At 33.7% G+C, this 144,179-nt stretch overlaps 2 protein-coding genes across 3 annotated transcripts; one reads left to right on the top strand and one right to left on the bottom strand.

Moving 5' to 3' along the window:
* The first annotated feature begins 58,412 nt into the window (after positions 1 to 58,412).
* Positions 58,413 to 66,707, top strand: LOC129217273 (microsomal glutathione S-transferase 3-like). 2 transcript variants are annotated; one of them, XM_054851542.1, is made up of 6 exons: positions 58,413 to 58,557; positions 64,341 to 64,484; positions 65,953 to 66,017; positions 66,086 to 66,143; positions 66,243 to 66,315; positions 66,529 to 66,707. In XM_054851542.1, exons 2-6 carry the CDS (start codon positions 64,386 to 64,388, stop codon positions 66,627 to 66,629), a joined length of 396 nt encoding a protein of 131 aa, XP_054707517.1. In that variant the 5' UTR covers positions 58,413 to 58,557; positions 64,341 to 64,385; the 3' UTR covers positions 66,630 to 66,707. The 2 variants fall into 2 exon arrangements, with proteins under 2 accessions (XP_054707517.1, XP_054707518.1); XM_054851543.1 differs by lacking the exon at positions 58,413 to 58,557 and adding an exon at positions 58,844 to 58,992.
* On the bottom strand, positions 65,588 to 114,072 carry LOC129217272 (WD repeat and coiled-coil-containing protein-like). Its single transcript, XM_054851540.1, has 10 exons — positions 114,009 to 114,072; positions 104,612 to 104,732; positions 97,978 to 98,159; positions 87,557 to 87,680; positions 85,820 to 85,886; positions 79,778 to 79,842; positions 79,545 to 79,698; positions 76,444 to 76,566; positions 72,925 to 73,020; positions 65,588 to 67,781 (listed from the first exon to the last, which is right to left on the bottom strand). The coding sequence occupies exons 1-10, from the start codon at positions 114,061 to 114,063 to the stop codon at positions 66,822 to 66,824; spliced, it is 1,947 nt and encodes a 648-aa protein (XP_054707515.1). The 5' UTR covers positions 114,064 to 114,072; the 3' UTR covers positions 65,588 to 66,821.
* Between the last annotated feature and the right edge of the window lie 30,107 nt (positions 114,073 to 144,179).

Genomic DNA, 144,179 nt, shown 5'->3' with positions numbered 1-144,179 from the left:
TCTTATTTCACTTTTTTACTTTTGCATTTTAATCGGCCACTCTGCGGTACTCTGGGTCCATGACCTGTAGAGCTTTTACTTAAATGCAGAGATTACTCAGTGGGAATGGCCAAATATATTTTACTAGTGAAAATACCCGGCGTTGCCTGGGTCAGTAATAATTAAGAGAAAAAATCGTTACTTGCTTTTGTGTTCTGTTTTAAGTGAAAGAATTTAAAACACATCTTTTTGACGTGATTAAAAATCGAGTTTCTTCCTTACCCATAAAACTAAAATAGCAATAAGTATAAAGAACAAAATAGTATTGATTTAGAAACGAAAGCACTATATTTAAGCATATACAAATTTCCAAAACATGAAATTAATCTTCTCATGTTTAAAAAGATTAATCTGTTGATACTTTTTTTTTTAACATGGAGTCTAAAACCTTCTCTGTATGGCTAATGAAGTACGAAGTGATTTAAAAAAAGTAGCTGCGCTCGTAATTCCCTTATACTTGCTTTAGCTATTTTGGGAAATTTCAATCATTGTGGGCTCTTGGTGCGATTTTACCGAATTTGCGAGAGTCGTTTTGGGGTACCTTCGATGATTCTCCCCCCCCCCCCCCCTTCTTTCCTTCCTTTGTAAAACGATATGATATTAATTTTCGTTACAGAGATATCGTCGCCAGATTCTGAGATACTTTTGGTCACCATAAAATGGCGCTAAACAGTTTCATCCGAAATGTTTCCAAAATAAGTTGTAAAATCTGGTGATTGTTTGAAATTGTGCAAAAAGGAAAATTAATGGAAGTTTTTGTGCTGTTTATGGATTTGCCTAATTTAGTTGCTGGATTATTTAACACAGTAAAAAAAGTCTTTTGAAAATTCTTTGATTGGCGATATTTTGTTCAAATGGTGAAAGCTGAGAAACATTATGACGTAGTCTTCGGCTTCAAAAACAGCGACGTTGAAAAAACTGCCAAATGCATTAGCTACGGAAATCTTTCCGCAAAAATTTTGGCGATCTGCTGGTTGATTGGATAATGAGTAAGCGTTCAATCGGGAAGATTTCGATAACTGGGAATCTTTCGATCTTTCTTCATTGGCGTCAATTTTTGGCTGCAATGCCTACGCGAAAGGTATTTTTCGTTGAAAATCTTAACAAAGAGAACCGAAACATCTATACACATAGGGTTACTATAAATCAGCAGGGTTACCAAAATAAAATAATTTACGCCACAAATGAGACGACTGAGCCAAATTCCCAATTATCGAAATATCCCCGTTCAATCAGCATAAATAATAATAAAAACATTAATTACATTAAAGTTCCGTTTAAATGGAAAATGATCAGCCAAATCATGTATTATTTGCCAATCTTGTGCAAAAATCTTACTTCAAGATTTGACTTGAGAAAAGCCTTGAACAGTCACGAAAAGCAAAGATAGTCAACAATACAAAAATTGCCGCTATCGACAGGGAGTTGAGATGATACACTAAATACTGTATTGAGTTGAGGAAAGCCTTCGAACATGGAACTAAAAAGCTCATAACTCGTTTTTTATTCTACTTAGAAATTTCGAGCAGGTGCCATCTTCAGCAGAAAAATCAGAGCTTCCGATGGACATATAATGTAAATATGTGCAAGTATTTTTTCATCCCAATATTAGAGAATTTATACAAAAAATGTGTTTTATTGTCCCCCTAAGGGGGTTTTGCCCCCCATAACGCGACGAAAACTACCCTATGTGTTATTCTGATGCATAAGCTATATTATTGTAAAGTTTTATGAAAATCCGTTCAGTAGTTTTTGCGTGAAAGAGTAACAAACATCCATACATCCATACAGACAAACTTTCGCATATATAATAGTAGTAAGATTATAAAAGAAACAAGCACATTACAAACACATAAGACCAAACATTCTACTTGAACTTATTACTCGACGTTAAATCCCGGTTATCACAAATTTGCCATTTCAACTGCGCTTGTGCGTGGACTTAGCTGATTTCGAAACTCTTGCTCAAACTAATGAAAAACATTGAAATTTGTTAATATGAGATAAGAACAGATAAAAATTAGAAATTACAAAGCTGTCTTTGATTTAGTTTTTACGCCTCGGTAAAGATTGAGTTTTGCGTCTTAATTATTAATGAATTCGGAGCCTGATTTTTCTATCAAACAAACGCCCTTTTCAGGGCCAAATTTTTAACCTCAGAAGAGCGTACTCGATCTGCAGCATCACTTCCAATTAGTGTGAAATTTAAAATGTAGTCTTTGGTCTTTAAACAAATAAAGCCATTAAAAATTACGTTAAAATTAAATTTAAAAAAAAAGATTATTAATTTAAATTCTGAAATTTTGAATCCAAATTATGTTTTTCGCAATCACGAACTGAGACAGGATCCTACTCATTGGAGTTATTGTTTCTAGAAACGGCTCCCCCCCCCCCAAGCCTGCCTCTCCTCCTGGGCGGTTACGTGTGCATAGTTGTGTGTGTGCGTAGACCTGTGTGTATGCACGTAGGCGTGTGTGAGTGTTTGTGTAAGTCGTGTGCGTGTATGTGTGTGAACGTGCGTGTGTGTAGGACATGGACGCCTCCGACCAGGAGATCGGATAGCTCAAAACCGGAGCAGCCGCGCCGCGCCGCGCCGCGCCGCGCCGCCAGCAGAGGACGGTGGGCGGTGGTGCTGCAAAGGCTTCTGGTCCAAGTTGAAAAAGGCACGGACACCAAAAACAGTCAAATGAGAACAATAAGCAATCGTGATTGCTCAAAAACTCTCTGCCGTTGTTAAATTGACCTGTTAAAATATATAATAACCTTCCAAATAAAAAAACAAAAAACGAGTCATTAATTAACAGCAAAAGATCTATCAAAATATACTGTCGGCCCTGCTTAATCGGGTAACGGATAAACAAATATCCCGCTTATTCGAATAAATATCCCGGAACCAAATATTTCACCCATACACGTAATGGTAAAGATCCCCGCTTAATCGAATAATTTCCCCGGATAATCGAATAATATTGATCAGCTCTCGCAAATGTTTTCGCTGGGAATAAAAATGATTAAATTAGAAACAAATTAAGTTTAAGCAATTATTGACGTAAAAATATAAAGTAATGTTTTTCACCTACAACGGGCGAGAAAATCAATGTTTAGACACACGGCAGTATGTCAGTCAAGTTCGCAAACGAAACATTTGAAGCTACTTTTGACCCCCTCATTTCTCAAAAACTATTAGACCTACATTCTTGAAATTCTGTGTGTCTAATAGAGCTGCCTAGGAGACTTAAAATCCTAAATTTCATGACCATACCTCTTATAACTATGGAATTATTAAGATCTAAAAAACGTCATTATTTATATTGACTGACTCACTCATTCACTCATCAAAACGTTTACGAACTTCCAAGTGTCTCACATACTTGGAATTTGGCATAAAGAGATTTTCTTATGTAAAAGGAAAAATCTAAAAAGGCAAACAAAAAAAAAACACATTAAAATAGCAAAAAAACTACGCATTTTTTTATGAGCATCACGAAGTGATCACTTTACCGCGCGATTGCAAAATATGTCGCCAAATAAATCAAACCAAATGGGATCATCAAACGTTGCCAAAACAAGGTTAAGTTTTAAATCAACTATTTAATTTCTAACCAAAATGGGGCTTTAAACAATACTTTAAGTTCCGTTTGAAAAATGATTCATCAAATGAGGCAGTGAGAAGTAAAGGGATGCAAGTGGACATTTGCAGGGGTGATTGTGAGTTCATCAAAAAATACCTGAAAGTTTCAAAGCGAGAACAGGGGAGGGGAGGGGGGTGGTAACCTTTGGCTCCTATTACTTAAGCGCACCTTTGCCATAGAATTAAATAGTTCCGAGTCAAAATATTGGGTGTAAATTTGATTAAATTTTTAATGGGTTACAAAGTTACTTTTGAGCTGGTGTTATACAAATTATTTTGACATTAGTACATCTTAAGGGATAGGTTTCTATCTTAAGGCTCTTGCAGGTATATTTGATGAGTATTATGTAATTAAAAAAATTGCGGAGGTAGGGAGATAAAAGCATAACAAAAAAAAAACATAATTCCGGTATTTTCGGACATAAAAATACCGGAAATACGTGCGAAAATACCGGAAATTCGGTAAAATACCGAAACACAATCAACCCTGTCATTTGGAAGTCTTGAGTGAAACGCGTTTAAAGACCAGATCCTAGGTAGGCTTTCATTGAAATTTTTTTCTAAATCAAGCTGTACTACGGAACCTACCAGGGCTGCTAGTACTATATCTTGACCCAAGAAAGAGAAGGGGTTCACCCATCACCGTACTAGAGTGACTCTAGTGCGGTGATGGTTCACCTACCATTTGTACCGGTTATCTCTAAATTTTTAATTTTGCCACTTGCATCCCTTTGCTTCTCACTGCCTCAAATAATTAAACTTGCAAATATAGAGCTAAGCCTTTAAGATAGAAAATAACCAGCCTGAAAATTCGCAACTCCAGAGCTCGAATACGCTACCTTGCGGTGATTAACAATGCTAAAGAAAAAGGTAAAACATTCCATTCCACGTGTTTTCTTTGGGGTAAATTACAGGTTTCAGACAGTTTATGGTGTAATGCAATTTCAGAGGAATAGAAAGGAAAGCTTCCTACAAACACGATGAAAAATAGTAAACCACAGTAGACGAGGGGGGGGGGGGGATTTGAAATGTGTTCCCAAAAGACATTGAGCAAGTAATTCACTATTATGAAACTTTTCAAAAAGCATAACTGAAAAAGATACCCCAACAGATTTTATAACTCAAGTTATAAGTTACTTTTTAATAACTTTCATGTACTTGTAACATCTATATAAATAATTCTCTTACGTGCCGGCAAATGAAGGGGTGAATTTCTAAACCTCTGTTGGCAACACTTCGCCGATAAATCATGTAAACAAACTTCTACGTTGTTTTGAAATCTTGAATCACAGAATACTCAACGAACTTTTTTTTTTTTTGAGATGAGTTTGAGTCGGGCTGTGGCCCAGTTCAACCTTAATCAGCAAAGAAAAGCTCAAAGAAGGCAGGAAACCGTTCTTGAATCCAATTTAAGACGAGCCATTTCCAGAGTTGTATTCTCTGATTCGCTGCCGATAATTTTTAGCGGCTGGGGAATTTTCAGTCAGCAGTTCCTTCAACAGATCAGGTGCGTCACACAATGCCGGTAACCGCACCTTTCCGTCATGGCAACATTTAGTATATTTATTTGCAGTATTACGCTCTTTCTGCCAATAAAGAGCACCACAAAATTCGCATTCTTCACACATTGCTCCACAATCATGTTCATCGGCAATGTTGTTTTGAACGCGTAGGCGCTTTGAGCGTCGTCTATTCTCTGCTTCAGTACGACAGTTCAGTTCAAAATGAATAACCGAGAAAGAATTTACTTTATTCCTTTTATTCTCAGCTGAAAGGTTTCGCCAAATTTGTTTAGGGTTATAGTAGTTTTAGTATTGTGCAAGCAAAGTAGCCTTGGCGAGTTTTCGCGTTTTTAGTTAAACCATTTTTTGTTCGTGACGTGGCAAGGATTCAGAATAACAACAAGAAGGACAAACGTTTGAGAAAATATGTTTGGTGCTCTCTGAGCCTGTTTTTAGTCATGGCCAGCTCTATGTGGCATTATCAAGAACAAGATCTTTTGAAGCAGTGTCAGTTGTGGCTCCCAAACGGGACATTTTTAATTGTGTATATGAGGAAGTTTTCTCAGATTAGAATATATAAGAGTGTAAATATGTAAATATATAAGAGTGTAAATAATGTAAATACATCCCTCGGGGGAGCCTGTAACCCCTAGAGGGCGCGTCCCCAGGTGGCGGATAGGGGAATGCCTTCATTGGTTTTCCAATGGGTGGTAGAAGGGAAATAAAATACCTTCCGCGGACCAACAGGTAGAAGTGCAATCTCTCCAAAGCAATGACAGACACTTTTGTATCTATAATGGTAAAGTTGTGCACATTGCCAAGGCAGTCATCTTACATACAGCAAAGTTAAACTGTCGAAAATCTGGCTAAAGCAGACAAATTAACATTATGAACGTAATTTTCATATTGGTTAAATGGATGGTGACCTAAATGCAATTACCAACTTTAATTTTTACGGAAAATTTTAGCTAGGCTAATGTATTGGCATACAGCGAGCGAGCGAAGCGAGCATGGATCGCGAAGCGATCCACAGGGAACTGCGTAAGCAGTTCCGGGGGTTGGCGAGCGATAGCGAGCAGGGGGCGATAGCCCCCTAGTACATACTAATTATTTGAAACTATTTTTTTTTAATCTAATTTATTTCAAAAGCTTTTTGTCAGTAACATTTATTGTTTCCTTTATACAACTATTGATTTGTTATTACAATTTATGGCAAATGTTGTCAATTTAGAGAGGTGAAGAAAATTTCCCCGCTTAATAGAATGAAATTTCTTGGAACCGACGATATTCGATTAAGCGGGGCCGACAGTATATAAAAGTCAAGTATGAGGGGAGAAAATAGCAACTGCGCTATTTCGCAATGGTAAATGCTTTTACTAATTTATTACGTCCCACATTATGATAATTCCGCATCAAAACTCATTTCAAGCTCTTTTTAACATTCCTTTTATTACTTTTTAGCACAAAAGTATACATTTATTTGTTACTGTTGAAATCTTTTGCAATTAAAAGAAATATTTGCTCTTTGTTTTAATGGCTGTTGGATAGGCTTGTCAGACGTCCCGGTTTTCAGGCAAAATCCCGATGTCCCGGCCGGTTTACTTCACGTCCCGATAAGCGGGAAATTTGGTTACAGATGACCAAAAGAAATCTAAAAGTAATTAACTGAGAACGATTATTTAAGATAAACTTCATCATTTGAAACATTGACTTGTAAAATTAATATCGGATCAGCTTGTGAGGATTTTTACAACAAGATTAAAATTTAAAAAGACTAAAAATTGTCCTAGCGAATGAAAAATTCGTGTAAATATTGTTTAAATTTTATTACTTATTCAAAGTTTTTCTGCTTACTAAAGTAACTAATAAATATTAACCTGCAAGAAATAATATGTTTAAATTTATCTGTTTATGTCATTTATTATTACCCTGGTTTAGGCTCCTAATTAGTAACCATTGATTCATAATATTGTGAATGAACTACCCTCTAAAACACGCTAAAAACTAGCCAGAGGTGTGTTCCCTTTTGAATTTTGAATACACGCGACGGGAGGGGGAGAGGGGGCTTTCCAGTGTCCCGATTAAACACTTTAGAAATCTGGCAAGCCTACTGTTGGAGACAGTTTGACCTATACTTTTAGTTGCAGAGATTATTCTTTTTGTCTTCCTAATCAATTCCAGGAGTAAAACAAGTGAATGAAGAATGTGGAATATGCTCTTTGAGGAATAAAGAGCATGCCATTGTTTTTCGAGATTGCGGTAAAGGACACAGCGACTGTAGATTTCTCCTACCTTCGCATTTTCGTCATTATCATCGCTGGATTCCAGGTTATGGAGAAGCAGTAGATTTTGATCTGCCTGTTCACCGATGGAACTGTGTTGGTAAGATATGTATCTCTACTGTTTCAGAGTCGCTTGCAGTTAGATGTAAATCCATTTTAAAAATAGTAGTAATTCCACTTTTTGATATTTTCCTTTATCTTCATGTTTTCTTTTTCTTTTTTCATTCTTTCTTTCTGTTCGTTTCTTCTCTTTTCTCCCTTTTTTTTCTTTCTTTTGACTATTTTTTCCCGTTACACCATTATCAAAAATGTTTTCCCATAAAATAATAGTCCCCCCCTCCAAATTATTGCACCATTTTGCTATTTCAAAAGAATGAAAAAAGCATTATCTTATAAGTGAAAAATGTTGTATTTCTCACTTAGTTTGAATCTGAGGGCTCGAATATGCTCCTGCGACGGCACCCCCAACACTGATGAAAACTCATATGGTAACAAAAATTTCGAGCTGGAACGTGAAGAACAATCACAGTATCAGTCTAATACTATGGTTAAGTTAAACGGAAGTACATTACTAAAGTTTAACTTATACTTTTTTGCGTAACCAGCTCCGAAAACTTACATTTGTTACTATTAGGATTATATGTACAAAGAATCGTTCATTTCAGAGTTCTCTTTACAAAATCATATGTAACCATAGGCGACTGGTGCAACAAAAAAGTGAGGAGTCAAAGGGGGTGCGGGGAGGAGGGTAGGTTAGGTGGGTGGTGTCGCGACAGCTGAACATTTTTTTTTATGAACTGAAGTTTCACGTTATTATTGATTAAATAATCTCTAAAAACATTCTGCACGCTATCTCAAAAATCGGGATAGATAGCCGCAGTAGACTCCTTTCTTCCAACTTAATTTAAAGCTCCATTTTACTTTTTACGAAATAATAACATGAGAAAAATATAAGACCCACACTTTTTAAGTCAATTCTTCTCTCTTTGTTGTTGTTGTTGTTGTTGTTGTTGTTTACAATCCTTCATTGATCCAGCGGCAGCTAGATTAGATTCATGATGCCATGAACCCTAGCGAAGTCAAGCACCAGTAGTGGGCTAGCACAGACATCTGCTAGAGAGAACCCCAAACAATCAAGGATGTGGTCGGGGGATGCCGGTTTCAGATTGCATTTACTGCACAAAGAGAAGATCTTACAACCAGAGTCGAAAATCATGTTCTTCAGATAACCACTTATGAGTCTCGAGACGGCCGTTTGATCATGTCTGTCACTCTCGAAATCTAACGAGCCTCTCGGGGTCTTCCTGCAGTACCAGGGATGGGCGGGAGGGGTGATCCAGACTTGCTTGTCGCCTTGTTTCTTCATAGAGAAAATTTCCTTATAAGTTAATGTGAAGTCCTTGTTGGGCAACTCTGAACAACCTCTTTTAGCCAAGATGTCTGCGGCTTCATTGCCATGGATGTTTACATGAGAGGGAATCCACTGAAAGTGGATTCTCTCTCCCTTCCCTTGGTTAGATTTTTGAGATGGGTGATAATCTCAATTCCATTATGCTCATCTAAGGTCTGCAGGCAAAGGAGCAAAGTCAGACTTCTACCCTTGGGTGCTCCGGGTACCTAGTACTAACAGAGTCTGCTCTCTACCTTCTTCATGTCTTCTCTCTTAAAACACGTGAATCGATCCATTTTATCACTTAATCACTTTTTGATCGATCGTTAATTTTGAACTTAAAATAGTGGAAAGGCTAAACCCTTTTACTAGTGTAAGTGAGGAGGCAGTTGCCCCCTCCCCGTACGATCCGCATATGTATCTACTAGCTGTACCTGCACAGCGATGCCCGTGCTAAACATTAAATGGAAGTCCGTTGAATAAAAAAATTTGACGGCCCCTCACCCTCTGATGTGAAATGATCATTTTTCTTTGTATAAAATGCGTACACATTTTTTCAAAAAAAAAAAAAAAAAAACTATTAAAGTTTCTTTGGAATTTAAAACATTTCGTCAAATCATTAAATTAGATTTACAGTTGCTTTAAAACTCTATTTAGCGAGTGAAGCGGTTTTTACTCTCTTGTGGTTTGGCTCTCTTGGCTCCCTTAAGAGGTTTTTCGCCTCCAGCTCAGGTAATTCCTATTCTAGGCTGATGCCGGGGATGATGGGAGTGCTAAAAAGCACGTGATATTTTTCTTCTTGTTATTTGGCAACAATTATTATCATTTTTCTCATTGGCAACATTTTGAACTTTAATTTAAATTAGAATTTAAACTACGATCATTGCAAGATGTAGTTGCAGTTTATAGTTATTAAAAGCTAAGTTTTCTTGTCTCATCTTTAAGTAATTAATTTAGTACACTGCAGTCCTCGGAAGAAATAACTGAGCTGGCGGTGTATTTTATGTATTTCTTCCTTAGGCTCTGGCTTAGGGCGGTAACTTACTACAAAATACCATCCATGCTTTGCCATCCATCAATCTTTGAGTTGAACCGCACCATTGCTACGGTCACTCATCTGGTGTGCAGATTCTACATTAGCTACCAGTTTGTTTGGCTCTCTTGGCTCCCTTAAGAGGTTTTTCGCCTCCAGCTCAGGTAATTCCTATTCCGGGCTGATGAGTGCTAAAAAGCACGAAACTGCAGTCCTCGGATGGAATAACTGAGCTGGCGATGTATTTTAGTGTAAAATTTATTTATTTTGTATTTTCTTCATTGTCTGCTTTTATCTATGAAGTTTGGATCTTCGCTAAGTAATTGTGTCCTTTCGTAGGACACACTCATTGCAAGCACGGACAGACAGGTATGATTGAACAAAGAACGATAACATTCATGCGAGACAGTTGTATTAAGTATGCAAACTGAGAAAATCTTGAAGTTCGCACCTTTCTGTATTGGACAGTCAACCGTATGTAAATTTTTTCGAAATAAAATGTTTAGTTTTTTCTTACTCTTAGCCCGTTTTCATCAGATGTAGTAATTCAAAAGCCACTGAGCAGCCAGAATTTACTTTATGGGGCGGAAGGTCATAGAAGTCTTTGAATATAAGTAAATTAATATGTAATGGGATTGGCAATGTGCTAAAACCAACGGTTTTGGAGTGATCCCCAAAACCACTCTCTGCGCCCATGCTAAAAGATAATAAATCTTCCAAGCTGTCTTTTTAAATGCTACGTTATTTCTCGAAATATTTAGTTAGGTGAATATGCATTAAAATGTGTATTCCATTTTCATTTATTATGTAATTTTTAGATGTATTCAATGTAATATGTTAAAAATCGTACTTTTTTTAATCAAAAGTTTCAAAAAACACTATCTTTAAAAAAATTGAGATTTTAAATTTTAAAGTTTTGCAAAAAAAAAAAATGAAAAAATTAAGAAATAAATAAAAAAAGAAGATTTATTTTTGAAAAGTATTAAAGTTGCATGTCAAATTAAGTTGCTCGCAATTCTCTTTGAAATGAGCCATTATAGAACTCTAGTCATTATAAAACTTCATTTACCACATTTTAAAGCAAATTTCGGCAAAAATTGTCCGACATTATTTGTTGTAGCTACTGATGCTTTACCATGGTCCCACTATAAAAAATTTTTTGGATTTGTTTATTTAAATACATTAAATATCATATATAGGTATCAACAGGTACAGCTATAGTTCGCAACTTGTGATTGCGAAAAACATAATTTGAATTCGAAATTTCAGAATTTAAATTAATTTTAAAAATTCAAAAGGTTTTTTTTTGTGTGTGTGTGTGTGTTGACAAATAAAATATTTGTAACTAGTGAAAATACCCGGCGTTGCCTGGGTCAGTAATAATTAAGAGAAAAAATCGTTACTTGCTTTTGTTTTCTGTTTTAAGTGAAAGAATTTAAAACACATCTTTTTGACTTGATTAAAAATCGAGTTTCTTCCTTACTCATAAAACTAAAATAGCAATAAGTATAAAGAACAAAATAGTATTGATTTAGAAACGAAAGCACTATATTTAAGCATATACAAATTTCTAAAACATGAAATTAATCTTCTCATGTTTAAAAAGATTCATCTGTTTTTTAACATGGAGTCTAAAACCTTCTCTGTATGGCTAATGAAGTACGAAGTGATTTAAAAAAAGTAGCTGCGCTCGTAATCCCCTTATACTTGCTTTAGCTATTTTGGGAAATTTCAATCATTGTGGCTCTTGGTGCGATTTTACCGAATTTGCGAGAGTCGTTTTGGGGTACCTTCGATGATTCTCCCCCCTTCTTTCCTTCCTTTGTAAAACGATATGATACTAATTTTCGTTACAGAGATATCGTCGCCAGATTCTGAGATACTTTTGGTCACCATAAAATGGCGCTAAACAGTTTCATCCGAAATGTTTCCAAAATAAGTTGTAAAATCTGGTGATAGTTTGAAATTGTGCAAAAAGGAAAATTAATGGAAGTTTTTGTGCTGTTTATGGATTTGCCTAGTTTAGTTGCTGGATTATTTAACACAGTAAAAAAAGTCTTTTGAAAATTCTTTGATTGGCGATATTTTGTTCACATGGTGAAAGCTGAGAAACATTATGACGTAGTCTTCAGCTTCAAAAACAGCGACGTTGAAAAAACTGCCAAATGCATCAGCTACGGAAATCTTTCTGCAAAAATTTTGGCGATCTGCTGGTTGATTGGATAATGAGTAAGCGTTCAATCAGCATAAATAATAATAAAAACCATTAATTACATTAAAGTTCCGTTTAAGTGGAAATTGATCAGCCAAATCATGTATTATTTGCCAATCTTGTGCAAAAATCTTACTTCAAGATTTGACTTGAGAAAAGCCTTGAACAGTCACGAAAAGCAAAGATAGTCAACAATACAACAATTGCCGCTATCGACAGGGAGTTGAGATGATACACTAAATACTGTATTGAGTTGAGGAAAGCCTTCGAACATGGAACTAAAAAGCTCATAACTCGTTTTTTATTCTACTTAGAAATTTCGAACAGGTGCCATCTTCAGCAGAAAAATCAGAGCTTTCGATGGACATATAATGTAAATATGTGCAAGTATTTTTTCATCCCAATATTAGAGAATTTATACAAAAATTGTGCTTTATTGCCCCCTAAGGGGGTTTTGCCCCCCATAACGCGACGAAAACTACCCTATGTGTTATTCTGATGCATAAGCTATATTATTGTAAAGTTTTACGAAAATCCGTTCAGTAGTTTTTGCGTGAAAGAGTAACAAACATCCATACATCCATCCATACATCCATACATCCATACAGACAAACTTTCGCATATATAATAGTAGTAAGATTAATTCAAGCAAGGCTTTTAAAATTACTTTCATTTTTCGCTCTTTGTTTTGTTTTTGCAATAATGGGGTCGTTTCCAAGATTTTAAAAGTATTTTTTTTTTCTGAAAGAGCATTCTTAAAAACATAGGATCTGATCATTTTTTAAATAATTTGTTTAAGTTTAATATTAAAAAAAAATACTTAAATCGGTGCGCTATTTTCGTTTATGCTTCTGTCCGATGACATCACAAATGATGAAATGCCATTCAGTGTTGCCATTCATAGAACAAAATATTTAATTCGCATCTTTACTCACGTGTATTGGCAACGATATAGTTGATAGCAAGCATAGAGCGCAATTTTAATTCGCTTCTTGATTATCATAACGTGGAAAGTTGTAGAAGAATGCGCCAAAAAGCATCATTTGTGACGTCATTAAGATCACGCCTTGTTTGAAAAATCGGACATTTTAAAAAATTAATTAAAAAATAACTGTTGGGAAAATGAAAGTATTTTCCAGGACCATGTTATTTTTTTTTCCTTATTCTATCAATTTCAGTGACAAAAAGTACTACTTTTGACTGAAGGAAACCACCCCATTCGGAAACTGGGACGATCGTCAAGTTTTTGTGTGCGTAATTTTATTTTTGCTGGGAATATTGCATCCTCGTCAAGCATGGGGGGAGGGGGGATCAGAATTCATATGAAAGATATGGAAGAAAATTTCGTGATGGCCACAACACACTAGTTTACGAATGGAAAGGAAAAACATTCCTTGCGCATGCATTTGTGCCAAAAATATGAGACGCCAATGGATAAACATCATCAATTTCCCAACAACCGAAATCTTCTCTTAAAATACTGAAATTGAGGGACATAACTACCCATGAACCCATTCACCAGTGCTCATAAAAGCAGTGCCTTCATAAAAAGTATTGGTGTACTTTTTATGAATTTTTAATTTTAAAATGGGGCAACATGAGCAAAAGAATTTATTTGAATCGCTAAATTTGTTTGGCATCCAAATACAAAATACAACTATTATTTCTTTTTGTAATTTTAAAAGGAATATTCTTATTCAGTTTTTATGTCCTAAAAGAAACATTACTTTCGATTCTGGTGTATCGATTAGATCATTTGTATTTTGGGTGCGAAAACGATGATACTCTACTCAGCAGTTTAAGATAACGAGATTAGCGGACCGTTTTCAAATGAAGGATGAACAACGCAGGCTAATCCAATTACGAGATTCCCCTTCCTGAGTCTTTTTCGACTTCGTATTTCATAACTACTTCGCTTAAATGGGAATCGCTTACAGTGGGAATCCCGAAATGCTATTTAGTGAGGCGATTTTTGGAAAATTTCATCCTTTTCTTCATCTATGCAGTCTTCTAAGACGTAAAAATACTGGAGGAGTGTATCAACAGTTTGCAAAAATACCACCTCAAATATTCGGTGATATTGGTGTTATGGAAAACCTGATAGAGCTGCAATTTTTGCTGAATCTTCCAGAAAATCGGAAAAACAATTTGCGTATAGATTTGCTTGTTCAACACTATTTGAATACTTTATACTGCACATCCCACTCGTTTGATGAAATGTTTATGCTGTTGTATACCACAGACAAATCGCGCCGACTGCTTTTAGACACCAATGCTAAAACGGACCTATACACAGAACTGTTGAAGTTGATCATGCCGGAAATCCTGCGACATGCCTCTGTCGCAGGATTGAAATTCACCAGACATAAAAGCGGTTCGCGAATAGAAGAAAATGTGATTGACTTCCCACTGAAGACCATCAGATTTTGTCCTTGCACTAGAAGACCGTTATATGTGGCAATGTTGCTGGGAAAGCCAAAAGTCCTTCGTTTCCTATTGAGGTATGGAGCCAGAATACCATACGAAGATATCTGTAGCTGTTCTTCAACAACAACTCATCCGCTAGAAAACATAATAGCTATTGTCAAAATTCATGCAGATCCAGCACGGATAAAAGCTCATCATCGCCACTCTCTCGAAAGCTTAACTTCAATGCCAGCGCTCGCTTTAAAAGTTCTTCTGGTCGATTTGGACTATTCGCATTATTTATGGAACAAAGCTTGTTTGATTTTGCGAGAGTTAGACCCAGAAGAAGCTCTTTGTTTGTTTCCTTCGCTTAAGCATATTTGCCGATCTTACATTCGTAAACAGTTGAGAGAAAATCGAAACCTATGCCGCAAGAATATTTGGAAACTGCTGGAACTCCCGAAATGTTTAGAAATGTATATGAATCTCGAACGCCTTTAACTATTGAGCGAAACTATATCAACTAAATTATGACAGAATTTTAAACATCAAAATTTCTTTAAGTGTAGATTGTTTCCCTCTTGGAACAACTGCGGCAAAGGAAAGTCTACATAAATTGCTTCCGAAGCCGAACCTACTTGATATTTATGAAGTTTTGGCTCGATCTCTATGACTCGAACCATGGCCCCATTTAATTTTCTTATAGGCCGTGGCTATCGCTGAAACCCGTGGCAACAAAGAGGGCGCTACAGGGAGCCCATGTTTCCATTACTTTGCCATTGATTGGTGGATGCTGGGGTTCCCTGTGACGCCTCTTGCGGCCAAAATGAGCGACGTCCAATCAAAAATAAACTTTGGAACATTGGCATTGATTGGTGGATGCATGAACTGTATCGGATTAATACAGAAAAGTCGTCAATTTTCAAGGCCCGTTAAGCGAAGCAGAAATTTAGTGGATCCATTCTCGAACTTGGTGACAAATTCAACAAATTTTGCTTCCAAACAGTGCTATGCATTCATATTTTTCAGAAAAATGAGAAATATGTTTAAGCAAGGTACGTTTGATACGCGTTTCTTTATAAAGAGGATAAAAGGCGTATCGAGTGAAGCCTTGGCTTAAGAGACTGAATTGGCTTGGATATTTTTTTTTTGGAAACTTTACGATGAATATAAAAAGTAAATGGGTAAAAAAATATCTGGTACTCTTTGGCTTTTTTTTTTTGAAAAAAGTATTTATTTATTTATTTTATCGGAAGTTAAAAAACGGCGTCAAGGAGCAATTTCTCCTAGATAAAAATGAATGCCATCTAAAGCAATGACAAAAACGTATGTTGCAATAACAAGAGAATTACTCGTCTTGTGTTAATTAGCTGCTGCTTCTCATAGGCCAAAGTAGAATTATATCGTTATTTATTTTTCAGGTATTTGGTGTCAATCCAAGAGATAACTGATCCGTTAAGACCATCAACAATCACTGGGATAGCGCAAAATTTCGCGAGATATTTCCAGCACTGTCTCAAAATTTGGAGAAATATCGCCTACTCACTGGCGGTGAAGGAGTGGAACCGCATAAAAACACCATAAAGGTGAGTTTGTGGGCGAGCGAAACGAGCAGGGGTGGAGCCCCTTCGTAGCAATTAAAACTAAGAAGCGCTTTTGGATCTCATCAGTCAGCGCTATCAGTTGTGGTCAGTCAGTACTCAATATACTAGATGTTTTTCTTTTTCTTTTTCAAATAATTAGTGTTTGAAATTTATTTTCCTCTCCTTTTGTCAAATTCCAATTCCTTAAACCGAAGCATTTCATAATAAACTAGTAAAACATTCCTAGATGGAGAGATTCTTTTTCACTTCCTCCTGCCAATCGCCAGTACTATTTTCATTTTGCTAACGATGCTTGTGATCGATAACCTTATGTTTTTTTTGTGATTTCTCAGGCTCTTTAATGGGCTAAATAAGAAACTTCAAGGCCGTGGTGAAACTACCTCAACAATGCTCGAAACCAACAAGGCATTTGTAACAAAGCTAAACACATATTTAAATGACCTGGTACCTGGAAAACTGAAGTATTTTTCTATCATTAAAAAAACATTTTCCATCCTATTTTGCTAGCAATGTAGAAAACAAAACAGAAGTATTATTTAAACACTATTCTTCAGAATTATCGAAAACAAAAGAAATATTTAATGCGGTGGTTTCCAAACGTTTCTAATTATGACTCCTTGTTTTATATAAATACTAATGGTACCCGCACGGCTTTGCACGTAGTAGGAAATTAAAAGGTCCTTTGGTTTGCCTGTATATTTACAAATAATGGATGATGAATTTCTCGCCAATTTGCTGTATTCATTTGCTTGCTCATGTTACGGTTCCACGTTATGATAATTTGGTAATTTATTCGTCCACGTTGTGATAATTTGCTCGGTAAAATTTTATTAAAATTGGAATAGAAAAGGAACAAAATCGAATTTTTGAATAATCGCTTCGAGGTGCACACCCTTATGCTACAAACTGATTTTGGTACCAAATTTCATGAAAATCGGCTGAACGGTCTGGGCACTATGTGCGTCACAGAGATCCTGACAGAGAGAGATCCAGATATCCAGACAGAAAGGGATCCAGACTGAGAGACTTTCAGCTTTATTATTAGTAAAGATAAAAATTATTCTGCTACTCCCCCCCTCCCCTCCTTAAACTTTCTTAATTATCTGATTTCAGAAAATGCAACAAAGTAAGTCTTTAAAAAAATTTCCTGCCCCTCCCCTCCACATAGGTGCAATCCATTTTTTTAAACCCCCAACACACAAAGGAAGGGGGCTGTAAGTTTGACCTGTCTGTGTATCTGTGCATGGCCCCACTGAATGATCTGTGTATCTGTGTTGTCTGTCTGTGGCACTGTAGCGCATAAACGGATGGGCCGATTTTCAAAAAAAAAAAAAAAATGTTCGAAAGGAGAGTTGATCGAGAGCGTTCTTAGCTAGGTTGCATCTTTGAATGGCATTAATTAACGAAGACATTAATTAAAAACCTCTAAAAATTTTTTCGCGAGTTTTGCAGTGAAAACATTTAAAAATTTTAAATTTAATACCAAAATAAAGAAAAAAAAAATTCCGCGTCTGATAGAATGTATTTGGAACTTCCATGTTTCATGCAATTCGAATTATAACGTTGTTTTAAAGCAGATTTTATTAACGGCTAAGCCTTTATTCACGCGATTGGTAACCGAACTCATTGTTGGCCTACAAGGAAATACAACGCAATGATTTAAAATTTTTATCTATTGCCAGTTTCTATTTAATCTTCTTTATCTTCATCTTTATCTTTTCTTTACTAATAATAAAGCTGAAAGTCTCTCTGTGCGAAGGATGTCTGTAGGATGTCTGGATGTCTGGATCTCTGTGACGCGCATACCACCTAGACCGTTCGACCGATTTTCATGAAATTTGGCAAAGTTAGTTTGTAGCATGGGGTGTGCACCTCGAAGCGAGTTTTCGAAAATTCGATTTTGTTCTTTTTCTATTCCAATTTTAAGCCCATTTTTCACAGAAATTTATTAAAATGGGAAAGAATTTGTTCTGAAAAATTATCTTTCTTTATCTTTCTTTTCTTTACTTCTTTATCTTTCTTCTTTTCCTTTCTTTTTAAATAACAAACCTGAAAGTCTCTCTGTATGGATCTTTGGATCTCTGTGACGCGCAAAGCGCCTAGACCGTTCAGCCGATTTTCATGAAATTTGACACACAATTAGTTTGAAGCATGGGGGTGTGCACCTCGAAGCGATTTTTCGAAAATTCGATTTTATTAATTTTCTATTAAAATTTTAAGCCCTTTTTCACATAATCTTTACTAATAATAAAGCTGAAAGTCTCTCTGTCCGGAGGATGTCTGGATGTCTGTAGGATGTCTGGATGTCTGGATGTCTGGATCTCTGATGCGCATAGCGCCTAGACCGTTCGGTCGATTTTCATGAAATTTGGCACAAAGTTAGTTTGTAGCATGGGGGAGTGCACCTCGAAGCGATTTTTCGAAAATTCGATGTGGTTTTTTTTCTATTCCGATTTTAAGAACAAAATTATCATAAAATGGACGAGTAAATTACGAAATTACCATAATGTGGAACTGTAACTAGGGCTCGACCGATGGAATTTTTTGGCCGATGGGCCGATGCCGATTGTTGGCCGATTGTTCAAAGATGGCCGATGGCCGATTGCCGATTGTTTTCCTCCAAATGGCCGATGGCCGATGGCCGATGCCGTTGGCCGATGGCAAAAAAAAAAAAAAAAAATCTAACAGAAATAAATTGATAAGATTTTCAGATATTTAAAGGATCATTTATTCATTTCACTTTTCTTCCTTTCTACGAATAAGGACTTGTAATAAAAAAAAATCAATTTTCGATCTAATTTCTATTTTACGATCACCCAATTTAAACTTCACGAGATTTTTCGGCACATCTGTACACTCATATGTACCAAAGAACATATAGATGACCAAAATATCCATTTTGAACACCTCCTCAGTTAATTATCGCAAGTTCTCTTGTAATGTCTTCATACGCGTAAACTTGAGTCACTCAGAAACGTTCTGAAATAGTAAGTTGAAAACTCATACTTAAGTAGTATAAAACTTTACCCTGAATAGTTCACATTACTGAATCACATCTATCTAAAAAATAATCACCTTGAACGACTATGCACGTCTGCCAACGTTTGTATAGCTTTTAGAAGCACTCCTAGCAGCCATTTTTCGCAACCTCCTGTAAGGCCTCTTGCGTTGCTGCTTTAACTTCATCGTGGGGAAGAAGGCGATTTTCATGTTGAGGATGCACGGCTTGATTGATCAGTGCTCTAATATGACAAACAAATAACATAACGTTTCGTCGGACTTAGCTCCGTGTGACTCTTACCTGTTCCCAGCAAAAAAAAACATTTGCATGGACGCCGCTTTCTTCCGTCAGGAAAAGATAAAGCTGCATCACAGTAAGTTGCGAAAAAGGCTTTCAAGACTTTCCAAAAGTTATATGAACACTGGCAGAAGTACATAGTCCCTCATGGTGACCCTTTGAAGATGGAAAAGCTTCGGTAATGTGAACTATTCTGGGTAAAGTTTTATACAGCTCGTCCCCGGAATTTTGGATCGTACTACGTACAATCTATATAGGATGTAGTTATGCTTCTCTTTTTTGACTGTTGTATGATGATAAAGAACAACAGCATAAAAAAAAGAAAGAAAACAAAGGAAGAAAAACAAAGACACTGTTTAATAAACAACTGATTTGTTTTTTTTTTTTTTTTTTAATTGAACATATAACTAAGATTTCAGCAATATTGTAATAATGTATGGATTATGTACACTATACATAGTTAAAAAACTTTAAATTATGTTGTTTAATCATTCAAAAAAAATTAAGAATAAAAATATGAAACCGTCAACAAATTACGTAATTAAAGTGAAAACAGTGCACGAATACATTTTTTAGTCATGAAATTAAACAAAAAAAGGTAACAGATAAATTACGATATTAAATCATAATAGGAATATTTTTATACTTATTTAAAATTCATGAATAGAAATATTTGCATTTTGCATAAAAGCTATATCAGTGACAAATTTTTCTGAAAAAAGAAATAGCCATGAAAAGAGTGAGGTTCTTAAAGCGCAGCTACAGTAAACAAACTCGATATTTACTCCAAGTTAATAATAAATGAATACATGTACTACTTGATCTGATGTTTGCACACATAATATTGAACAATTTGATTGTTTAAAATCTTTTATGAAGCACTACAAACAAGTTCAAATTATTTTTTTCCATTTAACAATAATTTGCTGATATTTAAAAAAATGCTTAATAGAAAATCCTTGAAATTTTTCTATAATATATAATTAAAAATATGATGAAAACGAAAGTAACTCGTTCATTGATTTTATAAAAATACATGAAAATAGTTACTTACAAAAGAAAAAAATCGATCGCTATAAATGATGCGAAAAAGATGGTGCATTACGAAATCAAGATGAAACAAGAATGAGAAATACGCAAAATGACATTTCTTGAGCAAAATAAATAATCGTTAAATATTTAAGAAATGCTTGAAACGACGAGGGAGGGGCGGGGGGGGGGGGGAGTCACCTGCTGATTTTGGAGTAACTCACAACATTAGACTTCGTTCCCAACTTCGGCCTCATTTTTTTAGTACAGAACCGCTACCACCAACGCCTCGCAATAGTTTCTGAGTCGACTTCAGCACTTCCGAAGAAAAAGTTCAAAAGTCCCTTTGATTACCAAATTATGTCACCATTCAAAACATCTTTAATCAATTTCTTTCATTAATGCTCTAAATTCTTCCTAAACAATAGATTAAGTTTGAAAAAAAAAAATCTCTAATTTTATGAATGGTGTTAGTTTTAAAAAACTCGGAAGTGCAACTAGAATTTAATTTCAGAAATACAGGGGGGAGGCCACGCAAGTGTTGTAAAAATTACCGTTGGTTGAACTGGAATCTAACAAAATGGCACAAAAACCGGTTTCGCCATCTCATATTTGTTTCCATGGTCTCCAATTCGGCAATATACACTCTATAACAAAAAAATCGACGCATCAAGAAGCAATCATCCGATTGCTTTGAAATTTTGTGCGCATGATTGTTTTGACAAGATGTGCCAATGATTAAAATTTGGTGTGCAATGAATGAATAGTTTGATCTCCAGCGCATCGAAATTGCCTATCCAGCAGATGTATATAAAGAGCAGTTCTTCAACAGTTGTTAAAAGTTTCGGTTTGATTGCGATTCAGATTACCTTTTAACAACTTAAAAATGTCTCGTCGCATGGTTCGTGCTCATTACGAACAACTGTCAGAGTTTTAACGAGGTCATATCATTGGACTAAAAGAGGACGGTTGGTCAAATCGGAGAATCGCTCGTCTTTGAGTCGATTCGATGCGGCGATTCGAAGATGCTGGCAAGGATGGGTAGAAAATGGCAGAGTTCAGCGCCAGGATGTTAGCGGTCGACTTAGGGTCACAACAGATCGTGATGACAGAGTGACAGTCCGATCAGCTGTCACAGCGTTTTCTTCATCTGTATGAACCATCAGACGTTCAACCTAAACACCAGTGTCCATCATGACCATTTTACAGACGTTTGGGACAACGAAATCTACTCTCCAGCCTACCGTTACGCCACCTGCCACTGACGCCTACACACTGCCGAGCCAGATTACAGTGGTGCATGGCTCGATCAGGTTGGAATGGTGCCGACTGGGGACATAGTCTTTAGCGACGAATCTCGCTTCAAACTGTGTCATGACGATCATCGAAGACGTGCTTGGAGACACCCAGGACAGAGGAGGGATCCTGGTTTCACTTTTGCATGCCACACTGGCCCTCAACAAGGACCTTGTACCCTTGATAACTGGATCCCTTTCGTCGTAATTAGAGGTACACTTACTGCACAGAGGTACGACGACGACACCCTTAGACATTTTTTGTTGCCGTTTCTTTTGCAGTACCCTCAGCTGGTTTTCAGCAGGACAATGCCAGATACCATACGGCATGTGTTGCTATGAACTGTCTGCAAGCTTGTCAAACTCTTCCATGGCCTGCCAGATCGTCAGGTCTCTCTCCCATCGAACATGTCTGGGATATGATGGGATGGCGATTGCATCTGGCAAGGAATGCAGATAACCTCGTCCAACAATTGGAGCGAATTTGGCCGGAAATACCGCAGGACAAACTCCGGGAGCTTTATCGGTGTTTCCCACGTCGTGCTTCAGCTTGTATCTAGGCTAGAGGCGGGTCAATACCTTATTGAACTTGTTACTGTAACTCTGACATAAACTATTCAATTGTTCTAACAATTTAATCATTTACTATTCTGTGCATTGTCTTCCTATCCACCTATTTTCGTCTCAATCGAATCACTCCTTCTTGGTGCGTCGATTTTTCTTTATAGAGTGTATCACCAAATAAATGATCGTCAGTCTGAGACGCTATATTAGTTTTGTATTGAAATAAGTAATTAATAGCCACAAAAAAAATGAGCAAATAGGCTTTATAGAACACCCGTTTGAAACCAAAAAGGGAAGTGCACAACTGGAACGTACGCACACCCCACATGCGGAATTTTAACCTTCTACAGCTTACCATTTTTGAGTTATGACTTATGAGAGATACATACGTACATCCAGTCGCAAGAAACAACGCAATAATTAACTTTTTTGGTACCTGAATGCAGTATTAAAAATTCTTTCAGGGGTGACTAAAATAGAAATTCATACTGAAGTTTAAGTAAACAATTTAATATGAAAATAATAACTCCCTGTACTTTGCATTAAAAAGTAAAACAGCAAAGGTCTTTTTTTTTTCGAAAACATCGGCCTATTCCATCGGCTTTTCGATGTTTTTAAGGCCGATGGGCCGATGTTTCCTGCAAGTTAGCATCGGCCGCCGATGCCGATGCCGATGGCTAAATTTTTGAACCATCGGCGCCGATGCATCGGCCAGGCCGATGCATCGGTCGAGTCCTAACTGTAACATGGGCGCAAGCCAATTGGCGAGATACGAAATTATCATAACGTGGAACCGTAACATGGATACAAGCCAATTTGCGAGAAAATTCACCATACATTATTTGTAAATAAACAGGCGAACCAAAAGACCTGTTAATTTTTCTATTACGGGCAAAGCCGTGCGGGTACCACTAGTTATTACTAATAAAACTGAAAGTCTCTCTGTCTGTCAGGATCTCCATGACGCGCATAGCGCCTAGACCATTTGGCCGATTTTCATGAAATTTGACACAAAGTTAGTTTGTAGCATGGGGGTGTGCACCTCGAAGCGATTTTTCAAAAATTCGATGTGGTTTTTTTCTATTCCAATTTTAAGAACAAAATTATCATAAGGTGGACGAGTAAATTACAAAATTATCATAACGTGGAACCATAACATCGGCATAAGTCAATTGGCGAGAAAATTCACCATACATTATTTGTAACAATACAGGCGAACCAAAAGACCTTTTAATTTTTCTATTATGGGCAAAGCGGTACCACTAGTTATTGTTATAAAACAGAAAGGGTGTTCATATTTTTAAAGCAATTACGGTTTTATTTCATACTAGTGGTACCCGCACGGCTTTGACCGTAATAAAAAATTAAAAGGTCTTTTATTTCGCCTGTATAGAAAAAAACTTTAGCTTCAAAAATTTTGACTCCAATCGCTCCAAGAGGTGTTGATTTTTTTTTTTTTTTTTTTGAGCAATCACGATTGCTTATTGTTCTCACTTGACAGTCCTTGATGTTCCGGTTCCTTTTTCAGCTTGGACCAGGCCTGCAGCACCACCGTCCACCGGCGGCGGCGCGGCTGGTTTTGAGCACTGTCCCCCGGAATCCACTTTTGCTGGGCGGTGGCGTCCATGTCCTACACACGCATGCTCATACACAGTCGCCTACGCGCGCACGCCTTTACACACATACACACGCCTACGTGCACGCACGTAAGCCTACACACACGCGCACACAACTATATACACGTAAGCACCCAGGAGGAGGGACATGCTTGGGCGGGGGAGCCATTTCTAGAAACAATAATTCTAACCAGTAGAGTCTTGTCGCAACTCGTGATTGCGAAAAACATAATTTGAATTCAAAGTTTCGGAATTCAAATTAGAGTTTTTTTTTTTTTTTTTTGAGCAATCACAATTGCTCTTTGTGCTCATTTGACCGTCTTTGATGTTCCGTGCCTTTTTCAACCACCACCGCCACCTGCAGGCGCGGCTCCGTCCTCCGGTAGCCGCTCCTGGTCGGTGGCGTCCATGTCCTAGACACACGCACTCTCATACACATACGCACTCACACACATACACACACGCCAACGTGCATACACACAGGTCTACACACATACAAAAGCCTACACATACGCAACTAACACACACGTCTCCATTCAACAGGCGGGTAGACTTGGAAGGACAAGAGCCGTGTCTAGAAACAAGTGAGTAGAGTAGTAACCAATGAGTAGGGTCCTGTCGCAACTCGTGATTGCGAAAAACATAATTTGAATTCAAAATTTAAGAATTCAAATTAATTTTCTTTCTTTTTTTTCCGAATAAAAATAGCTTTATTAATGCAACAATAAGAAAGATAAATCGTAATAGATTGTCGTCTGCGTATTTCTCGTGATTTTAATTGTATGGAAATGATCGGAAATATTTTCTCAATGATTTAAAATTTTTAACTGTTGCCATCTTATGTTTGTTAATAAATAAAGTATTTGTAATTAATTCAAGCAAGGCTTTAAAAATAACTTTCAATTTTCGCTCTTTGCTTTGCTTTTACAATAATTCAGACATTGAGATGATCGTCAAGTTTTTGCATGTATCATTTTGTTTTTGTTAGGAATATTGCGTCCTTGTCAAGCATGGGGAGGGATCAGAAAAGGAAAAATATAGAAGAAAGTTTCGTGATAGCCACAACATACTAGTGATTTTAATTCGGAACTCCAGCGCTCGAATACGCTACCTTGCGGTGATTTACAAAACTCCAAATGAAACTAAAACATTGCCACGTTGCGTTCCACGTCTGTCTGTTGACGTAAACACAGGCAGTTTGTTCTGAGTATTTATTAACGCAATCGATGTGTCTTAGTTTGCTTTCAGCTACAGAAATTAATTCGTCCCTTAGTAGTATTCTCGAGCTTCTCAAAATAATGTTAGTTTTCATTATTTCCTTAATAATTGGTGAAAGCGAAAATTCTGGATTAACAAACTTGGATAACGTTATACAAGGTAAAAAATTTTATTGTTTTGTATGAATTTGTAAGAATATGGGGGGGTTTTAAATTTTAAATTAATTAAACTTACCATATTTTACAGCAGCATTTAGTTGGAATGGACAGTATGCAAAATATTTTCTTGAATATATTATCGTAGAACAAAATGAATAACCGAGAAAGAATTTACTTTATTCCTTTTATTCTCAGCTGAAAGGTTTCGCCAAATTTGTTTAGGGTTATAGTTTTAGTATAGTGCGAGCAAAGTAGCCTTGGCGAGATTTCGCGTTTTTAGTTAAACCATTTTTAATTTTTATAATGAGTGGAATAAAATGGTAGTAAGATTACAGACTTCGATAAGTGAAAAGAAATAATGGTCAATCAACTGAAAAGAAAACTACCACCATATATCCGTGAGAATTTTGTTGATGATTTGCATAACATGACACAATTAAATCGTAACTCAGAAATTAGAAAAATCGAAACAGAAAATTTTTAAATTAACCGATTCGTGAATTCGAGAGAAATAACTCAGCTACAAATGGAAAACAATAAGCGCTAGCCCAGCAAGGCGAAGAAGTATCATATTCTTTTGATAATAATTTGTAATGTCATATTGAATTTTCTAGCATCAATTGTTATTCTTGTCAGGCCACAATTATTATTTAGTTTTATCAAGAATTGATAAATATCGAATTCAACATCGTGGAAATAGCTGCTTAGAACTACGAACTACTTGGTTTGCATTAATCTTTGACGTTTAGAAATGCTTCTTGAATTCTCATTTCTTTCTACGTGGGCCAGAATATCCACAAGACTTTGAAAATTAATTTAAAAAGAATAAAGCGAAAAAATCATACGTACGAACAAAAATCACAACACTTTTAGCATTTTCTTCGTTACCATGTGCGTTTGTTTTAGTTTTTAAGTCCGCCATTAGACAGTGACTTCAGTGCCCCCTATAGTTCGTTGGAGTTGCGAATTGTATAGAAATGATCGGAAATATCATCTCAATGATTTAAAATTTTTAACGGTTGCCATCTTATGTTTGTTAATAAATAAAATATTTGTAATTAATTCAAGTAAGGCTTTTAAAGTAACTTTCAATTTTCGCTCTTTGTTTTGTTTTTACAATAATTCAGACATTGGGATGGTCGTCAAGTTTTTGCATGTGTAATTTTGTTTTTGTTAGGAATATTGCTTCCTCGTCAAGCATGGGGAGGGATCAGAAAAAGGAAAAATATAGAAGAAAGTTTCGTGATGGCCACAACATACTAGTTAATTTTTATCATGAGTGGAATAAAATGGTAGTAAGATTACAGAATTCGATAAGTTAAAAGAAATAATGGTCATTCAACTGAAAAGAAAACTACTACCATATTTTCGTGAGAATTTTGTTGATGATTTGCATAACATGACATAATTAAATCGTAACTCAGAAATTAGAAACATCGAAACAGAAAAATTTTAAATTAACCGATTCGGGAATTCGAGAGAAATAACTCAGCTACAAATGGAAAACAATAAGCGCTAGCCCAGCAAGGCGAAGAAGTATCATATTCTTTTGATAATAATTTGTAATGTCATATTGAATTTTCTAGCATCAATTGTTATTCTTGTCAGGCCACAATTATTATTTAGTTTTATCAAGAATTGATAAATATCGAATTCAAAATCGTGGAAATAGCTGCTTAGAACTACGAACTACTTGGTTTGCATTAATCTTTGACGTTTAGAAATGCTTCTTGAATTCTCATTTCTTTCTACGTGGGCCAGAATATCCACAAGACTTTGAAAATTAATTTAAAAAGAATAAAGCGAAAAAATCATACGTACGAACAAAAATCACAACACTTTTAGCATTTTCTTCGTTACCATGTGCGTTTGTTTTAGTTTTTAAGTCCGCCATTAGACAGTGACTTCAGTGCCCCCTATAGTTCGTTGGAGTTGCGAATTGTATGGAAATGATCGGAAATATCATCTTAATGATTTAAAATTTTTAACGGTTGCCATCTTATGTTTGTTAATAAATAAAATATTTGTAATTAATTCAAGTAAGGCTTTTAAAGTAACTTTCAATTTTCGCTCTTTGTTTTGTTTTTACAATAATTCAGACATTGGGATGGTCGTCAAGTTTTTGCATGTGTAATTTTGTTTTTGTTAGGAATATTGCTTCCTCGTCAAGCATTAGGAGGGATCAGAAAAAGGAAAAATATAGAAGAAAGTTTCGTGATGGCCACAACATACTAGTTAATTTTTATCATGAGTGGAATAAAATGGTAGTAAGATTACAGAATTCGATAAGTTAAAAGAAATAATGGTCATTCAACTGAAAAGAAAACTACTACCATATTTCCGTGAGAATTTTGTTGATGATTTGCATAACATGACATAATTAAATCGTAACTCAGAAATTAGAAACATCGAAACAGAAAAATTTTAAATTAACCGATTCGGGAATTTGAGAGAAATAACTCAGATACAAATGCAAAACAATAAGCGCTAGCCCAGCAAGGCGAAGAAGTATCATATTCTTTTGATAATAATTTGTAATGTCATATTAAATTTTCTAGCATTAATTGTTATTCTTGTCAGGCCACAATTATTATTTAGTTTTATCAGGAATTGATAAATATCGAATTCAACATCGTGGAAATGGCTGCTTAGAACTACGAACTACGTAGTTTGCATTAATGTTTGACGTTTAGTAATGCTTCTTGAATTGTCATTTCTTTCTACGTGGGCCAGAATATCCACAAGACTTTGAAAATTAATTTAAAAAGAGTAAAGCGAAAAAATCATGCATACGAACACAATTTACTCGACTTATTAGCATTTTCTTCGTTACCACGTGCGTTTGTTTTAGTTTTTTCGTCCGCCATTAGACAGTGACTGCAGTGCCCCCTATAGTTTACTGGAGTTGCGAATACAACAATAGTCGCTATCGACAGGGAGTTGAGATGATACAATAAATATTGTTATTGAGTTGAGGAAAGCCTTCGAACATGGAACTAAAAAGCTCATAACTCGTTTTTCATTCTACTTAGAAATTTCGAACAGGTGCCATTTTCAGCAGAAAAATCAGAGCTTTCGATGGACATATGATGTTAATATGTGCAAGTATTTTTTCATCCCCATATTAGAGAATTTATACGAAAATTGTGCTTTATTGCAACCCTAAGGGGTTTTTCCCCCCATTACGGGACGAAAACTACCCTATGTGCAGCGTCTCAGCGTAGGTTTATGCCGCCCGGAGCAAGCACCAAATTTGCCACCCCTCTTACATTGTCCTGCTATATGACCCCTCCCCACACACACACACACACACACACAGAAAAAAAAATTTAATTTGAATTCTGAAATTTTGAATTCAAATTATGTTTTTCGCAATCACGAACTAAGACAGGACTCATTGGAGTTATTGTTTCTAGAAACGGCTCCTGTCCCCCCCAAGTCTGCCTCTCCTCTTGGGCGGTTACTTGTGCATAGTTGTGTGTGTGCGTAGACCTGTGTGTATGCACGTAGGTGTGTGTGAGTGTATGTGTGTGAAGTCGTGTGTGTGTGTATGTGTGTGTGTGTGAACGTGCGTGTGTGTAGGACATGGACGCTTCCAACCAGGAGAAGCGGATAGCTCAAAACCGGAGCAGCCGCGCCGCGTCGCCAGCAGAGGACGGTGGGCGGTGGTGCTGCAAAGGCTTCTGGTCCAAGTTAAAAAAGGCACGGACACCAAAAACGGTCAAATGAAAACAATAAGCAATCGTGATGGCTCAACAAAAAAAAAAAAAAAAAGACATGCTTAATATTCTACAGAACAAAAACAAGATTTTATTATTTGAAACATGTTTTACATTTTAATATAATCTTACTTCAACAGGAAATACTGTTGATCGAAAAATTCTAATAAATATTTTTCAAAAATTATCGCATTGTGAGAGATAATATTTTCCCTACACTGTAAAAAATCTCGGAAAACTCTCTGAATATACAAAAAAGTTTTCCGTAATACACAGATTCGTACGCCCTCCGCAGTTTTCTGCTATAATCAAAAACGTTTCCCGTTTAGCAAGAAAGTAAGAGTCGACGCATGCGCAGCTCTCACGGCAATTTTATAGTCCAGCAGCAAAACTAAACTGAAACTTTCGAAAGCACGCAATGAAAACAAGTGCTGACTCATGTATGCGAAGTAACACTCATCAAGGGGATTAGTAGAAGTTTTGTTCCTCGCATGAATTCACTGAAGATAATTTTAAAGTCTTATATTTTCTTGCATATGTATCGTCATGAGATTGAATTTGAAGCTATGTCACTTATTTTTAAGTACGAAGTGCAAATTCTCGACGCATGCTCGCGGAAGGAATACAAACTGAAATTAAAAACCAAATAACTGCCGAGAGGACGCCATCTAAATTCATTGCGTCGCATAACTTGTGTAGGTAATTCACTTTTTTCTTGGATACTTTTCTTCTTTCTACACCAAATGGGTAATTTTTGTTGGCAGAATTTTATTCTGTCATAAAAATCACCTTTTTGGTGACCAAAGCCTGCAAAAGACCACCACCGACGAATAGGTAAGTCGCTTTGCAACTCTATTACTTTAAAGAGATTTAGTTCATATAAATCTCGTTAAAAAAAAACTATTTTCTTCAGTATTATTTTTTTGTTGTGAACTATTGCAATTTGAAAATATTTTACATTATATAGAACACATATTTAAAGTGCAAGTGTGTCTAGTTTTATTCTGTAAAATTTATGAATTGAAGATTATAAAAAAATTTAAATAAGTGTTATTGTGTACTTTGTTTTTATGTGTCAATCTCAGTTAATATTTGGCTGAACATTTATGTATCAAGCATTATGAATTAAATGTTATAATATGCAAAGTGTCAGGTTTGATAGTTCGCCTTTAAGGTTGCATGTTTTCATTCTCTTGTAAACAGTGTAGCTAGATTGTATGAGGGGCATTCCACGGTATTTTGGACATTATGTAGAGTCCGTAACGTGACCTTTTTTTGCCATAACTTTTTAATTTACCGTTAGATTTGCAAATTATTTTAATTTGAGCTGGTGTGTTGGTAGGAAAAGATCAAAATAAAATAATATGCTAATCAAACAGTAAATTAAAAAGTTATGGCAAAAAAGGTCACGTTACGGACTTTATATAAATGTCAAAAATACCTTGGAATGCCCCATGAAGTAAAAAAAAAAAACTATCTCTTGTAATTAGGAACATAGTGCTTCAGTATTATCTAAATGACGATATCTCTTTAAATATTTGCATTAGCGAAACGCTTTAAATTAGTTAAATGTGTATTAATTTATTTAACAAATAGACACATATATGTATTTAAAAGTGTCTTCATTTTTTTCGTTTTACGAGCCTCTATTTTACCAAAAGCAAAAAAAAAAAAAAAAGACTTAATAAAATAATTTTGTATTTTTACACCATATCAAAGTATTTGACTTATAATTTATATGATACTTTGATTTATAATGTATATGATACTTTATTTATAATGTATATGATGTTGCTTTTTCAAGGGGGGGTGGGCGCTTCATAGCATTTTATGGGTGCACCATCACTCTTATGGTGGGGGGGGGGGGTATTCTTGTATATATGAAATGGAATAATCATGTAATAGAGTTCAATGTTTTAATAAATAAAATATATAATGCATTTTGCGCACACTGTAAAAATAAAATCAGTAACCTATTTTTAATAAGTATTTATATTTGTGATGAGATGGAAAAGGGCAAGAACAGAAGAATCAACCCGAATGGTTCCAGCAGGGGGACTTGGTGTCATATTTAAATTCATCAATTTCTCTGTTGGTACTTTTCGGTACACTTTGTTCGTCAGAGAAATTGACTTGAGGTGAACGAATTTAGGAACGCGAAGGGTAGGTAAGTCCTGTCAAATTTTATCCGAAGATAAAAGCTATCAAGTTTGATACAAGATATGTTTTTAAGTTCTGCATTAAAAATACAATATGTTGATAGTTTTGTCTTGAAAATATTGAGAGAAAAACTGAAGTTTAAGATTGTTTAACAAACAATCCCCACTTTTCAGAAGGTACCCCCACTCCAATTCCCCGACGATTTTGTGATTAGGAATGAAACTACTAGATTATTTCATAATTTTTCAAAAATTTATAACTGTGCATATGTTATGCTGTTAACCATGCTATTTGTCATTAGAAATTCCAAAAAAAAAAATCCACGAATGATTCTAAAATTGCTTGTATTATTGCTCTTAGATATGAAAGAATTGAAACTGATATGGTATGCAATACTATAATAAAGAATTATATTTTAGAAAAAATAACGGAAAAAGGATTCCGAAATTCTCGGAAACGTTTTTGAAAATTGTTTGGAGAATTCCGAAATACTCGGAAACGTTTTCGAAACTTTCATGAACCACAGCTGCACAGAATACTCAGAAACATTTCTGGAAATTGCGGAAAGAGGATTCCGAAATACTCAGAAACGTTTCTGAAAATTACAGAAAGAGGATTCCGAAATACTCAGACACGTTCTGGACATTACAGAAAGAGGATTCCGAAATACTCAGAAACGTTTCTGAAAATTACAGAAAGAGGATTCCGAAATACTCAGACACGTTTCTGGACATTACAGAAAGAGGATTCCGAAATACTCAGAAACATTTTTGAAACTTTCATGAACCACAACTGCACGATATACTCAGAAACGTTTCCGGATTTTTTTTACAGTGTAAATTAAAAACATTTAAAATACGAACTCAAACTGTGTATACTGGTATTATTCCTCAAACATTTTATTGAAAAGAAGAAGAAAAAAAATATCATTATAAATTACCTGATCGATACTCGATACATTTTTTTTATACTTGAAAAGATTTTTTCTTCTTAATTTAAAATTTTAATTTTCTACTTTTCATCAACAGAATTTTTTTAACCAACATGATCAATATCAATTGTATCAGTCGTTTTTGTAAAATTTTGTATAAAATGTCATTATTTTTAAACGACCTTTTGAACAGATAATAAACAATTGTGGATTTCTTCATGGAGACGGGGAAAGTATTTATAATACATACACGCATACATACATATTTAGTGAGTGTTATTACCATCTTATATTGCCTTTCCCCACCACTATGTATTTTGCAGTTTTCAATTCTAGAAACGCAGTTTTTGACGATCTAAAGAGAAGGGGTCCGGAGGACCCTCAGAAAATTTTACGATATTTCGGTTCTAAAAGCGCATTTTTAACAACTTCTGATCACATTAGGCGGAGAGAAAATTCGGAGGCCCTTATTTGGAGATTTTTCGAAATTGAAGTCAAAGAACACGATTGTACCATCTTAGGTAAGGTTAGAGAAAGAAATTGGATTCACAGCGACTCTATCCAGGAAATTTTTCAAAACTGAAGTCTTAAATGAAATTATAGATTATCTTTAGTGAGTTTGAGGGAGAGAGAGAGAGAAAAGAGGGTTCACGAAAATCCCTCCGAAAATTTTCGAATTTATGATTCTAAAAATACAATTTTAAACCGAAAATGTTCAAGTTGTAGACTTTAAAAGAGTAAATCTTATACGATCTTTGGTTGGGACCCGAGGAGGGGGAGAGCAGGTTTAAAAGCCCCTCCCTGGAGATTGCTAGAAATTGAAGTGTTGAAAACGGCAATGTTTCGGTTTGGGACTCTTCCCGGAAATCCGGAAAATTAAGTTGAAGTTCTAAAAATACATCTTCGGTGATCGAGTGCTTAGATCATTAAGATCTCTCAATAGTCTAAGATCGGGTGGTGGGAGAGGAGTACTCTCGAATGGAAATTTTTCGATATTATAGTCCGAAATACGCAATTGTAGGTCATCTTTGATGACGTTATAAGGAAGGATCGAGTTCGGGATTTCATCCATGGAAATATTTCAAAATTGAAGTCCAGGAGTAATTTTAGCCGGTTCTCGATAATGTTAGACGATTTTCTAACTGAGTTGTTTTGAATTAAAAGTTCGAATGATATAGTTCTGGGCTACCTTTGGAGACGTAAAAGAGAAGGATTAGTTTCGGGGACTTTCTCCCTGCCCCCTTCTTTGCTACGCCCATCTTTGATTTATTTTCAATACAAATATTATGGGAAAATCTGTCCCATTCCCGCTATTTGTTTCAGAAATATTTAATTGATAAGGATCTACATAAAGAAATTTTAAATTTCTACTCTTATATTTTTATTTGTTTAAGATACAAACATTTCCACTTTCAATAGACTTAACATTATAGACTAAGATGGCACTTTGCAGGAATATTTTTGTCATTTTATTAAATTGTAAAAACCCTGACTCCTGAATTGGAATAAAAAAAGAACCACATCGAATTTTCGAAAAATCGCTTCGAGGTGCACACCCCCATGCTACAAACTAACTTTGTGCCAAATTTCATGAAAATCGGTAGTACGGTCTAGACGCTATGCGCATCACAGAGATCCTGACAGACAGACATATGCGGACAGAGAGACTTTCGGCTTTATTATTAGTAAAGATAAAAGAAAAGCTAGATCAAAATAAAGAGAGAGAGAGAGGAAGAAGTTTATAAACGGGTAGAAGTGCGGGAAAATAATTTATTATTTTTTTCTGTATATTTTTTTTTCTAAGTGCGGGGCCCGTAGCATTTGCTACTTCTGCTCTATAGCTAATCCGGCCCTGGGGGGGGGGGGGGCCTTAAAGGACCTGAATGCCCAAGAAACTGGAAAAAAAAATACTAGCACTAAGACTTATTAACATTGCAAATATACACTGCTGGCCTCTGGGGAGAAGCCCTGCAGATTTAATTGCAGGGGGTCCAAAATTTATGGATCCTGACCTGCAAATATGACTACTTTTTCCTCCTATTACCCACCCGTTTTGGAGCTCTTGATATCGACCTCCTCTCCCTTCCAATTTTTTCTAAGCCAATATTTTTATTTGGACTGGGAGGGAGCATTATAATCGTTAACATTCTTCTGGGGAACTATAGAGAAGAAAAGTTTAAAAAGATGAGCATTTGTAGCAAAGAGAGACCCTCTCTGGGTGGTACTCTCCCCTAAAATATTTAAAAATTCATCAAAACGAACTGTTTTTTTTTTTTTTTTTTTTTTTTTTTTGTTTCTTTCCACAGTTTGTTTTCGATTGTACTTTTTGATGTCCAATCATTTACTTTTCGATGTAAAATCCAAGTATCAGCTTCACCCATGTCCGAAAAAAAAGTTCAGGTTGAAAAAAAAAACTAAAAATAAATATAAATAAATAACTAAAATGAAATAAATATAAATTTAAAAAAATAATAAATCTTGCAGCACCGTATGTGGCATATAAGTCGCATCACAGATCTTCAGTCACAAACCTTCCCGGATTAGATATTTTTATTGAAGTTACGACCACACTGAAGATTATGAATGAAATTAAGTGTGCCTATAATTTAGCATTAATATCTTTTTTATATAAATAAAACACAAAATCCAAATGTATATGTACGGGGTAAATTCAGAAACTACCGAACCGATTTCTTTAAAATTTTCAGTTTGTCTAGGTTAGTGCTGGGAAGGTTTATAGACATTTTCGAAAAAATGTCGATGAATAGTTCTTTTTTTATTCGAAATTTACGTTTTGGAACCAAAAATGGATCTTTCTACCAGGGTCGGACTAGGTCCCTTAAAAGGGTGCCAACCTTGACTCTCAAAGGATGCAAAAAAAAAAAAAAAAAAGACAATGGCGCAAAAGTCCAAAAAGAGACAAAAAATAAAAATAAAAATAAAAATGCGCACAGGTTTGAGGGAGCAAAAAGAAACATGCGCACAGGTTTGAGGGGATGGCACAAAGAAAAGAAAGCGAAGGCGCACACGTCCGAAGGCACAAATGAAATAAAATGAAATTAAAAAAAAAAAAGGTTCCAAGGAGCAAAAAAAAAAAAAAAAAGCGAAGGCGTTCAGGGTTAAGTAAAAAAAAATAGTTTGAACTTTGACATCTTGAATTCAAATTATGTTTTTCGCAATCACGAGTGTGTGTGTGTATGTAGGCGTGTGTGTGAAGGGGGGAGGGGTATGTTTGTTTGTGTGTGGGGATATGTGTATGTGTGTAGGCATGTATGTGTGTGGGTAGTTGTGTGTATGTGTGTTTGTGTGGAGGGGGTATGTATATGTGGGTAGTTGTGTGTATGTGTAGATGTGTGTATGTATGCGCGCGCGTGTGTGTGTAGGATATAGATGCATCCTGGAGACGGTTCTCGCTAGAGGAGCAGCATCGTGAGGCGGTCGGTCGAAGGTGGTGCTGCAGAGCACGCATAAGTTTGAGAAAGTAAAAAAAATTAATAAAATAAAATAAAACTGATGACGCACATGCTCAGGAATGCAAAAAAAAAAAAGAAAGAAAGAAAAAGAAAAGGCGCTCAGGTTTGAGGGAGCAAAAAGAAGCAGGCTCACAGGTTCGAGGGGATTTCGCAAAAAAGGAGGGAGGGACGAAGGTGCACACGCTCGATGGCACAAATAAAATAAAATGAAGGGAAAAAACGGTTCGAGGGCGCAAAAAAAAAAAAAAAAAAAAGAGAGAGAAACCGCGGGCGCATAAGGTTTTTTAGTCCCGTCAAGGGAAACACGTGGAAGGGGAGGATTGACCTGCGGGCCGATGCGCCCTCGAACGTCCTCTGTGTGCCTTCGTTTTTTTTTTCTTTTGGTTCCCTCAAATCTGTGCAACTTCGTTTACTTTATTTTTGGCGCCCTTGAACCTGTGCGCCTTCTTTTTTCACGCCCTCAATCCTGTGCGCTTTCGTTTATTTTTGCACCTTTAAAACCTTTGCGCCCTTGAACCTCAGCTCTTTCGTGCCCTGAGGTTGGCGCCCTCTTGAGAGACCCAGACCGCCCCGCCCCTTCCTGCTTGTGGATCTTTGTGATTTATAACCCTCTCCAACGAGATTGTCCTCTTCCTTCTCGTCTTTCTACGTCAGCGACAGTGATAATGGTCCGCAGGCATGTCAGTATCCAGTATTTCGTGCTCGTGTCTCAACGAGAAAAATTTCCTGTGACAAGTTAGAACTGAAGAGTAAAAAAAAAAACATTTTGATGTGTTGATTTAGTGATACATCCCTAGCAAAACGCCGCACAGTGAGGCAGCCTAGTGTTAGTTTTTGACATTGGGCGGAAAATTAAACCATTTAGTTTTGCATTTTTACTGTTGTATTGATAAACCAAGAACATATTCCCACTAATCTTACTAGTTTTTAACATTATTACCCGAAGATAATACCTTGAATTCGAAGAATTAACTAGCTACTTCGTTAGAAGACAATTAAGTAAACAGTGGATAACTTGTTTAAGAACTGTTCAAATTTAATAGTGTGATGTGCTGGGTTTTATGCACTCCTAATAAATAAGAAAAACACCCAAAAACGTTTCTTAGAAAATACGAAAATTTTGGAGATAATTTTCAAAGTATTTTGAATGTATTTTTTAATTACGAAAATCGCTAACAAACGCTAACAAAACTATTATATCCCAAGCATTGTAGAGAGTTTCAGCTTTCATAATCCGGTTTCAGTTTTTGCCTAAACCTGCCTATTCAAAAGATATTGAAAATTAAAGATAAGTAAATATTTTCCTACGAGGACGACGAAACGAATACGAAATGAACGTTGCACGAAACGTATTATTTACGTTGGTTTTTTCACTTTAATCAAGTAAACATGTTTACAGTTTCAGTTTGTTTACTTTTTATTGCAAATTATTTCAATTAAATACTTTGAGGAATCAGTTTCATTGTGTCATTTGTCGACTGTGGGACAAAATCATATGAGATGCTTTGAAGCATGGTTTCGTTTGCTTATTTCGGGGATTACAAAAATTGGTACTATTTTGAGTTATAAGTGACAGCAGACGAAAAAGACACAATCATCTCCCAAAAATACGTATCATAAATTGTATGTACACAATAACAAACACATCACAAAATGAGTAAAAATGAAAACAAGGAGCAGGCATATTTTGAAAAGATCAAAATATTGTTACAAATTCTGTAAATAGTAATTATTGTAGTAACGTAACCTGTAAATAGTTTCCCGTAATGAATATACCACCCCTTTACATATGGCTAAAGTATACAACCCCCCCCCCCCCCCCATTTCTTTTTTTTGTTCATTGATAAAATTTGATAACGGTCTACTATTTTCCAGAAGCGTTTGGAATATTTGAGAGATTTCTTTCGATGTTTATAAAACCGTTACGCTGGATAAAAAGTTGAGTTTCGATTGAGATTTCGAACGGAGAGCGTATTTGCTCTGTTTATAGCGAGGCATTTCGCTGTGTTGTTTTCGTATTTGGAAGTAAATACGTGTGTAACCCTTAAGTTTACGGTATTGAGTGATATTTGCTTAATTGCTGATAATTAATTTAGCAGTTGTTAACGATTTCTCCTGTACATAGTGTAAATAAAGTTCCTGTGTTTTTATCAAGAACTGTGTCTTCATTTCAAGAAAGTGGAAGTCGCACCGAATCCGTTACAATTGGCGCCCAACGTGGGGCTACTTCTGGACTTTCTTGGAGTAAGTGTGACTTTGGACATTTTTTTTAAAAGACTGTTTGAATTTATAGACTTTGTTTTTATGGTGATTACTCGCGCAATGGATGACCAATTAAAACAACTTCTGGAAGCAATTAATGCTGTGAAAAGTGACTTGACCGAAAGTTTGGCGGCTAATCAAGAACAATTAAAAAATGATGTGGCCGCTAATCAAGACCAATTAAAAAATGAACTGGCGGCTAATCAAGAACAATTGAAAAATGAATTGGCGACTAACCAAGAACAATTGAAAAATGAATTGGCGACTAACCAAGAACAGTTAAATAGTGATTTAACTGCTAAAATTACTACAAGTCAAGATGAAATAAAAAGTGACCCAACGTCGATGAAAACCATGATGGAGAATCAACTAACCGCCATGGGAGATAACGTTGATGCTCTGGAAGAAAAATTTGATACTGTGGGAGAGCGAATCGCCAATGTGAAAAATAAGTTGGAAGAAGAAGACAAGAAATTTACTTCATTTAAGGAAGAAATAATTAAAGACATGGAACGGAGATTGGCGACCGCGGAAAGCAGCTCTGTACAGTTTGGCGCTCCCACATCTGTTGCTCGACCGTCCATTAAACTGGCCACATTTGATGCGAAAAGTTCGTGGCAGGTGTACAAGACCCAATTCATGATAGTGGCGGAAGCGAACGGATGGGACTCTGCTACCAAGGCCTGCCATCTTGCAGCATCCCTGAGAGGTGATGCAGCGGACATTCTTCAGACCCTTCCGGACAGCCAGCGCCTGGATTTCGCCGCTCTCACATCTGCGTTGGAGCTTCGCTTCGGTGAGAAGTGCCAGAAAGATTTCAGCCGACTCCAGTTGAAGTCCCGTTTCCAGAAAACCGGGGAAACCCTGTAAGAGCTTGCGGCGGACATCGAGAGACTGTCTCATCTTGCTTTTTGCGACTGCCCTGCGGATGTTCGAGGACAACCTGGCACTCAACTACTACATCGACGGGGTTCGAGATCCAGAAATCCAGAAAGCTCTACGGATGGCGGATGTCAAAGACCTGAATTCTGCTGTTGTGTATGCGATGAGATACGAGGCCGCCCAAAAAGCAACCCGTGTGGATCGCCATCTAATCCGGACTCAGGAAGCTGATGAGTCTGACTCCAGGTCGTCCCACCTCGCTGAACTTGAGAGACAACCCGGTGACTTGGCAAGACATCTGAGCAGCATAACAGCCCAAAAGAAACAAGAGCAGAAGTGCTGGAAATGCGGTAGTGAAGGACACCTGCGAAGGAGTTGTCCGGCTCACCAAGCTACGCGAGGGAAAGAAATCACCTCCACCAGAGCTCTGCAGATTTCCTCTACTAGTAATGGCAGTGATGGACTTTTCATTTACGCATATGTAAATGGGAATCCTTGCAAACTGATTGTCGACACTGGAGCCAATGTGACAATCGTTAGGACAGATGTGTCTCGTGAATTCGGATTGAAACTGTTGTGGACATCGCCATGCGTAAGTCTCCAGACTGTGACAGGTGACAAAATTGAGATTGAGGGTAAAGTGGACTTGGAAATAGTGTTTGGGAATGCCACCTACCATCATACGGCATTCGTTGCTGATATCACGGACTCCTTCATTCTCGGATTGGACTTTTTAAAGAAGTATGACTTCAACCTCGACTTCAAGACTAATGAGCTGCACTCGATGAGAGAAGACATAGCCGTTTTCCCCGCAGAAAGTGATGTAAAATCCGCTCATCAAATAATAGCCCAAACAGATTTATCGATTCCCGCAAGGTCAGAATCATTAATACCTGGCTCCAATGAAGAAAGCAATAGTTTTCGATTTGGACTCATTGAATACCCTAACCTAAGCAATAGCCTAAAAGGAGTGCTGGTAGCATCTACGCTTGTGGACCTTTCTAAGGATGTAATTCCTGTGAGAGTCGCCAACGTGAGTGAAAGGCCAAGGAATATCCGGAAAGGTGAAGTGTTAGCAACTTGTACTCCAGTAAACTGCATCATTAGAAGAATCAATTCCCCTGAGACTGTGTCTTCCGAGTCCTTGACATCGAAGTTAATTGGGAGTGAGCCGTTATCGAATGATCAAAGAACTGCTGCGGAACAATTGGTGGACGACTTCAAGCATCTGTTTTCATCTACATCGGAGGATGTGGGCCGGACGGATTTAACGCAGCATAGGATCTATACTGGAGAACACCCCCCTATTAAACAGCATCCAAGACAGTGGCGGATGGGGCAACATGAACCGGCTCTGGCATTTACAGGCCAACCGGCCCCTTAAGACTTGCTCCTTGCAGAGAAGACGCTCCCACCATCCTTAAGTTTTTTTTTTTTTTTTTTTTTTTTCAGATATAAAAGATACAGCGGATACATCTTCTAGTTTTAGTGGGGAGTCACCATTAGAATTTGAGTATTCAAATTAGGATAACTGCGTTTACGAATGTGGAGAAAAAGAATCAATAATACGAACACCTGCATAGTAAAAAATAAAATTCTTGCTGATGATGGGGGAAGGGGGGTTCGGGGGCACTCCCCCGGAAAATTTTCAAAATTATAGCTTCAAAAACGCTTATGAAATGATCTTGGGCGATGTTTGCGGGAGGGGGTATTTGGAAAATTCCCCCAAAACCTTTTCAGAATCAGAGCTCTAAAACGTATGCGTAAGCATTGTTTTGAAACACTAGGGGGGGAGAAAGGCGTTCAGGAATTCTATCAGGGCAAAATTTCTCAATTGAAGTTCCCAAAGTGCCAATTTAGGTGACAATTGACGATCTTTGGAGGGAGGGCTATGTTTTCTGAAATTGAAGTTCTTCAAAAAGTTTGTTACCTATCAATTGTTCCCCCCCCCCCTAAAGTCAGTTTCTGAAGCTGAAGGTCTTATGTGCCATACGAATTGTAGGCCATCTTTGATAACGATAGGCGATACGAGATGGGACTGGGTTCCGATTTAGAAACTTCCCCTGCACTCTTTCAAAATAGAAGTTTTAAACATGTTTCTAATCTACCTTGGAGGTGTAAAATGAAGGGTAAGGCTAGAGGATGTCTCTCCCTTCCGCATTCTTTGCTAAGTCTCTATCTTTTTATTAAATTATTGATACAAATGTTATGGGAAAAACCTCCCCCAGTATATCTTTTCCGAGATCATTTTAGTCTTTGTTTTTTTTCATAGTGAAATTTTCAATTTCCAACCTGATGTTTGAAGTTGTTTGAAAATAAAGAGTTTGAGATTCGTTAAAATATTTTTCAGCATTTTGGACTGATGTGGTACTTTTCAGGGACACCAGATCTTATTCCAACTTAATTTTACTTTAAATATCCTCCAGCTAGAATAGCTTAATAAAGTTTTATTTTACTTTCGTTTTATACATGGAAACACTTAGTATTCATTACGTTGCAATGTTTTAAATCTCCCTTACTGCATTTTAACTTTTTTTCTATTTAAAACATGCTTCGACGGCCCCTATTGAAACCGCCATTATTATCCAGCTATTCATTCATTGTATTAAATTAAAATTTGTCATAGGTTTTTACTATGTACTGAATACTTTTTTGGTTGATTTTTTTTTTTTTTAATTTGTCAGAATGTCTCGAAAAATTTCAGCTGCCTTTAGTTAGGTGAATTATAATAAAGAACCGTGGATGTTCCTAAATAATATTTAAAGGTTTAATATTCAAGGGTTGCATTTTCTTTCAAAATTTTGATGAGAAAATATTTTTTGTCACGGGAATTCCACGTGGTATTTTGTTACTTCTATTTAATTTTTTTAAATACTGAGAAGGTTTTCTTTTTCTTTTTTTTACTTTGTTCATCCCTAAATTAAAATTGGCAGCCACGGTTCTAAGCCACCCCTGGAGGCGGCCCTGCCTTTACGTGTTCATTGTCCCCTACAGACTATTATTACAGGCAGCTGTTAGGGCCTTAGAAGGTCCTGGACAGTTATGCAACAAAGTTATCTTATCGGCCGACCGATGAATTTACAGACACACAGTAAAGCATCTTATTGCTCACAGCAGAGCATTTTTTAAGGAATTTTTACTAGGCGACACAAGTTTATCATAAGAGTAAAAATTATTGAGAAGGTTACAGCCTTTTTCTCAACAAATGTATGCATAATCGTAGCCTCAAAGTGGTATTTCTGTAAGTACTGTTTGTTCTGTGGCGGCTGTATAGGATTTCTGATTTAAAAGGAAGTGATATGAACAACCCTTAAGCATAGTATTAACTCCGAAGTAAAGGGGGTCCGGGGGTTTCTCCCCCGGAAATGTTTCGAAATTTTTAGTTTTAAAAACGCATTTTAGACGATCTTTGGTTATGTTAGGATTGAAGAGGTTCGGTGTCGCTCACCTGTCTAGTTTTCGAACTTGTAGCTCTAAGAATGCAGTTTTAGGCGATCTTTTTGATGATGTTAGAGTGAGGAGAGATTTGAGGGTCCATATCCCAGAAAATTTTTCTTTATTTGTAATCTTAAAAATGCATTCTAACTCTTTCGTAATATTATGCGCTCGGGTGCGACTCCCTCTCCCACGCCCGTTTTTCGAAATTGAAACGTTCAAAACGCAAACATTATGTCCAATAATGTTCAGAGGAGGGTGGTTCGGGGGTTGTCCGGCGGATTTCTTTCTGAAATTGTAGTGCTAAAAACGGAGTTCAATGCGCACTTTTTGTGATGTGACGTGGAGGAGTGATTCTAGGGCCCGCAACAAGAATTTTTTCTAATTTGCAGTCTTAAAGATGCATTCTATTTGTCTTTGATAATGGTAGGAGAGAAGAGGTTTGGAGCACTCCCTCGGAAATTGTAGCTCTAAAAAATAAAAGATTAAAAAACTGAAACCCGACTACGGCAAAAAAAAAAAAAAAAACCTAAAGGATAAGAAACAAGGTAGGTGCTGTTTAATATCATCGTTCTATTGAGTAAAACTAGTAATTTGATAGGTTAGATATTTCTATTTATTTAGTTCTATTGAAATCCTCTGTCACTTTCACATTAATAACATTATAATTCAATTCAAATGCCGTTGTCGTGCGTTCTCAACTACAGTTCTACTATACCGCACGACTACGGTATATGAATTGAATTATAATGTTATTAATGCGAAAGTGACAGAGGATTTCAATAGAACTAAATAAATAGAAATATCTAACCTATCAAATTACTGGTTTTACTCAATAGGACGATGATATTAAACAGCACCTACCTTGTTTCTTATCTTTTAGGTTTTTTTTGCCGTAGTCGGGATTCAGTTTTTTAATCTTTTGTTTTATTTAAATATTTTCCGTTTTAATCTAAGATGGAAAAAATAACAGCGTGAGTAATTTACGGTAAGCATTTTAGTTTGATATACAAGAATGGTAAACTTAATTTATTGCTATTACATGAAGCTGATAGAAAATTTAAACAACAAAAGATTGATTTTACTTAATAAGACTATAATAGTAATCAACACCAAACTTGTTTCTTACCCTTTGTTCCCTTAGTCGGGTTATTAATAAATTTGTTTAAAACCCACGCTAAAAAAATCCTTTAAAATAGAGTTTTACAAGGTAAAATCAACTCCTCCTATTGTTGAAGTCGATTGATAGCGTACGTTACTTGGGCCATAATACCGAATCAATTGACACCTTATTCATGAAAGTCGGATAAATAGTTTAGGTGCTACAGTAGAACATACCCAAATACAAAGACTGCTATTATTTTTTTTTTTTTTTAAGCAAATAAATCGTCTCATGCTACATTTGAAGTCGGTTAAAATATAGCCTATGTTACTCGGGCTATAATTGGGAATCCATTGACAATTTATTTATTAAAATCGGATGAATAGTTTAGGCACTACGGTGGATAATACGTAAATACAAAAATATACATAGACTGCTAAAATTATAACCCTTCTTTTCGGCTTCACCCGTAGCCGGGTGAAAAACAGAAAAATGTTCTGCCAAAAGTCAGTAACGTTTCTGAAACGGTTCTTGAAGCTTTTTAAAGAATTGGGAAATCTCCTCTGTTAAAGCCAGCCATGTCTCGGGAGCCTTCGAGAAGAATGTGGTAGGTGGGTTTTAATTAATTAGAACCTCGCCGCTCCACCATCAGAGCTCCAGAAGCATTAAAGCAGACACGACAGAACTGCAAGTAAGAACTAAGCATACTCCTGGCAAAGCTGAAGCGATCCTTGACTAATTCGCTCTTACCGATAGTCAGTCTGGACAGACAGTAATCATGGTAAAGTCGACACACTTAATAAACAAGCTCAGTCAGTCTTTAAACTGGTAGCGAAAAAATATTTTTCACAGCAGTGAAAAGCCTGCATTCGTGTAGGCTTTGGCAATTCAGGAAACTGTTTGGCAAATATACTCGATTTTCTGAGGAAGTGGATGAAAACCTGCGAAATCCCGAAACGTTAAACTGAAATAGCCAGTAACTTCGACCTTTTTTTACAGTGTAGTCATTCAAGTTTCGTGGGTGATTTTCGTATCGTTCGAAGATATTTTTAAAAGATTCAGGACTGTAAGTGTCAAATGTAGCCTATGTTAGCCGGGTTACAATTAAAAAACAAAATAGGATGAATAGTTTTGACGCTGCGGTGAAACAACCGTAAATACAAACATACATAGACTGCTAAAATAATAACCCTTTCTTTTGACTTTGCCGTAGTCGGGTGAAAACGAATAATACAATAGCTTGAGCACTATATACCTGCAAGCAAGCATCTTAGTTTGAAACACATGAAAGATAAATTAAACTACAGTGTTACTACATAAAACTGGAAGACAACTTAGATTATAAAACATTGCTCTTACTTAATAAGAATATAATAATAATCAACACCTAAATTGTTCTTTACCTAATGATGTTTTTTCCGTAGAATGGTTACAGATTTTGTTATATTTATTTAAAACCCGTGCTAAAAAGAGAAAGAAATGAAATTGGTTTAAATCAGGATGTATTAGGTTAAATCAAATTTTCCTATTGCTGAAGTCTGCAAAAATATAGTCAATGTTACCCGGGTCTCAATTACGAAACGAATGACACCTTATTTATCAAAATCGGCCAATCGTGAACGATGCTGGCGAAAAGGAGAGGTGGGGGACCCTCCCCTGGAAACTTTTACAAGTTTTTTTTTTTTTTTTTTTAAACGCAGTTTGTAGACGATCTTTGGTAATATTAACAAGAGGAGTGGTTTGAAAGATCCCATATTAAAAAGGCAATGAAGAATAATTACATAGACTAGCATATAAAGCCAGTTTTGTTACTATTTCTAAAACATTTATGATCAGGGCCGGATTTAGACTTAACGGGGCCTTAAGTTATTTCAGGTATGGGGCCCTTTTTGTAATCCGGACCACTTTGTCGGTGGCGAAAGAGGAAATGCTAAAGTTTTTTTTTTTTTTTTAATGACTATTATTACTTTTTTTGCTCTATATTTGTCTTTTCCCCTGAGTCACATAAAGTTATGCATTATTTTCTTCTTCCTTCCTTTCTTTTTCTTCTTTCTTTCCTTTTTTTTTTGTGTGTGTGTGTTTTTTTAATGTGTGTTTGCCTGCCTTTTTGGATTTCTCTTAAGAAGGGGAATAGCATCGAGCGAATGATGTAGGGCTCCCAATTTAGGGGTTCCGGGGGTTCCCCCAGAGGGAATTTTGGAAAAAAAATATATAGTAAAATTCTGCAGTTTGAAGCCATATAAAGGAAGATTGGAATCAAAAATATTCGGGGGAAAAGTAGGCAAACAAAACTTTTTTAAATTATGTATGCTTGCAAATTGAGATAATACACAATAAAATTTTTTTAGGGGTCGACACATCGATGAGGCAATCGACAGAGAGATTGAGCGAGCGAGGAGAAAGGATAATGCATTGTTACTTGCGCTCATGGACTTTCGATGTAGCTAGTTTTTAATCACCTCTGCAACCCTCTACAAATTGCTTTAAAAGAAATAGGGTACACACTTAGAAAATAGGTAGCAAGAGAGTAACATACTACCCATTTCAACAATTCATAATTTATACTCTTAGTAAGAAATAAAATTGAAGCATACTTTGACGAACATACATTGAAGCACAAACTGAATTTAACATATTTTGGCACTCCTCCCCCTTATCAACTCCAATTTGTTAGAAATTTTAAAATTCAAGGCTTGTAGCCACATTTTTGCAAAATTTTAAGCATTTGAAAATGAAATTGATTTTTTTTTCAAGTATTTCCATTTTTTTTAGGAACGACAATACACAACTTTTCGTTATAAGCAATAGCTTTCAACTAAAATGTAAATCCGGCCCTGGAAATGATAATATAAGTAACAAAGTCTCCAAAACATTTTTACAAATTAAAAGCGGTAACGGCGAACTAAAGTAAAAGTTTCAGATTATAGAATAAGTAATTTGTTTTACGTATAATAGGTAATTTTTTTTACGAACCAAACTTGCTCTTCAAAATCCTTTGTTTGAATCATCAAAATGAATTTCAATTTCATTATAACTTTAAAAGGATTTTTAATTACAGCTAAAACGTGTTACAAATGACTCCATCATTTTTCAGTCCTGTTGCCTCGAAACTGGAGAAAAAATAAATAGATTGCCAGTGCCTACAAGTTTCAACGCGCGAATCCTTTTTATTCACAAAGCCATAAAAAAGGAAGTGGTATGTCTGGTATAATCTTCAGTTACCCTAAAGCAAAAATTACGGAAAAGAATTCCAGGAAACAATCCCGACCCTTCAGCCTTAGGCTTCACTCTCGGAAAAATACCTCTCTCTTTGCATCTTCGAATGAAAAACAGCTGTTTCCGTTCGGAAAATTCCTTTTGCCGTCCCGTCCCAAGTAGTGTTCCTGTACTGGTCCCTGTCCCGTACCCTGTACACAGATGGCCGTGAAATGGTTGTCGGCTATCATCGATGAAAAGGCTAATGAGGTGGGGTGCTAATCGATTGCTTAGCCTGGCGCCGAGCGCCGAGTGCGTGGTGGGCCGGTCCACAAGGGAAGAAAAAGAAGGCTTTTCGTCATGTACGAGTCGACAGTTTTTTTTTTTTTTTTAAGAAGGCAAGGATCTTCCTAAGATTTTTACAAAGATTTGAAATCCGTTTACAAAAATGAGTGAAACAATTTTAGATTTTCCAATGTCGCAAAGTGGTTTGATTTCGCATCTTCTGGGCGACAGATTTTTTTCATTAGTTTTTTAAGGAAAAAAAATGAAAAAAAAAGTTTTTTTTTTTTTTTTTTTTTTTTTTTTTTTTTTTTTTTTGTACTATTCAATTGAAAGATTTAATGCGGCCCAAACCGAGGCGGCCCACCGGGCATTTGCCCGGCTGCCCGCCGGCCCCATCCGCCACTGATCCAAGACGACTACCGTTTGCCAAGAAGGAAGAGGTCGAGACCCTCCTGAAAGAGATGCAGGAGAATGATGTCATCGAACCCTCATCCAGTCCTTGGGCCTCTCCCATCGTCTTGGTCCGAAAGAAAGATGGATCCACTAGATTTTTTGTCGATTACCGACGGCTGAATGAAATCACCAAGAAAGACAGTTACCCTCTTCCACGGATAGACGACACCTTGGACACTCTTTCCGGACACAAGTGGTTTTCGACCCTGGACTTGAAGAGCGGCTACTGGCAGGTTGAGATACACCCTGATGACCGAGAGAAGACAGCGTTTACAACTGGACAAGGCTTATGGCAGTTTAAAGTGATGCCCATCGGCCTCTGCAATGCACCAGCTACGTTCGAGCGTCTTATGGAGACAGTGTTAAGAGGACTTTCCTACGAATCCTGTCTGGTCTACTTAGACGATATCATCATCGTGGGACGCAGTTTCGAAGAACATCTGCCAAACCTTAGGAAGGTGCTGCAAAAGCTTAAGGAAGCTAATCTGAAGTAAGGCCGTCCAAATGTAATTTGTTTCCCCGGGAAGTGAACTACCTTGGTCACATCATCTCTTCTGAAGGTGTACAAAACGATCCAGAAAAGGTATCTTCGGTCAAGAGTTGGAGTCGTCCCGAAAACATCCATCAGCTGCGAAGTTTCCTGGGGCTCTGCACGTACTACAGGAAGTTTGTGAAGGGTTTTTCCAACATTGCACGACCTTTGCACAAGCTGACGGAGAGCAAGTAAAAGTTTGAATGGTCCAAAGAATGCGAAGATGCATTTCTACGACTGAAGGAGGCTTTAACATCAACGCCAATCCTCAGCCTGAAAAATCCTTCATCCTGGACACTGATGCGAGCGAAGAGGGCATCGGAGTTGTTTTATCCCAAGAAATTGACGGAAATGAACATGTCATCGCTTACTGGAGCAAATGCTTATCAAAGTTGGAGCGAAATTACTGCGTCACCAGAAAGGAGTTACTGGCCATAGTGAAAATTGTAGAACACTTCCATCATTACCTCTACGGCCGAAAATTTCTGCTTCGGACAGATCATGCCTCGTTAATTTGGCTTTTGAACTTCAAGAGTACAGAAGGCCAGATAGCCAGGTGGATACAGCGGCTCCAGGAATATGACATGGAGATCAAGCACCGAAAAGGGTTGTCTCACGGTAATGCAGACGCTTTATCAAGGGGACCCTGTCCTGAGAACTGCAATTATTGTTCCCGAATCGAGAAACAGTATGGAACGACTAGCCCTACTGCCTATCAGGTGACAGTGACTCCAACATCATTAGAACCTGATCCATGGAGTGAAGACAAAGTTCGAAAAGATCAACTTGAAGACCCCGACATAAAACCAATTTTGGAGTTCATGGAGAGTGACAGTCTGCGACCTAGCTGGCAGGACGTTTCCATTTTCAGCCCTGCAACAAAAAGATACTGGGCTTTATGGAACTCGCTCCATTTACGGAACGGCGTGCTACACCGAAAATGGGAATCTGACGACGGTAAAACGGTATCTAGGTGGCAGTTACTATCTTGTTTGGCGGGAAGCTTTTCAAAGTTAAGTGGTTGCTTGGTGAGCAATTAGCTTCCCGCCAAACAAAATAAACAATTTAAAAGATCTATCCGTATTTCTGAGGATTTGAAGGTGGGAGGAGGTTCTAATGGAAGTAGCTGTGATGAAAAAGGAGAAAAGGGAGGATGATAGTTTGGCAGATACTTGGCGGGCAAACTAGATATCATAACTTTTTATGGCTGAGGGTTTTTGGGTTTAGGATGCAGGTTTTCTTTTTTGTGCGGAAAAGTTAAAGGTTTTCTTGGCGGGGAAATTTTTACAACAGGGTTATTTTTGATGAGATTCCTTTTACCGATTACGACCTGGCTCTGGAAAAATGGATTGACACTCTTGGTTCTGAGACTACAAATATGACAAAGACGAAATTAAGAGATAAATTGAGAAAATGGTGCAATTATTTATCAACGAAGTGGTCTTCGTCAAATAGAACTTTGGAACCGTTTCTCAGGAAAAATGAACAGTGGCTGAATATGGATTTTTCTTTTTTGGAAGAATTCATTCATGAACTTGTGTCTTGTTCATCAACAGATATTTCTCCGCCATTACGCTCGAAATCGTTTGAACATTTGTCCGATCGACAAAAACCCAGAAAAACTGAACATTTAAGAAACTGTTCTGACGAAATGTTTAATTTTGTCTTAAACAAAAAGCTCAGGTCTGACGACGAGGCAGTATATATTTTTAATTTTATCCAAAACCATCCCGAGCATATTAAAACAATAAAAGAATTTTGTGAAAATCTCTCTAAACCTAATAATATTCCTGGTTACAATGAAAAAATGTTAGCCATGTATGCAACTGCTAAACTTACGAGGTTTCAATATGATGCTCTCAGAAAAAATGCAAAAGATTTGGGCAGGAACATTTATCCGAGTTATAAAAAAAATCAAATTACTAAAAAAGAGTGCTATCCTGATAATGTAAAAGTTACAGATTCCGGAGTTGACGTAGGTTTACAAAATTTATTAGATCATACTTCTTCCCGATTCATAAAATTGTTATCTGATAAAATTGAAAAAAGCTCCCCTCAGAACCTCACTATGATATTAAAATGGGTATGTGACGGTGCTTCCAACCAGTCGCAGTACAAACAATCTTCTAGCACTGAAATAGATGACTCAACGGTATTTATTATTAGTGTAGTCCCCCTTAAAATTATCAAGAAAGATGAAGATATGGTGGTTTGGATCAATGAAAAGCCTTCTTCTACTAGATTTTGTCGACCAATAAGTTTCGAATTTGCAAAGGAAACGAAAGAAACAGCGACAAATTTCGTAGAAAAAGTGCAATCGCAAATAGATACCCTTCAGCCATACATACTCGTAGATCAAGATCATGTTATTACCATAAATTATGAATTGCATTTAACTATGGTGGATGGCAAAATTTGCAATTACTTAACGGAAACTACTTCCTCGATGCGTTGTTATATTTGCGACGCGTTACCTAAAGAAATGAATAATTTAAGTGTGGTGAACAAAAAAGAAATTAAAGAAGACCATTTTCGTTTTGGTTTATCACCTCTGCATTGTTGGATACGTTGTTTTGAATGCCTCATACACATTACTTATAGGCTTGACTTCAAGGAGTGGAGTGCGAAGTCACCTGTCCACAAAGAATTGTTACAACAAAGAAAGGCAAGAATACAAAACGACTTCAAATCTAAGCTGGGGTTGATGGTAGATTATGTAAAACAAGGCCATGGAACATCCAACGACGGAAATACGTCACGAAAGTTCTTTGCGAATGCAGAATTATCAGTTTCCATAACCGGAATAAATCTTGACAGGATAAAACGATTTTCAACGATTTTGCAAGTTATTTCATCTGGATTCACGATTAAATTTTAAAAATTTGAAATATGTACGAAAGAGACAGCTCAGATGTATGTGAATTTATATGGTTGGTATTTTATGCCCGTTACAGTGCATAAATTACTTATACACGGACCCGAAATAGCTACCCTACTAGCAAAATTTCTTGCATCAACCTTGACAGATCTTGATATTATACTGACGGCGTCAATATTGATGTGTTTCATACTGCATAAAGCTTGCATAAAGATTAAAAAGCAATATTACAATAACAACACGTATGCAACATTGCATTCATCTTAAAATATCAATATTGATATTACCTTACAATAACAACATTGCATACATGTTGACGCCGTCAAGATGATATTGATTTCATGCTGTCGCCGTCAAGGTAATTAGTACACAATAGAACAGGTGGACCTTCGTTGATACTTGCGCATGCGCACAGTTCTTTCTACCCAGCGTCCCTCGCTTTGCTGGCACATCTTTTTCCTTCGACCTCCGCTTCAGACGGTTAAGAGGAGCTGCACGTGGCTTTGCATTTCTTTAGGCTTCGTTAAGTTGGTTGCTTAGTTATTAGTGTGGAATCGTATTGTTTTAGGAATAACTTATGAATGACTGGTAACTGCATTTGTTTACTAATATAGTACTAAACAAGTCATATCGCAGACGATGTGCGATCAATGATAAAAATGGCCGAAAATAACTTTTTTTTCGTCCCTAGACTTTGAAACAAAGGACATGAAGCGGAGAATTTCATATTATCACTTCAATCTCATGAGTAAGATTAATTTTATTCAATGGTTATTTATGTTATTCTTTAAGATAAATTCATGTGTTTTGTCATTGGGATATTTTCAATGCTGACATCCATTTGGAAATGTACTTTATTGTATTTATTTACTTATTTATTATTTTGCTTTCTTTACTCCTAAATGTGTTATAAAAACTTCCGCAATTATTCCTAACTAGGCATTTTATGTCTTTATAATACAATTAGAAGCATGAATTTAAAAAATAAGTCAAGTATTACGCAAAACGAAGAAACTTTCATTTTTTAAATTGAATTGCGAGTAACCTTTATATGAATTTCCGATCAGAGGTCAGCTTTAGGAAAATATTCTTAGGCTAGAAAACTATCTTGAAGAATAACAGAAATAATTAAAGAATGAAATTTAATTTTCGAGTTAAAAGTGAAAATAATACAAATAAATAAATAGATAAAACACCTTGCAAACGTGCTGATTTCATACTGTCATGTCAATGTATCCTGACATTTTCCTGTCATATCAATACGTATGCAATATTACAAAAGCAAGATCATCTTGCCTAGACCTTGATTTCATGCTGTCATGACAACATCTTGATATTATCCTGTCATATCAATACGTATTCAATATTACAAAAGCAAGATCATCTTGCCTAGACCTTGATTTCATGCTGTCATGACAACATCTTGATATTATCCTGTCATATCAATACGTATGCAATATTACAAAAGCAGCCTACCTTGATATTTTCCTGATATTATGCTGCATACACCTTGTCAGTCAATATTGTGGCAGCCTGCTGACAGCATAAATGGAGTAACATAACAACATTGAGGCAGCATTAATGCAAGATGATTTTTCTTGCATGTCAACCTTTATGCAATACTGAGGCAAGATATTTTGCTTACTGGGTAAAGTATGCTATAGTACCAATCGGTCAACTCTCCGAAGACGCTCAAGAGGCAAACCATAAGTATTTTCGATCGCATAGGGAATTGCATTCAAGGAAAACGTCCAGAATAGATAACAATAGACACGTTTTTAATAATTTATTAATCAATTCTGATCCTCTTATCTCAAATTTGCGTCCAAAGATTTGCAGTTTGCACCACGAATTGTCACAACAAGTGAAGAATTTGCTTGAAGATGATGGAATGGAAATTGGCTAAAATACTGTTACATATTTCTTTAAAAATTGTTTTTAAATGTTAATTAAATATTTTATTTTGCACTAATGACTTAGTATTTGATTAACTTTACATTTTAAATAACAAAATATTATCACATTTTTAAGTAGAAATTGGTTTTACTGAAATGTCCAAGCTCTCTGTACACTTGCCCCACTGTGCGCCGTGCGCCGTCTTAATTGAAAAAAAGAGCCTTTTCAATGTTAATGTAGTGTTACAGAATTTGCCGCCCCTAGCAAAGTGCCGCCGGGGGCGAGTGCCCCCTTTGCCCCCCCCCCCCCTACGCTACGCCACTGCCTATGTGTTATTCTGATGCATAAGCTATATAATTGTAAAGTTTCATCAAAATCCATTCAGTAGTTTTTGCGTGAAAGAGTAACAAACATCCATACATCCATACAGACAAACTTTCGCATATATAATAGTAGTAAGATAGGCAAGCCGTTTTCTTCTTTCGGTACCGATTTCTCCCGTGGCCTTCGAGATAGGAAGGCCATCCAACTAGCAAATGACGTCATCGTTCGTCGATCCACGATGATATTGTGAAGTGCGCGTTTCGATTTGTATTTTGGTTTAATTGAATTATTTGGCTTATTTATTTTTGTCTTCTATTATTTTATTACTATTAAAAGTTCTACTTTTTCATTTGGAAACATAAAAAGGAACCGATAATCATACTTTAAAAAATAGACAGCTTTTTTCATAGTATTTTCTATGAAAATATTTAGGTTTTAAAAAGTATTCAAATAAGTAAACACGTTTTTATTTTACAATTATGTTAAAACGAAGTGATAAATGAACAAAGTTCTATTTTTCATTTGAAAACAATTGTATAACTAATCACATTCTAAACTACTCGTATATTGTATTGAAACATTAAGTCCTAAAAAGTATTCAAATAATAAATGAGCTTTCACTTTACAATTACATCAAAACAAAAAATAATTGTAACATTGTATTTAAATAAGCTTCAAATGACATTTTAAAAAACTAGTATGTTGTGGCTATCACGAAACTTTCTTCTATATCTTTCTTATAATTCTGATCCCTCCCCATGCTTAACGAGGAAGCAATATTCCCAACGAAAACAAAATTACACATGCCAAAACTTGATGACCATCCCAATTCCTGATTTATCTCAAAAGCAAAGCAAAGAATGAAAATTGAGAATTATTTTAAAAGCCTTGCTTAAGATAATTACAAACATTTATCTGTTAACAAACACAAGATGGCAACAGTTATAAATTTTTAATCATTGAGATAATATTTCCGATCATTTCCATGCAATTAAAAGCACGAGCTGAACGCAGACGACAGTCTGTTACGATTTATCTTTCTTATTGTTGCAATTAAAAAGCTATTTTTATTCACACAAATAAAAAAAATCAGCCCCCCATGGAGCGATTGGCGCCAAAATTAAACCAACGCCTGTTTACATATGGATTCATATTTATTCCAAATTTCATCCAGAACGTAGCATTACTTCTTCAGATATGGCACTCACAATGAAAAAAAAAAAGAACGTTCGATTGCGCCACCCCCATTTCAGCTGTTGGCACCAAAATAGAATCATTTCTTATACTCTCTAAGGGCTACCTGTCGATAAATTTTTGTTTGATTACGTTCATTATTTATTGAGATACAGCAGTCACAATTGACGGCAAAAAACGTTCTATAGCTCAACCCCCGTTTGAGCTATTGGCACCATAATTGAATCAGGATCTGTACAAGTTAGGGACAACATATGGACCAAATTTTGTCTGATGCCGCCAGTTACTTCCTGGAGAATAGCAGTCACGCAAAACTCAAAAAACGTCCTATTGCTCCACCCCCTTGATGGAATTCGCGCCAAAAACCAATGGGCACAAGTTCACATAGGGGCACATATGTGTACCAAATTTCGTTCGATTTCATGCGGTAGTTTTTGCTGTAGAGCGGCCACAAAAAACTGGTCACACACAGACGTGACACACATATACGCATACACACACATACACACACACACACATACACACACAGACATTTCCCAAAAATAGTCGAAATGGACTCAGCACACCTCAAAACGTTCGAATCCGTCAAAATTCGAAATTCGAAAATTTGCACGAATCCAATACTTTCTTCTATATATTAGATATAGAAGAAAGTAATAACAATTTTATTTAAATAAACGGGAAACATGACTGAAATATGTTTCAAAGACATAACATTAAATTAAGTAATACCAAATTATTAATGTTAACTTAGCTGAGCAAATTAATGCTTTTAAAAAGATATGAATACTTGGGTGCCCTCCCCCAAAGTAAACGGTGCCTTACCCCTTTCAATTATGAAAACTTGAAGAAAAATACCCCAAAAACCATCTTCCCCTCCCCCTCAATTTTCAATAGTACAGTTATTTATAACTATAGCCTTTGAAAAGCTTTCATTATTATGAGACCATGATCCCCCCCCCCTCAGTGGGCACTCCTGGGAAAAAAAAACACGGGAATTCAACTTGTGAAACATTAGTTGTAGTATGAATTATACAACTAATACAATTTCTGCTGCTAGTGATCATTTGGGGTTGGGGAAGGGTTTCTTTAATAGTTCATCATTTTAGGCTTTTGTAAAACTATTTTAAAAAGCATTAATTGATGACAAAGTAACCCTTTTCGAAAAACTTTCCATAGAATGACCTTTTTAGGGATAACAAGAAGTATGACATCACGCGTTGTTTATAACAATATGCTCGTGTAAAAGAGCGTTACGTGTGACAAGGGGGGGAGGGGGACAAATTTGTTCAAAGTTTTGTAACATCGATTCTGGATAGCTCCTTAATCCAATTTATATTACAGTTTCAAGGTTCCTGCTATAACAGAAAATCCAAGGAATTCAAAAAATATATAGTTCAAGATATTTCGCCCTTTTTAAGCATAACAAACAAGCATAGAGCATTTGGCAAAAACACGTTGTGTATCCACTGCTTAAAAGTAATCTTTCGCAATCCCAGAAATTATGACTCCAGTTAACTCAACAGCAATTTATGAATAAATAGCACAAAACTTAAAGACGACAGTGAAAAAAACAAATTCATATATATATTTTCATTTACACACAGAGCCAGTTTGTTTGAATAACATTGCAGTAACGCAGTCGGGAGGAAATGTCTGGATATCGAACCCACGACCTCCGGCATTCAAAGCTAAGCTTCTACCTCAAAATAACGGAAGCCCACCAAGGAACGTTTTTTGATCAAAATAACACATGATAGCTTATGAAACAATTTAATCGAGACCGAAAGTATAAGATTAGTTTAGTTAAACACCTGTTTCAATAAACTTGTTTAGATATCAACTGAATATCAATACTAAGTTACGTTACTTCTGGTACCAACAAGTACATTTGCAGAAAATTTTGACACATGTATATTGTCAGCTTGGAAAATCCATTTCGAATAAATGCGTGTACAAGATTAAAAAAACTAAAGAAATAAAAAGTTGCAAGTGACGACAGATATTAAAATACTTTTACGAAATTAAAATGAGAAAGATGGATTTTAAAAGCGTTACCACGGAAGCATGAAATAAAATAAGTTTAAGAAATCAGATGCAAAATAGGAAATAAACAATGGATTCAAAAAGAGTAACCATGGAAACGTGAAAATAAAATGGTTGACAACCTGAATCAAAATGACATATTTCGAAATTTATTTAAAAACACTTGTAATTTTTTTTCCTTTAAAGATAGAAGCTAATTTTTCGACCATAGGTCGAGAGAGATCTGGAGTAAAAAATCTCGCTTTTTCCAATGCTGTCAAAAAGAAAACTGTGGGACAATTCCTTCACTTTTTATTGATAGATTTAATGAAGAGAGTAGTGCCTAAATTTCAGCAGGGCCTTAAAAAGCTCGAGCTAAAAACGCAAATTACTCCCGCCGTAATGAAGTTAGAGCATTGAAATAAATTGTTAGAACGCAGAAAATTCTACCCTTTTTAACGATATATAATATTAAAGTGCGCAAGTAATTTTTTACCCCTTTAATAGCCAGTAATAGGCAATTTAGGTGAACTTTTTGCCTAAATCTCTACATAGTATAAAATGAAGTCTCCAAAAAGCGTCTGTTTGTTTGAACTCGCAAAACTCGAGAACTACACGGCCGATTTTGCTCAAATTTTCAGTTTGTTCCTTTAAGTCCTGAGAAGGTTTGCAGACCTGTTCGAAAAAAATTCGACGAGTAGTTCTTATTTTAATCCAATTTAGGGCCCAATTTTCATATAAATTCCCGAATATGGGGGTGAAAAATGACTTGCAAATAATAACATTATATATCGTTGGAAAGGGAAGAATTTTCCGCGTTCCACGCAATTTGTTCCAATGCTCTAACTTAATTGCGGCGGGAGTTTTTTACGTTTTTAGCTCGAATTTTTTTAGGCTTAGCTAAAATTTATTCACTACTTTCTTCACTAAATCCATCAATAAAAAGTGAAGGAATTGTCCCACAGTTTTCTTTTTGACAGCATTGGATAGAGCTGCTTTTTTTTATTCCAGATCTAACTCGACCTAAGGTCGAAAGTTTAACCCTGTATCTCCATTAGAGAAAAAGTTACAAGCGAATTAAATGAAGTTCAAAAATCTTTTCTCTATTCAAGTTTTTAACCATTTTATTTTGCGTTTCCACGGTAACGCTTTTTGAATCCATTGTTTATTTTCATCTTTCTCATTTTCAATTCTTGAACTTATTTTATTTTGTGTTTCCATGGTTACGCCTTTAAAATCCATCTTTCTCATTTTATTTTAATTCCTTAAAAATATTTTAGTATCTGTCGTCATTGTTTGGCGAGAAAATTTCGCATGATGGCTTTTTTTCTTTCATTTAATCCTGGTTATTGAAGATACTTCACTTGACGCAATGGTTTTTTTCAAGGTCGACCGGGCAAAGCCGGGCAACGCAGCTAGTTTAAATTAAAAAAGAACTATTTATTGGATTTTTTCGAATTATAGCCTATGTTACTCAGTAAGAAAGCACCTTTCATATAGTGAAAGAATTTTTCAAATAGGTGCAGTGGTTCCTGAGATTACCTCGAACATAGAAACACACAAAAATCCACACTCTCTCTTTATAATAAAGATTGTTATTATTAAAAAAAATCTCCAGCCGTCCGCATTTTTTTCACAAGTTTTTTTTAACGGACCTCGAGAGTCAAAAGTTTTATGTTATTTATTTATTTTTTGCCCCCCCAAAAAAGAAAAACAAATTTAAAAAAAAAAACCTCATCGGTGTGGTGGTGGGGGGGGGGGAGGGGGACAATCATTTATTGTTTTTGGGTTTTTTTTTTTTTTTTTTCAAGAAGAAGGTCTTTTTTTTTTCTTCTTCTTTTTTGTTTGAATGAAAAACAAAAAAAGGAAAAAATCTCCCCAGTCCTCGAAAATTTTTTACTAGCTTTGTCTGGTTTGAGGGTCAAAAAAGGTTGAGAAACGAAATCAGGGCCGGCTGGCAGTTCTGCGCCGCCCTAGGCAATATAGACAAGTGACGCCCCCTTCCTATTGAATAATAATAATAATAATATAAAATAATGATATGTATTGATAAAATAAAAATAATTGCAACGCGCCTAAAATTAAAGTGAGTTTCTAGTTAAATTCCAAATTACGTTTTATATATCCAAGCATTGGTACACACTCTAAATTATTATTATTTTTTTAGCATTGAAGCAGTCAGTTTTATGACGCTGAAACAGATATTCATACTTTTAAACAATATGTTTCAATTTCGAAATTTGCCGCCCCTAAAATCTGCCGCTCTAGGTCGCCTACCCTTAGAGCCGGGCATGAACGAAACGCATCAGCTCCAGAGGATATTTTCCACCTATTCACCTCCTCTCTCAGCATTGGTTTTTCTTACTAAGTTACAGCAAGAGATGGCGCCATGCATCAATCAGCAATAGACTGAATCAACTTCCCAATCCGGTTTTTACAGTGATTTCTCTGTAAACAGAATAAGAATTCACATATAATTACTTAGAAATTACACACGGAAGTGGTGGATAAATTGCGAGTTTAGAAACGAAAGCGTGAGTTTTTGCTTTCACATTTTTGTTTTTCAATACTCAAATTATTTTTAGTAATTAAAACTTTTAAGTAAAAATTAGCTTCAAATAAACAATTAGTGCAATTCTTAAAATATTGAAATATGAAACAAAAATATTTAAAATATGTTTCGTGTGTTCGAGAAATAATGAAAACAAATTAGTTTAAGTTGAAGGTTTCCAGGAAGTTATTGATATGATATTGATTCATAATGTTTTTTCTAAAATTATTCTAAGATCTGATTTAAAAAGTGGCAAAAGAAATCTTTAATCAAACTGTGGTTTCTGAACTTGGTATCTTATCGAAATTTCTTATCATATTTTCAATACCTTTTTATCTCTCACAAAGGGCGTTAAAGAAATCCCTCTTCTCTCTCTCTTCAACTGTTTTATCTTTACTAGAGCTTTCACCATCTTAGAGTAAGTCTCTCCAAAATAAAGCATATTTTAATTTTATTAAATAATATATTATGCACCTTATTTTAGTGCTTACAGTGTAATCTTCTGTGACCATTTAAATGAAAACCTTAGAGTTTAAATAAGTAGGTAGCTACCTTTTTTTTAAAGTAATATTTAGAGAAGTGGTCTACTGGAAGATCTTTTCAAGGAAGTGAGGTGTAGTAATCAAGCCTCATTAATCTCCTAGATGTGCTAGGGTTCTGAAAAATATACTGTTTAATAAATTTAAAATTTATTTATACACATAGAAGAAAACGCTTTACTCATGTCATTTTAAAGAATGACTTACTTTATCTGGATTGTAAAAAGTTTTAAAATGTGTTCATGTCAAGAAATTTAAGCTTTTTCTTCAGTTTAATAGTTTTGCAAGAAGTTACATCTTAACAAAATTTATTTATACATAAATTGATTGTTGAATGCTCATTTTATTTTTAAAAATATATTTTGGGATTCTTTAATACATGAGCATTTGTGAACCTTAAAATTACAAGTTTTTACAAAAATGCATTACAGTGGAAAACGTTTAACATGAAGCTAAAAGGACCGAAATTTTTTTTTCATGATAAACGAATTTCGTGTAAAAGATTTATATTTAAGTGTGCAGTATACAGTCCGGATGCCGTGCTATACCAGTTTGCGTAAACCGATTTTTCATGTTAAGCGTTTTCGTGTTAAACGTATTTCACTGTATATCCATAACCCTTTTTTTTTTCTCTCACAATAAGAATTCTCATTTCATCAATGTTCAGAATTTTGTTACAAAAGAAAGGTATATTAAACTTTATTTTCAAAAAAAGTTTGCTACAACAGAAAAAATGCATAAACAGAAAATAGAAAGTTCTTTACACAGGGTTTGTACTAAATTTCAGAAATAAAATGAAAGAGTTTTGGGGGAGTTTTGAAGAAGTAAAATGAGATTTTGAAGGAGTGCTAAAGGGTTGTCCAGAAATGATGTGATGATATCACTTTTTTTCAAAACATTTGGTCCCTTCCCTCTTTGTTACAAAGTGTCACACTTCACCTTACTCTTCCTGGCACATGTCATAAGTTTTATAAACATATTGTTATACTAACTGTGTGATGTCCCTTTTTGTCACCCTCTCTCTTCCCCTTGTCACAATTTCATGAACCTGTCTCCCCCAAGAGGCATGACATCACTTGTGGATGACCCTTTTTACAATATCATAACTGCAGTTTACTAAACAATTGTTTTTTTAACACAATCACTTAATATAGTACATCTACTCAATGGCGGATCCAGACGATCCTGTTGGGAGGGGCAAATGAGTAATACGTTATAGGGGGGGGATAACTATTGAAAATAAATTTTTTTAAAAAATTAAGGATTAAAAAATAATGTTTTTTGTGGATTTTTTTTTTTTTTTTGAATGATGTATACATTTAAAGAGTTTAAATGAAAGTTACAAGTGTTTTGAGTACCAAGAATAAACAATTGAAGAAAAAAAAGGAAGAATTTCTACTAATATTTTGGATCCATTATCCAAATGAAACCCTTCAACTTTTGATTTGTTTGAGGTTTTGCGAAGTATTTTCAGTAGCCATTCATGTCCTCAATTGTACTTTTTTCATCATAAAAGTAAGGTTGCAGCGTCAAGATGGCATCTCTTTTTACCAGTTTTTCTACTGAGCAAACCTTTCCTTTCCTTTCCTTCACACACACAGATTGAGGTTTCTGCTATTCCACTAGGGAAGCTTATACCTCTATTAATCCACAATGTTTCCAGGATTTTGTTTCCCAGGACAATACAAAGACAACACAATAGATGGTGGTGCCATCTATGAACAGTTCGAGAGATAATTTAGAACCAGGCCAGGAGCCGAATAACTTCCTAGTCTGGCACCCCCAGAGGTATCGTTTCACTTGGAGGACATAGTGACCACGAGCATATTTAACGTCGCCCAGTCACCATTAATGACGACGGTGGGTCTTCGACCAGTGAGGATAGAATACTGAGCATAATGAAATACAAAAATTGCATTTGTAAATAAAATTTTAAGATAGCTATAAATTTGTTTGTTGATTGAGCTGCTTAATATTTGCGCATAAGTAAGAGTGTTTGCGGGCTCTCCCACGAACATTTTTGTTAGGAATGCATTTTTAGACTCTTTGGTGGTTAATAGAAGAAAGGGAGGTTTGGAAAGTCCCTCTCCGGAAAATTTTCGAAATTTAAAGATATATTTTCAAAAACACCATTGTGTCGCTATCTTTGATAGCTTGAAGGGACAGGATGAGATTCAGGAATTCTCCCCAATCGTTCTTTGATTCAATTCAATTTTTTTGATTCAATTTTAGATATCTTTAGTAATGATAAAAACCAGGGGGGTTTGGGGGCTTTCAGACGGAAAGAATTTCGAAATTGAAGTCCTGAAAACATAATTGTAGGCCGCCTTTGATGATGTAGCAGAAAACATGGGGTAGAAGTTCTAAAAACGCAGTTTTAGATGATCTTTGAATGATGTTGAAAGATGAGGAAAGAACATAAGGGCTGAAATGTTTCGAAATTGAAGTCCTGAGAATGCAGTTATAAGCTATCTTTTATGGGGGGAAGGAACAGAGATCAGAACTTTCCATATTGAAAACTGTTCGAAATTGGAGCCTTGAAATACGATTGTTGGCCATCTTTAAAGGGACGGGTACAGGAGCTATTTCTCAACTTTTCGATACTGAAGCTTCAAAAACACAATGTTACTGGATCTTCATTGATGTTAGGGGAAGGGTTCTTGATCAGGGGTTCTCCTCCAGAATTTTTACGGAATTAAAGTTCAAAAAACAAAATTAGAGGCCCTCTTTCACGACATTTTTGAAAAAAAATGTCGATTCCGGCAATTTTTTTTAAAATTAAAGCGTTAAAATTTCAAAATTTTCCATGATTGGTGGCCTTTTCCCTTCAATTTTTCGACTTTGAACCCCCTTTTTTTTAATAGCGCACCTGTGAAACCACCACTGCATCTACTTATGTATTTTTAAATATTTAAATAATAATTAGACAAACTGACTTTGGCTGCTGAGTGTGGTGGAGGGAAAAGCAATAATCATAAAACTTGAAAAATAGCCAAGCACTATTTAAACATGCTTTACTTCATTTATGAAATGTCTTAGTCATCTAATAATATTTTCACCTTCAATTTTTATGACCTTTACTAGCAAAAATACCCGGCGTTGCCTCGGTCAGTAATAATTGTGAGAAACAATCACTACTTTCTTTCGTTTTTCTGTTTTAACTGAAAGAACTCAAAACACACTGCTTTGACGTGATTAAAAATCGAGCTTCTTTCTTACCCATAAAAGTAAAATAGCCATAAGTATAAAGAACGAATGAGTATTCATTTAGAAACGAAAGCAGGAATTGAAGCATATAAAAATTTGAAGAATTTCCAAAATATGAAAACTAACAAAAACAAAGATCACTAAAAAAAAAAGCGTGCGCTTTATTTAATTAAGTAGTACACACACAAAAAGAAAAAAAAAGCTCTCTATGTTTCCCTAAGTATGCAAAAAGTAGAGTTTCCGAATGTTTAAATGATTTTAAACTCATGTTTACTCCGGAGAAGCCTTGATTCAAAATTTTCACTATGATTACTTTTAATATTGCTGTTGTAACAATGAATTTTCGTAACAATGGGTTTTATATTTAATCATTTAATGGAGAAATTACATGACATTTACTGTTTTCCATCATAACCTTTTTCAAACTAAGTTTTTTAGGAATAAATTATAGCCTAAGTTGCTCCCTGATAATGTAGCTATCTATGGTGAAAAAATGGTTGAAATTGGTCCAGTAGTTTTGAAGATTACCCTGGACATACATACAGACAGAAGTAGCCATTAATGTATAAAGATGAGTATACAATTCCTAAGAAAGCAATAAATGTCATACTTGCTTCAGAAGCCTTGATTCAAAATTTTCAACATTACTTTTAATATTGCTGTTGTAAGGCACCAAATTTGCATAACAATGAATTTTATATTTAATCATTTAATGGGGAAATCACATGACATTTACTGTTTTCCATCATAACATTTTAAAACTAAGTTATTTGGGAATAAATTATAGCCTAAGTTGCTCCCTGATAGATAGCTATCCATGGTGAAAAAATGGTTGAAATCAGTCCAGTAGTTTTGAAGATTATCCCGGACATACATACAGAAGTAGCCTTTTATGTATAAAGATGATCAATTTGTAAATCACACATTTATGAAAAAAATAAATATATGAAATTACTACATTAAAATCGTCCTTATACCTTCGCCCTTGTGATGAAGTTAAGTTGTCGATCGCTGAAGTATTTTAAGTTATTGTCATAGAGGAAGATTATGTTGTCTTGAACTCAAAAAGAAGGAGTTTTGAAGGAGTTACAACAAAAATGAAGGAGTTTGAAGGGCCCTTCAAAAATTTTTTCTAAATGAAGAAGTATTGGAGCAGTTTTGATGTTTTGAAGGAGCATACGAACCCTATTTACAGAAATTACAAGTGAAGCAAAAACAACAAAAAAAAAATCTCAAAAGATGAAAAATTTATTGTTTTCTTTGTTCTAATAATTTCAATCTCTGAAATCTTGTCAGAATTGATTGGTATTATGACGTTTGGGTCATTGCCGTTGCAAAGTGTGTATGGCAGCTGCATGTATGAACAATTTAACAATTTATTCCATTTAAAAAGCTCAAACTTTGTATAAAATAATTTTTGTGTTATAAGGTAAAGCAAATAAATATACATCCGTCCGTGTCCAACTTTGTCAGATGTGGCTGTGAACTCAAGTAAAATTTTCAAATACTATAAGGAAGCTCCCCCCTTCCCCCCCCCCCCCACACACACATAAAAACTCTTGAAACATGTGAACAAAAAACTTTGGGGAAAAAAACTAAGGTTTTTTCTTTTTTTTAAATCAATTTTCAGTTTTAGAATGTGTTGGCAAATACATTCTAAACAACATTTTCGGATCACAAACACCCATGGACTGTGTGCATGTAGCGCACCAGTATTGCATTTGCGACCCTCTGTTCCTATGCGATTTTTTATCCTTATTTTATGACAGATCTGCCATGTTTTTTTAATCATCCATACATATATATATATATATATATATGTCATATACATATATATGTATATAAGTCAAGAATTTTTGGGTGCTCTTTAAGCCAGGCTTCATGAGCCTATGGATAAAACACAGACCCTGGTCATCATTATAAATTGAAAATTACTATGTTATCTATATTGTTTTCAATTATTTATTATAGGCTTGCATAATTTTTGTGTTAATTTCATTAATACAAATTTTATTTGCAGTTTAGTTGTTGATCACAATGGTTCATATAGACATACCTAGGGAATATGGCTATGTTTGTTTCTCTTGTGGGAACCTCTTCAATTTTTATCTCACTCTGGCATGGTATTAGAGTTGGAATGGCACGTAAGAAGTTTGGAATAAAGGCAAGTTTGGGCATTTCTTGGCTTGTCAGTTTGGTTTTTAAAGCTAATTATTGAAAAAAGTTTCACATCCGAAAACCAAATAAAAACTATTAATAAAAACAATGTATGCCTACACAATATTTTTGCAAGAAAGCAATGTTTTGACTAAAAGCTAAGATTTTAAGAGTAGGCCATAAATTCAATTTCAATGTTACAGGCCACCTTGATGCCACATGTTCTGTAGTGAACACTGAACATGCTCCAAAAATTTCAATGGTGCTTGGAGCTTGTGCACCACACAGCATTTGAAAACATCGTGTTTGCCATTGAGATCAAGCACTGTTTTCACAAAACCTGTCCCAAGGAATGTTTTTATATGGGAAGGATATTATAGGCTTAATGAAAAAAGTAGCAGTAGGATGATCTTGAATGATAACCACATGACTTAAAAAATGCAAACTTTACTGGAGAAGCAAAAAACGTATGAGATACAAGCTTATCCATTTAAAAACGTACATTTTTTATTTATTTTTTTGAGATATAAGCTTTTTATTTCATTGTTGGGGCAAGCCTAACTTGACAGAGCTTGTAAAGGTGTGATTAAGATCCGTCCATTCTTCACTATGCTGCCAAGTTAGCTTTGCCTCAACTTTAAGTCATAGTATAATTTCTGTATTAACTATTAAATGGCTGAAAGAATGATTCTACTTTTAGCTATACAATCTAAACAATATAAGCCTACCAATCATGTTATATAAAACAGGGCAGCTAAATGGCAGCATCAGCCAAAATGAATGAGATATTTGAAGAAACTCATTTTGAAATTCATACTAACAGTAGGAAAATTTGTGGAATTTGACGCTTTTCTTTCAGCGGAAATCTAGCAAGCAAGCTTGTACAATAAAATTCTGAAAAAGGAAAATTTTGCATTATTGTCCTTTACCTGCCCTTTGCAGTTTCAGGCATAATATTGTATAATGAATTGTCAAGTCCATTTTTATTCTATTTTTTAGCTTTAAAACTGGTTTCTTTACCTGATTTTAAAATTGATTCTGTTGTGCTAACTGTCGTATTTCAATAAAAGTTAACAAAAAATATGATTTTAGAAGTTCAATATTTATTTATATAATGGTAATAATACAAAAGTATTTTCCATGAAGACCTTACATATTTCTGCCAAAACAGTTAAAACAACAATAAATTAGACATATATATTTTCATAACAAGGAATGGATAGATACTCTAATTTGAAATTTGAAAAATATATTATGGTTTCAAAGTATCTACATTATATATATATATATATATATATGTATATATATATTTATTTATCAACATTATAATTTCTATGACTAGAAAACAATCACTGAATATGAGGCAGTCAACTTTTTGAACAATTTTTAGGAAGTTAAATCAATTAACTGATCAAATTTCATGAGAAGAAAAAAAAGAGTTCAATCATAAATTTTGATTTTTGTTTTTCTTCCAGTACCCTATAATGTACAGTGATACTAACAATGTTTTCAACTGTTTACAACGAGCACATGGAAATTTGTAAGTATTTCCAACTTTTATACCATTCAAATATTCTAATGAAAAATTAACTAAATTTCTAATTTCAGTCTGGAAAACTATCCACAATTTTTGTTTACACTACTCTGTGGTGGTTTGTCCTATCCAGTAAGTAAAAATTCTCATTTTCCATCAATCTGTAATGAAGAATACTGTATCTAACGTTGAAATGCTAATAAATGTGTTTTTATGCTTGCATTTTTATAGAAATTAAGTGCTTGTGCTGGAGTTGTTTACCTTCTAGGAAGAATAGCATATGCAAAAGGTTATTCAACTGGAGGTATGATTTATTTCACAATTCCTCAAATGTAAATAGTTTTCTGATTAATGCCTATAAATGTAATTTTTAATATTATACTCTGATTTGGCACAATTTAGCACTCAGAAAACGTTTTATCAAGTATTTCTACGCTAAATTTCCTACATTTTTGATTACTTCATTCATAATAAATTATAAAATATTTGTTATGTGACAAATTATTCTATTTTTTAGATCCTGAGAAACGCTATAGGGGAATGTTTATGCATTTTGGAATGCTGACACTTCTTTTCACTACTGGACACTTTGCCGTTAGCCTTTTGGGATGGATTTAAGCAACTTGTTTTACATTTCATAAATCTTTTGAATAATTTTGATAATAAAAATACTGAATAAAGTTCTATATAGTAAAATATTCTACTTTTCTTTATTTCTTTCCATAAATGATGAAAGAGATATGGTGCTGATTAGTAGTTTATTTACATGTTTTGAGCTTAAATATTCAGGACTAGATAGAATCTGATCTCTTAAGAGTTTTTAGATATCAGAATATTCAATTCTTTTCTTATTTCACTTAATTTTCGATCTTGATGTTTCATTCTGGAATTGATATCCATGGTCATGCTGTCCAATTTATTTTCTACAACATGAACACTGTGTTGTAATTCTTGTATATGGCATATAAGTTGTGCATTTGAAGGACTATTTGCGCAACTCAATGTACCATAATGCATAGCAGAAATCCCTGAAACAACTTTTTTCAATTCTTTAAGTTCAGCTTTTATATCATTGAGCTCAAACGTGTGCTTCTCAAACATGTCTAAAACGCATCTCTCAATGTCGAATATTTTCCTTTCCGCATTAGCCCGTAATGTGCTTCCACTTCTCATTGAAGAATACTGACCAATACTGTAATAATCTTCATTGCTTGATGAATTTACCTCAACCACCTTTTTTGGCATCACAATTTCTTCGGCAGAATAGTAGCTAAGGACACTTTTGTCGTCATTTTCTAATTCATTACATGATTCTAATTTATCTAAATTTGCTTCTACAGCTTTTTCACAAAATTCTTTTTTAGGTACAGGCTCGATGGTCACACCATCAGTATTGGAGGATTTGCTAGCTTTAGATGAAATAATTTTTGGAGAAGTTTCTGCTTTTATAGGAACGCTTTCAGGCACCATCACTCTTTCAGGGAGCTTGATACGACTTTCAGAACAAAATCGATTCTTGAGAGTATTTCTCCGGCTGTCGAAACAACTTGCGAAATCTTTTTCTTGCACTATAAATCTTTTCTCTGGACCTAAAAGTGACTTCAGTGCAATAACTCTAAATGTCATGTTGCAGCTAATATATCCATCATCTGGTATAGCAAGGGAGGCAGTGCAATCTTCACAGGACTGTCCACTGAGCAACCATAACAGTTTTGTACGGTTGAAGGTACTGATTGTAATACCTTTAGGTACCTTTCCTTTTTCTAAAACCTAGAAAAATAAGTTAAAACAAATAACATTAAATTAGAAAGCTTATAAATGTTAAACAAAACTAAAAGCTGTTACGCAAGCAGTAAAAATTCTTAGTCCAACAGGAGTAACATAATTTAATTCACCGAAGTACTTAAGTAAAAGTTAAGAATTCATTTTCTGTAACATTTCATAAAACTACAAAATACACCGTTGGCACTTGGGAAATATTAATGCAGCTCAAAAATTATTTTCAAGAAGAAAATGTCAGTTTTGTCAGATAAAGTTTTTTTTTTTTTTTTTTTTTTTGCAAAAACTTCAGCTTTTGTTCCATGAAAGGGGGGGGGGGGGTCTCCAGTCTAGTACAAGACTGGAATAAAACGCAATTATAAGTCTTTTACATGTAATTTTAAACACATTGGTATGTGCCTAATGAATTAGCACACCACTGTAAAAAAGAAATGTTTATGTGTATGTATAAACAATATATTAAGAGAATTATTGACATATTAAACTGCCAAAACTTATATTAAAATCCTTCAGTGGGAGGATGAGGTATTAGCCTAAATAAGCTTCATGTAGAATACTTACAAAAATGTATTTTTTTATAAGTATTCTACATGACACTGATAAAACTGAGTTTTGTAAAAGTTTTAATGCATGACTTTTGGAATTCAGAAGAGCAGGGAATCGTGTTACTAAAATCTATCAGTGCCCAGTGTCGTGCCGTTTTGCCAGGACAGCTAAAAGAGATTTTTTTTTTGCCCATTGTGCTTCGAAAATAACTTAACCTCGTTAGACATAAAAAAAATCTTTCTCTACTAGCTAAGCTGATTGGAATTGTTAAAAAATAATTGAAGTAACAAAGTTATGTATGAAAACACTTATTATATCTTGCTCTTCAAAATCACCCTAGCAACTTCAAAAATTGTGAGGGGCTTAGTTTTTACTCATTGAATAATTTAGTCTCTTCGGCGCTTTCAGCTTCAATGAGATGTCATCTTCCTCCTGCTCTGTTATTCACTATTCCAGAATGATGAGTCCATAACAAGGACGAAATTGCAGTCTCTTAATGTAATAACGGACTTTCGGTAGATTGCTTGTAAATTTCTTGCTTAATGCTAAAATGTTACTCATAATTGAAACATTTTTTTTTCGTTTTCAAAACCCAATCCAGATAATATAGAGCCAACCATACAGAAAACTAATTATCATCAAATCTTGTGTTAATTTCATTCGAAACTGAATCTATTACTTCATACAAAATATTAAAAAATCAAATGTTTGACTTCACATCATGTGGATTTTTGTCTTTTTTTTTGGTGCCTTTTCAAAATTGGCTTGGAGGGTAAAATCTATTTTCAATTGTAGATTGAACTGTGGTAGTATGGTGCACAGATCAATTGTAGGTTGAACTATGGCTTTAATAATCCGAAAATTAAGGGTAGCGGATTGAAGATGTTTTAATAGAGTAAAGCATTTTTCAAAACTTTCCTCAATACAAACAAATTGAATAAAAATTCAAACGAAGTCATACATGCTAAAGGGCATGAACTTTTTCACCATTGAAAGAATCGGTTCGCAATAATTTTTCCAGTCGTCAAATCACTGCTTTGAAATTATAGAGAAATGTTTTTATGGTCTTAACTCTTAAAGACCATCTTGTGTCACTCCGAGATTGCATAATTATAGTGCCCCATACATGGGTGACACTCTAGAAATTGGCCAGGACTGAAAAGCACGTGGCTCCATTTCGCGACACCAAAATGTTAGCGCTTAGTTTGTTTGATGTTTTCGACATATATAATGCTAATTTTTGATGCTGTAACTATATAGTATAACCAAATTGTAAGATTAAGTAAAAATTACAGCCTAAATAAAAAAATAACATATCATTGTCCAAGATTTTTAGGAAGTAAAAGTAGAAAAAGAACCTAATAATTAAATAATAATAATAATTTGAATTTTGTCATTTTAATTCAAATTATGTTTTTCGCAATCACGAATGTGTGTGTATATGTAAGCGTGTGTGTTTGTGTGTGGGGGTATGTGTGTGTATGTGTAGGCATATGTGTTTGTGTCTGTGTGCAGGCATGCGTGTGTGGGTAGTTGTGTGTATGTGTGTGTATGTGTTTGTGTATGTGTGTAGGTGTATGTATGTTCGTGTATGTGTTTGTGTATGTGTGTAATTGTATGTATGTTCGTGTATGTGTTTGTGTATGTGTGTAGGTGTATGTATGTGCGTGTATGTGTGTCTGTATGCGTGTAAGTAGCATATGGACGCAACCTGGAGACGACTTTCGCTAGAGGTGCCGCATTGTGAGGAGCCCTTCGACGGTGATGGTGTGGAGGGTGGCGCTGGGAAAAATCAAAGGAACGTCAAAAACAGTCAAATGAAAGCAATAAGCAATCATGATTACTCAATAAAATAAAATAAACATACTATTTGCTACTGCAGATAAAATGCTTCAGATTGTATAGTTCATGTTACATAAATAGTTCATATTTCATACAAAAAAAATAGTAATTAAAAAAAATTCAGGTCTGAGATTCTTGGCCATAAAATGAATTGTGATAAAAACTTTAACAAAATTTTCCAGATTAAGAAAAGAATGGTTGAAATCAACAGATTGAGTAACTTATTAAGTTATTTTTTGAAAAAAAAAAAAACAGCTACTTTAGCAGATCGGCCAGTTTTTTGTCCTCAGAATAATAAGACCTTTTTTGAGAGTGAGAGATTCAAAATTAAAGATTTCTTTCATCTATAAAAATCATTTTGAACATGGAAAAAAAATCCGATGGCCGAAATTTTTGAAAAGACGGAATTCCGTCCCTTGGACGGAAGTGTGGCAGCCATGGCCCCATAAAAGGTATTTGTTGATAGATTTATTATTATTATTATTATTATTCAACTAGCTTTTGCCCTCGGCTTCGCTCACGTTGATGTAGTTTTTTTTTTTCAATTGATTCAAGTTAATGGTCATTACAGGCAGAGGTCAAATAGTTACTAAAACATTGTTTGTCTCTAGTTTCGCCGACATTTCAAATTGCCTGCCCCCTTAAATGTATCAAAAGGTATGATTAAAACTGAAAATTAGGGGGAAAGGGTGTAAATGAAATGTTGGCAAAACTGAGAAGAAACCCAAAAATCACAAAAAATAAATCATGAAAATGTTCAGGAGTTGTAAAGAAGTCAGTTTGGGTAATTCCCCAAAAATCCAATTCCAGTGAGGTCGACTATTCTTAAATAAAGTGAAACAGTTCCCTTATAATCCAGATCTCCATCAAATACATAATATCCAGCGCTACACCGGCAACCTAAATTATTGTATAATGTGTAACTTCTTACCGTAGAAATCGTCCCAAAATGGGGTCAACAATGATGCTACCCGAAATGTTTCCAATAAACAGTAAAAATTTGGCTATTGTTCGAAATTGTGTGCAAAGACAAAGTAATGGAAGTTTTTGCGCTGTTTATGAATTTGCGAATTAGTTGGCGAATTATTTTACGTGTTAACAAATTTAAAGAAAGAAATGTTAAAGAAATGGCGATATTTGGTTACATGGTGAAAACCGAGAAAACAGTATTGCGTAGTCTTTAGCTTCAAAAACAGCAACAGTTGAAAAAAAATGCCAAATGCCTTAGCTATTGAAATGATTCCACAAAAAAAGTTTGGCTAGATTCCAGCTGATCGATTAAATACCCAGTCAATACAAATAAATAAAACCAATAATTGCCTCAAAGTTGCATTAAAATGGAAAAAAATCAGCCAAATCCATGTATTATTTGCCAATCTTGTGCAAAAATCTTACTTCAAGATTTGACTTGAGAAAAGCCTTAAACAATCACGAAAAGCAAAGATAGTCAACAATACAACAATAGTCGTTATCGACAGGGAGTTGAGATGATACACTAAATATTGTATTGAGTTAAGGAAAGCCTTTGAACATGGAACTAAAAAGCTCATAACTCGTATTTTATTCTACTTAGAAATTTGGAACAGGTGCCATCTTCAGCAGAAAAATCAGAGCTTTCGATGGACATATAATGTTAATATGTGCAAGTATTTTTTCATCCCCATATTATAGAATTTATACGAAAATTGTTTTATTGCCCCCCTAAGGGGGTTTTGCCCCCCATAATGGGACGAAAACTACCCTATGTGTTATTCTGATGCATAAGCTATATTATTGTAAAGTTTCATGAAAATCCGTTCAGTATTTTTGCGTGAAAGAGTAACAAACATCCATACATCCATACAGACAAACTTTTGCATATATAATAGTAGTAAGATTATCACATGCATTTTTAAGAAGCTGCTATGAAAGCATATAATGCACCGAACAGCTGAAACGTGTTTCTAGCAGAAGAAAGCAATGGACACTCATAAAATAAATATACACTTAAAAAAGGAACACAAAAGTGAATGTAAAATATCAAGGAATTTTCTTGTGAAAACCATGCAGCCACACCACTTTGCACGGCCCTCTCATATTGAACATGCTATCGTTACACTGGGCACACAAGTATGAATATTTAGCCTATATGAAATGTCTTCTTTAGTTAAAATTAACCATGGTTCTATATTCTGAAAAAGCCGAAAAATACTTCATGAATTTCTAAGTCATCATCCAAATACGAAAAACACTTTTTCTAGTCTGGGAATGTGTCGAGTTTCATCAAATAGTTACTGAGAACGAGCGATATTTTTTTAATGAACAATCCTTTCAAACTTACATAAATTGAGTTCACCCATTTTCTAATATTCTGCTGAAAAATTTGGGGGTGTGACCGCACCTCTTGACTCCTATTTGCCGTCCCTGGGTCAATCTGACTACAATTTTCTAAGTGCTCCCTTTTATCTGGAATTTTCCATTTACCAAACAATAACTAGTCCCTATCACTTTGGTTAATAAATGTTCTACTGTATTATTATTATATAAATATAAATTACTATCTAGAGTGAAGTAAAAATAGACTCAAATAATTTATTTGTGAATAAGAAATGCCTTCTCTTCAAAATGTTTTGGACAAGAAAACAAAAAATATCATTCAACAGTTTTTACTGCAATATAAACTAATGTAATAACTTTGAAAAATTTACTTAAATAACAAAAAACAAGACAATTTGCAAACACCAAATAGCAATAATTTAAAAAATACCATTTCAGCAATTTTTGTGATTGGTATCTTTTCAACAGAGAAAAATTGAATCCGAGAGCTACAGCTACTGGCAACAATACAGAGGCCATTTGTGCTCTGCAATGAAAGCACAAAATCATTAACAAAAACAAATATATGGAAATAGATTATACAGATTTTACTTTGAATTAATGAAAAAGTTTACCTACTCCACTAAGCAATAAGGGGGAAATATTCCATTAATTGAACAGAAATCATCAGAAAGAAACTCTTTAAATATGCTTATAGAAGGAGCACAAGTTCTACGACCATAAATAACTTAATAGTAGCTCATGAGTGATCTCACAAGAATAGTTCTACATTTAGAACAAAGGGGAAAAATTAACTTTTACAAATTACTTCCAAAAAATTCATTTTTGTCAATTTTTTTTTAAATTTTTGAGTTTAATTAATTGCAGTTTAACTAATTCAACTTGGTAGAACTGAAATAAAAAATATATTACTATATTTCCTTAAAACCGTTCAATGATCCGTTCACACTCCATCTAATCAGTGCTAAAGTTAGCACAATCCCTTCTGTGCTGCTTCCTTAAGCATGTGCATAAAGAGTCTAAAATCTTGTAAAACATGAAGGCTTCATGACCTATAAAAAGTGAAAAATTAATTTTAAAAAGGTACGGAGAGAAAAAACAATATATGTGCAAAAACCACTTTTACCTGAAAAAATACTAAAAATGAATGTTATTTTCACAAAATATTCCAATATCTAAAACTTTTTTTAAAAAGTTAATTTTAACTCTCAGTTTTGTTTTTACGGTAAATAAACCACACATTGCAACCTAAAGAGAGGGTGAGGCACAGATTCTCAGAAACCTGGAGGGAGGAGTTGCTATGCTTTAACAAGCATCTTTGCGAGCCAATGTACATGAATACATTTGCCTCGAGTCTCAAACCATCAAGGTAGAATATAGTTGACAGTACTGCTAAAATCTAACACTCTAGCCTATATTGTAGGAAAAAAAAACTGAAATGGTAAAATATTAAGATATTCAAATCTATTTTAAATTACTCTTTTTTACCATGACTTTTGTCTTAATTAGAGCCGCTATATAGATAGGCCGGTGCATCAGCATTAGTTTAGCCGTTTTAGATCGGATTTTTCATTGTTGCACTGCTTGGGTTACCACAGCAAAATTTCGGATTTCGCCAAATTTGCTGAAAATAATATTTTATTCAATAAAGTATTCACGTGCCGCTAATAATTGCTCACAGTGAACAATCACCAAACGCGAAAAGTCAACCACTCAAAGACACGCTCTGATCCAAAATGGCTGATCTTAAGCTGATGGGTCGGCTCGTATATATGGGGCCTTAGCCTTAATGGCTGCTTCAAAGGTGTAAATGAATTTCACAACAAAAACTCTGTTATGTAAAAATCTATCAAATTTAAACACGGACTGCTTAAAAGTTATACAGGGATGTTTTAAGTTAAGAAAAGAAACATAAAAATATATACTATTCAAGTATTTACACAAAGACTTAAGTGAACAAAAAAGATTTAAGGATCAAAATTCATAAAATTTTTACATGGTATTTGCATTGTTTCACGTAAAAATATTTCTTATTTCTCTCTATTAGTTCCCAATTTTTAACCAAAACAAATTTTCACATTTCTAGGAAAAATCTTTTTCTTCTGGTAAGGATTTTCTTCTAAAATTCTCTAATGCACAAATTATTTTTTATTTGTTTTGAGGGGTTTTTTTTAATTTTTTTAAACCTTATTTTTTTATTTTTTTTAGTTTTGATTCATCAGTGCACTTAGTTATTCAACACATGCAATAAAAAAGTTGTATTAAGGCGAGTTAGAAAGTATTAAATATTGAAATTTGAAGCACTAGCCTTGTGCATGTACAAAGTTTCACCTATCTAATTACAGAATTATGTTTGAGACTATCTGATCTACATAGCAGTAGTACCCTGTTGAATCAAAACTCAAAAGAAAAAAAGAATTAATTTGAATTCAGAATTCAAATTATGTTTTTCGCAATCACGAACTGAGACAGGACCCTACTCATTGGAGTTATTGTTTCTAGAAACAGCTCCTGTTCCCCCCTCCAAGCCTGCCTCTCCTCCTGGGCGGTTACGTGTGCATAGTTGTGTGTGTGTGCGTAAACCTGTGTGTATGCACGTAGGCGTGTGTGTGTGTGTGTGTAGGACATGGACGCCTCCGAGCAGGAGAAACGGATAGCTCAGGAGCGGAGCAGCCGCGCCGCGCTGCCTGCAGAGGACGGTGGGCGGTGTTGCTCGCTGGTCCAAGTTGAAAAAGGCACGGACGCCAAAAACAGTCAAATGAGAACAATAAGCAATCGTGATTGCTCAAAAAGAATTTTCTTTAAAATAAATATTTTTTTTTTTTGCTGGGCAAAAATCAAATCTGTGCTGCCTTGAGGGTTATGTTGATGAGAAAAATATAAAAATAAGGATTGCAATGCTGGTTTGAATCACTCATCTTGGACCTAAAGCATTTCAAACTGCAAACTTCCTTCCTTCCTCTGTGGCACGTCAGCCCTGAGTGGGCCCTGGCTTTCTCAACAATTTTCTTCCAATTTTTTGGCCATGGCTTGCCAATTTTTCACTTTAATGATAGAAAAATCCTTATCAAGGCAATCAACCTATCTGATGTTAGGTCGATCCTTGTTCTAACTGCTGTTGGTGTAGCCAAAAAATTTTGTTTGTTGATCGTTCTTTATTTAATCTTATAATCTGGCCAGCCCATTTGGATCTTTGAATTCCTAACTGCAGACAAAGATCTATAAAAGTAGCACTTAACTTGTCCCTGTGTAAAACTTCATGAATCAAAAAATTTCATCTCTAGTTTAATGAGTGTATTTGGCTATTCTATAGTATAAGCTTCAGATCTTTGTTTACTTGTATGAATTCCTTACTCATGTATCCAAATCAATGTGCAGTGAATATTTAGTTCCTTTCAGCCTAAGTCTGTGGAGTTCCCACGTGACTTGCGTAACCTCTAACAAAAACCATGAAGTAATATCAGTAAGGCTGATGATTCAAGCACCAAGAGAAAAGGAGAGCAATATAGTTGGCCAAACATGTACAAAAATTGTAGTTGAGCAGATTGCAAACAGATGAAAACTCCAAAATGGGGGAAAAAAAATCTTAAGCAGTACATTTTTTACTTATTTTTTAATAGCAAAAATTAAATAGGAAGTTAAAAAAAGAATAGAAAAATAAGGCAACATAATTTAGGCAAAAAAATAGCTACAGTGAAACCCCTATTTTAGCCATTCTCAAGGAACTGGGTTATAAAAAATGTAAAAAATGGGAAGTACATAGCAGCACAATTGATGATGGGACAACCTGATGAAAAAACATTAAATACAGGATAAACTTAGATTCGGAGGACATAAAATTAGGGTTTAACTACAATAAAATAGGGCAAACAATCATCCCAATTACTACAAATAGTGTTTAAAATTTAATTCGATGCAAATAAATCAAAAATTAGAATTCAGAAATTACCTCATACACCATGATATTTGGAGTTAAAATTTCTTCAATATCGATCTTGGCCATTATATATGGCTTTCCATCAATAGCATTATAACCAATAAGCAACAACTGAGAAGTAGCCACAATAGAATTCTGAAATTGAAACAGAGTTACAGTAACAGGCTCATATTATAGCTTTTATAATACAGTAAAACCAGGGTTCATACTCTATTTGGATGAAAAAATTCCATGACTTTTCCAAGACTTTTTCATGACTTCAATGAAAATTTTCATGACCTCGTTATACGAAGAGAATAGCACTATTTAATCTCAAACTTGGTAATATTTGGAAATGAGCATTAGCAAAACGTCCCACAGCCTCATTGAAGCATACTCGTTGTGGAAAAAATATAAGTGCACACTTAAAACACTAAACTATTCTTATTTGTCTTTATCATATAAATTTAAGTAAAGTAAAAATGCAGTGAAGCAAATATGATGATGCTTAAATGTATAATTTTTTTTTTTAACAGGCAGAATGATGTTGAATGGGACAAAGGTTGAATGAGTCATCATTAAGTTTCAATAAATTTGCTTCAAAAGTTACCTTTTAGTGTCAACAGTGCCTTTAATCATCCACATTAACTTGACAGTATTTTGGTTCTTTAAAATAAAGCCACATAGTTTAGTTCTTTATGTTTCCAAACCAGATCTTTTTTGAAAAAAACATTCAGTAATGAATCAATCTTCTGATTCAAAAGTATATTTGTTTTGTTTACAAATTTGCATTTTCAAATGCATATAAATTAATAGGTACAGAAATTTCAGAACACGTTTAATTCCCGACATTGAACGTAGCAGCGGGTAGCATGGATTAGTTTTGCGTACCGTATGTTGGGCACTACTGTTTTAGAGCATACGAATTCCTCTTTTTCTGTATTCTGTCGCCTCACTTAATATCTACATTTTCTAAAACATTCAACAAATTAAGATAAACGCTGAAAAATTTAATAATAAAGTTCTTACAAGTGATGGAATCGAATTCGCATGCAACAGAATTGCTTTTTTTGAGTGGGCGTGGTAAACTAAGAACGTGAAATTTTGCTACTACAGAATATGAAACACAAGAAGTGTTGAAAATAACAGAAAATTCAAAATAAATGATGTCCAGGCAGTAAAACCACATCGCAAAAAATGGCAAGCGGCTGCGACAGAAGTGGATGCAATGAGATTTCAAAACTCAGATTTGATTTTTTGGATCGTTCAATTTTCCACTTGTAATAGCTTTTATGTGCTATACTGTTAAATCACTCAAGATTTCTAATGCTCCTTTAGTTACTGTTCCTTTCTCTTTGTCCAGGACATTTTTCCATGACTTGAAATAATTTCCATGACTTTCAATGAAAATTCAATTTTCCATGACTTTTCCAGGTCTGAAATTCTGTTATTTTTTTCCATGACTTTCCAGGATTTCCATGACCCGTACGAACCCTGTAAAACCCTCCTAACGGACACCCTTCAAGAGCGGACACCCCTCTTATGCGGATATTTTCAATTCCCCTATTCCAATGCAAATAACATTATTAATTTCCCATATGAGGCAGAGAGGAAGAAGCAAAGGGATGTAAGTGGCAAAATTAAAAATTTGGAGATAACCTGTACACATGGTAGATGATCCTCTCCTCTGTCTTGGGGCAAGAGATGGTACTAGTAGCCCTGGTAGTTGCTGCTATACAGCATGATTTAGAAAAGAAATTCAATGAAAGTCTACCTAGGATGTTATCTTTAAACACATTTTACTCAAAACTTGAAAATGTCCACTGACACCCATTTGCTTCTCACTGCCTCATATATCTTAAAATTTCTGTAATGCATAACAAGAAAGATACCAAACACTGATTTGAGAGAGGGGGGGGGGGGGGGTCTCAGGGACCCGCTACAGCTGTAGTTGCAGTGAGAACATTTATTTTCGTGTTAGTTTGCAGCATATATTTTGCTGAATCACTAGAAAGTTATTTACCTCACACAATTCAAGATTGAAAATGTAACTAATTATTTTACAAGGTTTAGGTCCAGTACAAACATTTTCTTTTTAGCAAAAAAGCTATAATTCGGAAAAAGCTTTGATGAAATGCTAAAATGTTGAAAATTATGAATACATTTACATATCTTTTTCACTACTTTAAGTGTTTCATCTCAGTTAAATTCAAAATTCTGATCTTGACATCTTTAAAGAAATAAATGCTCAGTAGCTAATATTTCTTTAAAATTTGAAATAAAAAGTTTAGAATTGTACTTAAAATCAAGAGGACACAAGTTTGATTTTTAAAACATTAATAATGTGATTATTGAAAGGAACCATAATGCCTATTAAGACAAAGTATTGTTGAACTTAATGATAGTTTAAACTTCTCAACTAAGATTTAAAAAAAGATGAAGTTCGATATTGCCATGCTTGCTTTCTCTCTCAGACAGTGCATTTTTTTTTTTTTTTTTTCGTTTTTGAGCCTAAAAGCGAAAATACCTCGATTCATATTTGTAATTTTGAGTTTTTTCGCATTTTGTGAAAAATGCCACCGTAGCGGAAACCCTGACAAGATCCAAAAAAATAGTTTGCATAATGAAAGTTTGAAATTCTCAGTTAAAAAACAAATACAATAGCAGTTAAAAGAACAAATTAGAGGCTCACCAACAGCACAAACAAATTCCTTTTCCTGTCAACTTATAGAAAACGTGCAGTAGCTTATTTGCTAATGCAGCTCTATGAATTACTTCAAGGGAGTCAGGCTTCAATTCATTCTTCGAAACTCATTACACTATTGCTTTTTTTTTTGAGAGCAAAGATAAATTTTAAATAAGAATAGTAAGGCTGAACTTATGAAAGATCATGAATTAGTTAAAGCTTTGGAATCACGAAGAGCAAAAAATTTAGAACTTTCCCAGAGTACAATCATCCCTGTATTTCTAAAAATTAATAAAGATGGTGAGAAAATCTATAAAATTTTTGTTTTTGATTTGAAGTTGAGAATAAAATCACCTATTATGGTAACTTTGAAAATGAAATTTTCAACTAAATACACAAATTAAAATAAATGCGATAAAGTTTTGAATTATTTTAAGAATTAACTTACAGAAGTAGCTGAATTATTTGTAACATGTTCTAAACTGGAAGGAGCTGATGCGTCATGACTTATATTTTCAACTTGGTGGCGCATTACATCACTCAAAGGCAGTTCTATGGCACAAAGCAGGCGAGTTTGATCTACAGTTTCTAAACTACAAACTCTAAAAGAGAGAAAAACGTTTTTTGATACAAATAAAACGCGCCACTTAAAATAAAAACAGCAACTAAATTTGAATTTACCTGCCAATCACAAAAGAAAAAACAGGTTCACAAGGATCTGTTGGGTCATAGGTAAAGTTATAAAACTGGAAAAAAAAAATACACAATTTAAGCCATGGAATTATAGTGCAGGATGTTTCTATACATGCTACAAAAATACAGCTAATGCTACAGTTGGATCTTTATTTATCCAAGGGCCTACCAGAGGCCATGTCAGCCTAAGTATAAACTAGAGGTCGGGCTCAGAATCAGAGTAGTATAGGGTCTGGTGGGGGAAGTGGTCAATGGGGTAAAGTGGTCATAATTCAAATAAATGGCTTTACCTTAGAAATAAATGTTCGAATGAATGTGAAAATTTTATTTTAGAGTAGTGCAGTTAGAAACTACATTTTGAATACAAAATTTTACAACTGGCAAAATTTTATTTGGTAAAAAAAAATTTTGTGTGATTATGAATTTTTTTAAAATATAAACACCTTTTTTAACTTCCTTGGCAAATTTTGTTTGTTAGAATTATGAACAGATTGACTGCACAGGAAGCTTCCTACATGTCTCAAGAACTCATACTCATTAGCAGTTAGCTGAATCTATTTTGAATAATGTTTTAGAACAATTTTAGTAAGATGGGGTAAAGTGGCCATAATATTAGGCTTAACGAATATTGTTCTTTTAAAATCACTTAATCTTTAAGTATAAGGCAGATATAAATTAAATATTATTTTAACTTAATATGTATTGTTTTTACAGTAAACAAGGTTAAATTATATGAGTATATGCACATGCATACGCATATATTTGTGTAGGCACGTATATATACGTATTCACATAAATGCACCAATAAACACGTATTTGGGTATCTAGTAGTATTTTTTATCTATACAGATATAGATTCCACTATACACGTATATACCCGCTTATACTCGTACAAATACGAACACTTATATACTCAGGTAGACACGACGTATATACGCGTACGTACTCGAGCTGACACTTACATACTAGAATATGAAATACATGTATGCAGTGTGAGTTTAAGCTCTCGGGGAAATTTTTAAAAGGTGTTAGAGAGGAGGGTTGTAGCGAGCCTTTCTTGCCATGCGTGTATTAGAACTACTACGGGCCGTAACTTTTAACAAGTGCTCTAAATATTTCTTAAATACTAAAATGTCGGGTAAAATCATCTTTGTGTAACAAATTTGTGACCTGTTTTCATTCCATCGATTTCTGGCTTTGTGTGCATGTATCGCGTCAATGACCAAAAGTTCCTTATGATTCTTTGCTTCTTATCCTACTCTTTCACACCACTTGGATTTTGCCCAAGATCTTGGATTCACTATGTAAGCATACATGTAAATTAGCGGATATACTCGTAGATATATGTGGATACATGTACTGGTGTTTACACGTAAATGTACGTATATACATCTAACAAGTATAGAATTGTGTTTACACGTAAGCATACGTATATACTCTTGCTTCCACATATATATACGTGAGTAGATACGTACCAAACACGCACTGGATATATCCACGAATTAACTCGTGTATACTCGTATATGTATGTAAGTACACTACTGGCCGTTAAAATTGTTACACCAAGAAGGAATAGTCTGAATAAAACAAAATTTTGCACACGTGATGGCAACATTGACACTAGAAAACGATTACAAAATGAAAGCAAAATGATCATTTATTACTGGAAAAATCTCACATTGAATGGAGGTTTAAGTACCCTGTTGCGCCACCTCTAGCTGGAATGTAAAAACCGATACGGTCGAGCATTGAGGTACAGCAGTTTCTTACGATGTCTTACGTCTTCTCGTACCACAGTTGCTGTAAACGCGCCACTAATTTGATCAAACATACAGGCTGTCCAATTTACCGTCTCAAGTGATCCCAGATATGCTCAATTTGTGACAAGTCACAAATCGCAGACCAGAGAAAGTGATAATGCGGAAGAGGAAATCCCTTTACACCCTTGCTGTGTGTGACCGAGCATTGTCATGTTAAAAAATGGTTCCTGGGAGCCCCATAGTGAGTGCTAACAGATATGAGTTTGATCGAATGAGTGGCACGTTTACAGCAACTGTGGTACGAGATGACGCAGGATATCGTAGGAGACTGTTATGTCTCAATGCCTGATTGTTTCGCTTCAAGTACATCGTACATTCACACTAGAAGTGGCTTAACAGGGTACTTAAACCTTCATTAATTCGAGATTTTTTCAACCATAAATGATCAATTCGCTTTAATTTTGTAATCACTTTCTAATGTCAATTTTATTATCACGTGTGTAAAATTTAGCTTCATTCTGGCAATTTCTTCTTGGTGTCGCAATTTTAATGGCCAGTAGTGTATCTATCTACACTTATATATGCGTATATACGTCGACTATACACGTATAATACTCAGAAACTCAGGTATGAACGTATATACTCGAGATACATGTGCAAACACGCAAATGATGTTCGTTTTGCGCGTATATACTCGCATATACACGTGACTCGTATATACTCGTGTAGACACGTATACACTCCTGTAGGCAATCAAGTTGAAAACCTACGATTTTATGACCACTTTACCCCACCAGACCCTAAGTTTTATGGCGGAAGGTGGACCCACCTTAGCTCTCGGTGCCCCTGATTTAACCAACATCTATTTTGCAAATTTTTCAACCAACTTCAAAAAGAAGGCGGTCATCAGTTCATACCGTATGTGTGTTTTTGTTTTGTTTGTTCACTCACAGCCTCTCACCTAGTGAACCGATTTTGATGATTTTTTTTTTCTAATGGATAGGGGATGCCTCAACTTAGGTCCCATTACTTTGTTTGACCATATTTGTTCTAAAAAAAAGTGATGGTCAAAAAACAGTAAATTTCATGCAATTTTCCTATTAAATGTTTTAATACCCATTGTTACAAAAGTTTGGTACCATACAACAGTAATATTAATAGTAATTGCAATGATAATTTTGAATGAAGGTTTCTCTGAAGCAAGCATCAAGTTTCTTCAATGTCATTCATTGCTTTATAGTGGGGGGTAAACCTAACATGGAAGCAAGGTAATGCAGTGACTAGGATCTGCAAAGCTTTCACAATGCTACCAGGTTAGGTTTGCCTCAACTATTGTAGTATTTTTATTGTTATCGTTTATGCCAATAACAGATGTTCGGGGCTAAATATGGAGACACAGGATTTGCATCACAAGCAACTTGTGATGCAAATCCTGTGCTGTATGCTGTAAAATGTAAATTAGTTCGGGAAAATGTAATATTTAAATGGTTAGAATTAAATTAATACATAAACGAATCCCAGAGAGAGGGACAAAGATAAATTTTTAGTGCCAATCGCTTAAAGTTTAAGGCAAAGGTTCATAGTTTTTGCTTAGTTTAGAGCATTTTTATGAAAAAAACAAGGCAAAGTTCTGTGATGGTAACTTCTTACTATTTCTGAAATACATTTCGTCGCCTCAGAGCAACAGCAGGATATCTTAGTGTTATTATTCTTGGGATTAGATGTCTTAGTGTTGCTCTGAGGCGATGATTTATACTAAAAAGGATGAAATAGAAAAATCTTGAAAAAAAAAAGAAAACCGACTTCAAAATTGCCCTAAAAAGTGAAAAATAATTTTATTCTTTACACACCATCTATAACTCTTTTAAACATAAATTTTGAAGTTGGCGCAAAAACGACAGATAAAATCAATCACAGCTATAACTCAACTACAACTATAAATTTAACCCAGTTTCTTCACTACCACATGCATTATGCAATATGCATTGATAACAGCATATTTGAGTAACGATATAAATGTTTCGTTCCTAACTTTGGATGATTTTCAAGAAAAAAAAATGAATAAAGCATGGTTACACTGGTTCTTACTTTTTTTTTCTTTTTTGTTCTTCAAATTATTTTAAAACATGTACTTGTAAAGATGTAGATGAAGCAATTTTGAAGTGAATACGCCCAACATAAGAAAATATTCCTGCTTAAGGACTTTCAATTAAGAAAGCTCTAAAGCTTGGAAAGGAGTTAGAACATGACACATTTGCAGGAAACAGCGGATGGGTTGAAAAATTTTAAAGCAAATATGAGATTGAAACAAAATTAAGTCTGGAAGGGAAACTACAGGGATGATAAAGCTAGTAATAATTGGAAAACAAGAGGTACAAGATGAAAAATTCCAGAAGATTATAAGCCAGAAAACATTTTTGATGCTGATGTCTTATTTTCCCAATGATTACTACAAAGGGTATCAATACTAAACAAGAAGTTCAGTTCAGAACTAAACAAGCCTGTTTTCCTGTATACCAACATGGATTTTCTAGCATCACAAAACAATTATCTTCAGCTAATATTGCAATTCATATCAGCATATCTTTTAGGTTTTAAACATTTAAAGCTAATTTCTAAAAACAAAATATGTCTCTCTCAAGGGGCAACAAAAAAGAAAAACATTTGGTGATACAGAATTTTATATCAATTTCAGTTTCTCAAATTGTGTTTCGTTTCTCAGTGTTTTTCAAGCATTAATGACCTTTCTATTAGGACGACTTTAAATTTTAACTATTGTTTCTTTAAGCATACAATTTCACAAAAAGCAAATTACAGAACAAAATCTCAAAAAAAAAAAAATCTCCCAATATACTATATTGATTCTGAATATGCAAAAATAAATAAATAAGCAACTAATGTAGCAGCGCCTTTGAAAAAATACGAAGGCAGGCTTTCTGTACAAAACATTTATGGTGGTTTGCAAAAAAAAAAATAAAAATGAAGGAAAACTTAAAACATCAAAATACATAATTTTTATCAAAAACTACTTTTATTATCTACAGTAGAACGGTAAAAAACGGAATGTGCTCCCATGAAAAACAATCAAGTATACATGTGATAGAGGTGGAGTATTATCTTTACTAATAATAAAGCTCAAAGTCTGTCCGACTGGATCTTTGTGATGCGCACAGTGCCTAAACCGTTCGGTTGATTTTCATGAAATTTTGCACAAAATTAGTTTATAGCATGGGGGTCTGTACCTCGAAGCGATTTTTTGAAAATTCAAGTTTCTTCTTCTATTTCAATTTTGAGAACATTTTACCGAGCAGATTATCATAACGTGGACGAGTTAATTACCAAATTATCATAACGTGGAACCGTAATATGGGCGAGCAAAAAGCCATAGCAAATTGGAGGGAAATTCATCATCCATTATTTGTAAATATACAGGCGAACCAAATGACCTTTTAATTTTCTACTACGGGCAAAGCCGTGCAGAAACCACGAGTATTTACCATAAAAATGGTACAAATTTTCACCACTTGGGAAATCGGAAAAAGCAAAAATTAAATCAAGATCGACAGTGAAAATGTTTAGTAACAAAAAACAAAGAAAATGTTCTTTCTAGATGATTGATGGGAGCTATCAGTCTTTCAGTAAGAATTATGTAGAGCAGTGTATTTTTTGCATTAATTTAACTTTGCTTGTGTGAAGTGTTTGTTCAAAGGTCTGTGTAACGAGTGTCGTCCAATACCTCCCACTAAAAAACTGCAACAAATTGCGCAGAACTGTGGTTTTATGCAGTCAGGCATTGTTCTGCAATAACAAAAAGCCCGTTGTGAGCATTTCTAATCATTTGCAGAGCATTGCCTTTCACAATCGACTCAGCGTGGCAAAATGGGCAGCATTTACAGTTGACTATGTTTCAGTGAACTCAGTCATCTTCTGACATTTCGTCCTCTTAGTGGGGACGAAGCTCCATCTACTGATACAGTTTGAAAGCTTGTGCATACAGAGACTCAGAACACTGTTCAGAGCTCTAGCTACCTAACTTTTTGAAATACTTTTATATTTTATCAATGCAAAGTATAATTTCATTCATCTAGGAAACTATTTCCGGCACAATTACAAGAAATGTGTTTTTAGAAAGTGATAAATGCTTCAGATCTTTCAATCAATTCAGAAATATATGCAAAAAAATCATTAAAAAGGAAAAGGGTTTGCTACTGTGAAAGGGTGTGTTGGTTTTGATAAAAAAATTAATAATTTAAAAAGTTCAAAATCTCACCAGAAGTTTAGAATTAGTGGCAAATATTAGCAAAGAACCTGAATAATTCCAACAACATGAAGTAAACCTATAAAATATAATAATACATAGTTACAAAAGTTTAGGGACACAAGCATAAATTCAACATTGACTTCAAACACATGCACAAACATCCATATTTTTACAGATATACCTACTAAATGCAATAATTTGCAGCCCTTTTCAAATTGCTATTTTTGAAGATTCCATATTATTTTAATATCTTATACAAATACAAATGTGACGACCAGCAACAGGCTCTGGGCCCAGCTAGACTGGTCCTAGTCAATTTACAATCCCCAGTGAAGATCAATGGCCCTTTTAAAACTATCTACTCCCTTGCTCATTACCACCTCTTCCGGTAAACTGTTCCCTTACCCTGCCATAATAATAATTTTTCTTAACATCCATGTTAGCCTGAGATTTAAATAACTTAAAACAATGACCCTTGTCCTGTTTTCAGTGCTAAACTTCAGCCCTGTAACATCTTTCATTTTAATAAATTTAAACAACTAAATAATGTCCCCTCGGTCTCTTCTTTGCTCAAGACTGTACATTTTTAACCTTCTAAGCCTGGAATCATGGTCTAAGTGAGAAAGTCCATTAATTAGCCTTGTAGCTCGCCTTTGAACCCTTTCCAATATATTAATGTCTTTCTTAAGATAAGGAGACCAAAACTGAACAGCATACTCCAAATGAGGTCTTACCAAACTTCTTTAGATTTGTTTGAAATAGATCTATTGATAAACCCAAGCATCTTATTGGCCTTGTTACTAGCAATGCTGCACTGTTGGCTAAACTTTAAATCCTGACTTATTAAAACCCCCAGATCAGTAACTTCGTCTGCCTGACTAATGACTGAACCTTGCAAATAATAACTTGTACACTTATTTCCATGCCCTAAATGTAGCACTTGACATTTCCCAACATTAACAGCCATACCCCATTTATCAGCCCACTCCATAATAAGATCTAGATCCTCTTGCAGCTGTTTTGCTTGTTCTTCATTTTCTACAGTCAAGTAACTCTGACATCATCAGCAAAACAATTCATGTTCCCAGAAATATTTTTGTGAATATCGTTCATAAAAACAATGAACAAAACCCTTAAGTATATATCTTAAGATGGAGTATATATCTTAAGTATATATCTTAAGTATATATCCCCCCTATCTTAATAAGATCTAAGAAAATTTCGATTTATTTAGTACCAATGGAGTCTTTAAAATTACATATAAATGAAGTGTTAAATAAAGTCTTAATAGTTTGTATAGTAAAATAACATAAGTTAAATAAATTTTTAATTTGAATATTTAATACTTAAATGAGTTTAAAAAATATTCATTATGTACTTACACATATATTTTTCAACACTGAAAAACTTTTAATCACTTTTTTTTTAATTTTTGAGATACCGCTCAAAAAGATGAATTTCTCATAGCAATTTTAGAGAATTATATTCACAGGATTAAGGAAAAGTTTTCAAAAGCATGAATAGTTTCTCCACATTTGTCAATTCTTAGACTCGATCTTACAGACAAACAAGTTGGTCACCTTGCCCTGAACTACTGATACACATCATCTATGAAGGGAAAATATCTCCCTCTTTATCCTTATAAAAAATAATGATAAATATTTCATAAAAACCTGTAACAGCAAGAACATGACTAATTTATTTTCTCAAGAAAATCCACTATTGTTGAGCTTGAATTGAATTTACCTTTCAGTTCCAGAAAAACTTTTTATTTTTTCCAACGCACCCTTTTTCGTATCATTATTAAATATAAATGCTTCATTTTGGCATATTGTGCAGAGTACATTGCTGAGAGGATGCCAAGCAAGACCTATAAATAAGAAAAGGAATTTTAAACATAAAAACTTGCGTAAAAGATGAAACTTCATGCAAGGTACAGTAAAAGTTAGTAAAAATATATACTTGGATTGTTAAGGATTTAATACCAATGTGCCCTACAAAGACCCTCTTTTGTTTTTTATTTTAAAGATAAACTCTTCATGGCATTAAAACATATTTGTAATTATGCATAAAAGCCTTGGTATGAAATAGAGAATTATTTTCATGCATCGAAAGAAAAAGGATTAAACTTTATAGGGTTCAAAATACAAAGTCACTCAAACTTTAATCACCAAAATTTAAAAGGTCCATAATCCATAATAAAATTTGCAAAACAAAATTGATGGTTAATAAAAGGAGAGAAAGGAATGGAAGAAGAAAAAAAAAATGTTCAGAACATTTTAATAAATTCTCAAACAAGAAACCTAAGTCAAATACATTTTAGCAGGGCTCACATTTACACGCTATTGTGAGATTTTTGCCCTAATTTATCAAAAATGGGGACACAACTTTTAAGCCCTGGAGACACAAAAAACCCAAATAAACTGAAAAAGGATAAAATGCAGTGAAATTTTTTTTATTTAAATCCTACACCTGTCTGCGGCATTTCTGCCGTCAACTAATGAGCAGTCCAATAAAATGAAGAAGTGGAACAATGATGTGAATAAAACTTAGCATCCTTTCGGTTGTCGTTTAAAAACTTGAAAATATTGTGGTAGTTCCCGAGATGATCACCGTCCATCTCAACCTGGAGACACAGAGGATAACAGAGCAAATCCTTACTCCAATTCTATGCGGATGTGTTTGAAAATAGTCATGTCAGTGATTAAGCAAAAACAAGCCACTCCAACAAACTGAGGTAATGAATTGGCGATTTTATTACTTACAATAAGCAAGGAATTCCGCTTTTTACCCATAGCTGCATCACTTTACGAAGAAAACAAGTTATTTTTCAGTTTGTTAAAAACAATTCGTTTAATGTTGCATAGAAGCAAAGGAGGAGAATCTAGTTGGGTCATCAGAGACCCAGCCTTAGAAAGTTGATCCGCCTGCTCATTTCCGAAAATGTCACAATGACTCGGAATTCATTGGAGCGCAACCCTTTCCCTAGTTTTTTTAAGTTCAAACAGTTCCATTTTACAGGAATGAACATGAGCATTTTCATAAAAATTTGTATTTGTCAGTGACAAAATAGCTGCTTGTGAATCAGTAAGAAACACAATATTGTGTTCGAGGCTGTTTTTAAATTATCAATAACAAATAATATAGCCGCTATCTCTCCATCAAAAATTTAATGCTTTGTAACTGGACAGCTAACACTGAAAGTACTTCAAAATGCTCCAGCACCAGTATTTTTTATTGCATTTCTAGCCGAACCATCTGTCTACACATGAAACCAATTTTCAGGAGGGTACCTAACACCTATTATTATGTATAATAGCCAAAGCTACACTTTTTAACTCACTTTATGTACTAGTGTTCCCGCTTGGCCGTTTCTGAAGGGCGCAGCTCCCTGCCCTTTTTTAAATCATCAGAATGCACCCTGCCCTTCTTTTTGTCCCCAAAATGTGCCCTACCTTTTTCAAAAATAACAAACTGCACCCTGTATTTTTAAAAAGATACCTCAAGCATTGTATAGGACCCCGCCATATCTGGGCAATTTCATTTGTCCAGAGATCGGCCACAAAAATGTCCATGCATAGTCAATGTCCCCAGAATTTCACAATTAAAATGGTGCCATAAATAAAAGGATGAGCAAACACCTAGGCAAAGAGAGTGGATGAGATTCTCAGAATTCACACATGATTATCAGTTGGGTACAAAAGAATATTCTTCCCGGGGGGGGGGCTAAAATTGTGTGGGGGAAGCAGTCCAGTCATATGCGAAGGGGAGGGAGAGATTATTTCATTCAAGCCTTGTTTCTTCTGAGAATCAACAATGAGAGATGGAGGGTTTTGAATACTTCATTGTATTTTCTACTGTAGGATCAGAGGTGCCTGTTCCAGGAAAAGTAGAAGGGGTACTCTTGTTGGAAAAAGTCAGAGTGGGAACACCAATGACACATGCCTTCTGTTAAAAGGAAATTAAAAGAGTTGGGAAAAAAAAGAATAAGATGCCAACAGAAAAAAAATGAAGATTAGTGATGTTTCAGGCTGTTCTTTTTCTATTTTTTCTGCAAACTAGAGCAGAAGCAGGGTTTGTATGCTCTTGATAAACTTGAAAAGGGACCAGGGAAAAAGTTCATTTTCAAGTGATTGAAAAAAATTTGAAAGCTGATCTAGTGATTGAACTCTTTTGGCATTTGTTAAATTGTGCACATTAAAAAAAAAAAAAATCATCAATGCCATTTTCTATTTTCTTAACACGTGTCAATATACTTAACACGTGCATTGCGGAAAATCGTCCACTGCAATTGACATGTCAATTCTTTTGCATCTTGTAAATATATTACTGTCGAAAATTATTTTAACACATGTTCACTTACATTAGCTTTTTTTATGTTTTACTTAGAAAAAATATTTTATTTTTGAAGCCATGGATAACATTGAACTTGCCATTTCGTGGAAACTCGCTTCTCATCTTTTAGATTTTAATCCTTTTGCATCTTGTAAATATTTTTTATATATTTGCAAACCGGAAGATGCTTTGACATATACTACCCAAGATTAGCTTATATTATGTTTTGTTTCAATAAATTATAAAACTATTTTTGGGAAACATGTGAACATAAAACAGGTGCTTCGCAAAAAATTACTTTCAGTGTTTGAGATTTCAGTCCGTTGCATCTTGTAAATGTTAAATTATTTTAACAATTGGGATGTGTTTTAACATGTGGGACTGGAATTAGCTTATTTTATTTTTCATTTTAAATGCTAAAAATTAATTATTTTTGTTTTTTTCCTTACTATTAATTATTGCAAATAGGATTTTAATCATTATTTGCTTATTGATTATCATTGATTTTTTTCAAAAGTATTAAATTTAAACATATGAGAGCATAGTATTTTGATTTAATGTTTGTGGTTGAAATATAATATTTTTTAAAACATCATCTTGATTAATTCACATCATCTTGACTAAAATACTTCATGGCATAATGCAAACTACTAAGAAATTTTGTAGGTAGGAAGGGGGATCAGTAATTAAATACTGTTCTTATACTGCAATTCAAATGATTTTAAAATGCCTTGAGTGTTTACTCTTATGGAATATGTAGTAAAAATTGTGACCCAAAAGGAGGTTGAAAAACTAAGCACCTAAAGCCAAATTTCAACATTAGCTAAATGTTCCTTAGGGGTGGGGAAAATGTGCTTAGTTGGTATTTGAGGGTCCCTGTTCTAAAGACAAGTGCATTTTCTGGATAAAATCACAATATTTAATTCTGAAGTCAGGGCTAACCATTGATGGGAAGGGGGGGGGGGACCATGGTGCAGGCTACACTTTGAATTTTTGCAAGATGTTTTAAATTGTTATTTCTCTTCTTTTTTTTTTGGGGGGGGGGGGGAATGGGGGTTCAGTACTTTTTGGGAGGGTGCATCATTGCTCTTTGGTGGGGGGAGGGGGCACTGCATTGAAATAGTGCCCTTTTACGAAAAAAACTGCCCCTTTTAAAGACCAGCACCCTGCCCTTTTTGCCTCTAGAGTGAACACTATTGTGTACAAAACTGTTTATTTACATTCTTTTTTTATAGCATTCACTTTAGTATAGGAAATTGAAGTAAAATTGGTAAGGACTGCAGCATCAAGTTAATGCCTGCAAAAAAACATCATTTTGTAGTGTCTTGCTTGCCCGTCCCTAACATGAATCCTGGCTAAACTCATGCCACTTGAGCGCTTATTTAAAATAAAAAAAAACCTCTAATTTGAATTCCGAAACTTTGAATTCAAATTATGTTTTTCGCAATCACGAGTTGCGACAAGACTCTACTGGTTAGAGTTATTGTTTCTAGAAATGGCTCCCCCGCCCAAGCATGTCCCTCCTCCTGGGTGCTTACGTGTATACAGTTGTGTGCGTGTGTGTGTGTAGGCTTACGTGCGTGCACGTAGGCGTGTGTATGTGTGTAAAGGCGTGCGCGCGTAGGCGACTGTGTATGAGCATGCGTGTGTAGGACATGGACGCCACCGCCCAGCAAAAGTGGATTCCGGTGGACAGTGCTCAGGACCAGCCGCGCCGCCGCCGGTGGTGCTGCAGGCCTGGTCCAAGCTAAAAAAGGAACCGGAACATCAAGGACTGTCAAGTGGGAACAATAAGCAATTGTGATTGCTCAAAAAAAAATTTGGGTGATGAGAGGGGGGGGTGGGGGTGGAGGCGAGCTAGTGTTAACTAAATCATCCAAATTTGAAATATTGTTGGACTGTTGGCCTGCCTTGCCTCCAACAATGTGGTCCTTGAGCAAAAAATTTTGGAGGATCCTGGCATAGGCTATATTATATAGGTTCTTCTAAAACCTTTTCCGCATACTCTTGCTGAGAGATCCTGAACTGAAATGTACTCATAATTTCCAGGATATAATATAGATTCTGCTTAAAAAGCTGTTAGAAATATTTATATGTATTTGGTGGTATATTTCAAGCTAATATTATTTAATTTATGAACACAGAATTTCACAAAGTTAACTCCAAAAGATGAAAAAATAGTATCATCCTAAGTATTTGGATTTACTATTCAGTACTGATCAACTTAGTTTTACTTTTACTCAAAACAAAAAAGACATTAGATAAACCCTGACACAGAAGAAATTGATAAAATGAATTGAAACTAGTAGCTTTAATTATTAAAAAATTTAAACAGAACTACTTTGAAGGTGGGATTTAACAGTTTTAATATCCTTAACTATTTTAACAGCATGATAAATTCATTTAAAGAAAAATATAAATTTATTTCTAATTAACTTCTTAGTTGAAAATTCAATTATATTATTGATTTGTAGAGTAAATTATAGTTAAATAACTTTTCAGCATCAGGAAACCTTATGTGAAGGGTTGGGTTTTGAACTGTCCAACACTGGTTTAGTACAGGACAGGTGGTTTTCTCCGTTAAAAACTGTCTAAAACAGTTCAAAAGTGTCCGAAACTGTCTTAAACTGTCCAAAACTATGCTAAAGCTAAAACGGTGTAATCTTATCAATTATTATTTACTGCACTATTTGTAATGCATATAGATATTAATGAGGTTTAATTAATGAGTATTTGATAATATTTTTCTCCAAAATGTTTTTACTTAAAAAAATTGCCAGTAACTATTACATAAAAACTTCCTTATGTAACAGTTGGTAGAGATATGAAAGGAAATTCACAACACTACCAAGACAACTAATTTCAGTTCTATTTATAACTCAAAGGAATTATTAAATGTGCAATATTTAGGTGCAAAAAAAAAAGCTTATTTTTTTTAAAATGGTTTTTACAAATAAGTTTTACATGATGCTTTAATGAAAATTATTTTTTTTAAATCATAGATTAAAGAACAAGAAATTGGTGATTAAACACTTCTGTTATAAAACTTTTGAATTAAAAAAAGAATAGCACATTTTTAATATAATACATTCTTTAACTATAAAAAATTGTAATTTATTGCATTTAAGTCAATTATTGCACTATATTTTGAACACTTTCTTTTGCACACATGCATAAATGTCAAAAAATTTGGTTTATAGAAGAAAAAAAAACTCCTGCATATAAATTGAAATTTTTAAGGAAGAATTTAATTTCTACGTAACTAGATTAAAATCAGCTGCATAAATAAGTTACATATATATTCATACTTGAATGTTCACATTGAATAAATATATAAAATAGTCAAAAAAGTGTTTCTGATATTTTCTTACAGAATATAGTTTCTCAAAAAGTAGTTTTGGACACTTTTGGACACAAGGGTTTTGAACAGAACTTGTTTACCCTGCTTTCATTTGCACGCATGCATAAAGAAATCTGGTTACTAATGTTGCAAAAAAAAAAGCTAAATTAACTCATGCATACTAATTGAAATTTTAATCAAGAATTCAACTTCTATGTAACTAGATTAAAATCAGCTGCACAAATAAGTTGAATGTTCTCATTGAATAAATGTTCAATATAAAGCATAACTTGAACATACATTTTGCTCAGACTTTGATGTTTTTTCACCGAATACAATTTTTCCGATTAATATAGTTTTGGACACTTTCAGACAGTTTTGGACAGAATAGTAAAAACCAGGGTTTTTACCAAAGTGTCCAAAACCATGCCAACCCTGATCTCGAACAATCAGAAACTTTAAGTACCGAAAGCAAAAAATTGAATCGATAAATAAAAGGAAATAAAGCAGATTTTAAATTTGATGTAGTATATTTGAGTGAAAAATTTACTTACACATCACAGCTGATAGCAAGGGGTTAGTTAACCTTAGAGGTTACTAAATAATTGTAAATAAAAGTAAACGGTTTTTTAATTTGAAGTACTAAATTTCAATTGAAAATTTACTTACATATCACTGCTGATAGCAAAAGTTTAGTCAATTTCTTTATTGTTATTTATCATATTTTATATCAATATTGCAGGCCCGTGTCCAGGATCTCATAAAGGGAGGGGTTTTGGGTTCAATCTTTATTAATTCTTACCTGCATTGTCAAGAAAACACAACAAATACCTACACTGTTATAACCAGAGGTTCCAGACGAGTGAATATATTCCCCCTAAGGTGAAAGCATGGTGACCAAGGGTGCCATACTGGCCAGGAAGTAAAGCAGTGGTGCGAAAGTAGCAGACAGTCGTAGACAGGGGTGCCAAAATAGCAAGCAATCGCTAAATGACTTGCTGGCGCATGCGCTTCCGGCATACATTCACCATTCAACCACTTCAATATGGCGGACGAATGATAGGTTGCACTACGCGTGGCTTCTACGTCTTTCACATTGAATGAAGTACACTATTGGATTAAATCTCAACTTTTGTAGGATAATTCTTTAAAATAACAAGTAAGTACAGCTTTTGATCATTTTGTAGCTTTTAGGGCTTTCAAACATAGTTAAAAGTACGTTTAATGGTTTTTAGTTAACCGTTAGTCCGTTACGATACCGTAGTACCGTTAGTTGTTTATTTTCAGGCTACCGTTACTGTCGCGAAAATTCCATCATTCAAAACGCTACTAAATGTATCTATCATTATTTTCTTGAGTACTCGATAAGCAACATTTAATCACCGAAATAGTAACCGCAATGATATTTGCAATAATCAACAAGTGAGAGCCTAAATAAAAATGATTCTTGTGCTTTGTGTAGCGAGCGCAAAAAATAAAAAAGAAATCTCTCTCCGTCTATCTTTTTCTTTTGCTTTTTCGTTCAAGTGTTTGAATCATTTCCTGTTAGCGGTTATTCGATAGTGTTAGGAATTTCTTTAAATTTTTAACTGTCGAAAAATTTTATGCGCATTTTATTTTATTGTTATTTTGATTGAAATTTTGAACGTTTGAGAAACGATTTTGTTTTTCCGTAACTTTAATATCCCAGAATAGTTTTGGCTGTTCATGTAAATAATTCATAAGTACATCTACACTTTACTTTCGGTGCGGTTATTTCTCACAAATGATCATTAACTATGATTATTCAAATAATTACTCGTCTTTAACTTTAAATATATTTGTGACAACTCTTTGATACCAAATAAAGTCTGTAGATATTTATTGTTTTATTCATTTTTAATATTACTTTGTAAAACAAAAAAAAAATCATCAGTACGCAGAATTTTTTCACAAGTTTTTTACCGCCCCGAGAGTTATTATAATTATTATTATTTATTTTATTTATTTTTAAGAAAAGGATAAAAATTTCACAGGTCCGCAATGTTTTTCATTTGTTTTTACCGACCCGTGGGTCAAAAGAGGTTGAGAAACACTGATGTAGAGAACGATCAGATGAATTAAAGCCGTGAGCACTTCTTAACTATGTTGAAAACTCTGAAATATGGTCAAATGCTGTAATTACAAGTTTTAATCATTTCCAGTACTGAATTCATGCAATGTGAAAAGTGTGCAAAACGTAGACTATCATGAATGAAAACAAAACTATTAAAAAAAAGAAAAATACACAACTGTATTCAAAAACGCACACAATACGGGGGAGGGAGGGGGATCTACAGTAAGGGTGCCATTACTCTCTCCGAAGGTTCATTCTTTTCACCCCGGCTGCCTATTTTTTAAAAGGTGCCTGTTTTTCACCCTATTTAGAGGTGCGATTTCGGCTCCGTATTGTGTGCCGCTGGTGAACAAGCGTTTCACCCCTGAAAGGTGCCGAATGCATCCTGTAGTTTTAACAGTGTATAACTCATTGTCAAGTGTGTCAAATATTTCTTTTCTGTTAAATGGTCACATTGATGGGCCTAGTGGGGAGGAGGGGGGGGGGGGGCTAATACGAAAAAATCAATTATTGCATTTTATATGCAGTAGAACCTTGTTTATCTGGATCTCCGGTTTATTCAGATCAAATTTGTTAAGTTAAACAAAAATATATTTACTTTAACAATTATTTTAAACTATGATTACAAGAACGAAACTACATATATAAATACGCCAAATATTCCAGTTTTGTCTTGATTAAATGTAGAACTCTTGCATACAACATACAATAAAGTATAGTACTCATTTAACAAACAATATGACGTACTTGAAGTGTCAGTCCGAAGCCACCGCAGCTGAACCATGAATGATGAAGTATTTGTGAGAAATGTTACTATGAAGGTTTTTGGTAGAAAACATAGTTTTTTTGCTATAGTAAAAGATAAGTCTGCTTATTTGAGAATGTTTTTTGCTTATTACTCGAACTATGCGGATTTTCGTTAATTCGGATTGCTTTTGGGCCCAGTTAGTCTAGATAAACGAGGCTATACTGTACATGTAAGGACAGTTATGAAACCCACCTTCCAGAAGGCAAATTCTGGCTGTGCTAGTAGTTTCAGTATTTATTCATTTTATTTCTTGTTTAGATTCAAACTTTATTATCTGTTTACTGCGCGGTACATTGCAACAAGTACTATAAACAAATTCACAATTTCTTTTGTAACATACTATGTATTCAGGATTTATATTCTAGGACAAGAAAACTAAATAAGAAAGGGTTCATTGCATATGCAAATTACATTACCAAAACGAGATTACAATGCATCTTCATAGCGGCAACATTCAACTCTTTTTGTGAAACGACCAAGTCATCATAACCTCCTTATGAAAAGCAATATTAAACACAGTGAATGCTTTGTTTGACAGCCCATTTAACGGTTCCTCCATCACTGATTTTCAAAATATGATTTAAAAAATGCTGAACGCAAAATTTAACATTGAAGTTAGTTTTAAGCCAGCTGTGCACTTTTCTTCACTTGGTTTTTTTTATTATTTTTTCCCCAATGGTAGGGGTTTAACCCCTAAAACCCTCCCCTTGGACACGGCTCTGCAATATTGTTACAAATTCTGTAAATAGTAATTATTGTAGTAACGTAACCTGTAAATAGTTTCCCGTAATGAATATACAACCCCTATACATTCCGCTGAAGTATACGAACCCCCTATTTCTTTTTTTTTCATTGATAAAATTTGTGAATAAAATAAGATAACGGTCTACGATTTTCAAGAAGCATTTGGAATCTTGTGGAGTATTTGAGAGCTCTCTTTTCGGTGTGTATAAAAGCTGTTATGCATGATAAAAAGTCAGTTTCGATTGAGAATTTGTACTGAGAGTGTATTAGCTCTGTTTATTGCGATGCATTTCGCTGTATTATTTTTCGTATTTGGAAGTAAATACGTGTGTAACCGTTGAGTTTACGGTGTTGTGTGATATTTGCTTAATTGCTGATGATTAATTTAGCAGTTGTTGACGATCTTCCCTGTACATAGTGTAAATAAATTTCCTGTATTCTTAATCAAGAACTGTGTTGTCCTTTCAAGAAAGTTGGAAGTCGCACCGGATCTGTTACAATATAAAACATTACTTTGATACATTTTATTCTGTTTTCTTTTTTTTTTTTTTTTTTTTCATGTTTTATCACAGAATTCAATTTTTCTAAAAATATAGTTTTGGACATGACGGTAAAAACCAGGGTTTTTACCGTAGTGTCCAAAACCTTGCCAATCCTGCTTATGTCTAGAAAAATTACCAGTAATCACTGTATTTGACAAATGATGTCAATATCCAACAGGTTTTTGAGTTTTCAACTAGTTTTGATGTGTCATGTCCAAAACCCAACCCTGATCAGTTTGCAAACAAGCTCGAACTAGTGGATCAGATTGTAGAGAAATTAAAATGACTTAATTACTATAATACCTTGACCTTGTGGTAGAGGATTTCCACATATGTAGGCTTCATTTCCATTACAAAATAAACCATTAGTTTCCGATTCAATAGCTTCATAAACCGAGATCTTTAAACCAGCCTCTGATGATGTAAGTACAGCAACATAATAACGATCCAAGTAACAAGAGCTACAGCTTATATCATGAATCAATCTGAAAACATAAAATTTTGTTTGCATAATTACGATTAATAAGAATAACATTTTCTCTTTGATAGATTTTTAATATTTAAAAAAAAAATTGCTAAAAGGAAATCAGGAAATGATTTTAAACAAATGGGGAGGGGGGAAGAGAGAGAGAGAGAACAAGGATATAAACTAAATAAGCAAAATTAGAGGTATGGAAATAATCCGAAATGAAACCAGAAATTTTGGAGGAAAATCTTTTTCTTTCTCGGACTGGTTTATTTCCACTCCAAAAAAACAGAAAACTTTCTAGTTTCTTCCACAAAATAATGCATTCAGAAATTTATAACATTTAAATATCAATGTTTTCTTTTTTTTTTTTTTTTTATGTTCAGTATCCCCTATGAAAGTACTAACTTTCATAATTTAAGCTGTAAGGTAATTTAATTTCCATGTGCGCAAAAGTATTATTATTGGAGATGCACCAAGTACAATATTTTGCTCAATACTGAATATTCTGGTAAAATTCAGGCAAATAATGAATATTCTGGTAAAATTCAGGCAAATACTGAATATTTGTTTGAAAAAATTTAATTGAAAAACTTTAATTTTATGCCAATTTAAACTAGAAAGTATTCAACTGATTTGTAAATGCATTTTTATTTGACATCATAAATTTATCTACACATTAAGTATAATTATTAATTTAAAATAAATCATTTCAAAAGTAAAAACAAATTAATATAGCAAATGGCTAATTTAATATATATTTACCTGCAACTGTGCATAAACAGATAATTGATTTCTTTCCTGATATATGATGTGTTAACCGATAATCATGGTGACATGGTGTGTCAAAAATAAAGTCTTGCACTAAATACAAATGCAAACCAAAGTTGCTTAAAATATCATTACAAATTACAACTTATTCAAATGATTTACTGCAAATCTTTTTAGTAACTGATAAATTTGGTAACTTGAGGAATTAAATTCAAACACAGCCAGATATTTATATTTTTCCTCTTAAAATGCAAAGAGTTATAAAACTTTGATTACAATGATTAATTTTAATGAAGTTGTTTTTAAACAAGATTTAATATTTCATATGAGGTAAAACTTTAGAAATTAAAGTATACTGCAAAATTCCAAGTGTTTTTCCCTTCTTTAGCTGCATATCTCATACAAAAAATCAGCAGCTAATAATTAGTAATAAATTGACTTTATAAATCCTTTATGCTACTTAGCACAATGAGTTCTTTTTCTGGTAACTGTGTCATGTTTAAATGAGTTTGTAGGAGCAATGTGTCATAAGCTTTAAGAAAAATTGAAAAGCAACATTTTAATTTAACATCTGAGTTTTTCCTCTTACACTGAAATTACTTTCAATCAGATAAAATTAATATTTAATAATTTTAACTAATTTTGTACTGAGATACGTTACTATAAGTTTCATTCAAAAAAGAAAAAAAATGGGGTTTTTTATACTAACTGTCGAAAATTTAAATATGTTAATTATTTGGTTGCAGAATATTGAAGTATTTGGCCGAATCGAATACAGTAAAACCCCGATTTTACATTCCCTAAATCTACGTTTCCCCTGCATTTTACATTTTTTCCATCAGATCCTAGTTTTCCATAGACAAATACTAATAATATTATTTTAACCCGAATAAAAAGTTTTTTGTTTAGAAATTTTCTACATTTTACGTTTTCCCTGAGATGTTTAAAATAAATTCTAAAAAAAGGAATGTTTCTTTTTGTGCTTCTTTAAAGCTAATCCATGCTGTTGAATGTTAAGCCATGAAAACAGAAATGCTACTGCCCTATCTAAGATTCCTTATGAACGTTTCGTCCGCAAATGAAGATGCACAGGAACCAGAAGAACAGTTCGTCCCTTCTTTCAATATTGCATTACAGGTGTTTACAAATAATGAAAGACTATTTTCTTTCTCATACAGACCGGAAAAAAAAACTTGCAAAAAAATTTCAATCCTAGTTTGACTTTAATTCAAAGACCAAAAAACAATCAACTGGTAAGGACTAAGTTTTCAACCCAATCGTCCAGATTTGCAACTAAATGTATTAAAATGATCTAAAATAGTATGTATAATAATGTTCTTGTCAAAAAAATAATTTTTTTTAATACCTTTCAACAGAGTTAGTTATCTTCTATATTTTTAAATATTTAGCACTTTTTAAATTTTAAAAGAAAATATAACTACTACTGAACTACATTTTAATTGATAAAAGGTCAAATATCCCATTTCTTCAATTTTCCTTACTTTTTTTTTTTCAGCTGCAAAATTTATGAAAATTTTACATCTCTAAGCATAATAAATATAGAAATATGCAAGTTATACACAAAATTGAACAAGATAAAAGAACACACATTCATCAAAAATTTCCAAAACATTTTTAAAAATTAAAACATAACAATGACGAGAAGTAAGGTTTTTCATTTAAGGAATTTGTTTTAAGTTTAGTAAATGGTCAAGAGAGCAAGAAAGTGATAGGTTTTGTGGGGTTAAATACTCATCTCTAGAATCTTTGGCTTGAAAAGCCATCTTCCCAATCTTAATATGATAATATTTTATGACCTCTCCCTCCTCCTTCACCCAGGAGAAAATTCTGGTTGTGCTTGGGATTTTAGTTATAATCAGGCTTCATCAAACTGGTCCCCCCCCCCCCCAAAAAAAAAACACCAGAATTTTTTGAACGACCCCATTGGCCCACTTGATAAAACCAACAACATTGGTAAATTATCTCCCACAAAAACCCACCACCTTAGTTGAATTTTTTTTCTTATCAAATGTTATAATTTAATATATAAAAAATATCAATTATATTATGATTTCCTACATAGTATTACAATATATATATATATATATATATATATATATATATATATATATATATATATATATATATATATATATATATATATATATTCCTTAATGCTTTCAGTTGTGTAGTTTCATACAGCAAAGTGTTTTCTATACAAACAGTTTATTGAGTAAAAATTATTGTTGAGCACTTTTAGTACATTAGGTCTTTTCCTTTCTCTCTCCCCCCCCCCCCATCTTTAAAAAGTAACCAGATTTTGAGCTCCTGGTTCTAAAAGGAACTTCCTGGCTAATTTGGATAGATTAAGAGGTTCTAAAAGGCACTTTCAAGCCAATTGAGAAAACTATGTTCCCACCACCTTATTTATTAATCATATTCATTTTCAGACCATTTTGTTATTTCCAATAACCGTTCTAGGCAAGATAACAATTGATTTCCCTTATTTCATTTTGAGCAGAGGTTTCGACCAACCAGTGGCGCAGCTACTGCTTCTGCCTTCCGGGGGAGGAGGGGGGCTCCTTTATTTGCCATCTTTTTATTGCGACACTGCTCATAGATTAAACCATCACAAATTATTGAACTTAAAATTAAAAACTTTATTTAAGGAAAAAGAGATAATTTAATTCATATTCTTCTTAGAAAAAAGAGGGGGGGGGTCGGGATTTTCTCTTGGAGAAATGCTTTAAATTTACGTTAGAAGAGGCCACAATTTGAATCAAATTAAAAGCAACGTCCAGAGGAGGGTAATACCAGGAGGTCGCGGATCTTTCTAGAATATTTTCTGAAATTCAAGTTTTGAATTTACAATTTTAATCTATCTTAGAGGACGTTAAGGGAATGAGGAAGGTTCAAGGGCTCACAAAGGAAATACTTTAATTTTAAACTCTGATAATAGAAATAGAGCCTATAGTACAAATTGATTGCTATTATAAGCTTAAATATAGAACTCTGATCCTAAAACTCTGTTGTTAAGGAAATATTTTCTGCATGATAGTTTTGGTACAGATGTGATATTGTGATATATCCCCCCCCCCCCCCATTTGGCGACATCCGATTTTTTGCACAAAATTGAAATATTTTTATCGCCAATGAGGCGATGATTTTTTAAGCATGGCATCCCTGGCAAAACTAACCTGTGTTTGGCAACCCCAAAGGCAATCTTAGATCTGTTCACACTTGTTTACTTGTTATCAGTTTACGCAGGAGAGATTCTTGTTTTTTTCGTGCAATATACCTTACAGGAAAGCTTATTTTGTGCTAGTTTAAACTCAGTAGTTGTGTTTTGATGAATAAATATTAGAAAATGCCAGTTTCTTCAAACTTGAACATTAATTAAAAGTAAACTCCAACTTGGTGTGTATTTGTGAGGTGCCATTGTCACATGTTGTTTTTGTTTCAGACTGAGTGTGAGGATTTATACCAAAAGGTAAGTTCTTTTTTTAGAATTCAAAAAAAACTCTCACTTCCGAAATTCTTTGTTTTTACAAAATCTTGAAGGTTTCTTGTAGTTTTTAACTTTATTTTTACTCTACGTAAATTAATTTTACAAAAATGGTACAGTTATTTTGTTCTAAAATTAATTCTTATCGATGCCACAAATTATTTAGACATATTCTATAAACGTGCCTCCATTAGGTACCCAATTTTTGAAAATAAATTGACTCTAGCATTTTATAAAAATATGAAGGTGCTATTTTATATAAAATATAATAGGTATTTTGAAAGCATGTCTGGATAGCAAATTAATGCATGGTATTTTTGTATTGTTTATGTTTGGGTTGTTCTGTTGAGACATTTCTACTTTTTCATACATCAAAATTTGAGTAACTAAGCGTTTTTCTTTTTTTTTGGGCTGAAATAGTTATTGATTTTGGGAATGCTTTCCGCTTTAAACATCGCAATTTGAATCGCTTTGCTCTTTTTTAGCAGAGTATGAGAAAAGTTTTTGTTCGATGAAATGCATGTTGGAAAATAGCTTTTATTTCTATTGGTAAATATTTCATTAGTGAGCTGTCATAGTGATTTGTTAATTTAAGCATTTTAAACACTTTCTAGTGACTGTTCTTTGTGCACATAAACTTTCTAGTTTCTGGTATTTTTGAAGCGTATATTCGCGATGTTTTTTTGTCGTGGTTTGATGTTGTTTTTACATATATTGTGTTCTGAACAGGGTTGGCAAGTTTCTGCCAAGGTGGTTAAAACCACTGGTAGAAACAGGTTAAAACCGGCATGGCAAAAAACTTTTTCTGCTACATTTGTGGCAGAAACTGGCAAAAAACTCATAAAATGACAAAAAATTAATTATTGACATACAGTAGAAAATGTACTGAAAAAAAATAATTGTTAACCAAAGCACAATTTATGATTACAATATTATCACAATTCAAAATCAAATGTTACATTGTTCAGACTCTGCAGTTACCTTTTAGAAAAGGTGGTATCTAAAATCTAAACAGTTTCTCAATTTACTATGCATAAATTAGAATATTCTTGCAACAGAAGAGCTACAGGCAATGCATCAATAAACAAGCAATGTTCGTGAAACTTTCATTTATTGTACATTTTTTTAACTGGTCCATCATGTTATAACTGGGATTGTGGTAAAAAAATTGACTGGAAAAATAAGTTTCGAGAAATAGCGCGAATTTGTTTTGCAAAGCTGTGACATTATGTACAAAATCTGTGTTAATATTGGCAAGTAAAATTTCGGCATTCTTTTTGAAATACATGATAATTTCAATCACAAGCAATTTAGATGAAGCATGTAAGCGAGCAAATTACAATCAGTAATGGCTGTTTAATTCTTTATGTCACTTCTCTCCTAAGCACCCATATGATTTTTCGCCCTTTGTTAGATTAATCCAAATATTACAAGCATCTGCAATTGAAAAGTCTCCTTTCCGAACTAAATCAAGGGCCCTAAGCATAGGATTTTATTTTTTTAAATGATTGAATGAAGTTAATTTTTTTAGTTTACTTTTACAAACATCATTTAGTAATTACTTGAGTTATTAAAGATGCTTTTAAGTTTGTGCCAGTTTCTGCTGTTTTTTATCCGTTATAACCAGTTTCTGCCGGCAGAAAGCCAACCCTGGTTCTGAAGTGCTTTTTTATCATGTTTTTTTTATCTGAATTTTTCCTGTTGGCGCTAAAAAAGCATCACTAAGAACGATGTATGACATATGTCGTCATACACCGTTTTCTTGGCGCCAACAGGAAAAAGTCGCCAAGGTTAAGGTATATGACATTAGTTCCATAGTTTTTTTTGGCTGAATATGGCCAAAAAGTTTTAAAGTTTAAATTAATGTCAGTAAATTTTCAAAATATGATCCAAATAATTTTAAAATCTTTTATAATGCATTGAATTATTAACCAAACTGAGCTTTAAATGCAACTTAATTTTTTTTCTCTTTGTTAAAAAGGAATTAACTATTTAGCAGCTGGTTGACTGATAAATGCTTGTTAGTTGGATACCACAGAACCCACATTTTTCTTGATGTTTTAAATTTTAATGGCATATAATTTGTTTTCTGCCTAATATAGGTATTTTAAAAGAGGTATCTTGTTTTATGAATAGAAACAGAATATTTTTATTGTAAAAGGAACATGTATTACAAAGTTGAAAAAAATATTTACCCAACATTTTCAAGCTTCAAAACCTTCGGAAGTAAATAACTCTGATCATCAACAGATGATATCGGCAGAAGAAATATTGATGCTCCATCAGTATAAAGCAGTCCCCAGACAGGATTCACACCTTATGGAATAGATTTGAGTAAAATATAACAGTAGAAGAAAAAAAAAACGTTCAATGAGAAAACAAATGCATGTAAAAGTATGAAAGTTAACAAAAATCGAAAAGATGTACATGTTTTAAACTAAATTCCAATATTTTGTACGAAAGATTCCCATGTTCACGTTCAAACAAAAGACTAAAAATATACAGAATAATGAAACAAAGTAAAATCTATTATACAGGGGTCATAGCGCATTTTGACGGTCAAAAAGTAGGAAAAGTAGGATATTTTAGCAAAAAAGTAGGAAAAGTAGGACACTTTTACCTAAAATTAGGAAAATGTTGGACCAGTACTTTAATGCAAAAAATAGGAAATTTTCAAAACAATTAAAAAGTAATTGAACAATATTTTTCATGAAAAACTTCCTTTCATATTTTTAACTTACCAGTACATATCTTACATGCAAAATATATAAATATATGAACAAACAAACAAAATACAAACATAATTATACTTAACTGGAGTACGGTATACACTTTTCTTTAGGTCAACTCAACTTCTTATTCGAGTTATTAAAAATTAAATTTCTTTGAAGTTTTTTTTTTTTTTTCAAAATGTCATTCGTAAGCATGAAATCAAAAAATGTGTACAATACTGATGTAGAAGCAATATTAGATTGTTGACTGCAAAAACTTCAAATTATAAGTAAAACTTACAACTTTTAAGAGCTGTTGGTGCAAAAAGCATTGTTGTTTTAATTTTACCATGTTTTAAAATTTTAATAAAACATCATTCAAAGGCACGCAATCAAAAGACATGTACAATAGGGTGTCCCGTCCATATATGAGGAAAAAAAATTTTTGAGCTACACTATCACAAGAGGTGTCAAAATTTGCGAAATTTTTCCAGGGTTCATACTCTATTCGGATGAAGAAATTCCATGACTTTTCCAAGATTTTTTCATGACTTCATAAAAATTTTCATGACCTTGTTACACAAAGAGAATAGTACTATTTAATGTCAAACTTGCCAATTTTTTTCGGAAACGAGCATTAGCAAAACTTTTACATGACTGCAACTACTTCATCGAAGCACTTACTTGTGACTGAAAACATATCAGTGCACACTGCAGAAACTAATAAACTATTCTTATTTGTCTTTATTATATAAATTTAAGCAAAGTAAAAATATAGTGAAACAATATACTGATGTTTAACTGCCTAACAGATATTTAATAAATATGGCAATTATATAAAAAGTAATGAATAGGACAAAGTTTGAGAGTCATTATTAAGTTTCCAATAATAAATCTTCATAAAATATTGCCCTTTGGTATCAATAGTGCTTCTAATCATCCATGTAACTTGACAGTACCATTTTTGTTCATTGGAGTAAAGCCACAGTGTCAATAAATTCATTTTTCTAAATCAGATATTTCAGCTGGCCACATGGGGGGGGGGGGGGTCAGTTTTGAGAGCTGTATGGTTGGCATCACTGTTTGACTATTAGAATATCCCTATTTCTATGACTAAAGTCTTTACTTTGGAAAGCTTTCAAATGATTAAGAGAAACTCTGATAAATTTAATGTTTTTTTTATTATTTTTTTTTTACAAGTGGTTGAAATAAACTCAGATGTAATTGAATTACGTTTTCTGAATGGGTGTTGGAAAAATCAAGAACATGCAAGTCTACTACTACAGAATATAACATGTAAGAAGTGCTGAAAATAATGTTGAATTACAAAATTAGTGATGTCCCGGCAGTAAAATTACATTACGAAAAAGACGAGTGGCTGTAACACAGAAGCAGATGCAATAAGATTCCTAAACTCAGATTTGTTTTTGGGAATGCTCATTTTTCAAGTATTAACAGCTTTTACATGCACTACTGTTAAATCACTCAAGATTTCTAATGCTCTTTTAGCTGTTGTTACTTTATTGCTGCCCAAAACATTTTTCCATGACTTAAAATAAATTTCCATGACTTTTGATGAAAATATTAATTTTCCATGACTTTTCCAGGTCTGAAATTTGTCAATCTTTTTTCCATGACTTTCCAGGATTTCCATGACCCGTACGAACCCTGTTTTTCACAGATCACGAAAAAGGTAAAAAAAATCGAATTGCGTGTCATCTTCAGGGCTCTACCGCTCTTTGAAGTTTTGCATATTTTACATTTTTGACAGACCTAAACGATATGATTTAAAAAATACAAAAATAAAGTTTAGAAAGCATTTTATTTAAGAAACTAATGAAACAAAGCACAAGAAAACAAAATAAACAAACTACAGTTTATAAATAATGACAAAAGTTTAGAATTTAAACTTATTTTTGTGTCCAAAATTTGGCATTTCTGCGCGAGATTGCAACCTGGTTCTAACGAAGCCATCTCTAGAAGTAGCGTTAGTAACACTTTGTGAAGCCTGAGTTTAACACATCTTTCCACAGATTGTGAGTGGCAAGGAAAGTCAACGATTTCCAAGCTATTATCTTTTGCCATAATTTGAAGGTTCTCGTTTGAAATATGTCGAAGAACCGGTGGTGCTGTAACCTGACACTCTTGTCAGACAATTATTTCCGTATAATCTTTAGCAGAGAAGTTAATTTTTGGTGTTTTAAATATTCTGCGTTTAGTGCTACTTTCAGCCTCTCTAGCTTTTCTTTATTCTTCGTAATGCTAACTCCCGAATGTGCTCCCTATCATCAAACAACATACTGACCAGCAGGTTTTCTGGGTGCGCAAAAAAGCATTTCTTTCGATAACAGAATACACAACAGATTTCAAGTTTTCGGGTAAAAATCGAGAGTACACAATCATTTGGAAAAGATGTTTGGCTGCTTCCTTAAAAGATGACTTTTGCTTGATTAAGAACCAAACTGGAGCGTACACTTTAACCACGTAGTTAACAAGTAATCGCAAATTTTCTGTTGGATTAAGAGTACTTACATAAAGTCTGAGTATACGATTAGCAGAAGTAAGCCATCTCGAGTGCGCCATTTTTCCAGGTTGGCGATTTGCCAGCTCAGGACTACAGAAACCAGTTGATACAGCTTGACAAATCTCATAAAGATATTTTTGATCCGTGCTTAGTTCATCAACCACATTTTTCGGCAAATTAGACAAATTACCATCCACTGCGCAAAAAGACAATGTCATTTTATTTTCACAACCAGCTAACTGTTTTCCAACAGGTCCGCAATATTCTTTAGGACCCAAAGTGCAACCATCTAAGGTCAAGAATAAATGACGAAGGGGTAATCCGTTGGCATGAAGCATACACACACACCATTGCAATGGTCTTTCCAAATTCTCCTCTAAATATTGAATCACGCCACCCTTCCAACCGGTGTTTATTGCAGTTCCGTCACATCCAACACAAATCACGTCTTCTAAATTCAAGCATTGACCTTCTAATAGAGCTGTAATCGAAGTTAGAATTGCCTTTGCAGTGCCACAACTTGGCGTTGTGTGTCCCAAATAAATTGATCCGGGTTCTGCTAAAATTGAGATGTGCTCTTCTAAAATTTCTTTGCGATGGTAACGAGCTCCTATTTTCTCATTTATCAGAGTCTTGTCTTTACGTCCATCAAAGTAAATGCTTTTTATAACAATACTTCCAATATCTTTGGAAGCTTCTTTCCGAGCTTTAGCTACAGCTCTGTGGATTTTGTTTTTATCAACAACTAGAGTTAAATCTTCTTTTGAAACCAAGCCGACATCAGCTAAAACTGCAGAAGCAACAGCAGCAGCAGATCGCGTCGACAAACCGTATCTATCACACACCTTAGCAACTGTTGGCAAGATCAGTGTATTCCTATTTGTCGTTGAAGTTGATGGTGTCCCTGTAGAGGCCGTATTCATCTTTGTTATGGGATACGTTTCTGGAGAAAATTCACGCATCGAATCGTCATCAAAATTTGCTGAGACAGAATCGTTATTTTCAGTAGAAGACTTTTTTGCTGCCCTTTCAAGTTTTCTCTGCTGTTGTTTCATTAATCTAGCTGTTTCTTTCTTATCGACACCCTTATCACCATTTTCCTGTCATTTCTTTGATCCAACAAGAAACTTCTCTCATTGATGGGAACCTTTTTTAGGCTTTAAACACGAACAAGACTCAAATACAGGGCAATTACAAGCCGCAACGTCGAAGAGCTTCTCAGATGACTCTAAAGAGCACTTCAGTTTATTTTCAAAACTATCACTTCGTTTGCTTCCGGGGTATCGTTTCAAATTGACGTACTTTTCGAAATAGAATTTTAATAATTGAATTACTCGTTCCTTAGTTACGATTGGAATTGAAGCTTTTGTCCAAATACTGTTGATTTTTTCAGAAACAATTGTATATATATCTGAACTGGAAGGGTCCTTTCCATTATACATACATTTCTGTTCGCTCCTGACAAATAAAATAAATTTTATGACGTCTTTCACAGTAGGTAGCTGCCGATCATCAAGTTCCTTGTAGGGTCCCAGTATAGCACAAGTAGTCTCACTACGTCTCGAACTCATTACTTAAAACTAACAGAATCGACATATATTACTAACAATTGCAACTGTACTTTTATAGCATTAAAATTACTTTGGCTACGAAGAAAACACCCGCGAGTCAAGCCAAGAAAGCCCTCGAAACAAGTAAAAGGAATTAGCAAGTTGAAACCAAACAAAGTTGAAGTCGTCAGTAACATATTGTTGCATGCAAATCGAGACGTGGCGCCAATCTTCGTAGATGACTCTACTGCGGAAATGGGGGTTATTCCCATATGTGCATTTACAGTAGTAATCACCATGTTTTTTTTTTTTTTTCTGTTCGTGTTGATATTACGAATCACGATCTTTTTATTTCAGCTGTCGAGCTTTTATTTCACAGTAAATTTATAACTTTATTCACAGTACTTCTTTTTCAGTTGCCATAAAAATGACAATTTTTCAAAACTTTGACGATCGGTAGAGCCCTGAAGATATAGTTTTATTCTATTTTTTAAAGTATTTTTGTAATTTACGATCGATTTCGCAAATTTTGAGAGGTCTTGCATTAAGAAAAACGGAATTTTTTTTTTTCGGGACACCCTAATGTACAATACGTATTTAGAAGCAATATTAGATTGCTGACCCCGTAAACTTGTAATGTTTTAGAACTGTTTGTATATAAGGCTTTGCCATTTTATTTTATTATTTTTAAAGGCTACATCCTTAGTTAAATGCCTTATCCTAGAACTCAGTTACATTTCCTCTAACATTATTATTTTAAATGAAAATTTTATTAACTTTAAATTGTAAATTTCCTTTTTTAAATACTAACATGTAAATTTAACTAAATACTTCTAAAATGCTAGCTAAAAGCATGCAAGTAATTTATTTAAAAAAAAAAAGAAGAAAGATGTTCTGTAATAGGAAATTTGAGTTTATTGTTTCAAAGCAGTTCACATATTACCGGTAGAATTTGATATGAAAAACATTATTATCCAGTATTGCAGGTTGACAGGCAGTATCTTGAACATAATACGAACAAATATGTAAAGTTATATCACTGAGCAAGAACAAATAAGACATGGGTGCCCCGCTAAAAAATTAAGGGCGCACCACACTAAATATCACAAAAAAAACCTACATAGGAAGCCTCTCCCCCCCTCCTCCAAAAAAAATTCAACGACACAATCTGCGCTATGATCCCTCTAGGTGGACACCCTTGATTAAGAATAAATATTTCAACCAAATGCTATTCTATTTCTCAGAACCCACTCCCGCCCCTTTTCTTTTCTTTTTTTGAGAATTTGTTCAATACACTAGTAGCAACATTAAATCAGATATACAGTTTTTGCTGCACCACTTCTAGAAAAGTCTTTTAAGTCACTAAGAATTTTTTCACTCAAGAATTTGTGGGTCATTCAATGTAAAATGAATACAATTTTCTACTAAAATTTATGTTACCATTAAGGGTTTCAATGAAATTGGTGCAGGGGTGACACATTCAAAGAAAGTTTTTTTTTTTTTTTTTACATTTAAATATGAACCCCATTGTGATCCATGCCAATTCAATACATATATATCTTTTTAATTTCTGAAGAGTTGCATTTTGGAAAAAAAAAAAGACTATTTTAAATTCAAGAAAAGTTTGTATATTAAGCCTTCAAGGTTTATTGAATTTTTTTATTTTTTACATTGCTGTACTTTCAAAATGGATGAATACTTTGAGATGTTTTTAAAGACTTTTTATGTGTTATCAATATCATCCTCTATAATTAATTTAATCAAAAAATGCTATTGTGCAGCTAAGCCAAGGGTGCCCCAGTGGGAGGTCACTGTGGTTTTCCAAATATTTCTTTATCCTGCAAATTTGGGACATAACTGCAATTTCTTGATACCCAAATGTCTCTTTTTATTAACACACTTTTATTAACTTTACGTGTATGTATCTTGTAACGGAATCTTGCAACTCAAATTTCGCTCACTTCCTGCGATCAGATTCTTTTGAAATTTGGCATGCGACCTCAGACTTGATTGCAATGCAATATTCAATAATTAAATTAACTAACTATTAATTGTTAGTTTATTCCAATTTTAATCAATATTTCGGCATAAATCCAACAATGTGAAGAAAAATTTAAAAAATATATATTTGAAAATATCTATAAAAACCTTGGATTTTTCTGCATCAGACAATGTTTGTTCCAATGTTCTAAGGTAATTAGAACATGAGTTATAATTGTTTTTAAGTAATTTCATGCCAAAATTTAGATGAGCCTTCAATTGGCATTTCTTTTTTGATCAGGTCAAGTCAAGTAATATAAATATGATTTCCGCATACATACATGACTGAGATAGATTAGACAATTACTCTACAGCACAGTTGAATGTTTTTAGAGCTCGGCTATTACGCTTTAAGGAGTATAATTATTCTTTTTGGAGTTCAAGAGACAGCGTTTCGAGACCTATAGGCAGTTTTCTTGGGCAAATTTCATGAATATAAAAAAAAAGTTTTGAAAAATGTTGAAATGAATATTTTTTGTTAAACAAGTTAAACTAAAAAAAAAACACACGCTAACACACTTTTGTAGCAAAATAAACTGAAAAGTAAAAAAAAACTTAAGATATGATTCATTTTGCTACAAAAAAGTTTTTTTTTTTGGAGTTTTTTAAACTACTATTTTACTATAAGTTATATTCATATGCTGATACCTGTAATTTATCATTCGCCAAATTCAGAATTTCTGCCATTTAAAAATTAAAACTCGAGGTGCCCCTGAGCCAAGCTATTGTCAGCGGCAAGAGCATTAAAAAAATACAATGAAAAATATGATACAATTTTGGTAAAATTCAGAACATTTTTATGACAATCAAAATAAAGTTCAAACAATATTGAATAATATACATTGCAGAATTATTATCTTATTGCAAAGCACCAGCTTCAAAATCAATGTTGATTGAGGAAAGAGGATTCTTTTTTGGTTTCTGGAAAGAGAGGTACTGGGTACGTGATTTGGTACATGATGCATTTAGCAGCATTTTATTGTGCTTTAAATGTTACTATAGGGGCATTCCAAGGTATTTTTGACATTATGTAGAGTCCGTAACGTAACTTTTTTTGCCATAACTTTTTAATTTACCGTTTGATTTGCAAATTATTTTAATTTGAGCTGGTGTGTTGGTTGGTAAAGATCAAAATAAAATAATATGCTAATCAAATAGTAAATTAAAAAGTTATGGTAAAAAAGGTCACGTTACGGACTCTACATAAATGTCAAAAATACCTTGGAATGCCCCTATATCTAAAGACCTATGTATTTAAAGAAAGCAAAAATTTTGAGCTAATTGCACTCAGTACTTTGCAACAAAATATTTTAGGTCAGAAATAACATGAAATTTCTAATTTAAAACTGTTTGACTTTTCTCTGATTTAACTGAACTTCATTCTTCCATACTGAAAATTATATCTATTTTACAATACTCTTGAATTTTACGAAAATGTGACAGAAACAAGCAAAAAAAAAAAAAAAAAAAAGATGGGGGAGGACTCGGTTTTTTGACTATAGTTCAAACTGAAATTCAAATATAATAACTAACATTACATGCCAGCAAAAAAAAAAAAAAAAAAAAAAAAAAAAAAAAACAGAATAACATACATAATCAAGTATAATCATCAAAAGTTTGTACTTATATGGATGGATTTTTTTTACTAAATTCTTTTTAAAAACCAAAGTTTTTTCTTAACATAAGCAGTAGAATTCAGAAGAAATTGCAAGCATGTATAACTTAGTGAAATAAACTCAATATTATATATTAACAATTTGCAATTAACAAATTTTCATTTTCTGAATGCAAATTTTTTGAAATCACATCAATTTCAAAGTTTTTTGAAGGAATTTCAAGTTAAATTCTAAAGGAAAATCATGCTAAAAAATAGGAGAAATAAGATTTTTTTGCTGAAAAGTAGGAATTTTTGCTGAAAAGTAGGACAATTCCTACTTAAGTAGGAAAAAGTAGGAATAGTAGGAAAAGTAGGAGGAAAATGAGCCCTGATTATATGTACAAAATCAAGTATACATGTACAAAATCAAGTTTCTATGCACAAAACCAAGGTTCTTTCTCTCACCTTAAGAAATTTTGCGATTGCCATTACAGAACCATTCACAAAGGTTCAACAGCCCACAATTAAGTACAATAGGTATAGATAACATTGTGAATTTGGACGGTGTACATGCAAGGTTAATATAACTAAAATCTGAGAGACCATTAGAGAAATAAACATATCATGACTTTTAATATTAAAATTAAAATGTGAATTTTTGAAGTGCAATAAAAAACACCTTACTTTTTTTGATTTAAATGAGCTGAAATAAAGAAAAAATTTTACCCAGGCAACTATTGCATGTATCTTTCAAACCTTATTTCATAGCTTCGTTCTTGCAGTCCCTTTAATTACTGATCATCAACAGTAAAACTAACTTTATACTTTACAAAACTCTAAATTTATTTTGAAAACAAAACTAAAAATTACAAGCAAATCAATTTTGATCATTAAATAGCTCAAATGCATCTTGGCATAGTGTTTTACACTCTATCAAAATTTTAGTGCTTGGAATTTTAAAATGATGAAAAAGAGAAGAATAACTATGAAAAAGTATATGCAAAAAGCCGAATGCAAATGAACAGAACGAAACTAAACAGTGTACAATTAGGAGAAAATTTTCGAATGAATATAACACTACATTTGTCTGTTAATTTCAACAGACTTCAATACATATTTGAACAACTAAATGGAAATTGATTTTTCGATGCTATAATAAGCATTACTTACAATTTTTTAATAAATTAGCAGAAGTCGTTTTCAATAACCAGCAGCCGACATCCATATTATTGTCGACTACTTCTACTTTTACTCACCGTTACGCAAGAGTTAAGACGAAAAACCGTGTCATAAAATAAAGCTTACATTCGAAAAGCTATCTCGGTAGCGACCGGTTGATTGATCACGTGACAGCTATTGACGTCAGATAATGCTAAAGCATTGGGGTTGATGTCATTATTTAACCGGTGAGATACCGGTAGCTCATCGAACGCAACCATTATGTATATCCTTAAAAAAACAAAAAATGGGGAATCGAACGAGTTCTTGAACATTACAAGATTCATGATTCGTTTTATTCTTCAGAAACTCAAACTGCATAATTCTTATAAGAAAAAGTTGAAAAAAAAAAAACTGATTGACAATATACAACTATACTCTGCTGCATACAGAATTGCAAGTGTTTATGTGTTTATTTACGTGCTGTTGCATTTGTTCATTTTATCTTATTAGAAACTGGTTTATGTTCATATGAGGTTTTAAAATTATCATGAAAAAAATAAACTTCTGGTGTTTTAAATGCATCGCTATCTTTCATTGTTTGGAATCGCTGCCTGTTTTAGACATATGACTAGGCAAGTACTCAAAATGCTTAGAATTTTTTCTCTAATTTCCCAATTTTTTTTTTTTTAATCGATTTTAATCTTTCAGACCTCTGAAAAAAATCTTGATTATTAGCAGGAATGTGTTTTATATTTCATCATGATATTTTAACTAATTCTAATGCCTCATTATTGACAGATTTCTGCTGAAATGTTTTCTGCACGCATTGTGACAGTGGATTCATATCAGAGTTTTCCAGCAAAAGGTCATGATGTTTGTTATTCCGAATTTCGAGGTTCTGAAGTTTATAAAGTGCCAGTTATCCGAGTTTTTGGAATTACTCCAGCAGGTGAGCGAATCTTTTGTACATGCAATGAAAGTTACGTTTGAAAAAAAAAAAATGCTATTATAATTATTTCTATTCTTCGGTTAAAAAAATAATAATAATAATAAAATGTTGCTCTTTATGTTCAAGGAAATCGTCGTTCTCCTGGAATGAAAATATACTTGTTTAATAAACTAGTAAATTTAATTTTTCTAGGATAGTATTTCTTCAAAAGAAATCCTAACTAGAACTTTTTCTTATGCTGTTATTCTTTAATTTTTTGCTAATAAATATAAGATTTTGAAATATTTACAGCTCAAAATTTTGAAATCCTAACAGCAGCTACTGGCTATGGTTACGATCGCTTAAATGAAAAATAGAGAGGCAGATTTGATCTAAAATACTTTTCTGAGTTAGCCAGAATTTGTCTAGTAATCAGATTGTAGATCCTATTTAAAAGTAATTCTCAGGCTTTGTGTTTAACTTTTTTTAACTAAATCGCATTAAATGAATCTGTTGTTTCTCAATTATGATAATAATAAATAGTAGGATAAAATATGTAAGAAGTGAGAGATGGAGAGAAATTTCAAGTCTGAAAATCATTGCAGTCAAATGCCACTGTCACAAACCTTCAACATACCGGCCTAGGTCAGTGCTATAACGAAGGATTCACTACATCCATTTTTTAAACAATAGAATAGTCCTAAATTGCTAAAAGTGAACATTTTAATTGCACAATATTTAGTGATGGAATATGACTTGAAATATTAATATTAACTGTTGCATTCAGTAATAAACAAATTGTGAAGTGCAAGGACCACGCTAAGCATTTGCCACTGCTCCAAATGCGATAAAATCGTAAATTCAGCGAAAAAAATTTGCTTTGTTAATAGTGTCGTCAAACAGAAAATTCTCTGAAGTTTCTGGTTCATTTCATGGTAATTCAGACATTTATGTAGAGTTCGTAACGTGACCTTTTTTCCCATAACTTTTTAGTTTACTGTTTGATTAGCATGTTATTTAATTTTGAATTTTTCCTACCAACACACCAACTGAAATTAAAATAATTTGCAAATCAAACAGTAAATTAAAAAGTTATGGCAAAAAAAAACTAGTATGTTGTGGCCATCACGAAACTTTCTTCTATGTATATATATATATATATATATATATATATATATATATATATATATATATATATATATTTTTTTTTTTTTCTGATCCCTCCCCATGCTTGATGAGGAAGCAATATTCCCAACAAAAACAAAATTACACATGTAAAAACTTGACGAGAATCCAAATGTCTGAATTATTGCAAAAGCAAAGCAAAGAGCGGAAATTGAAAGTTATTTTAAAAGCCTTGCTTGAATTAATTACAAATATTTTATTTCTTAACAAACATAAGATGGCAACAGTTAAAATTTTAAAATCATTGAGATCATATTTCCGATCATTTCCATACAATTAAAATCACGAGAAATACGCAGACGACAATCGATTACGATTTATCTTTCTTATTGTTGCATTAATAAAGCTATTTTTATTCACAAAAAAAAAAAAAAAAAATCAACACCTCTTGTGGCAATTGGCGTCAAAATTGAACCGAAGCCTGTTTACATATGGATTCACATATGTTCCAAATTTCAACCAGAACGTAGCATTACTTCTTGAGATAGGGCACTCACAATGGAAAAAAAGAATGGGCAATTGCGCTACCCCCTTTTTAGCTGTTGACACCAAAATAAAATCAGCTCTTATACCCACTAAAGGCTACTTGCCGATAAATTTTTCTTTCATGCTGTTCATTATTTCTTGAGATACAGCAGTCACAATTGACGACAAAAAACTTTCTATAGCTCAACCCCCATTTGAGTTATTGACACCAAAACTGAATCAGCACCTGTTCCTGTTAATGGCAACATATGGACCAAATTTTGTTTGATTCCGCCAGTTACTTCCTGAGGAAAAGTAAGCACGCGCAACTCAAAAAATGTCCCATTGCTCCACCCCCCTTGGAGGAACTCGCGTCAAAAACCAATGGGCACAAGTTCACATAGCGGCACATATGTGTACCAAATTTCGTTCAATTTCATGCGGTAGTTTTTGCTGTAGAGCGGCCACAAAAAAATGGTCACACACAGACATGACACACATACACACACACACAGACAGACATTTTCCAAAAACAGTCGAAATGGACTCAGTACACCTCAAAACGTTCAAATCCGTCAAAATTCGAAAATTTGCACGAATCCAATATTTTCTTCTATATATTAGATATAGAAGAAAGTAATTAAATAAAAACAAAAAACCTGACTGCGTAAAAACCAAAAGATAAAAAATAAATAAAATAAAAAGAAAAAATATAAGCCCAGTAGTTTAGAAATTTATTAAGTGTTACTGAATAACTACTCCATTGAAATAGGGTCAATACATATCACTTCATCCAGGCTATAAAACCCATGGTCTCAGATTTCAATGATATTTTTTTCATTTGTTCCATTTACCATCAGAATTAACCCTCTGAATTTTTTTGTTGATATCTTGACTACTTTTTGAGATATTAATTTTCGAAAATGTGTTAAAAGACATGTTTTTGCTTTTCCGAGAAATGTTGCGCAAGTAACATAGTTAAAGCAAAAAATTCATAACTTTGGCAATTTTCAGGATATCACAAATTTTTTTTCCACTAGAATGTTCAGTATAACTTGCAGAAAAAGAAAAAAAAAATCTATTTGGAAATATACAGTCGGACCTCCATATATCGAAGTAGCAAATTGCCGGGAAAAAATTCGATATTTAGAAATTTCGATATATAGAAACGATCTTAATTTATCATAAAAATCTCCTAAAACATTAAAATTAAAGCTAATTTTCGTGCATGAAACCCAATTTCTAATTGATACGAGCATCGGATTAAACGAAAGTTAATAACTGAAAAATGAACAGAAATTACATTTTTGCGCCTTCACACATCTTCATTCTTCGACAGTTCAACTTGATTCGCAACATGAGGGGATTTCTGTTTTGACAATGTGATCGAGAGGAAAAGTAAACAATCATTCTACGTAACTTGAATGATTTTTACTGAAGCTAAGAAGACTAGGAATGATAATCAACAGAACAAAGGGGATAGCTTGAAACTGATTTTACAGTGTTACTGGCTACAACTAAGATTTGAAATAAACTTATGGGAATTTAAGAACTCCAGAACGGAACAACGACCTATCTGCACACCCCTCAAACCCAAATGTCTTATGAGTTTCTTAGCAACCTTTAGTGAACATAATTTTCTCCCCAAACCTTCATTTTTCATGAGACAAACAGTCTAAAGTAGAAAACAAAATCTACGAATGTCTCGAAAAAAATTTCGATATATAGAGATTTTTTCGATATGTAGAAACAATTTTTCTATGTAATGAACACAGAAATTTGCTGGGATTTCGATCTATAGAAAATTTCGATATATGGAAGTTCGATATATGGAGGCTCGACTGTATATATATTGAATAGTGCAATTACCATTAGCTCAAACTTGGATTTCTTAAATATTTTGAAGAAAAAATGTGAAATTTTTTAAAAAACATTTTAAAAAAAGGCACAACACGAATTAAAGTAATTTAAAAAAAAAAATTAATCCTAAAAGTATAAACTAAATGGTTCTAAAAAGAAATTGGTGGTTTTTTTACTGGCAATATAGTTAATTTCACTTTAAACAACAAATTATGGACACAACAGCTTACGCAACATAAATATTTTTGGCTTATTAACTATGCAATACTAATTGCTTTATAATCATATACACAAGCTATATATAATACAAAATAGGGCTGTTTTACAACACATTAGCTCATAAGTCAATTTTGATTAAAGTTAAAAATAAAGAATACACATAAAGTTGAAAAAAAAAAGAAAAATTGCTGAATCATGATTTTGTACTGATAGGGGTGTGTCCAGGATTTTTCACAGTCCGTTTTTTGTGAAAAATCAAATAATTCCCCCCCCCCCCCCCCCCCCCCAATTTTTTTTTTTTTGCGAAATTATTTGATTGAAATCATTGTTAAAACGAAATTTTAGAATTTAGAGATGGCACAAACTGCATCAATTAAACTTAAAGTTGAGTGTTTTCCTCTTCTATGTCGAGAAAATCATTCTAGAGTGGTCTGATATTTGACGGGGGGCGGGGGGGGGGACATCGCTCTCTCAAGTATCAATATTTATCTACTGTTCTACATTATGTTAAATTATACTAGAAATATTTCTGTACAGTATTTAAAATAATTGTAACAAAAAAAATAAATAAATAAAATAAAATTCAGAATAGGGTTCAGCATTTAACTTTTTGACCCAAGACTCTTAAAAAGCACAGAATTTCGTTTAAAACTTATAAACTCCGTGATTTTAACAAAAATAAAAAGATATTTTAATTGTTTACCTCATAACAAAGCATAATAATCATCAAAAATTCTAAAAATCCGATTCCCATAGCGGACACAAAGAGATTGCAATTCTCAAAGTGAAGGCATCAAAAGTATAAAAACGGCTCGTGAAAGAACTATTTTTGATAAAATTATTTTAAAATTGCATTTTAGAGTCCTATGATAAACATTTCATTAATATCTGTGGACACAGTTGAAGCAAAAAAAAAATTAAATAAATAATTAAATAAACAAAATAAAATAAACCATCTATTCAGCATTTTAATTTTTGACTTAATAACAGAAAATGGAATTTTGCTTTAAAAACTTGAAATGAGAGTTCTAACAGAAATAAAGAGACTTTTCATTTATTTGCATCCTAATAAAGCGAAGTTAGCAGTTATAAGTTCATTTCGCAGATATATATTATTATTGTTCATTAAATCATGAGCAGGGAGAAAAGTGCTTACCAATGCCTTTTCAAAAAAGTTTACAACACCGCTGCTAATTAGCTGTGATAAAACAAACAACCATTATATTTATTTGGCAGTAGCAATTATTTATCGCTTGAAGAAGCATTCATTGCAAGAGTGCCTTTTTTTTTAATCAAAATTAGCCGATTTTGTATAATCTGATCCCTTTAATTTGACTTTAAAAAAAGTTCAAAAAATTATCGGTTTATACACAGAAATATGCGTTATTTTACTTTCAGATTTGCTCTTTCAATAAACAATTTGTGAAAGATCCGATCTTGTTTATCAGAATTTTGTGAAGGGTCCGTTTTGTTTGATCGGGATTTTGTGAAAGGTCCGTTTTGGTTGATCGGATTTTTGTGAAGGGTCCGTTTTGGTTGATCGGATTTTTGTGAAGGGTCCGTTTTGGTTGATCGGATTTTTGTGAAGGGTCCGTTAACGGACCCAAATATCCTCTGGCCAGACCCCTGACTGAATATACTGAACTTAATACTGGCTCATTTTCTATTTACACCCCTGTGAAATTCCAAATTGTTCAGAAGTAAATTTTACTTATAAAATAGAACTATTTGAAACAAAAATTTGTGTGTGACAATACCTTTTTATTGACCTTGAATCTGTTTCAAAATGCAATTGCAACAGAGGTCGATTGAATTCATCTCTTTCTCGTGAAAATAGTACATTCTTCCTGAGGCTTTTCTAAGAGGAGGATTGACGCATGAAGTTATGTTGCTTATTGGAATGCTGCAAACATCTTCGTTTGAGGGCCAGTGGAAAGATGGAGCTGGTCCATGGGGATGCATAAAAGTTACTTTAAAGTCCCCTTCTTCTTCGTGTTTCGACAATACTAATTCAAAAAACCACTGGTTGTCATAAATGCAGGCTACATAATTATGTACTCCAATATCATACATTTTGATGGATGAACTTTCTTCGGAAAAACTGAAGACGGTGCAAAAGTTTTCGTCAAAACTTACGTTTTGTTGCAATTGAGTTTTCAGAGAGGGGTTGAAAATGGTGATAACTACGAGTTCCTGGAACAGTCTTAACTTTAGAGAAACGAGTCTCCAGTTCTTTGCGTGTTTCTCTTAGTGTTTCTTTTTTTATCATTGTGAATTTTATGGTTTTAATATTTGTCATGCAAAATTCAAAGAATTTTTGTGCAGTATTAATACTTTTACCAGGAGTCATTTGGAGACTTGCTTTTGCTACCATGCGTTTGACGGTGCCACCAATACCATCACAAGGAGATTTGCCATGGCTTGTGGCAAAAAAACACCATTGAGCTTTTAGTTGGAGATCCCTTTCATGAAGACACAAATTAAGAAAATTTTTACAGTTCTTGTACTGTGCAGCACATCCATCGCTATAGTAGATTACATTTCTTACAGCTGGAAAATTATTTTTTAAGTGTTTCACTATAACCTTTTGTGTTTGGTAACCAAATGCAACATCATGTTCCAGGTCATATGATACTATGTACAAAATGGAAACTATTAAAGCATTATCATTTTCGTTCTTTGTATAAATTAGAGCTGGATGAAGAGAGCAACTATCACTTGTTCAATGGTACCCTTGGGCTTCATTTTGCAAGATAAAGGAGTAGTTTTCACTAAAATCCATTATAACAATAGCTTCATTTAATTTGAGATTACCTTTGATTTTTTTAAATATCTAGCTTGAGCTTTAGTTATGAAGGAGTGAGGTATTAGTTTTTCTAAGGCTTCAATTAAAATTTCTAAATATTCTTCAAAGGTGACGGTGAACTGCACCTGTTGAGTTCTGTCTGTAGAAATCCAAGCAGAATAAGTAACTTCATCAATAGGATCCCACTCTTCAAATTTTCTCCTAATAAAAGATTTCAGGTTGTCACTTGAAGAGCAAACTGTACAATGCCGTAACATGCAATCCCTGTTTTCTCTTGAACAAACTAACTTCTCAATGAGTTCATTGTAGTTCTCTTCAATTGAACAAGCATGTAATAATAGTGAACATTTTCAGGAATTGTGCATACACAAACAAAATGTGTACCAGTAGTACCTGCTAATACACACCACTTTGGTCTAAGCATGCAAAACTTGGACAATTCAATTTTAATCTCTGGGTCGTCCAACTTGAAAGCAGAATATAGTTCATTTAGATTTCCTAGCAACAACAGTTTGCATATATGCATTTTTTGAAACACTTACTTTATCTTTAGCACCTGGCATAACTCTAGAATATTCATCACTTTGATAGAAGTTTTTCACAAGCATTATTATGTTTTCATCAAGTGTTTTTCCTTTTCTTGGATCAGGCAGTGCAATTATACCCTTACTTTTTAGAAGATCTTTTGCTTTTCGTACAGTGTACTCACTCACATTGAATTCTTTGCTTATTTTAGTTCTGCTCCATGAAGCAGGAGCTAGGGTTAAAATTTGTATTTTTTCTCTGCGTGAAGTAGTAACACTAAGCTTTTCTTTCATTAATTCTATTAATCTGTCCATATCATCTGCTTTTTGTTCAACTTCTTTTGTCAATGCAAGTGGAAATTCATCAGCTGCAAGGATTTCCTCTTCTAAAACTTTGCTCAATTTAGATTTCAGTGTACTGGTAACAGATTCAACTTTTTGCTTTGCATAGCTTGATTTTCTGTGTGGTGCTATCCCATGAAGCTTCAATGGTGATTCTCCTAAATTTTGTAGAGATGAATTTAGGTCTTCCAATGTTTGTTGCTTGGAGGTAGATGCTTCTAAGTTGCTCCTTTCTTCACTGTCACTAACCATTTCTTCCTCTTGCAATAAAGTACTACATTTGTTTACTTTATTTCTACAGACATCACATATTTTCTGCCCAGGTACTGATTTCACACAATTTTGTATGTTGTTAATTTTTTGGGAAAATTCTAAACTTATTACTCGCAAAGATTTTGATACATTTTTTTTTTTTTGTGAGATCGGAATGGATCCACACAGAAACGTTGGTGGATTTCGAACTTTTTTAAGAAAATTGCTTTGTGATGCTCACAGATGGTAATTAATTCATTTAAATGCACTCCACTTCTAATGCTTAATAAATGAACTTCTGATTCATTCAATGAAATAACCCTAATTAGATTCTTCTGCTGTGTATAAATCAATTTATGACATTCGGTTCCATTTCCTTTCAGATATTACATGGTTCAGAATGATTTGCACACATTTTCAAAGAACTAACTCTTATGTACTGAAATTTTAGAGGATAATTTTCACTACAATATTAACACATAAACACTTGCAAATACTACCTAAAATAAAACATTGTTTAACTAACACTTTTGGTAATTGACAACATAATACTGTGTTCAGAACCAAAAATGAGGATTTAAAGATTAACAATTATAGAACAACCTTTAATTCAAACCTTGACATTCCTTTAAATGGAATGTCAAGAGTGACTAAAGGATCTGGTGAAGCTCTTCTAAACATGAATCAATTCTCTTTCCTGAGTCTCCAGGAACTTTCCAGAAATCTCTTCTGATTGGCTTGAAACCATTCAAAAGTATTATTCCAGATAGTATTTTTGCTTGCACTAATATAAACAACTTTTAAAAAGCAGGTGTTTGCTTCCATGTGGTTCTGTTTTCTTTTTCATTCATTTGCAGGCTGTCTCTTCCTTCCCCAAGATTTATGGGTGCTTTACTGATTCTAATACAAACAAAAGCAGGGAAGTAGAGAAGTGTCTTCTTTTTTTGTTTATTTTGCTTAAATTATAGACATTGCCTTCTTTTTCTGCAGCTGCTAGAAACTTTTTACTAGTAGTGCATCTTTTTTTTTTTTTTTCAATTTTATCACTCTTACAGAATTAGTCAAAACACAGCCTTTTCTTTTTGAATCTATTAACTTATACTTTAGAGATTACAAAAGAAATAATATTTTGGCTACTGCATGTCCTTTAAATTAAAATCCTGTTGCAGAGCTTTTTTCTTCAAAATAATTATGTAATCCATGTTTGAGCTGATAATAACAGCACCCCTAAATATAGATGCAGCTCAATGCTTTTTTGTCCTAGTATATATATTAATAATAATTCAATAATATGATTAATAATATGATTTATAAGTTTCCAGTTTGTGCGTAGTGGCTGATGACCTGGAACATTGTATAGCATTTGTTCTCAAAACACAAAAGGTTATATTGGAAAACTTAAAAAATAAATTAATTAATTAATTAAAAATCACCAGCTATGGTAGGTGTAAATTTCTATATATTTCCTTTACTTTGTGCAGCATAATGCAATAATAGGGGTCTGTCCAGGATTTTTCACAGGGTCCGTTTTTTGTGAAAAATCAAATAATTTTGTGAAAAATGAATTAATTTTGTAAAAAATCAAAAAAATTCGCAAAAAAAAATAATAAATAAACGAAATTTTAGAATTTAGAGAGGGCACAAACTGCATCAATTAACCTTAAAGTTGAGTGTTTTCCTCTTCTATGATGAGAAAATCATTCTGGATTGTTTTTCTGATATTTGGCAGGGGGGGGGGGGTTGACATCGCTCTTTCAAGTATCAATATTTATCTACCATTCTGCATTATGATAAATTATACTAGATATATTTCTGTACAGTATTTAAAATAATTGTAACAAAAATATAAATAAATAAAACAAAATTCAGAATAGGGTTCAGCATTCAACTTTTTGACCCAAGACACTCTTAAAAGCACAGAATTTCGTTTAAAACTTATAAATTCCGTGATTTTAACAAAAATAAAAAGATATTTCAATTGTTTACCTCTTAACAAAGCGTAATAATCATCAAAAATTCGAAAAATCGGATTCCCATAGCGGATGCAAAGAGATCGCAATTCTCAAAGTGAAGGCATCAAAAGTATAAAAACGGCTTGTAAAAGAAATATTTTTGATAAAATTATTTTAAATTGCATTTTAGAGTCCTATGATAACATATCTGTGGACACAGTTGACCCAAAAAAAAAAAATAATAATAATAAAATAAAATAAACCATCCATTCAGCAGCTTAATTTTTGACTTATAACAGAAAATGGAATTTTGCTTTAAAAACTTGAAATGAGAGTTCTGACAGAAATAAAGAGACTTTTCTTTTATTTGAATCCTAATAAAGCGAAGTTAACTTAAAAAAAGAAAAAAATATGATTCTCATATCGGATGTTAAAAGATGGCATTTTTCAAAATGTAGACATCTAAAGAAAAAGAAACGGTAATTAAAAGAGTTTATTTAAAGTTAATCATCCTTGTTAGCATCGAAAAATCAAAACCCATATAATTTTCTCCCAAAATAACAATTAAACATCGCACCCACCGTAAAAACGCAAATATTGACAAGCTGACAAAATGATGAGAATATTTTCTAATCAAGTCATTATAAAGGTTCAACGCCAGATGCTAAGTGGTGATAATTTTGAAGTTGGTAACCCTATCTGAAGCGATCATATTTCCCCCCCCCCCCCCACCCTTACTATCCCTTTGCAGTTCTAAGTTCATTTCGCAGATATATATTATTATTGTTTATTAAATCATGAGCTGGAGAAAAGTGCTTACCAATGCCTTTTCAAAAAAGTTTACAACAACACCGCTGCTAATTAGCTGTGATAAAACAAACAACCATTATATTTTGTATAAGCTGATCTCTCTAATTTGACTTAAAAAAAGGTTCCAAAAATTATCGGTTTATACACAGAAATATGCGTTATTTTGCTTTCAGATTTGCTCTTTCAATAAACAATTTGTGACAGATCCGATCTTGTTTATCAGAATTTTGTGAAGGGTCCGTTTTGTTTGATCGGGATTTTGTGAAAGGTCCGTTTTGTTTGATCGGGATTTTGTGAAAGGTCCGTTTTGGTTGATCGGATTTTTGTGAAGGGCCCGTTAACGGACCCAAATATCCTCTGGCCAGACCCCTGAATAATTGTATAAAATTTCTCAATTTCTGTTTATTGGAAAGAGAATGGCTGTTTATTGCCACCAGTCATTGAAAGTTTCCTTGTGAAGTATTGGTGGCACCATAAAATGCAATGCAACAAAAGCAAGACTCCAAATAACTCTTGGTGATCACATAAATAGTGCACAAATTTTTTTTTGATTTTTGCATTACTAATATTTAAAACATAAGATTCACAATGATAAAAAAAAAATAGAGAGAGACTGATAAAAGCAGATAACTATATCGCATGGGCGATATATGCAAAATTTTAAGGGAGGGGAGGGGGGATCAGATATTTTCCCCATGGTTTAGAAGGATATTTTCCCTTTGGAAACCAATTTCAGTAAAGATTAGAGTTATTAAAATTTGACCTTTTTAATAACCTATTCATTAATGACTGGAAAAGATTTTTTTTTACATTTTTGCAAAGAAAAAGTACAAATTGCGAAAAAGTTCTAATTTCTAAAAGGGGGGCTTGAGGCCCCACTTGCTTCCCTACATGGGCGCCCATGCTACATCATCTGCATTTACGACAACCAGTGGTTTTTTCACTGGTGTAAATAGTAAATGAGCCAGTATTAAGTTCAATATATTCAGTACAAAATCATGATTCAGCGATTTTTCTTTTTTTTTAACTTTATGTATATTTTTTATTTTTAACTTTATCAAAATTGAATTATGAGCTAATGTGTTGTAAAACAGCCCTATTTCGTATTGTATATAACTTGTGTATACGATTATAGAGCAATTAGTATTGCATAGTTAGTAAGCCAAAAATAGTTATGTTGCATAAGCTATTGTGTCCATAATTTGTTGTTTATAGTGAAATTAACTATATTGCCAGTAAAAAAACCACCAATTTCTTTTTAGAACCATTTAGTTTATACTTTAAGAATTTTTTTTTTTTTTTTTAAATTACTTTAATTGGTGTTGTGCCTTTTTTTAAAATGTTTTTAAAAAATTTCACGTTTTTTCTTCAAAATATTTAAGAAATTCAAGTTTGAGCTAATGGTAATTGCACTATTCAATATATATATATTTCCAAATAGATTTTTTTTTCTTTTTCTGCAAGTTATACTGAAAATTCTAGTGGAAAAAAAATTTGTGATATCCTGAAAATTGCCAAAGTTATGAATTTTTTGCTTTAACTATGTCACTTGCGCAACATTTCTCGGAAAAGCAAAAACATGTTTTTTAACACATTTTCGAAAATTAATATCTCAAAAAGTAGTCAAGATTTTAACTAAAAAATTCAGAGAGTTAATTGGGATGGTAAATGGAACAAATGAAAAAAATATCATTGAAATCTGAGACCATGGGTTTCATTTTCATTTGTGGCTGGATGATTTGATATGGAATGACCCAATAGTTTTAGTTTTATAATCGATATACTCATAAGACAAATCATAAATTCAATCAGGGCCCATTCAAATTTTACCGGGTTCCTTGAATGGTCGAAACGAAATGGACCCCGACTGTTGATCCTTCTATTCTGCTTTTGAATTTATGATATTCGTCTTATATGTGTATATATTGTAAAACTAATTTCAATGTAGTAGTTATTCAGTAACACTTAATAAAATTCTAAACTAGTGGGCTTATATATTTTTTTTCTTTTTAGTTTTTTTTTTTATTTTTATGCAATCAGGCTTTTGTTTTTATTTAATAATTATTTTTTATTTCACCTAACTTTGTTATTATGATCATAAGATGGCAAATTTCACAATTTTTTCATTTTGTTGAGAAATTTTATATCGTGAAGATTTAAGTATATTACCTTGGTCTAAACTACTGACTATTAGACCCTCTAGGGACCTTACTCGGCTTAAAGCTATATATGCTTGACCCTTAGCGAAAATGCGCGTACTTAGGTCTGATGGACATCAGTAAACTATATTCGACTGCTTTCAAATTCCTAATGCAGTGCAATGTAAGGTAAAATCGTCTTTATTCAAATTAGATTAACTTCTCAACTCTTTCGGCACATGTAAAGTTTCAGTTTTAGGTTGGCATCCTTTGATGCCCAATCATATGCAAACGAGGCATGCTAGTCTAAATAGTGAACTATTCCAATCGTTCTCTCTCTTTTTCATTCTTCAGCCTTTTTGATTTTAGGTCCGGTAGGGATTGGGGAGTTGTGAACTCTGCCTCTGCTTATGGCCAGGGTTTTTTAACTTATTTTGTGAGTTTATTTATTTTAGTTACAAAGGACCAATAAATTTTTGGTAAGGTTTTAAACAAGTTTCCAATGTTCATTTCTTCACATTGACTGCATTGATTCTGCATCATCCACTGTGTGGTATCATCTCTACTTGTATAAGCAAATAATATTGTTGACTGACTTACGGAACTTAGCCTTTCGACTTTTCGTTTAAACATCGTAAGTTATCAAGGTCAACCACAACTATATTAACAGCGTGGAAAAGTCGTAGTCAAATCTTTCTTCCAAAAATAAAAATGTCCGTCAAGAGAGTACACTTCGCGAAACTCAGTCCTCTGAATCACGACAAAAACAAATGCAACATGTTAAAGATGAAAATCAAATTAGTAGACTTAGTAACAAAAAATTCAAAGAGCGAAAACTCTACTTGCATTTGTCGCACGCAGGTAGTGTGCAAAACGATCCCGAACTAACATTATGTCAACTGGTTGTTGATATGGTGAATTTTGATTACTGTCATGAGTTTAGTGACATTATCAAGGTTAAGACAAATTGATTGACGTAAGATTTATCAAAATCGGCCAAGGGGTTTAGCCTGTACAACTCTACATAGGAACATACATTGACTCATAAACACATCACTGGACTCGACATAAATGTCAAAAATACCGTTAAATGCCCCTTCCACAGAAAAAAAAACTCCGTGTTCTACAAAAGATAGTAACCAATAATTCCAGAAGTGGAAAAATACCGCTAAATAAGTGTCTGATTTATCTTAAACGTATGCTTCAAGTTTAAAGTATAAGTTTGTGTTTATGTTTTAAATTTTATTAACTTATACTATTTCTCCAATTAAATATTTTGATACAAAATATTTGTTAAAATCAGGTAAAGTTAGTCTTTGACTTAGACTTTTAAAAATTGGCTAATACTTTTAAAAAATGACTAATTTTCTGGCTATTATTTCAAAGTCCTTAGTGGGGACTCTCAATACCTTTTTTTAAATTATGCATAGTAAGGAAAAAATATTATTTTTGGCTGTAAACTTTAGACTTTATTTAATATGGGTTTAGACTTTGGTATTTGAACGAACAAGGAGTGATCATGATAAATTATAGTGTTTGCCCAAGAAACAGTTGGTAATGTTGCTGGGATAACTGCAATGAAAAGCTTCAAACTTTCAAATTTTTGGATAGTTATAGGCAACTTTTTAGCATTTAGGTATTGTTACAAGTGTTTGATGTTTGCCTTCGTTAGCCTTCCTCCCCCCACTACAGCTCTGATGTGACCATCATAGAGTTAAAAACAAATTGCCTGATGAATGCTGTTTTATAATCTATCAAAAAATTTCATAATATTTCATTGTTTCAAAAATTTTATTTGAAATCATGTCATTTTAGGTCAAAAAACTTGTTTGCACATCCATGGTGTATTCCCATATCTCAGTATTCGTTGCAGAGACGTGTTTCCTAACAATGAGTGTCAAAGTCATCGGAAATATCTTCAAGAGTTGACATTGGATATTGACAAGGCTCTAAATGTGGCGGCAAGAAACAGCAATTCCCACCAACATCATGTTTATAAAATTGTTCCACTCAGAAGAATGTGAGAAGCATTATATGCTTAACTTTGTTCTTTGATTGCATTATTTCATTTGATATGTTTAGTTCTAATTAAATTTTGGTGAATACAAAATGTGTGGAACTTCAGCTCCACTAAATGTCATTTCCTCTCCCCCCCCCCCCCCTGCCCATTTCTCTCTTATTTTAGCCCTAGATGAAAGGGAAGACACAGTTCAAATAAGGTAAAATCAAAGTATAATAAGTCAAATAGTTTCAAATTAAATACTTTGCTCTTAAATGAATCAATTAACCAATCTTTTAAAGCACAAAAATTGCAAATTGTTTATTCATTTGTTGAAATTTTTGTAAAAGATTAAGATTAGCATCAACAGTTCCAACTTCTGTTGCAAACATAGTCCAATGCTATCAATTTTTTTTTAAAGGTTTATTTGAATTTCACCAGATTTTATTTAATCTCTTTTTTAGTCCAATTTGTACTTCTTTTCAAGATATTTTTCAAATAATGTTTACGTTTATATGTTTCCCAGCAGGCACTTGGTTGCTCATGGGATTCCATTCCCCCCCTCCCCACCCCAAACCTAAATGTATTTCACCGCATCCATTTAAACCCTCACCAGGTAAGGTGGTGATTGGTGGGGTTTACATAAATAAATTAATATAATTACTCGAAGGAATTTTGCTTGCTGCTGTATTTTACTTGTTTTTATATGTACTTTAATTTTCAACTTTCATATAAATATTCTCTCCATCTTGTTTTACAGACCTTTTTATGGTTATCATGAAGAAACGGAAGATTTTCTTAGAATATATTTTTATAATCCTTTCGATGTGAATAGGTAATGTTATCTAACAAGCTTTTACTTTATAACTTACATTACTTTGGAATTCATTTGTTATGTTACATCTATAAACAGGCTTTTATGAAACCATCATGATTTCTATCATTGGTCCCCAAAGCAGAATACTTTGTGATGTTCTGAGATGTAAAATCTTTAAACCAAAATTGCTCTGCAAGATAAATTCACACATTCTAGATTGAGTTTCAGAAAATTTTCAAACACAACAATTTTCAAAAAACGTAGTTGTAGGTACATGTAGACACTTCATCTTTTTCAAAAACCGCAATCCCAAAATCAAAACGGTTTCTGGAGCAAGAAAGGAACATTTGATTTATTTGTTTAGGAAGTGTTAGGAATTAGGTTAGGTTGTTTAACTGCTGATTATTTCAGGCATGTGTTAACACCCCTCAATTTGTTTCAAACCATTTCTTAACTATATATTACTGTATGTTTTATAAAGAACTGACTTTTTTCTGTATTTTAGAAAAAGCGTTATATTCAACATGGTTACTCTGTTATGAAGCACAAAATCAATGATCAATAAGATACATGTACTTAACCAAGTACTTACAGAAAGAACATTTCTGCATTATAAGAGCACTGAAAAGTAGATATCGTAATTTTAATTATAATTTTAAAAATTATGAAGTTTATGCAATGTGGGAACACCACTATTTCTGGCTTGGCTTCCATTTTCATGATGTTTGTATTTTGCTCAGACACTACGCTGCAAGCTTCATTGTTAAAACTAAGTTCTGAACTTTTGCGGATTTCCTTTTCTTGAACTTTAGTTGTACGTATCGAAGATTAACTCATACCTAATTGTCGTGCTATCTTCGAGGCACTTTATAATTGTTCAAGCATCGAGAATCTTTACCTTTTCTTGCATTGTCAGAAACTTTCTGTTTTTCTTTCCACTTTTGCTAACTTTAGATGTAAGTCCTCGTTTGGGAACCATTCTGTTCTATCAACGTTCATAAGAAGGAAAAAAAACCGTTAAGAATCCGAGCAGTAATGTGTATAAACTAAAGCAAAGCGTTGTTTAGATTAATACAGTGTGTGAACTTCCGCTTTCAGTGATGCCAAAGGGATGGAAGTCCATTCACGAAACCAATACTTAGCGTCAACGAAACCCATTCTAATGCTCTGGCACTCCTTTCCAAAAAATTTCATGTTGCAAGCGAATAATTTGCGTCAACAATAAAAAATTCATTACTCATGAAAAACTCGCATTATAGCCATTTGGCGCAAGTCAAATCGTCTTGTAGCGGGATCCGACTGTATTCCATCAGAAAAACTGTACATTTCCAATAGATGGCTACCCAAAGATGTTGAACGGAAATTTTGTGCCTTATATAGCCAATCATTTAGGGATCGGGTGCTCAAAGGGCATAAGGCAGTCAAAGATTATTAGCAGCAAATTTTCTGCAAATATCTTCTCTGAAGATGTAATTTTGAAAATTCTGCAGATTGTTTCCACAATGTAGTAAATCTAAAGTTCCTCTAAGTGATGCATAAAAATTGACATTTTGTACGAATTTTCAGCTGAAAAAGCGTAATTTGCGGGAATTGTAGATTTACTTTTAATTTGATGAAATCTACAGAATTTCTGCACATTTACATCTTTAGTTGGAAGATATTTGCAGAAATTCTGCAACACATTTTGAAAAGAATTGTTCTGCAGTTGAGGGATCTGTTCTGCGACGGACATCGCAAATTTTGTAGTATTCTGTTTTCGGATCATTAATTATCTGATTATTGATTAAATATATATATTTTTAAACTAGATAAGCTCTTTTCTTTACTACTTAGTGGACGAAAGATTCCCAACAATTGCTAAAGGGATTTTTTTCAAATTTTATCTTTAATTGTTCTACCTTTAGAACTTATAATACTAATAACATTTGTGTGTTACAGAACTGCAGAGCTGTTAACTAATGGTGTGATAATGAACAAATTTATTCAGCCTTATGAAGCTCACATTCCTTTCATCTTGCAGGTATGTTGTGTTAATTATGAATATTTTGCAATTTTTAAAACTATCTTCATTAAAATGAGCTATTGTAATTGTTCTTTATTTCTATTTCTAGTTTTTTATTGATTATAATCTTTTTGGGATGAACCTTTTGAACGTTTCCAATGTTAAATTTCGAGCTTCAGATGAGAGTTTTATTGCTGTCACATCACCTTTAAAATCCCAAAGTAGTTCTCTTTTTTCTCAAGACACAAGTTGCATAAATAATAAAGTTTGGTCTTTTAACCAACTGCAAAGGTAAGTTCTGTTTTTAAATTCCTTATGTATATTGTAAAGGAAATTAGCAAAGTTAATTTTTCTCTTTTTTTTCTTAAAGTAATTTTTAATTTCACTTGTCTGCACTGCAAGCATTACAAAATACTGTTTTTCCTCGACCTAAGGAGAGGCAAGTCGCTTCCTGATTTAAAAAAAAAAAAAAAAAAACATTTTTTCAATTAAAAGGGCTTTTTTCAAAAGGATTTTGCAAAAAGTTTTCTAGTACAGTAGACCCTTGTTTTAAAGGGGGGGGGGGTTCATCCCACAGAAATGCCGCGTAAATTGAGACCTAATACTAGTGTTAAAATAGGGGTTTGGTTCCATAGATAACAAAATAATTCATTCTAGTGATTGATTAATTGTATAATAAGTTTAATGTGTTCTGCAATCGAACTTTTATATGCAACATGCATAAAGAAAACGAATTAATTTCGTGTTCTGTTTATAAAGAGGAGCTGGCTATGATAATCTTTTTGGCAGTCATTAAGATTTTTTCTCTAATTCTTTGTAGAGCATTAACACATCCATGAGTACTTGCATCACTTCTATGATAGAATCTTCCTTCTCTAACGAATCAGAAAGATCATATCTATTGTCTAGGAATGACTCAAAGTTTTCAATGTGAACGTTTTTGGTTGTGTGTCACCGACGTCGGTATCCTCGTTGGTTTTGGCCTCCTTTGTCACTCCTAAAATCTCTTCTTCCTGTGAGTTCTGAACTGTGTGAGTTTAATAACTTTACTTCTGGAAAGAGCTCTGGAACCTATCGCATTAAATGTCTCCAATGGCCCAAGCGTGATTATTAGCACTCTAAAATGCAGTTTAATACTTGTAATCTGTAATCTTTAGGAGTTTGGATCGTAAAAAAGGGGAAAATTTTATCTGTTTGCATTGCCGCATCCACGTAAAATAAAATAAAGGTGTCAAATCTTAAGCTGCATATTAATGAGCAAGAGAATGCTCAAAACTAATAACCTCCAAATGCGATAACCAAATTAAATATATGACTAGAAATGCATTATGATTATAGTCGTGAAAAAATAGTTGAAGACAACTTAAAATAAAACCAAATTTATTTGGTAATTTAGTAAAGTTAGTTTAAGAATATTAAAAACATTGAAAATAACGGAAACTAGAGCTGAGCTATATCTAACTAATAAGAACTATCTATTAAAAATAAACCCGCATCATTGCTTAAAAGCAAACGAGCGCTCAAGTCACCTAACCAGAGAGAAAAACGCCGAAGAAGTCAATTTCCTACTCGAAACCTTTCCTTATATCCTAAGTCAACTCATTAGCATGCGGACGTCAAATCCCCTTCTGATACGCGCCAGCATAGCGCCTGGCCGATGAGCATCAGGCGTGTGCCGATCAGTTACGATGCTTCGTCGATTACGTAAAGATCATGACGTCATGGATCAGTGACTGCACGTGCGAGATACGTCTTCAGACATCCGCATTAGAAGGTCGAAAAACATCGTTAAAAAATTTCTCCTCCAAACAGCCCAAAATATCACACAATTTATCAAGTATTCCATCTGTTGCTGCAACCTACGACGCCACAAATAAGCCATTTTTTAAGGGCTTAAATTAATTTTTCAAAGGAGGTGAAAATAAGAAAAGCTTGAAAATAAGTCTGCACATGACTTTCACACTAACAAACACAAACATGGGCATTGAGAAGCCAATGCGAAACCACTGTTCTTCGATCAACACAAGGTTGCTTCAAAATCGCTCCACGTGCTGAGAAGTTCTGGTTAGAACCTCTTTTTATCCATGCCATTTCTCCCGATCTCCGACGTTGCAGACTACCACGGTCATCAATGATCGCTCGATTTGGCGCTCGTCAAAGATTTTTTTTTGTTGTAAAATAACATCTCAATTATTTTATTTTTTGCAGAAAATCAGGCCTTTTCCTTAATTTGTAATCAAGTTACATTTTTTACCACAAAACAGCTATCCTTAGGTATTTTTCTGCAGAATGGTTTTATTGCTGACTTTTTCTCCCTTAGTGCAAAACCTTTCTGCACAAACTCTCTCTCATTCTGCGACAATGTCGCCATGTTGGCAGCTTTCTGCCACAGGGGTTACTATTTTTCAACTTTTGATTGACCATTTTGTTTCTTCCCATTTTTGCACCCTATTCCCTCCCCCCCCCCCCCCTCTAGTTAAGACTAAATGTTTTTGGGAGCGAACACGTAACTAGTGACTCGGGTGCTGACCAGCTTTGATTTTATATTCTTTACTGAGACAAAAATATGTTCTCACTTCTTTCGTTTTCTCTCCCACCGATTTCTACATTATTCATTGCACCATTTCGACAAAGTTTGTTCAAAATTCATTGAATTTTTTAAAAATATTTTTTTTATTGATGATTTTCAGAGTTAGTGCAATTTGTAATGGATAAACACGCACAAAAGGCCCTGAATTTTTTGTTAAATTTTAAAGCATTTTTAATTTTAAGGTCTGAAAGTCCATAACATACCTAATAGCTGGCTTTCTTGGTAGATCATGTGATCAGTCATTGCATGCATTTTCCTTTGTGTACCATTTGTGTACATCAAGGAAACATAAAAGCAGAAATAGAAATTCATAACCTCTGCAAAAGACAATTGGCCGCAAAAGTGGTGTATATTGAATCCTACCAGTGATGTAGCAAGAATTTTTTTTGTGTGTATGTTGAGAGGGGTAGGGAGGCCATGTGAAATTTTTCAAAATTAAAGATTTTGCATGTGTGTACATACACATAATTTTTAACTTTATGGGGGTATTATGACCCTCCCCCTCTCTTGGTTGCACCATTAAATCCAACTGTTTATTTTTCATACTATTCCTGAAATTTAAAATTAGTATGCAATGCTACAAAACATTTATTTCTATATATGTGTGTATTTATGTTGTCTTATTAAGCAAATTAGTGTATGAGTTATTTATTTATTTATTTTATTTTTTTGAGCAATCACGATTGCTTATTGTTCTCATTTGACTGTTTTTGGCATCTTTTTTTATTTTTCCCACCGCCACCCTCTGGCACCATCACCGTTGACGGGCTCCTCACAATGCTGCTCCTATAGCGAAAGCCGTCTCCAGGTTGCATCCATGTCCTATACACGCGCGCATACATACACAACTACACACACATACATACACAACTACACACACATACATACACAACTACACACACACATACATACACAACTACACACACACATACATACACAACTACACACACACATACATACACAACTACACACACATACACATACACCTACACACACACATACACGCACGCATACATACAGACACTCACACATACACACACAAAAACATACACACACAACTACCCAAGCATTCATGCCTGCTCACAGACACAAACACATATGCCTACACGCACATACACACCTCACACACATGCCTACACACACACTCGTGATTGCGAAAAACATAATTTGAATTCAAGATGTCAAAATTTAAAAAAAAAAAAATTTTCTCATTTTGCAGTAACCAGATCAGTGATCAGAAAAAACAGACAGTTTGTGAGCTGGAAGCAGATTGCTGTGAATCTTGTATTTTAAATAAATTAGAAGGAGAATGTAAGTTGTTTAATGGTTTTACACAGCTTAAATGCTCTGAATAATTCAAGTTCTGTCTATAAAAATGTCAAATTAGCTATGTGTATGTGATTGTATGCTTGCTTTTCGAAGACCTAAGTTAAAATGCTATAAAAATTTCATACTGCCTAATGCTAACTACTGTTGTTGGTTTTTTGTGACCAGATAATGCAATTTAGGCTTTATGTACTTTTAAAATTGTTTTGTTTAAGTTAGGACGTATCACTAATTTATGCTTAACTTAGCTCTTAGTTCAGTCAAAATTGGTTGTTTCAAATCTTCTTTGTTTTTAGGTCTTAAAACATAGTTCAAGGTTCAAATTGAAAACCAGAATTTTTTTTTCTATGAAAGAAATCACTGCGGTTTGATAGTTGATTCGATTTTTAAAGCCGCTCGTTTTATATTCTGCGTTAAAGCTAGAATCGGTTTCTCAGACCTTCTGCGCATGTATACTATGCAAGATCGCCGACTCAAGAAATAATGGAATTTTTAAGACAGAGAAGTGTTTAAAATTTCATACAAGATTTTCAAAACCAAATGTTTTAAGGTGCATCATCCATGATTTCAAACTACTTGTATTCCGAATTTCAAGTCTTTAAGAGCTGTGGAATCATCTGAAGATCACACACACACACATAGACAGACATTGACTTATATAAGTAGAAATAATGTAGAAAAGGAAAGAAAACTACAGTTTAAGAATTTTTTTTTTTTTTTCACTAATTGACTATTTTATTAATGCAAAGTTTCAAAACAGTTTCTGATTATATTACTACAAATTTGTTACATTGTGACTATTTGTCTGCATCTTGGATACTGAAATGGGAGAAAAGAAATGCGAAGTGTAAAGTGGAGTAGTAGTAAAGTGGAGAAGGGATATGTGTCTGTCTGCAAGTAGGTTGTGTTGCTGTTTGAGTTGCTGTTGAGTTCGTAGTTGTTTTGAAATGTTCTAGAACATGTTTTTGCTTCGTAATATTGAACATCATGAACCTCAAAAGTCATTTTCGAGAAACCATAGCTTGAACACCCCTGCTCTAATAGGAATCCTGGATTTTGAGAATCTTTAACAAGTTATTGTTTCAACTGTTAGTTCTTTTCAATTTGAAAAAAAAATGCAATCCTTTTTTTCCTTCTTTCTCTCTTCTGGTGTGTAAGTGTTATTAAAGATATGCCTGTAAGACTGGCGTACTAAATATACTTTTTATATATTTTGTATTTAACATTTTTGTTAAAAAATAGCTTGTGCTGGTAAAAATCCTGGTCTGCTGTCTATATGGGAAGATGAAAGACTTAGAAGAAGAACTGAAAATAATACATCACAAATCACTCCTGTTGCTAGTCAAGGTAAGAAAGTTTTAAAGTAGCTAGACCCAAACTTTGTTGCTGTTCATCAATTTTGTATTTGTATAAATTGCATACTGTATTACGGCTGTAAATCTTTCGCCATCTGTAATAATTCACACGTGAAGAATACTGATATTCTCCCATAGAGTAAGAAGAAACCTTAACCTTTTTTCATCTTTCAAAGATAAAGGATTATTTACCCTTCCCCTTTATCAGCACATGGTTCTTTTTTATATACTTTGTATTTGACTCTCAAAAACGCTTAAAAAAGGTTAGAATTAGTAAATTTCATAATTTTTATAAAATTAAATCTCTTTGAAAAACAAACGTTTCATTGCATTACATCTACTAATTTTTAGTTTAACTGTTTAGTTTTTTTACTATTACTTTTTCTTTTCTCAAAGCTATCTACCCAAAATCTGACAGGCATGGGCTTTGCCGAACAAGTATTTTCAAATTGCTGTGGGAAATTTTGACATTGAGCATGAAAAAAACATTGAACGATCGCCTTAATTGTAAAACAGCAGGCGAAAACTTTGTACTATGGAATGAGTAAAACGACAACAACGTGCATAAAGTACAAATAAAGTAATACAATAGAGTTAGAAACTCATCAAACAGCTGTTTCGGGGCTGTCAAATGCAAGCCCCTTCATCAGTGCATAAAAGAAGAACAAAAAGTCCACACAATGTAGACCGAACGACAAATGAACACAAGAAGTTCTGTCTAGAACTAGACAAGCCTACTTTCCCGTATACCCATACTACTTTCTAGTACCTGATCAATATTCTCAAAAATAGCTAAAATCGCAAATTTTTTCAAACATATTTTTAAATTACTTTAAGCTGATTTCTAGGAATAAAATATTCCTCACTCATCTAAAAAAATTAGATGGGTAAAAAAGAAAAAAAAAGAAAAATAAATAAATAAAAACGACCAAATAAAATAGCAGCAACTTTTAAATAAAGCAGCTAATACACTTTTTTACATTAAAAAAAATCTTTAACAGCTTTAAAAAAAACGAAAAATTAATAATTAAAATTAATAAGCTCATTAAAATAAATACATCATATCAAAAAAAATCGTTTCTTTTTCCCCTGTTGCCAAAAACATTTTTTTAAATGAATTAATGGACTTACTAAAACAAAAAAAAAACAATAAAATGTCAACTTAAAGAAATAATTTTCTTTGTCAAAAAAAAAATCGTCTGCGCATATCTTTATGTAGAAACATAAATGACTTCGAGTTTATTCGCCGATAACTGAATACCTAAATTTAAACTTAAGCGTGAAAATAAAAACAAGTCATATCAACAATAAGTATTTCACAGTTAAAACCATAGCGTCAGAGTCGATCTCATTTTGAGACAAAGGAGTCGGAGTCGAACATCCAAGAATCGGAGTTAGTCATTTGTCCTCCGTGTATAAATTTTTGCCAAAGCTACGAAGTCAGAGTTGAAGTCAGGGAGTCGGAGTCCAATTAATTGTCGGGCACAGGAGTCGGAGTCAGGTGCCTCTATATTCTCGGAGTCGGAGTCTGGAATTTGGCGTCAAGAGCTATTTCCAACAAAATTTTTTTGAAGTAAATCCTCCTTCAAGTTCGGAATCTACATTGACTTTCAGCTTCCCCATAGGCGCTAATGTTAAGGGATTTGAACTGTTCAAAATTGAACGGAAAATTGTTCAAATCAAAAAGATATTTTATATACAAGTTTTTCATCAAAAGCTTTTTCCTACAAAGTTTTTTTGAAGCAAATTCGCCTCACAGTTCGGAATTGCCTTGAATTTCCCCGTAGGCGCTAATGTTAAATTTTTTTGAACTGTTCAAAATTGAACAAAAAATGGTTCAAATCAAAAAGTGAAATATGGGAATGAGGTGTCCTCGCCGAGATCTTTCCAACAAAAAAAAGTTTGTTCAAATCGGACTATTCATTCAAAAGTTATTAGGGGGGGGGGGAACAGACCGACAGACATTTTTCCCCATCTCAATACCCTACTTTCCAGTTTTTAATTTTTCGATATTTATTTAATTACTTTATTTATTTTTGACTTTTTTTTGTTTTTCGCGATATTTTTAAGATGCATTAAGCCTTCTTTCATGCTTTCTTCTTCTTTTTCTGACTTTTACTGGGAAAGTAGGCTTAAAAATGGAAGGAAGCAAAGTAAATAGACATGGAAACCAGAAACACATGCGTCACAGAACAGCAACGACACCTATAGTGTGGAAAAATGTCACAAACAGAAAAAAGTTTTTAAAGATAAGATTTCCAAACACCAGGGAAAGGGGGAGTACTCGACAAATCATTAGGGTCCGGTGGGGTAAAGTGGTCATAAAATCGTAGGTTTTCAACTTAGGTGGATAATAAAAACAATAAATTCTTTAAACACTTCAACTTTTTTTGTTGTTATTTTACATTGCATTATTAAAGAACACGGTACATTGCATTTCAGGAAAAAATATTAAATTTGAGTAGTTTTATAACACTTTCATTTCCCTTTGTACTTATGACCACTTTACCCCATGGGATGGAGGAAAGTGGTCATAGCATGGGGTAAAGTTGTCATAGTTTAAAAAAATTGCAAAACCGTTACAAATAACCCTAATTTTTGTATATTTCGGTTATTTTTATAGTTACAAGTATATGTACGAGTATATACGGGTATACACGAGTCTACTATACATGTCGTGTAGACATGAGTAAACATGTTCATATATGAATAGATACATGTATACATCAGATGCATGCACATGCCTACTCAAGTATATACATGTATACACGTATATACTCACGCATGTATACGTGATTACCTATAGGAGTGTATACGTGTCTACACAAGTATATACGTATCACTTGTATATGCAAGTAAATCGTAGAAAAGAACATCATATGCGTGTTTTGCGCCTTTTTCTCGAGTATATGCGTGAATACCTGAGTATATACGTGTACAGTCGACGTATATACGCATATATAAGTGTACATACATACTTATACGAGTATACACGAGTTAATTCGTGGATATATCCAGTGTGTGTTTGACGTATCTATATATGAAACTCACGTAAATATATATGAAAGCACAAGTATATTCATATGTTTACGTGTAAACACGATTATATACCTGTTAGACGTATATACGTGCATTTACGTGTATACACCAGTACATGTATCCAGGTACATCCACGAGTATATCCGCTAATATACACGTATGCTTACAGAATGAATCCAAAATTTTTTGCAAAATCTAAGTGGTGTGAAGGAGGATTAGATGCAAAGGGGGAGGGGGGATTAGAAGGGGAGGATTAGAAGCAAAGAATCATAAGGAACTTATGGTCGCTGGCGCGCTACATGCACAAAAGGTCAGAAACTGACGTTAGCAAAACAGGTCACGAATTTGTTACACAAAGATGATTTTACCCGACATTTTAGTTTTTAAGACATATTTAAAGCAGTTGTTAAAAGTTACGGCCTGTAGTAGTTCTAATACACGCATCGCAACGAAGGCGCAGCGACTGATGAAAGTTTTTCAAAAGTCTCGTAATTGCAACAGAGTGATTGCGATGCATGTGTTACTCCTGCCGGCCGCAAATTTCATCAATAACTTTAAAATTTTCTTAAAACCTAAAATGTTGTGCAAAATTTTCTTTGTGTATTAAATTTGTGACATGTTTTGCATCCATCAGTTTCTGGCTTTGCGTGCATGTAGCACGTCAGCCTTGAGTTTGATTCTGGATGTTTCTTATGCTTCTTGCTTCTTATCCTCCCGTCTAACACCTTTTAATAATTTGACCAAGAGTTTAGACTCACCCTGTATACATGTATATCATATGCTTGTATGCAAGTGTCTACTCGAGTACGTACGCGTATATATGTGTCTCCCTGAGTATATAATTGTTCGTATATATACGAGCATATAAGCGGGAATATAGGTGTGTAGTCGAATGTATTTCTGTATAAATAAAAAATACTTGCAGGTACCCAAATACGTGTTTATTGGTGCATTTATGTGAATACGTATATATACGTGCCTACACAAGTATATGCGTATACATACGCATATACTCGTATATTTAACCGTGTTTATTGTAAAAACAATACATATTAAGTGAAATTAATATTTAATTTATATCTGGCTTATACTTAAAGATTTAGTGACTTTAGAAGAACAATATTTGTTAAGCCTAATATTATGACCACTTTATCCCATCTTACTTAAATTGTTCTAACAAATTATTCAAAATAGATTCAGCTAACTGCTAATGAGTAAGAGTTCTTGAGACATGTAGGAAGCTTCCTGTGCAGTTAATCTGTTCATAATTCTAACAAACAAATATTCCCAAGGAAGTTAAAAAAGGTGTTTAGATTTTAAGAATTTTCATATTTACACAAAATATTTTTTTACCAAATAAAATTTTGCCAGTTGTAAAATTTTGTATTCAAAATATAGTTTATAAATGCACTACCCTAAAATAAAATTTTCACATTTATTCGAACATTAATTTCCACGCTATAGCCATTTATTTGAATTATGACCACTTTACCCCATTGACCACTTTCCCCCAACAGACCCTAACTATTGATGCAGAATTTTTCCAAATGTAATAGGATTCCCAAAAATCTAAATCATAAATCGAAGAACACCCATGTTTAACCTTGGCAGAAGAAAAATCGAAAATATGATTGAAAGACCAACAGTGTTGTGCAATCGCGGTATGTTTTAAACTCGATCGCCTTAATGTAATTTTTTTTTTAATGTTATGAACTTTCCTTGAAATAATTACCATTTTTACTAATTTAAATTTCACCACTTCAGTCATAAAAATCATGTAAAACTGGAGGATCAGAAGGGATAAATGTTCAAAAGATTTCCCAAACTACACTCAAAAATTTAAATTTTCCCAATTTACTCTCAAAATTTTGAAATACACATTCTATTGATTCGAGAAATAAATACTGACACATTCCAATAATATACTATATTATCTGCCTGTTAGTTTAAGGCTTCAACTACAATAGAACCTCGAATGAAAAATTTGGGACATGCCAAATTATGAATTCATCAATTTTTTGCATAGTTGATCACTTGAAAATTAATTTATTAAGAAAAATACATCTGAAATAATGCCACAAGAAGTACAAAAAGGAAATTTTGTTGACTTTTATTTAATAAAAAGCATCAATAAACATTTTAAAAAAATCGCTGAAACTAATTTGTTTCAAAATTTAAGATTGGAAAAATAAAACCTTTTCAGAAAGAAGATTAAAATTTTAACACGTTTTAATTATTTTTGAGCTATTTTTTTACATTTTGTTTTCTTTCTTTATAAAACAGTTTTATTTTCTCTAATGTAAAAAACCATTAAGAAAAATATTTTAAAAAAACATTGTATGTGCCGCATTGGTATTTTATAAGCCTTTTTCTCATAAACGCTGTGCTTACACCTGAAAACTTAGCTACATGTTACTGCAATAGGAAAGGGGAGACAGAAAAATAATAGTTCAAATTATATTGTATATTTAATTGTATTAAATTAGTTCAAACTGTTTGACTATTTAAGATTTACTTTTAACAAAGCTTTTGTGCTAATTGTATTTAGTATGATAATATTTATTTTTGCATTGGTTGTTAAAGATTTACAGTTTTCAATTTTTATTGGGAGGTTGAAAATTGTTAAAGCACTATATATTTTCTTTATTTGAACTGAAAAATCATTTCTTTTTCAGAAAGGCACGAAGAAAAAGAAACTGAGAGTGAAATATTTTTTAAAAGTAGATTGAAAAAGATATTGGAATATTATCAAAAGCAGTAAGCATATGTTTTAACTTTCAACATTCATTTTAAAATGTGCATATGTTATTAAAAAACTGTTTAGTGTATTCAATATGAAATATCTTATCATAAGGTTTTAAAATATGTTTTATGATTTCTTTTAATTTCCAAATTTGAAAATAAATAAAATCGACTTGTAATATAGAGGGGTTAGGAGGGTGTAATTCAAAAACTATCGTACCTTTGCTTACTATATTATTAATTTCTAGCAGTTGAACTATTAATCCAAATTTAGATATTATTTTTAAACCTTCATTCATTTCCTAATTTTTCAAACTGAAAGACTTCTCACTTATTTACCAGAACTACATAACTTAAATCCATTTACATCCAAGTTTTTCAAGCTTGAAATATGTGCCATCTGAAGGAAAACAAAACGGGGGGTATGGGGGGGTAGGTTCTTTGGTTTGTAAAATGCTAAACTAATTAACGGATAAAGTTAAATGCACTTACAGTTTCTAAATTGCTTAATTTTTCTATGATATAATTTATTAATTTCATACTTTATACTGAACTTCTAACTTGAGAGTGCGTTGAATGGCTCTGTGAAACACTGATGACCCAACATGCAAATAAATCCGATGTAACATTCATCATCTACCAAGAAATGAGATATTGTACTGATTCACTTACATTAAAATATGCATTTAAGGCATTCTAAATTTACACTCAGGTTTCATCTTGTAGAGGTGCAGATTAGCGGTCGCCACTCGCCAATTGGCGACCAAAAATTTTTAATGGCTACCAAAGATTTCAGCGCCGATCGCCACCGGGTGACCAAAGGGGAAAA

Source organism: Uloborus diversus, chromosome 2 (assembly GCF_026930045.1).
Source record: "Uloborus diversus isolate 005 chromosome 2, Udiv.v.3.1, whole genome shotgun sequence".
Taxonomy (NCBI): domain Eukaryota; kingdom Metazoa; phylum Arthropoda; class Arachnida; order Araneae; family Uloboridae; genus Uloborus; species Uloborus diversus.
Note: the sequence above shows the minus strand (reverse complement) of the source record. Positions and strands in the feature narration are given on the sequence as shown.

Coding starts and splice junctions, on each gene's coding strand:
- LOC129217272 (XM_054851540.1), bottom strand. CDS start 114,063: ATGGATGTCGGCTGCTGGTTATTGAAAACGACTTCTGCTAATTTATTA. Junction 87,681..97,977: donor TCCTCTACCACAAGGTCAAG/GTATTATAGTAA, acceptor TCTTATTTATAG/GTCTTGCTTGGCATCCTCTC. Junction 79,843..85,819: donor CCACTAATTCTAAACTTCTG/GTGAGATTTTGA, acceptor TTTTTTTTCCAG/TTTTATAACTTTACCTATGA.
- LOC129217273 (XM_054851542.1), top strand. CDS start 64,386: ATGGCTATGTTTGTTTCTCTTGTGGGAACCTCTTCAATTTTTATCTCA. Junction 64,485..65,952: donor GTAAGAAGTTTGGAATAAAG/GCAAGTTTGGGC, acceptor TTTTTCTTCCAG/TACCCTATAATGTACAGTGA. Junction 66,018..66,085: donor CAACGAGCACATGGAAATTT/GTAAGTATTTCC, acceptor TTCTAATTTCAG/TCTGGAAAACTATCCACAAT.